Genomic DNA, 144,179 nt, shown 5'->3' with positions numbered 1-144,179 from the left:
GACCATTGGTTGAAATGCTTTCAGAATTACCTCGAAGCCTCCGCAGTGGTCACCACCGACGCCGACAGACTCCGGGTCCTCCACGCGAGGGTAAGCGACGCTGTATATTTAGCGATCCGTGGGGCCACCGACTACAAAGGGGCCCTCGAGCTCCTTAAGAAGCGCTACGTTAAACCGCCGAACGAGATGCATGCTCGATATCTCTTAGCCACTCGACGACGGCAGCCCGGCGAAACGACGGAACAGTACGCGTGCGAGCTCCTACAGTTAGCCAGGAGCTGTAACTGCAAAGCAGTGTCGGCAGACCAGAACATGAACGACCTCGCTCGAGATGCGTTTGTGGCGGGAATCGGCTCGTCTTACATCCGCCTTCGGCTGTTGGAGCAAGGTAATCTCGATCTCACTAAGTCCATAGAGCTAGCGGAGGCGCTAGAAATGGCCTCCAAAAGTCTGGCGATGTACCCCAACGACCATGTGGAGACAGCGTGGCAGGGGCAGTCACAGACCCCCACTTCATTCAGCGGGACCGAAAAACTGCCTGATTGCGTTCCCACCCTCGGGCCTGACGACGGCAGCAGCTCCAGGCGGCCCGCGGTGTTACTTCTGTGGGGGAGTGAAGCACCCTCGGCAGCGATGTCCCGCTAAAGCGGTGTTGTGCTCCGCCTGCGGCAAGAAGGGGCATTATTCTAAGGTATGCCGATCCAAACTTCCATCCAGGAACAGCAGTGCGGCGTGTGACTCCCCGGAGCCGGTTTCCTCGTCGTCGGCATCGTCAAGGGCTTCTTCCACGTGCGAGGCCAGGACGTCGCCATTCCAGACGACGGAGTCGCAAGAGACGCGCGACCACCAGGGGCCGCTGGTTTTGGCGCCATCGCCCACGTGCGACCTATGGGGGCAGCCATTTTGGTCGGCACCGACCACGAATGACCAGCAGGGGTCGTCATCATCCATCTCAGCTGCCTGCAGTGGCACCCACGAACCAATGGTGGCGTCGATCATCCTGGACCAGGCAAAGCCTCACAGACTCGACAAGTCCATGATGGACATACAGGTAAACAAACGCACGATTTATTGTCTGTTTGACAGCGGGAGCATGGAGAGCTTCATTCACCCAGACGCCGTGAAGCGGTGTGGCCTCCGGATTCAGCCTGTCAAGCAGACAATTTCGATGGCGTCAAGGTCCCGGTCTGTCACCGTGCTAGGGAGTTGCGTGGTAAATCTGACGGTGCAGGGCACGGTTTACGAGAGCTTAAAGCTCCTGGTGTTACCGCACCTTTGCGCGCCAATACTCCTAGGACTAAATTTCATGGTCCACTTGAAGAGTGTAGCCCTACAGTATGGTGGGCCACTGCCTCCGCTTTCAGTGGGAGACCCGCAGCCTCTAAATTGCCCAACACGCTCCATCTGTAGCCTCTCGACGCTTAAGATTACCACACCCTCTTTATTCCAGAATCTCGTGCCAGGCTGCAAGCCCATCGCGACTAAGAGCAGGCGTTACAGCGCTGAGGATCAGATCTTCATTCGATCTGAGGTTCAGCGGCTCCTTAAGGAAGGGATCATACAACCTAGCGCTAGTCCTTGGAGAGCGCAGGTCGTGGTGGTCAAGAGTGGGAACAAACCCCGGATGGTCATAGACTATAGTGAGACCATTAACAGATACACGCCCGCTGGATGCGTATCCCCTCCCGCGCATATCTGACATGGTCAACCAGATTGTGCAGTACCGGGTGTTCTCCACCATCGACCTAAAGTCTGCTTACCACCAGCTCCCCATTCGCCCAGAGGACTGACAATACACGGCTTTTGAGGTGGATGGTCGCTTGTACCATTTTCTAAGGGTTCCTTTTGGTGTCACGAATGGGGTCTTCCAGCGTGCTATGGACCGAATGGTGGACCATAACGGACTGCGGGCTACCTTCCCGTACCTGGATAACGTCACCATCTGCGGCCATGACCAGCAGGACCACGATGCCAACCTTCTTAGATTCCTACGCACTGCATCTCGCCTGAATCTGACCTACAACAGGGAGAAGTGTGTATTTCGCACGCGCCGCCTAGCTATCCTCGGATGGAAAACGGGGTCATTGGCCCTGATCCAGACCGTATGCGTCCCCTCCTCGAACTTCCCCTGCCCACTAGCGTAAAAGCACTGAGAAGATGCTTAGGCTTCTTCTCTTACTACGCACAGTGGGTTCCCAATTACGCGGACAAAGCCCGTCCGCTCATCAAGTCAACCTCTTTTTCCCTAGCACCAGAGGCTCATTTGGCCTTTGAAAAACTGAAAGCCGACATCGCGAAAGCCACGATGCACGTTATCGATGAGTCCATCCCCTTCCAGGTGGAGAGTGATGCATCGGATTTCGCCCTGGCCGCCACATTTAACCAGGCGGGCAGGCCCGTCGCCTTTTTCTCTCGCACCCTCCAAGGCCCCAAAATTCTACATTCGGCGGTGGAAAAGGAGGCCCAGGCCATTGTGGAGGCCGTCCAGCATTGGTGCCATTACTTGGCGGGCAAACGGTTAACCCTGCTCACGGACCAGCGGTCCGTGGCGTTCATGTTCAATAACACATTACGGGGCAAGATCAAGAACGACAAGATCTTGAGGTGGAGAATCGAACTCTCCACCTATAATTACGACATCATGTATCGTCCAGGGAAACTCAACGAGCCCTCGGATGCCCTGTCGCGTGGAACATGCGCTAGTATGCAGGAGAATCGATTGCAGGCTCTCCACAATGACCTCTGCCATCCGGGGGTCACTCGGCTCTTCCACTTCATAAAAGCCCGGAATCTACCCTATTCGGTGGAGGATGTCAGGTCTATAACCAGAAGCTGCCAGGTATGCGCGGAATGCAAACCGCACTTCTACCGACCTGACAAGGCACAACTCGTTAAGGCCACTCGTCCATTCGAAAGACTGAGTGTAGATTTTAAGGGCCCCCTTCCCTTGACAGATCGGAACGTGTACTTCCTCAATGTGGTTGATGAGTACTCACGATTCCCCTTTGTCATTCCTTGTTCCGATATGACCGCTGCCACGGTTATCAAGGCATTTTGTGATCTTTTCACCCCGTTCGGGTACCCCTGTTACATCCATAGCGATAGGAGCTCGTCGTTCATGAGCGATGACTTGAGGCAATTCCTGCTCTCATACAGAACTGCCTCTAGTAGAACCACGAGCTAGAACCCTAGGGGTAACGGACAGGTTGAACGTGAGAATGCTACAGTCTGGAAGGCTGTCTTACTGGCATTGAAGTCTAAAGGCCTTCCAGTCTCCTGTTGGCAAGAGGTGCTCCCTGATGCGCTCCACTCCATACGCTCACTCCTGTGTACGGCAACCAACGCTACTCCCCATGAGAGACTGTTTTCATTCCCTCGGAAGTCTTCCTCTGGGACCTCATTACCGTCTTGGTTGACGTACTCAGGACCTGTCCTCCTGCGGCGACATGTTAGGACCCGCAAGTCCGACCCTTTGGTTGAACAGGTCCATCTCCTCCACGCCAACCCTCAGTATGCCTATGTGGCATACCCTGACGGGCGAGAGGACACGGTCTCGATTCGAGACCTGGCGCCAGCAGGGGGCTTGGAAACCCCTGTCGCTCCCATACCTCCTGTTAGAGACCCCCCAACTATTGTTTCCCCTCCTGACACGGCGCAGGCAGCATCGGGACCATCACTTAACCCTTTTACTCCCGTGTACAGCTTGCCTGAGTCCAGGAGATGGTCGCCACTTCAAGGCGTGCCTGAGTTCAGCGGATTGTCACCACCTCGGGGTCTACCGGCCCGTGAGACATTGGAGGAGCCGTTGGACACCGCCTTGGGGAGAACGCCACCGCGAGTGCCTACACCGGTGTCATCGCCAGTGTTGAGGAGGTCACAACGACGGTGCGGTCCCCCAGACCGTCTGAACTTATAGACTGATGAACAATTGTTCTGTGTTTTGTACCCCGCCGGCCTTTGTTTTCAAAGGAGGGGTGAATGTGGTGAACCATTGTTGGTTCCCACCAGGTAGTGCTGATCCAGGGTCTGGCCAGTACTATGAGTCTGTATATATGTTACTGTTGGGGTTAGGGTTGGGCTGTTCTACATGTTACTGTTGGGGTTAGGGTTGGGCTGTTCTACCTGTAATATAGTTCTTATGGTACATCCCAGTCGGGCTCCGCCTCCTGGGAGAGGTATAAAGGTCACTGCTCTGTCTGGGACCCTTTAGTCTGGGATCGTGTATTATATATGGTAGCTCTATTGTTGTAGTCAATAAAAGCCTTTATTTCCCCGAGTACCTCTAGCCTCGTGAGTTATATCGCGCTTCACAACACAAGTGACAGTCAACGACCATCTCCAACAAAAGAGAATCTAACCATCTCCAGATTCAACAGTATTACCATTGTTGAACCACTATCCTAAACATCCTGGGCTTACCATTGACCAGAGACTTAAAGGAACCATATAAATACTGTGACTACAAATGCTGGCCTTGCCACTGACGGCTCACATCCCATGAAAGGAGATATGTAAATATATAAAAACTGACTTTCCTACCTATCTTGATTTTGTGAGCATATTTGTTGACCATACATTCCGTCCTATCTTCCAAGTCATTAATGTAGATGGTACATAATTGAGGCTCCAGCAATGATCTCTCTAGCACCACACTAGGTTACAGTTTACCAATCTGAAGATAACCCACTTATCCTGATTCCCTGTTGGTTAGCCAATCCTCTATCCATGCTAATAAATCACCCCTACACCGCAAAATCTATCTTGTAAAGTAACCTCTATATGGTATGGAATACATTTTGGGTCTCCTCACTTAAGGAAAGATGTGAATGTGTTGGAAGCAATTCAGAGAAGTTTTACGAGGTTAATACCGGGAATGGGCAGCTTGGAAAAGCTGGACAGGCTAGGCTTGTATCTGTTGGAGTTTAGAAGAGTAAGAGGTGACTTGATAAAAACATATCAGATACTAAGGGGTCTTGACGGGATGGATGTGGTGAGGATGCTTTCCACCTCTGCCAAAATTCAGCCTGGTGAGTTTGCTTTGTATCATAGTATCATAGATGTTTACCCCATGGAAACAGGCCCTTCAGCCCAACTTGTCCATGCTGCCCTTTTTTTTAAAAACCCTGAAGCTAGTCCCAATTGCCTGTATTTGGCCCATATCCGTCTATACCCATCTTACCCATGTAACTGTCTAAAAGCTTGTGTTTTAATTTTTTTGGCACAAATAAAAAGAAATTGCCATTTAGAACTCCAACACGCAATTGTCTTAAGACATATTATGCACATTCTTCTCGTCAGACATCTGTTGCATCTGTAGATGAGATCAGTTTTGAAATGTAATGAAATGAGTTAAAAAGTCAACTTCTAAGTATTAACCATTCAAATCATTAATGTTAAACTATTAATCTATACACTTCTGTCGATAAGCACATGATGACTCACTTTACAGTTGAGTAATACTTTATCTAAGATAGTCTCCGAATTAGTAAAAGGACAAAGCACAACAATCATTAACAGAATTGTTACTGAGGCTCTTGCTTTGTTGTAAGTCACAAACTTTACACAAGTTTATATCCGTCACATTGCCAAGATTGACTCACTATCTTGGAAGTTTTTGTCAGAGCAATATAGATTATTTTATGAATTCTTGACCCTGTGGCAGTGGCTGCAGGAGACAACTGTGAGAGATTGATTCCAGTCCCCTCACCCTTCGCTGGTGGCCAGGACTTGAAGTCCAGTCTGTCTCTCTCCAGCTCTGATTCTTAAATGAAAGGCAAAAAAGGTTTTATTAGTTAGCTTTGCTGCTTGGCACTTTTAAATAATTTTTAATATATACTTATGTTTTAACTGATCAAATTAATGCTTTGACTTGGTTGTTTCGCTCAGCAAGTCGGGATTGGTGTTGTGGCAAGTTGTAATGTAGAGGGCTTGAACCTAAATAGTGGAGGTCAGAGAAGATGCGATAAACTAAAGAAAGAGAAGCAGATAAGAGAGTAGGATAGCAATAAGGGAGATGGTTAACAAAATGTGGCAGAAAGGGAGAGTGGACAAACATAAGAGTGTACCAGCAGTTAAGACAAGATGTGAAAATAATAAGTCAGGATTAAAGGCACCCTGCCTGAATGGAGTACACATAATGAGGTAGGTGAATTGATGGTACAGAGAGAAGTAAACAGATATGAACTAATTGTCATTACAGTGACATGACTTTAAGGTGACTAAAATTCGGCACAGCAAGTTCAAGGATATTTGGCATTATGAAGGATAGCCTAAAAGTTAAAGGAGGTGGGGTTGTAATGTTAATAATGGTTCGTAGATTAGTGAGAGAGTATCACAGATAAAAGCCGGAATTTTTCAGTTGTTCATGCCTCGTCGCCTTTGCAAACGAGGATGGAGAATTTGGCGCTCAGCCAAATTTCACGTTCATTTCAGTGGGACTGGAGAATCCCGCTGGCATGAATGGCCAGAAAATTCCAACTGAAGATGTTGGGTAGAACTAAGGAACAGCAATGGACAACAAAATTTGTTAGGAGTTGTTTATAGGCCATTAAATGGTGGTACTGTATGGCATGGTATAAATTAGGAAATTAGACGTGCATGTAACAAGGATAATACGTGGAGTTTTCAGTCGCGATATGGACTGAGTAAACTTAATTAGCAGTAATGCTATGGAAGGTGAATTCTGGAATGCATATGAGATGGTTTTCTGGAAAAATATGTTGAGGAACCAACTAGAGAACTAGAGAACACATTGAGGAACCAACTAGAGACCTATATAACTGCCAAAACAAGTAGTAAGCCTAAGGATTTGGAATATTTTAAAATTCAGCAAAATAGAACTATGAAATTGATAAAGTAAGAGGAAGTAGTATATTAAATGGAACTAGCAAGGAACATAAAAACAGATTGTAAAAGCTTCTCTTTATATGTAAAAGGTTAGTAAAAACAAATGTGGGTCCATTACTGGCAGAGAATGGAGAATTTATAATGGGGAATAAGAAATGGCAGAGAAAGATACAAGAAACCTTCCTGAAACATTGGGGAGCAAAAGAACTGGTGAGCTTGAAGACCCGAAAGAAATGAGTATTCGTAAAGAAAAGTAAATTAATGGGGCTGATGGTAGATAATTATAGATTATCTGGAATAGATTATCTACATCCCAGAGTGCTGGATTAGGTAGTGATAAAGGGAGTAGATGCTTTTAGTAGAATCTTTTAACGTTCTATAGATTTTGGAATGGTGGCTGCAGATTGGAAGGTTACAAATGTGACCCCACTATTTAAGAAATGAGGAAGAGAAGAACAGGGAACTCCAATCCTCTTAGTCTGATATCCATAGTTGGGAAAATGCTAGAGTTTATCCTAAAGGATGCGATAACTGAACATTTCAAAATAAATGGTGAGGTTGGGTAGAGTCAACATGGATTTATGAAAGGGAAATCATATTTGTCAGAATGGTTGGAGTTTTTTGAGGATGTTACTAGTTGAATAAAGAAGGGGGGACTCTTGGATATGTTGTATTTGGATTTACAGAAGATTTTCGATAAGGTCTTGTTTGTAAACCAATTGTTACATTAAAAAAGGGCTAGTCAGACTGAAAAAAAACTATTTAAATCAAATCTGTTATTGAAGTATTTTGTGCAATGAACAATTATGTGTTAACATTGTAATAGATTATAACTGGATATAAAATTCTTTTAAAAGGTCCAGTTCCTTGTAAAAGATTGGAGATTAGTAAACAAGATTAGAGCTTATGAGGCCTGGGAAAATGTACTGGTATGGATTAAGGATTGATTGGTTAATGGACAGAAAGCAGACATTAGGGATAAACTGATCATTCTCTAGTGTTTAGAAGAATGAGAAGTGTACAAAATTCTTACAGTGCTCAGCAGGGTAGATGCAGGAAGGATGTTTCTGCTGGTATGGGGGTCTAAAATACAGTCTTAGAATAAAAGATATGCCAGTTAGAGCTGAGATGAGGAGGAATTTCTTCAGTCAGAAGGTGGTAAAGAATTGGACTGCGGAGGCTCATGGATACAGGGGTAGTGTGGGAGATGGCATCGAGGTAGAAGATTAGGCACAATCTATTTAAACGGCAGAGCAGGCTCAAGGGACCCAATAACCTATTCTGCTCCTATGGTTATGTTTTCTATGTACCTTAACTTTTTCTCTCTTAAAATTCATGTTTGATGTGGTGACAAACCAGACATTAGGCACTTGCTGCTGGGTTTCTTGCTGAAGAGAAATGAGATAAAAGTCTGAGTGCTTTTTGGAGGGCTGGCAAAAGGGGTTATTTCTGTTTCAGTAGAAACGGGATGTGATGGAAATGTTCAGCAAGTCTGGTGGCATTTGTGCAGAGAGAGTGACCCTTCATCAGAATGAGTGCAGGTCATGGACTTAAAGCATTGACTCTGTTCCTCTCTCCACAGATGCTTGCTGATGTGCTGAGTGTTTCCAGCATTTTCTATTTAGAATTCAGATTTCCAGGATCTGCAGTACTTTGCTCTCCTGTTATATGCTCCATGCCAGGCACTTGTAAGTGTGGTTAGTTTCAATTTGAAATGAGAAAATGACTCAATATAAAGTGTATTTTTTTCTGTTAGCAAAGCCCACTTGTGTTGATAGAAATAGCACATTATTAGTAGATGAATTTGTTGGTGTTAATTTACTGGAAGGTTTTGTCATTTTTAAACTTGGCAGTGAAGACATGTGCCAATAGAAAATGTCACTGTTAGTATAAAATATTCTCCCTGTACATGGCATTATTGTTTGGGTGTGCGAGAGGTTCAAGTCTCTTGTTGCTGTCCAGCTATTGCATAACATGACTGACCAGGTTGTGTGTAATGGTCTGACAAAGCCATGGTTGTAAAATGTATCATACCGAATCTTGAGCTTTCGATAGCCAAATAAATAGAGGTAAAGAGTACAAAAGCCAAGGAGTTTTAGTAAACTTACATGAAACAGTTCGACCCCACTGTGATAAAAAAAAAAGCAAAAGGCTGCAGATGCTGGAAATCTGAAATAAAAACAAAATGTGCTGGTAAAATTCAGCAGCCTCTGTGGAGGGAGAAGCAGTGTTAACATTTGCGTTCAATATTACTCTTCTTTGGGAGTCCACTGTGACTGTGTTTCCCAATTCTGGACATCCAAAGGATATAATGTGGAGAGTTAAAAGGGGTTGGAGGTGCAGAGAAGATGCTTGAAAACAGGAGTAGTACCAGGCCCCATGATTTCTCTCCCTGGCTCTGTCTCTTATGCAGTTTGCTTCCGGCAACAGCCTCCTCTAAATATTAAATTAACTGCTACCAAGCATATGTTGTGTGATGAGTCATTCTGATCAGCTCCAAAGACGTTGACAATTACAAACCTCCAACACCTTCCAACAAATTACTGTTGATTTGAAAACACAGTTTTGAGAACATAACAACATTTCTGGGTATAAAGCAGTGACAATTCCTATCAATCTAGCAATGGAGTGGTTCACGCCCTATTTGTGCAATCATTAGTTTCACTTTTAAATTAGCGAGGCCCAATTTTTAAAGGAACAACAGAAGTTGTTTGTCTGTGGCACCCTCTAGGGGTAAAACACGGTATAAAGTAAAGCGTGATTCATTAATATTGTGACCACCATGAAGTTCTCCCCAATAAAAACAGAAACTGCTGCAAGTACTCAGCGGCTGTGGAAACTTCTGTGGAGAGAGAGGCTGAGCGAACATTTCAGGTCTGTGATCTTTCATACTCTGATGTGAAAGTGCCGCTGTTGTGAATTAGAAAAATAATCAATGCAATTGTTGGAATACCAGCTCAGTTTCAAAAGCTCCAACGCTGACCCCAGTCCAGCAAACAAGACATCAGCAGAGATCATCCTGCAGCACTGACAAGGAACAACATCATGTGTGATACTTGAGGCCGACTTTGCCCTTCCCTAATCAGCTTGCTCAAAAGAGGTGCAGCAAATTATCTCATCTGACCTCACCAAAGCTCTGAGGCTGTATTCCCAAGATCTCTTGTAAATGGGAGGATGTCAATCACTGTGTTCTGTGTGCAAAGAGATACCAGTGTCTATGAGTGAGCCCTCCATAATCGCAAAAACCCCCTTGTAGAGCCACAAGAAGATTAACAAGGCCCTCCAGACCTGCACTGATCACGTTATCCTATCTAGACCAACCGCCTGTATCCCTCTGTTCATGTGTCTATCCAGGTAAGTCTTAAATGTCGCTAAAGTGTCTGCCTCAACCACCTCACTTGGCAGTGCATCCCAGGCCTCCACCACTCTCTGTATAAAAAAAATTCTCCTGCACATCTCTACTGAACTCTTGCCTTGAACTTGTGCCCCCTTGTAATTGTCATTTCTGCCCTGGGAAAAAGCTTCCAACTGTTCACCCTACCTATGCCCCTCATAATTTTATGAACTTCTATCAGGTCTTCCAGGGAGAACAATCCCAGTTTATTCAATCTCTCCTCATAGCTAATATCCTCCATACTAGGCAATATCTTGATAAACCTTTTCTATACTCTCTTCAAAGCCTTCACATCCTTCTGGTAGTATGGTGACCAGAATTGGACGCAGTATTCCATATGCAGCCTAACCAATGTTTTATATAGCTGTAACATAATTTGCCAACTTTTATACTCAATGTCCTGTCCGATGAAGGCAAGCATGCCATGTGCTTTCTAATGATCCCAATAGAACAGAGTGTTTATCTGAATAACAAGACAGGTAATTGAACATAAAAACTAGGAACAGGAGTAGGCCATTTAGTGCCTCGAGCCTGCTCCGTCATTCAATAAGATCATGGTTGACCTTTTCATGGACTCAGCTCCACTTACCTGCCCGCTCACCATAACCCTTAATTCCTTTACTGTTCAAAAATATATCTATCTTTGCCTTAAAAACATTCAATGAGGTAGCCTCAACTGCTTCACTGGGCAGGGAATTCCACAGATTCACAACCCTTTGGATGAAGATGTTCCTTCTCAACTCAGTCCTAAATCTGCTCCCCCTTATTTTCAGGCTATGCCCCTAGTGCTGGTTTCACCTGCCAATGGAAACAACCTCCCTGCTTCTTTCTTATCTATTCCTTTCATAATCTCATGTGTTTCTATAAGATCTCCTCTCATTCTTCTGAATTCCAATGAATGTAGTCCCAGTCTACTCAATCCCTCCTTATAGCCAACCCTCTCAACTATGGAATCAACCTAGTGAATCTCCTCTGCATCCCCCTCCAGTGCCAGTATATCCTTTTTAAAGTAAGCAGACAAAACTGTACACAGTACTCCAGGTGTGGCCTCACCTGCACCTCATACAGCTGCAACATAATCTCGCTGTTTTTAAACTTCATCCCTTTAGCAATGAAGGACAAAATTCCATTTGCCTTCTTAATTACCTGCTGCACCTGCAAACCAACTTTTTGTGATTCATGCACAAGGACACCCAGGTCCCTCTGCACAGCAGCATGCTGCATTTTTTTACCATTTACAAAATAGTCCATTTTGCTGTTATTCTAACCAAAATGGATGACCCCACATTTACCAACGTTGTATTCCATCTGCCAGAAGCTTACCCATTCACTTAAACTATCTATGTCCCTTTGCAGATGTTCAAGGTCCTCTGCACACTTTGCTCTACCACTCATTTTAGTATCATCTGCAAACTTTGACACACTACACTTGGTCCCCAACTCACCTATGTAAATTGTAAACAATTGCGTCCCAACACTGATCCCTGAGGCACACCACTAGCCATTGATTGCCAACCAGAAAAACACCCGTTTATCCCAACTCTTTGCTTACTGTTTTTTTTATTCATTTGTGGGACATGGGCATTGCTGGCTGGCCAGCATTTATTGCCCATCCCTAGTTGCCCCAAGGCAGTTGAGAGTCAACCACATTGCAGTGGCTCTGGAGTCACATGTAGACCAGACAAGGCAAGGATGGCAGATTTCCTTCCCTAAAGGACATTAGTGACCCAGAGGGGTTTTTCCAACAATCGGTAATGGTTTCATGGCCATCAGGAGATTCTTAATTCCAGATTTTTTTATATTGAATTCAAATTCCGCCAACTGCCGTAGTGGGATTCGAACCCAGGTCCCCAGAACATTGGCTGAGTTTCTGGAATAATAGCCTAGCAATAATACCACTAGGCCATCACCTCCCCTTAATTGGTTAGTTAACCAATCCTCTATTCATGCTAATACATTACCCGTAATGCTGTGCATCTTTATCTTATGCAGCAGCCTTTTGTGTGGCACTTTGTTGACTGCCTTCTGGTAATCCAGATACACCACATCCACCAGTCCCCTATGCTCATAATGTCCTCAAAGAATTCCACTAAATTAGTTAAACATGATCTGCCTTTCATGAACCCATGCTGTGTCTTCCCAATGGGACAATTTCTATCCAGATGTCTCACTATTTCTTCCCTGATGATAGATTCAAGCATCTTCTCCACTACAGAAGATAAGCTAACTGGCCTATAGTTACTTTTGTCTACTTCCTTTTTTAAACAGTGGCACCACATTTGCTGTTTTCCAATCTGCAGGAACCATCCCAAAGTCCAGCGAATTTTGGTAAATTACCATGAGTGCATTTGCTATTTCCCCGCCACCTCTTTTAGTACCCTGGGATGCATTCCATCAGGACCAGGGGACTTGTTTAGCTTTAGACCCATTAGCTTACCTAATACTGCTTCCTTACTAATAATGATTGTTATTAGGTCCTCACCTGCCATAGCCTTCTTATCATCAATTTTTGGCATGTTATTTGTGTCTTCCACTGTGAAGACTGACACAGCATACCTGTTCAATACCTCGGCCATTTTCTTGTTTCCCATTAAATCCCCCTTCTCATCCTCTGAAGGACCAATGATTACCTTAGGCACTCTTTTTTTTAATACATTTGTAGAAACTTTTGCTATCTGTTATTATATTCTGAGCTAGTTTACTCTCAATCTATCTTACTTTTCTTTATAGTTTTTTTTGTTGCTTTCTGTTGAACTTTAAAGACTTCCCAATCCTCTAGTTTCCCACTAATCTTTGCCACTTTGTATGCATTTTCTTTCAATTTGATACCTTCCTTTATTTCCTCAGATATCCAAGCTGATTATTTCTTTTTCTACAGTCCTTCCTTATCACTGGTATATACTTTTGCTGAGCACTGTGAAAAATCACTTTGAAAGTCCTCCACTATTCCTCAATTGTCCCACCATAAAGCTTTGCTCTCAGTCTACCTTAGCCAACTCCTCCCTCATCCCATTGTAGTCACCTTTGTTTAAGCACAAGACACTGGTATTGGATTTTACCTTCTCATGCTCCACTAAATCATACTCATTCATGATCATTTGTGTCGTCAACTCATTTACCTCATTTACAGTGTTTAGGTAAACTGATCTTATGCTAGTTTTTATACCTTCTTTTTGAATCCTAACACCTCCATTAATAATATCTCATGAGTTCTTCTCCCTTTTAACTTTTTTTGTAATTTTCCATGTAGTTGAAACCTTCGCCTCACATGCTAATCTGCTGCTTTGCTTCCTATTAACCATTATACTTACCGTAGTTTTACCCTTCCCTTCCCTTCCCCCTCACTTGCTAGTTCAAAGTCGTTATGACCACCCTATTTATCCCTTCCGCTGGAACACTGGTCCCAGATTGGTTCAGGTGAAGACTGTCCCAATAATACAGATCCCTCTATTCCAATACTGATGCCAATGCCCCATGAAATGGGACCCCTCTTTCCCGCACCATTCCTTTAGCCACGTGTTCACTTCCCTAATTTACTCATCCCTATGCAAATTTACACGTGGAATTTGTAATTGAATCACAGAAAAGAGAATTAATAGTCCCTACATAATAGTCAAGACATGCCTTTTGGTGTATTACACCTTGGTCCTTGTCCCCCTCAGGTAGGTACCAATGTATGCAAATCAAACAAGCTAATAGAATGCTGACCTTTACCTCAAGGGGTCCAAAAGATAATGGGAGGAATTTATGTTTCAATTGTACAGAGCCTTAAGACTCCATCTCAAATACTGTATTCAGTTTTTGGCATTACTCTTCAGAAAGGCTATATTGAGTTTTAGATAGTTAAATTATAGACAGGTTGCACTAATTTAGCTTAGATCAGTAATGCTTCAAATGTTAATGTTTAAAATGTATTCTTTTATGTGATGTGGGCATCACCAGCTGGGCCAGCATTTATTGCCCATCAATTGCCCTTGAGGGGGCAGTTAATAGTCAACCGCATTGCTGTGGATCTAGAGTCACATATGGACCAGAGCAGGTAAGGATGGCAGATTTCCTCTCCCAAAATACATTAGTGAACCAGATGATACAACAATCAACGATGATTTCATGGTCATCATTAGACTTTTCTAGATTTTTACTGAATTCAAATTTTATCATCTGCTGTGGTGCGTTTTGAATCCGGGTCCAGTGGATCACTAGTCCAGTGCCAACACCATTAGACCACTGCCTCCCCATTGGAGAGCAGTTGGTCCCAACTGGCCTTTGTGTTTACACATGTGTACAGACCAGGAGGGCCATTGAAGTCAAGTGTCCCAGACAAGGGAGAGGGACAGGAAGTTAAGATACTCAGAAGATACTTAGAAAAGTCCTATTATTCAGGGAGCTCGAGGGAAGCCCTGGTAATTGAAGAGGACTCAGAAGAAGCCCTGAAGATGCCAGAAAGGTTGGTGAGTCTGTGCTGTGGGTAGTGGTAGTAGGTGGGTTTGGGGGGAGAGGTATCCCTTTGGAGGAGTGGTTCTGCATAGCATAGCTGAGAAGCTAAAGTTATGCTTATGAGTTGGTGCTTGAGTGCAGACTCAGGAATCTCCTGTGAGGAGATTGAAATGTTACTATGCAGGCTGTTTCTGATGCTGCCGGAGTTGGATTGACTTTTGTGGAAAATTTCCAGCTTAGACCTTCGAAGGTGAAGATGGGAATCCCCCGTGAGAAAGATAGAGTTTTAGTGAGATTGATTGACTGATATCTGGGTCAGTTGTTGAAAAATCAATGGACTCTGTCTTCATTGCATTTGCTATTTAGTGTGCAGTGCAGTGGGTTTGATCATAGTTTGCCTATTAATTCACATGTACTTCATATTAACCCTGAATGTTGGAGTAAGAGAAAGATATTGTAAATTGTTTTATCTTTCTTACCTTGTGTAATAAAGTTTATTTTTGTTTGTTCAAAACCTCATGGAATCTTGTGCTTTGAACCTCAAGCTTTGTTTACGATAAACAAAACATTATCGGTCTCTAACTGGACTGTACCATTAACATAGGAGTCTGCTCAAGGAGCATAACATTAGATACAGAGAAACTGTTTGCCTTGTTCAGTGAATTGAGACAAAGGGGACGTCATCTTATAATTAGAGCTCAAGAAAAATCAGGAAGCACGGGTTAGACTATCAAAGGATTTTCACTCTGAGCTCACTGATTCCATAGCTACCTTGATTACATTTCTTACACCTCACTTCCTATAAGGATTCTATTTTATTTTCTCAGTATCTCCCTCTCTGTCGCATCTGCCCTGATGATGCATTGTTCCCATATTATCTTTTCTGATATGCATTCCTTTTTCCACAACCCAGGATTCATCCCCACCTTTCACATTGTTGACAGGGCTCTGAACTGTACATGTTCCATTTTTAAAAATTCTTTCACAGATAGAATTTGATAGAATTTTTTGAGGAGGTAACTAAGCGTGTTGATGAAGGTAGGGCAGTTGATGTCATATACATGGATTTTAGTAAGGCGTTTGATAAGGTCCCCCATGGTCGGCTTATGATGAAAATAAGGAGGTGTGGGATAGAGGGAAAGTTGGCCGATTGGATAGGTAACTGGCTATCTGATCGAAGACAGAGGGTGGTGGTGGATGGAAAATTTTCAGACTGGAGGCAGGTTGCTAGCGGAGTGCCACAGGGATCAGTGCTTGGTCCTCTGCTATATGTGATTTTTATTAATGACTTGGAGGAGGGGCCTGAAGGGTGGATCAGTAAATTTGCTGATGACACCAAGATTGGTGGAGTAGTGGATGAGGTGGAGGGCTGTTGTAGACTGCAAAGAGACATAGATAGGATGCAAAGCTGGGCTGAAAAATGGCAGATGGAGTTTAACCCTGATAAATGTGAGGTGATTCATTTTGGTAGGACTAATTTAAATGTGGATTACAGGGTCAAAGATAGGGTTCTGAAAACTGTGGAGGAACAGAGAGATCTTGGAGTCCATATCCACAGATCTCTGAAGGTTGCCACTCAAGTGGATAGAGCTGTGAAGAAGGCCTATAGTGTGTTAGCTTTTATTAACGGGGGGTTGGAGTTTAAGAGCCATGGGGCTATGCTGCAACTGTACAGGACCTTGGTGAGACCACATTTGGAATATTGTGTGCAGTTCTGGTCACCTCACTATAAGAAGGATGCGGAAGCGCTGGAAAGAGTGCAGAGGAGATTTACCAGGATGCTGCCTGGTTTGGAGGGGAGGTCTTATGAGGAAAGGTTGAGAGAGCTAGGGCTGTTCTCTCTGGAGCGGAGGAGGTTGAGGGGAGACTTAATAGAGGTTTATAAAATGATGAAGGGGATAGATAGAGTGAACGTTCAAAGACTATTTCCTCGGGTGGATGGAGCTAATACAAGGGGGCATAACTATAGGGTTCATGGTGGGAGATATAGGAAGGATGTCCAAGGTAGGTTCTTTACTCAGAGAGTGGTTGGGGTGTGGAATGGACTGCCTGCAGTGATAGTGGAGTCAGACACTTTAGGAACATTTAAGCGGTTATTGGATAGGCACATGGCGCACACCAGGATGATAGGGAGTGGGATAGCTTGATCTTGGTTTCAGATAAAGCTCGGCACAACATCGTGGGCCGAAGGGCCTGTTCTGTGCTGTACTGTTTTATGTTCTATGATATGGGTTTTATTGGCTAGACCAGCATTTATTCCCCATCCTTAATTGCCCTTGAGAAGATGATGATAAACTGCCTCCTTGAACTGCTGCAGGCCATCTGGTGTAGATACACCACAGAGATAGATTCACCGAATCCGTATGGTGCAGAAGGAGGCCATTCGGCCCATTGAGCCTGCACTGCCAACAATCCCACCTGGGCCCTATCTCCGTAAATCCACATAGTAACCGTATAATCCCCCTGACATTAAGGGACAATTTAGCAAAGCTAATCAACAGAACCTGTACATCTTTGGAGTGTGGGAGGAAACCGGAGCACCCAGCGGAAACCCACACAGACACGGGGAGAACATTCAAACTCCACACAGTCAGCTACCCAAGGCCAGAATTGAACCCAGGTCTCTGGTGCTGTGAGGCAGCAGTGCTAATCACTGTGCCACTGTACCGATGTTAGGTAGGGAGTATGAAAGGTCAGAGACCTAAAGTATTAAATTCTCTGCCCAGATATTGCCAGACCTGCTGCGTATTTGCAGCAGTTAGTGTTTTTATCTGGGAGAGCTTTATTGTGGTCACGGTATTAATGTATCAAGCTTTATTTTTATACCACAGATGTTGGCAGACCTTCTGAGTATTCCTAGCAGTTTCTTTTTTTATGGTAAAAATATGGATCTTTCCTCCATAAAGATTGTGTTTGCTATGTTAATTAGAACTTTCCTAATTGATTTGTGTTAGGGAAGAGGATCAAGGAATATGGCATTACTGCAGGAAAATGGAGCTGAGATACAGATCAGGGACCGAATTGATAGCAATGTGGAGGGGCTGATTGACCGCCATGGAATTATTCATGTAAATGGTGTCACCTCCTGTTAATGCAAACTTATAGCTCTGAAGAAGGGTTATCCAGACTCCAAACATTGGCTCTATTCTCCTTCCACAGATGCTGTAAGACCTGCTGAGATTTTCCAGCATTTCTGTTTTTGTTTCAGATTCCTGGCCTGTGTCACCGTCTGTACGGAGTCTGCACGTTCTCCCCATGTCTGCGTAGGTTTCTTCCGGATGCTCTGGTTTCCTCCCACAGTCCAAAAGATGTGCTGATTAGGTGCACTGGCCATGCTAAATTCTCCCTCAGTATACTCGAACAAGTGCTGGAGTGTGGTGACTGGGGGATTTTCACAGTAACTTCATTGCAGTGATAATGTAAGCCTACTTGTGACACTAATAAATAAACTTTAAACACATGCAGTGACCCAGTAGCTGGAGCCCATCCACCTCCTCCTCCCTCTGTCACTCTTCATCTTGCTCCTCTGACTCTCACAACATCACCTGGCTCTATCGCCAATCATCCTGGACCCTCCAACCATCAACCTTAACCCCGAGTCAGTGACCCTTGACCTTCCACCTCTCACTCTCAAAGCCACCTTCATCGACTTTTCTGGCTTTAGGACAGCAGTGACAAGTGTGGCCCACTGGGCGAACTGTACAGGTCTTGTGATGCCCTGCTTTTCCAGAAATTCTAGTTCTGACTCTACCTTTTCCATTAGGGAGTATGGAACTGACCTCACTCTAAAATACTTAGGTCGACATAAATTTTAGCTTTGGCTCCCTTTATTTTCCCAAGGGGCGGCACGGTAGCACAGTGGTTGGCACTGCTGCTTCACAGCTCCAGGGACCTGGGTTTGATTCCCGGCTTGGGTCACTATCTGTGTGGAGTTTGCACATTCTCCTCGTGCCTGCGTGGGTTTCCTCCGGGTGCTCCGGTTTCCTCCCACAGTCCAAAAATGTGCAGGTTAGGTTGATTGGCCATGCTAAAATTGCTCCTTAGTGTCCTGAGATGTGTAGGTTAGAGGGATTAGCGGGTAAATATGTAGGGATATGGAGGTAGGGCCTGGGTGGGATTGTGGTCAGTGCAGACTCGATGGGCCGAATGGCCTTCTTCTGCACTGTAGGGTTTCTATGATTCTATGAAGTCCTTCTTGGAAGACTTCAGGGTACTTATTGATGATTTTGTTCAGTCCCCATGTGCCCAGCCTGAAAATCTCCAGTCAGTTCAGTCTGATGCATTGGAGCTAATCTCTCCCCATAAGGCGAGGTCCTTGTTTCTGTACAATGATGAGTGGAAGTTGAGCTGACTGCTGCCTCTAAGTCTCCAGAGTTGTTGTGGTGCCCTTTATCTGTAATGATTCCCCCTTGTAGGCGGCCAGCTTGGCCTTTGTGCTCAATAGATTCAGGAGCTGAATACCAGCCCAGAGGCAATTATAAGTCCGCTCCCCAATAATGGAGACCGCAGCCCCTATATCCACCCATTTTAAATTAAATGAGGGTGTCGGGGGGGGGGGGGGGGCAGTACTGTAATAGGACAAAGGGAATTTAAATGAGGATACAGAAGGCTGAGAGAGGTGCTAAAAGTGTCCATTAAGTGATCAGAATGTGTGAATGGCAGAACAGAGGTCCAGATGGTTAAGGCAGTTGGCCTGAAGGGAGTGCGGGGGAAGGGGCAAGTAGGCGAGCGGGAATGGAGAAGTGGAAAAATGGAAGTGAGAAAGAAGGATGATAAAAATGCATGAATGAGATGAAAAGAAGAAACAGAATGAAATAAAATAAATGGAAATGTGGTGAAGGTGAGCAGAGAGAACAACCCACAGTCCTACAGCCTCTAAAGTATAGAATGTCGAGGGCTGCACCACTATCTGCATTATCCCCTCAAATCAACACACCCTCCTGAAGTTGTTGAACTCAATGTTCACAAAGGGGTAACAATATAATTGTAATGGGTATGGTTCAGAGGGTGGCCAGGAACATTGTGATTTGTTGTACCGTTACCTTGGATAAGCAGCCAGCATAATCAAGACCCCATGCATTGCAGACATACTCTCTTCAACCTTCTTCCATGGGAAAGAGATACAGAAATCTGAAAACGCGTACCAACAGATTTAAGAATAGCTTCTTCCCTGCTGCCATCAGAGTTTTGATAGTCTTATCGCATATTAAGCAGATCTTTCTCTTCACCCTGTCGGTAACTACAATACTAAATTCTGCACAGATATAGAGGCATGTACTATTTTCTAAATGGGGAGAGAATTCAGAAATTGGAAGCGCAAAGGGATGTAGGTGTTCTAGTTCAGGATTCTCTTAAGGTTAACTTGCAGGTTCAGTTGATAGTTAGGAAGGCAAATGCAATGTTAGCATTCATTTAGAGAGGACTAGAATACAAAAGCAGGGATGAACTTCTGAGTCTGTATAAGGCTCTGGTCAGATCACATTTGGAGTATTGTGAGCAATTTTAGGCTCCGTGTCTAAGGAAGGATGTGCTGGCCCTGGAGAGGATCCAGAGGAGGTTCACGAGAATGATCCCAGGAAAGAAAAACTTGACATATCAAGAGCGTTTGAGGACTCTGGGTCTGTATTTGCTGGAGTTTAGAAGGATGAGGGGGATTTCATTGAAACTTACAGAATATGGAAAGGTCTGGACAGAGTGGACATGGGAATTATCTTTCCATTAGTAGATGAGACTAGAATCCAAGGGCACAGCTCAGAGTACAGGGGCAACCCTTTAGAACTGAGATGAGGAGGAATTTCTTCAGCCACAGGATGGTGAATCTATGGAACTCATTATCACAGAAGGCTGTGGAGGCCAGGTCATTGAATATATTTAAGACAGAGATAGATAGGTTCTTGATTGGTAAGTGCATCAAAGGTTGCGGGGAAAAGATGGGAGAATGAAGTTGAGAAATTTATCAGCCATGATTGAATGGCAGAGCAGACTCAATGGACCAAGTGGTCTAATTCTGCTTCCATATCTTATGGTCTTTTCCTTTCCCCTATGTACTCTATGAATGGTATGTTTTGTATGTAACAGCTTGCAAGAAGCAATACTTTTCACTGTATCCCAATAAAAATCAATTCAATTCAATTCACTACACAACCTCAAACAGCAGATGATGAGGAGGTGCCAGGTGGGGAGAGGGAAAAGCCACTGAGGATGAGGTAGAAAGGAAAGATTCAGATGGCCACGAGGACAGGCATGTGGGCTAGGCCAGCATTTATTGCCCATCCTTAGTTCTCCTTGAGAAGGTGGAGGTGAGCGGCCTTCCTGAGCTGCTGCAGTCCCTGACATGTAGGTACACATGATGTGGAGATGCCGGCGTTGGACTGGGGTAAACACAGTAACAAGTCTCACCACACCAGGTTAAAGTCTTTCCTCAGCGACTCTGCGTTGTCGTGAAGGCCACCTTGGAGAACGCTTACTCGAAGACCAGAGGCCGAATGCCCGTGACCGCTGAAGTGTTCCCCAACAGGAAGAGAACACTCTTGCCTGGTGATTGTCGAGCGATGTCCATTCATCCATTGTCGTAGCGTCAGCATGGTCTCCCCAATGTACCATGCCTCGGGACATCCTTTCCTGCCGCGTATCAGGTAGACAACGTTGGCCGAATGTATGTACCGTGTACCTGGTGGATGGTGTTCTCACGTGAGATGATGGCATCCATGTCGATGATCCGGCACGTCTTGCAGAGGTTGCTGTGGCAGGGTTGTGTGGTGTCGTGGTCACTGTTCTCCTGAAGGCTGGGTAGTTGCTGCAGACAATGGTCTGTTTGAGGTTGTGCGGTTATTTGGTAGCAAAAGCCACTAGCTATTGGAGCACTGCCCCTTCATCAGGTGAGTGAGAGTTCATTTTGCCTCTGATCTTCAGGTAAGCGTTCTCCAAGGCGGCCTTCACAACACACGACAACGCAGAGTCGCTGAACAGAGACTGATAGCCAAGTTCTGCACACATGAGGACGGCCTCAACCGGGATCTTGGGTTCATGTCACACTATCTGTAACCCCCACGACTTGCCTGGGCTTGCAAAATCTCACTAACTGTCCTGGCTGGAGACAATACACATCTCTTTAACCTGTGCTTAACCCTTTCTCCACTCACATTGTCTGTTACTTGAAGACTTGATTACCTGTAAAGACTCGCATTCCAACCATTATTTTGTAAATTGAGTTTGTGTCTTTATATGCCCTGTTTGTGAACAGAACTCCCACTTACCTGACGAAGGAGCAGCGCTCTGAAAGCTAGTGGCTTTTGCTACCAAATAAACCTGTTGGACTTTAACCTGGTGTTGTGAGATTTCTTAATGTGTTTACCCCAGTCCAACGCCGGCATCTCCACATCGGTCAAAGTAGACAGAGGATAGCAGTGTAAGGGTGCATGTTTGAATGGAGGGCTGTGACAAGTGGCGTTCCTCAGGGATCAGTGCTGGGACCTTTGCTGTTTGTAATATATATAAATGATTTGGAGGAAAATGTAACTGGTTTGATTAGTAAGTTTGCGGACGACACAAAGGTTGGTGGATTTGCGGATAGCGATGAGGACCATCAGAGGATACAGCAGGATATAGATCGGTTGGAGACTTGGGCGGAGAGATGGCAGATGGAGTTTAATCCGGACAAATGAAAGGTAATGTATTTTGGAAGGTCTAATACAGAAAGGAAATATACAGTAAATGGCAGAACCCTTAAGAGTATTGATAGGCAAAGGGATCTGGGTGTACAGGTACACAGGTCACTGAAAGTGGCAATGCAGGTGGAGAAGGTAGTCAAGAAGGCATACGGTCGGGGCATTGAGTTTAAAAATTGGCAAGTCATGTTGCAGCTTTATAGAACCTTAGTTAGGCCGCTCTTGGAATATAGTGTTCAATTCTGGTCGCCACACTACCAGAAGGATGTGGAGGCTTTGGAGAGGGTACAGAAAAGATTTACCAGGATGTTGCCTGGTATGGAGGGCATTAGCTATGAGAAGAGGTTGGAGAAACTTGGTTTGTTCTCACTGGAACGACGGAGGTTGAGGGGCGACCTGATAGAAGTCGACAAAATTATGAGAGGCATGGACAGAGTGGATAGTCAGAAGCTTTTTCCCAGGGTGGAAGAGTCAATTACTAGGGGGCACAGGTTTAAGGTGTGAGGGGCAAGGTTTAAAGGAGATGTATGAGGCAGATTTTTTACACAGAGAGTAGTGGGTACCTGGAACTCATTGCCGGGGGAGATAGTGGAAGCGGATACGGTCGTGAGTTTTAAGGGGCGTCTTGACAAATATATGAATAGGATGGGAATAGAGGGATATGGTCCCCGGAAGAGTAGGGGGTTTTAGTTAAGTCGGGCAGCATGGTCGGTGCAGGCTTGGAGGACCGAAGGGCCTGTTCCTGCGCTGTAATTTTCTTTGTTCTTTGTTCTTTGATTAAAAGCCCTTCTAACTCCCAAGTTAGTGATCCTCCCAATCCCAACTGGATCGCCTTGCTGCCCCCCAGAAAATGCTCCCTCCCCCATTTGCCCCAATGCTTGACTACCCTGTCAACTTCACACTCCACCTATCCCCATCTCCTCCAACTTAATAGCCCCCAATTACACTCACCACCCCTCTGACTTTCACCCAGCCCCTGAACACTGTACAACCCTAGCCCGACTACCCCCTCACCACACCCATTATCTTTCCAGCCTCCTGATTAATGGCCAACCAAAGACCAGCCTCCCTATCCCCTTGTCTACCCCCATTCCTGACCATCCTCCTGACTCCCATCCCCAACTAACCCTCACTGCCCCAATTAACTGCTCGACCCCCAAACAAGCACCCCTGGAAGGAATATCCCACAACTTCTGACTGCCTCCAAACCCCAACTACCTTCCTGAACCCCCAAACTACTGACCCAACCACTATGGCTACCTCCCAACTCTGCCGACTATCCCGCACCCAACTAACCTCTGGCCCCTCGGCCAACTGTGATTGTCACTCCTTGGACGTTCAGTCCCAATCTCTGATTCTCTCTCTTCACAGATGCTATCTGACCTGAGACTCTCTGACTTTCTCTGTACACAGACGCTGTTTGACCTGAGACACTGGCCCTTAACTTCTGTCTGGAATGCCAAAATACATGGATTGTGTGCTGTATATTAGCATCAGGACAATACGGAAGTCCCGATGTACAGAAATGCGCAGTGAAAACGCATTGAGTTCAAATCCCTGATCCTTGTCTTTCTCTGCAAGCGTTGCGCTGAAGCAACTGGATGCACATATATGAGACGGCGCTAACTTAACCTGCTTGTCTGGATTTTGGATAAGTATTTACGCCTGATTAGTTACTCTTTTTTTCTCTTCCTGAATCAGCAAAAGGCAGGAGACATATCTGAGAAGAATGTTTCAGTGGGGTCATCTTTTAGAATAGTGTTTATAATGTTTAAAAAGCACAAAATGAAAGTTTAAAAAACTTTTTTATACCTTGGTTTAACATGTGCCTGCAAGGAACTACAATGGATAGACTGTGTTATGTAATAAGCTTCGGCTAAAGATTTTGCAATGTATTTTAAGCTCTGTTGTTTAAATGTAATGTTGATCCTTAAAAGCCTCAGTTATTACTTCAAATGCCTTAGTTGATGTATGCAAGCCTCCTGTAGCTGATGTGAACTATCTGACAGGTATTGCAGAGTCCTATACAGATTGAAAATCGGGAGTCATGTTCCACTATTGCGGAAACTTCACACTTTTAGCTTTGCTTCTTAACATCACTTTAGTTCTTCTGAGGCTTTGACGTCGGTGCAGAGATAATGAGAGAAGAGTTAGGCTACATTTTCACCTGGTGAGGAAATGAATCAATTAGCCACCCATGAGAGTGTTCAGGCAAAGGACATCATATGAAATAATGTGAGAGGATATGTGTGCCAGGAGACTGTGCTTTAGCAAGGAGGCAATGGGACACCTTTGTGAAATGTTGAAGACCTGAAAGCAAATTCTAACTGCTGCACTGCCTTAACAGTGGAGATAAAAGTCACAACAGTGCTGAAAGTTTGCATCTGGGTCCTCTCAACATGGCATCAGTGACATTTGCAACATTTCACAGAATGCTGTGAGGACCTGGATTCACCAGTTAATTAATTCAATTTACCGTGAGGCTTCTGGGTTTATTACTTTTGACACATCCCCTGTGATGTTGAAAGAGAGATTCATTGCATTCCACAAGATTGTTGGTTTCCCAAAAGTAATGAGGGGCTGTTGATGGAACACATATTGCAAACGTCCGGGCTCCAGGTGACACTAGGACAGTTCGAGATCGCCTGGCAGCTGCTGCTTTTGGACATTGAGCTTGTAAAATGTACAACTGATTGGTCCGAACCCTCCCCTCCCTTCCCTTCCTTATATTCATCCGCCCTCCCATACCTCCTTGTATACAAAAAGACAACTGAACTGCTGTGTTAAAGTGAAAAAATATATATTATTGCAAGAAATTTTGAATAGTTGAGGTAGTTACTAAACATCAGGTGCTAAATTTAAACATTAAGTTAAATGTTAGTATGGCATCAAAGTTTTCTATTTATAACATTATTTTGGCTATTTGGCTAATAAATGTTTTTGATTCAACTTTAGAAAATTCTACAAATGCTCCAACCAAACATCGAAACACAACATTTAAATCTGAGATAATTATAACTGAGTAGGTAAACAAGTCAGAAATATAATGATAAACACAAATTAGAATACAATCAGATGTTTCACAGAACAATTAAGAATGGAGAAAATGGAGAGGAGCTTTAACAAAGGGTCATCTGGACTCGAAACATCTGTTCTTTTCCCTCCTTACAGATGTTGGCAGACCTGCTGAGATTTTCCGGCATTTTCTCTTTTGGAATTAAAAATGGAGTATGCATAATGAGGGGCTGATTGAGGTAGGAAAGGAGAGGGACCCTAATTCCTCCTGCATCGCCCCCAGACCCTTCCCCATTCACGTGTCATATCCCCCTGCATCCCTGATGGTGCTGCATCTTGCCGAACAGCAACTGTCTCTGAACGGGGTGACTCCTGGTCAGAGGGTGCAGCAGCAGACGTCACCACTTCATTTATGATCTGCTGGAAGTACTCATTTTGCTCTCTCAGCAGCTCATTCTGCTGTAATGAACTGTCACATCACCTCATTCTGCTGTAACAAGATGTCATTTTGCTGTCTCACAGGCTCAAGCACTTGCTGCAAATACTGCATGTTATCAGCATTGCTTTCATTTTCTATTTTGAGCTGCTGGGAGACATCATTCAAGGCTACATCTTGGCTCCTTGCACTGGCGGCAAAACGTTCAGCCAACCCCGTTTCAACCACAGTTTTAATAATAATAAATTAATCACTTTGATTGCCTGTAGGTTATTGACGTTCAGGGGCTGCTTCCTCTGCCAATGATGAAGGCTCCTTACCTCCTGAAGGCTCTGGGTGTTCTTCTTCCATGGCAGCTTCAGTGCTGTACTGCTGTGATGTACTGGCTTTCATTACATCCTTTGCGGGTATGTCCAGTGCTGCACGCGACTCAGCCACATTTTGCTGTCACCATGGCATCTGTGATAGTTGAAGAAAGCGCAATTACTTTTCCATCCTATTAACTGTCCTCTTTATATAATTAATTGGCTTTTCTTCTTACCTCGACTAAACCCAACACTGCCGACTCCAGTGTTTGAGAGATCCATCAGTTCCCAAACACGTTCCTCCTGTGGAGTGAGATCCTTAATATTTCTCAGCCCCGCCCCAGTCAGCAAATTATAGGCCTCTTTTGCCTGTAGAAAGAAATTGAAATGCCTTTTAAAAATCATGCTATCATAGACCTGTAAGACAATGACAGCTAAATAACAAATAGCCCTGGGGCCACTTTTCACATCTTCGGACCAGGTGATGTTTTTTAGGTTTGAACAATTTTTCATCAAGAATGTTACGTATCTTGGCTGATAGCATCGAATCAATAATATTCTTCTGGCACTGAGCTGCAGTCCTATGCACTCCACTATTTGCAGAAAGAATGCCTGCAACTTCATTCCAATCACCAGGCAAGACTGTTCTCTTCCTGTTGGGGAGCACTTCAGCAGTCACGGGCATTCGGCCTCTGATATTCGGGTAAGCGTTCTCCAAGGCGGCCTTCACGACACACGACGGCGCAGAGTCGCTGAGCAGAAACTGATAGCCAAGTTCCACACACATGAGGACGGCCTCAACTGGGATATTGGGTTCATGTCACACTATCTGTAACCCCCACAGTTGCCTGGACCTGCCGAGTTTTACCGGCTGTCTTGTCTGGAGACAATACACATCTTTTTAGCCTGTCTTGATGCTCTCTCCACTCACATTGTTTTGTTTCTTAAAGACTTGATTAGCTGTAAGTATTCGCATTCCAACCATTATTCATGTAAATTGAGTCTCTGTTTTTATATGCCCTGTTTGTGAACAGAATTCCCACTCACCTGAAGAAGGGGCTTGGAGCTCCGAAAGCTTGTGTGGCTTTTGCTACCAAATAAACCTGTTGGACTTTAACCTGGTGTTGTTAAACTTCTTACTTCATTCCAAGCCATAGATCTTATCTTTCTTGGCTGGTTCCCTTTTCCATATGAGCCCCAAATCTGGGCTCTCCTTTGCTCCACCTTGTGTAATAAGGTATCTAAATCATGGTCAGAGAAATTCTGACTTCCCTTCTTCCAGTTAGATTTTCAGTGGACACATTCTAAGTTAAAATATATGTATGCTTTTAAGCCTTTTTAAGTGCTTTTAATTAAGTGATATCATATAATGCAGATGTAAATCCTAGTTTCACAGGTTAAAACAAATAACAAAACCTATGTTCATTTATACATACTCATCTTCAATCATTAAAAATAAAAATTATACTTTAAATGCACCAATAATAAAAGGGTTAACAGCTTAAAATAAATAGCAAAAAAATCCTTAGAAAAATTCCAACATACCTTTACACTATTAGAGAATCCTTCTGCTCTCTCTGTCTGCAACACAAACCTGCTGCTTCACAGCAAGATCTGTGACTCACCTGTTGAAGAAGCAGCGCTCCGAAAGCTCGTGCTACCAAATAAACTTGTTGGACTTTAACCTGGTGTTGTGAGACTTCTTACTATACCCACCCTAGTCCAAAACCGGCATCTCCACATCATACAGATGCATTCCAATCATTATTCTGTAAATTGAGTTTGTGTCTTTATGTGCCCTGTTTGTGTACAGATCTCCCACTCACCTGACGAAGGAGCAGCGCTCCGAAAGCTAGTGGCATTTGCTACCAAATAAACCTGTTGGACTTTAACCTGGTGTTGTGAGACTTCTTACTGTCTCTATACAGGTGCAGTGACCTGTTGAGTTCTTCACTCTGACTTTCTCTATACCAGTGGTTCCCAAACTTTTTTCACTGGGCTGCACTTTCGGAATAAAAATTTGCTCGCGCCACACCGAATTTTTTATTGATAAGAAATACATTCAAAAACAAACAAAAAACAACTCCTAGCAGTGCTTGATTCATAACACAGAACACAACTACTTTATAATATGATCATGGGACATCCAGAAAGTATAAAACAATCACTTTGGAAAAATATCTAATAAATGTTTCTTTGCTTGTCCTTGAATCTTCTCGCCACACTTGCCATTCTCTCTTGCCGCACCCTTTGGGAACCACTGCTCTACACAGATGTACTGGCCTGTTGAGTTCTTCACTCTGTCTCCTGGGGACTACATTTCCCAGACTGCAGTGCGGGCGGAGTGGCGCCTGCGCACTGGGTGACGGGAAGACATGTCGGCCTCGGGAGTTGCTCTTCGCTTCGATGGGAAGGTGGCCCTGGTTACCGGGGCCGGAGGAGGTCGGTGAATAGTGTCAGGTCTCCCCTCTGTGTGTATTGAGCAGCAGGGCAGCGCCTGAACCGAGCCGGGGGGGGAGGTTAGTGTAATCCCCGGAGGCTGGGCTTTGCGCCTGCTTTATTCCACTTTGTTTTAATTAGTGCAATTTCACTCTCAGGAAATGAATACCTAAACAAGGATTGTAACTGCTGAACTGTTTCACAATCTACCTTCGCTGTGGCTTAAATTGTGACTTTTATTTACTTGGAAACATCATGTCGATGGCTTGCTGAGTGTCAGAAATGAAATTTGGACTTCAATATTTACTTTGAATACATGCACGTTGCATCAGAATGACCCTCTAGATTGTGATTTAAATTCACACCACATTTACGAATCGTGCAGTCATTTGGATTTCAAAGTATACAGTGAGGGGAGGGGAAGATGTTAAAGACTCAGCAACTTTTTAATTATTTATCTCAGTTCTGAAACATAATCTGCTGATGGTGCCGTTTTATTTCACTGAATTTTGTATTAAGCCCCTTTAAATACGTATTCCCCCACCCCCCAAAAAAGAGAGGCAATGCACACACAACTATGAGGATGGGTACATAAGAACTTTTCCGAATTATCACTCATGGACAACTTCAATTAATTGGGCATGCACTTCCTGGTCACTGCAGGAAGGATAAACTAGAATATCTGTGAGTGATGGTGAATAGGCAAGAGGGAGGAGAAGGATGCAATATGCCAATATTTTAAGCTTGGGGTTTAGTTTTTGCAAATCAAGTAATGCCCACTAATGCCAAATGCCAAAATTGTGATTTGTACATGGGATTTGTACCTGTCTTGGTTCCCCTCCATGCCAACACTAGTTAAGCCCACCAATGCCTCTACTTTCTCAGAAGACTTAAGGAAATTTGGCATGTCCGCTACGACTCTCTCCAACTTTTATTGATGCACCATAGAAAGCATTCTTTCTGGTTCAATCACAACTTGGTATGGCTCCTGCTCTGCCCAAGATGGCAAGAAGCTACAAAGGGTCGTGAATGAAGCCCAATCCATCATGCAAACCAGCCTCCCATCCATTGACCTTCCCGTTGCCTCAGAAAAGCAGCCAGCGTAATTAAGGACCTCACGCATCCCGGACATTCTCACTCCTACCTTCTTCCGTTGGGAAAAAGATGCAAAAGTCTGAGGTCACATACCAACCGACTCAAGAACAGCTTCTTCCCTGCTGCTGTCAGACTTTTGAATGGATGTACCTCGCACTAAATTGTTCTTTGTCTACACCTTAGCTATGACTGCAGCACTACATTCTGCACTCTCTCCTTCTCTATGAATGGTATGCCTTGTCTGCACAATGTGCAAGAAACAATATTTCTCACTGCATACTATACATATGACAATAATAAATCAAATCAAAATCAAATGAGATGTCTGGTCATGATCTTCCCAACGCTACTCTGATATAGCAATCAAGTTCATGTCCAGTAAGGGTGTATACCTGATTTGTTTGAATTTGAAGCCATTTTTATAAATTTAATGAGCTTAACTTTGCATCCTCTACCGTCAATGAATCTTCCCACCCAACAGCTGTGATATCATGCCAGTGTGAATCCCAACAGCTTTTTTAAAATGGGAACCTGGTGTCATAACCTCCCAAGAGGGAGGAAGGAAGTGAGCTCCACTGAACAACAGGGAATCCATGGGGACAAAGGCCACTGGGCAGTTTGGGGAAGGCAGGAGAAAGATGTCAGCTGTTGAGGGTCAGTGGTTTTACTCGCAGGGGAGGGGAGAGTGCAATAATATTGTGGTTGGTGTTGAGGATCTTGGAATCTCCTCTCTGTACTATATGAATTTATGCTATATGAGTCTGTGCTGTAACAGTCGGCTGTCTGGCATGGTAGTATGGAGATGTGATTGCATTTTGTGTGCAAAAAGTATGACTTGACACTTTGATATTAGCGAATCGAAGGCACAACTAGATTGCAAACCGGCAGTGATGTGAATGACAAATTAAGTAGTTTCTGGTGATTGTTGCCTAAGGTTGCGATGTTGGGGAACACTGCACATTTTTAAATAATATCGAGAGGCTTTTAGCAGTTTGCTGAAATGACTGGAACAGACACTTAAGTTTTAACATTTCATCTGAAGCACTGTAATCTGTACTGCCTCATTTACACACCATTGTACTTGTGTAACTGCTTAAGTCAGCTAATTTTTAATTCTAAAAATATATAAAATTACATATTGTTAAAATACAACAATATAGCTAAAATTTGGAAAAAAACTGCCCAGAAACACACAACACGCTGTTTGTACTGCATCATGTTTATGTTAAATTATGCATAAGTAAGAAAAGAAGAGCATATATTTAAATTAGAAAACTTTTTTTGCTTCTAGATTTATCAAAGTACTTTTTTAAACAGGTTTGGGAAGAACATATGCCTTGTTGCTAGCAGAAAGAGGAGCTTCTGTGGTTGGTGAGTGCTGATTGAATATCAAACCTCTATTAAACCACTATGTATGTCATTTCAAGAGTCATTTTTGTATTTTTTTCCTAATTTCGCCCTATTCTTTTGGAAGTCAGACTTTCTATACTGTGCTCAATCGACACTAGTAGCCACTGGTATCTTACCTAAGTGACAATTCTTCATGTGACAGTTGATCAGTTGACAATGGAGGACATCAAAATTAAACCTAGTCCAGTGATTCCTGCATCCACCCACATGTAAATTTCATCAGTCATTAGATTTTGATCTGGAATAGAAAACATGGCTGATGTTCTCTCCTGTGGTTTTAAGCACTGAAGCCAACTGTCAGAGTCAAACTGCTTGCTTCACTTAGATCTTTTAACGAGGCTAATGTCAAGGATTGAATCTCTGACCTCATGATCTAATGTCATCCTCTCGAGATACAGTTCAGATTTCTGTTTAACTGTATCTGAAGAAGGGGCTTGGGGCTCCGAAAGCTTGTGTGGCTTTTGCTACCAAATAATCCTGTTGGACTTTAACCTGGTGTTGTTAAACTTCTTACTCATTTTTTCAGGCCAGTGTGAATTGGCTGATTACTTTGCATTGAGTTTAGGGAATTCTAAGGGGTCTATTTTTATTATAGACGTGTGAAATGGAAGCAACTTTATCTGCTAATATGTAAAATATTAATGTTGTAATGTAACTTCATTATTGCAAGTAATAGGGTATTATTTATGACAGCCCCCCTCCCCCATCTGAAATGCATTTGTTTCATTCTTGCAGCATTGATTGTCTTAGCAAAAGGGACTTGCACAGCAATAGCTGGTATGCTTACAGATATACCACAGCTTTCACACTACAGTTTTCAACTTTTAACCATTTGACGTGTTATTTAATACAAAGACTCTTAATTGGCCATGCTAAATCACCCCTTTGCGTCAGGGGGACGTTATGGGGATAGGGCCTGGGTGGGATTGTGGCAGGTGCAGACTCGATGGGCTGAATGGCCTCCTTCTGCACTGTAGGATTCTATGATCGTTTGCGGTCAGCGCTCCGAAAGCTAGTGGCATTTGCTACCAAACAGACCCTTCGAGTGCAGAGCCGAGATCCTGCCTCTTAAAGCTGCTGCCAATCAGAGGCTGGCAGCTCTCCAGTACCGGCACTGGCCATTGCTGGCAGTGCCACCAGGAGTGTGGGCATTGCTGGAGTTGCATCAGGTCCTAAGTGAGTGATGGATCTCCATCCCACACACTCCTGCCAATCTCATGGCCCCTTGTGTCTGAATCTGCCTCTGGGGGTGTGTTTTAATAATATCCTTTATCTCAGGACTGGATGTGAGGACCTTGTGCTTAGCTGTAAAGAGCCTGGGTCAGACTGCATTTGGTTTTGGACACATTCTCAGGAAGGGTAAATTGAGCTTGGAGGGATACAATGCGGATTCACTCGAATGATGTCAACGCATAACAGATTAAATCATAAGTGCAGGTTACATAAACATGATATGCATTCCCTTAATTTTAGAAGATTAAATGATGATTTAATAAAGCAGTCTAAAATGATAAAGGAATTTGTCAGGGTAGGTCCAAAGGGGTGGAATTTAACATGGGTGGGGGGGTGGAATCTCTGCAACAAAATCTAATGGCATTCCTGCCGACCTGACCTCCTGGGGCCCTGATGGATAAAGTGCCAAATTGTCACTGGGAACTCTGCCACCACGGCACACTGTTCCATTGGGCACATTAACACAGACCCTTCGAGTGCAGAGCCGAGATCCTGCCTCTTAAAGCTGCTGCCAATCAGAAGCTGGCAGCTCTCCAGTACCGGCACTGGCCATTGCTGGCAGTGCCACCAGGAGTGTGGGCATTGCTGGAGTTGCATCAGGTCCTAAGTGAGTGATGGATCTCCATCCCACACACTCCTGCCAATCTCATGGCCCCTTGTGTCTGAATCTGCCTCTGGGGGTGTGTATTAAATTCTGCCCATAGAAACTATTGCTTCTAAACTGGAAATCCAGTGTGAAAGGAGAATGAAACACAAACAGTTAACATAACAGTCTCCAGACAGGAGACAACAAAGATTACAAAAAGAACAAAGAATATATTATCTGGAGACAATACACATCTCTTTAACCTGTGCTCTCTCCACTCACATTGTTTGTATCTTAAAGACTTGATTAGCTGTAAGTATTCGCATTCCAACCATTATTCTGTAAATTGAGTCTGTGTTTTTATATGCCCTGTTTGTGAACAGAATTCCCACTCACCTGAAGAAGGGGCTTAAGGCTCCGAAAGCTTGTGTGGCTTTTGCTACCAAATAAACCTGTTGGACTTTAACCTGGTGTTGTTAAACTTCTTGCTGTGTTTATCCCAGTCCAACGCCGGCACCTCCACATCTGTGTTCTAACCCAGAATTTCACATGATCTGGAAATATTGCTCAACGTTACATCTCTAATTTCTCGTCACAGTGAATGACCTTGGAGGTAGCATCAAAGGAGAAGGCAAAAGCTCATCTGCTGCAGATCGAGTGGTGGAAGAGATAAGGGCAAAAGGAGGCAAAGCTGTTCCTAACTATGGTATTGTACTTAACTTTATATTCAACTCTGTTTCCTCTACTCATTTCAATTTATTCTCCCTTTCTGGTTTCCTTTTAAAACACTCATGATCTTCTAGTTTCTAAAATATCTCAATAGTAACTTTCTAGTTTAATTGAGTTTTTTTTGGCTCAGCAAAGTCTTTTTTTTATCACCGAACAACAAATTATAGAACTCGTAAATGCTCTGCAAGAGTCACAGCGTTAACGAAACTAGACTTGGAACCTTGACTGAAAGATAATCTTCTGCTCTTTGTAACAATAGATTATTGAGGGCTGCACTGTCACCATTGCTATTTTATAGTAATTAATCTTTGTTCTATAACTTTTTGCATTTTAAAAAAATGTTTCTTTGTTGCAACTTGCTACGAGTGAAGAATAAATCATAATTTTAGCAGTTAATCAGTAAATTTGAGTAATCTTGAGTGCTAAAACAGTGAAGCAGTCAGATGTAGTTCAGTTGGATCTATTTGCATCAGAGGATGATGGATAGTTTTTACCTTTTTAATAAAAATTCAACTTTTGAAAAAAAAACTCTTAAGCAATTTTCCATCCACAATCCCTCTGTCAAGTGTTGTAAAACTGGATCTTATGACATTGCTTTTGGATAGGAGGAATGGTGGCAGCTAAATGCAGGTTATAAGCTTCCCATATACTTGTAAAGAAAATATTCATGTAGATCGTAGAATCCAGTAAGAAGTTTAACAACACCAGGTTAAAGTCCATCAGGTTTATTTGGTAGCAAATGCCACTAGCTTTCGGAGCGCTGACCGCAAACGATCATAGAATCCTACAGTGCAGAAGGAGGCCATTCGGCCCATCGAGTCTGCACCTGCCACAATCCCACCCAGGCCCTATCCCCATAACGCCCCCCTGACACAAAGGGGTGATTTAGCATGGCCAGTCCACCTAACCTGCACATCTTTGGACTGTGGGAGAAAACCGGAGCACCCTGTGGAAACCCACGCAGACACGGGGAGAACGTGCAAACTCCACACAGACAGTCACCCAAGCCGGGAATCGAACGCAGCTCCCAGGCATTGTGAGGCAGCAGTGCTAACCACTGTGCCGCCCTGTGGAACTTGAGGTTTGTCCAATACTTTGTGTTACAGTGTGCACTCTTTCAGGGCTTTACTCGTCACCTTTGCTGTTCCTTATTTTCAATCTTAAAGTCCTTAATCATCAATTAGGGGCTGTCAGTAATGAGATTGGTTTCTAAAGCAGTGCTTGATATTAAGCTTCCTCATTGTAAGGGTGCACTTTCCTGGACATATGCTGTCCATGACCAATTAATGTTAATGCATTGGAAATGCTAGTTGCTGGGATGACACCTGATGCTCCTGTCAGGGCTAATTACCATTGGCAAAATGACAATGCATACTAAAGGAGAAGGGAAACGGCAGTATGGTATTACTTGGGCTTTAAAAGCTGCAGCAACATTGATGGGCAGGTAAAATGGATGACCCATGAAAGAGTCAGGGTTTTATTGTTAGGTTCTATTGAATAGTGGCAAGTTTTTATATTAAACTTGCCAGATACTACCTTGTATGTTTGCAATTTTATTTGAAGATCTCGACCCCTGTTTTTGTCCTCCTGTATCATGGTTTAGATGGCAGGTGCAGCTATGCAATCTGCCAAGGAGGGAATAGGTGTCACTTGGTCCCAGTGGCACAATGAAGCAGGAGGAAGAACAGCTAGAACAGTGTGATGTGAAGAATGATGTGGTATAAAAGAGGGATGCTGATCTGACTTGGATACTTTTTCAATTCCGGATAGGATGGGGGTAATTATACAGTCAGGGAAGGAGAGTTTCCTCTTCTCTGCCTCCAAATAAGCTGTATCATCAAAGGAAAATGATGTGGCTCTAACCAGGGTTCAAAATATACAGGGGCAGCGGATGAATTTGTCCTTGCAAACCCCCCCAAAGCCTGGGAAAATTCAATCACAAAGGCAAGTAATGAGAGAATAGTCACCCCCATACATGGAACTGACTGAATCCGTGAGGAGCTGCTGCTCCAATCACAGATTGGCTCTTTCCCATGCTTGCTGCTGATGAGCTAATCAGTAGCAAGTGCTGGATAGACATGGCTTGTGATTGGAGATGCAGCGAGCTGTGAGAAGGTAAATGGCAGCACAGCAGCCCGAGCAGTGTAGAGGTAGCTATGAGAGAGATTGTGGGGTATGGGGGACAGAAGCTGCAAAGGTGCGGGAGATCTGCGAGGTGAAGAGAATTTGAGGTTCCAAAGGTGTGGCAGGGGAGGGGGCTGTGGACAGGGAGAGGGCTAACTAAAAAGTTGGAGGGGAGAGAACAGGAGCCTGTGATGGAGGGGAGAGGACATGGCTAGGGGTGAAATGGGGGGGCAGGGAGAGATGTTGGGGACAGGGGCTCTGTGAAGTTGTGGGGAAGATAGTGGGCACAGAGGCCCTGCAAAAAGTGGGGGGACAGTGAGCGGGGGCACAGGCCTGCGAGCAGGGGATGATGGTGGGGATGGGGTTCTGCAAAGGTAGAGAGAAGGTGGGGACAAGCTTTGTGAAGTGGGGTGTGGGGACATGGGTGCCTTGTTTGGTGGGGTGGGGGGAGGGTGGTATGGGGACAGGCCCTGTGTAGGTGGTTGGGATGAAGGGGGTCAGGGTGGGATACAGAGGCCTGTAGGAAGGGGGTGGGGACAGGGGCCCGGTGAAAGTGGGGGAGAGGAGATGGGCCCTGTGAAAAGGGGGGGGGGGGGACAGGATTCCTGTGGAGTTGGGTGGAGGGTTGGAACACGGGACCCACAAAGGATGAGTTTGAGGGGGGAGGGGGGGGGGGACAGGGGCCCTGGGAAGGAGTGGGTATGGTGGGGGACAGGGGCATTGCATAGATGGGTGGGGAAATGGGGACCCTTTGAAGGGAGCTCAGGTTGGGGACAGGGGCGTGGGAAAGGGTTAGTGGGGGACACGCTCTGTGAGGGTGAAGGAACAATTTAAAAATGAATATCCAGTTAACGGAGCCAGGATATTTTGAAGTAACTGAGGTAGTGAATTCCATGCAAATGATTGTATGGATTCCAGCTTTAAGACTGCATAAGTTCAGGAGCTACCGCATGGAGAAAAAATGTAGCAGATGCTATTGTAATGAACATTGTTAATTGGATAATTTAATATTGAACAGTAGAAAGATTTGCATTTACGTGTAATCACACCTCAAAACATTTCATATTGTGAATTACATAAGGCGCAGTGACAGCATGCAGCCATCCATTTTGCATAAGAACAAGGAGCAGGCCATTTGGCCCCTCGAGCCTGCTCAGCCATTCAAAGGTCATGGCTGATCTTTTTGTGGACTCAGCTCCACTTACCCACCCACTCACCCTAACCCTTAATTCCTTTACTGTTCAAAATGTTATCTATCTTTGCCATGAAAACATTTAACGAGATAGCTTCAACTTTTTCATATATTAGGTTCTCAAACCGTAATGACTGATTTGTATTTTTATGTTGCTTTTATGACCTAAGGACATGTCAGAGCTTCAGTGAGTTGAAAACTTTGGAAGTGTAGTCTGTCTGTAATGAAGGAAATGTTTTAAGGTAAATTATCAATTTCGGGAAGTCCAGGACTAGGGCGCATGATCTAAAAATTGGAACCAGATCTTTCATGAGTGAGATGAGCAAATACTTCTGTACACAAAAAGTAGTAGAAGTTTGGAACACTCTCTGCAGAGAGAAAATGATGCAAGGTCACTATCATTGCTAGATCAATTGTGCAATCTAAATTTGAGATTTGAAGTGCAGTAAAAATGTAGTAACTGCCAAGTTAAAGTCTCCCAGCTTTGTGCATAGGTGATGAAAACACATGAGCTGTGACCTTACCAGCCTACGGAATGTGTGTTCAGGGTTGTGACTGTTTGTGTGTAAAAGTGTGTGTCAGTTATTTTGGAGGGTAAAAAAAGAAGCCTTTTGTTGCTAGGGTATGCCTGATGTTTTCCTGTGCCACTTTAAATTCTGTTGTCTCAAAAATTTATGCATTCCTTGTGTGTTGTGGCTTTAAGCTTAATAGAGGAATGATTGATTGTTACTCTTATTGCTGGGCAAATCATTACTCTGTATGAAATCCATCCCTTCAGAGATAAATTAGAAAAACATCCCATTGCAACAACTCAAGATTACTGAATCACTCTGTAACTTAACTTCTTAAAGGGAGCATATTCATAAATCCCATGAAACCCCCATTTTTCTTTCGTCAAACCATCCAGAACACACATTGTATCATCAGTGACTGAATTATTCCAGTGTCCCTTGGAATATTAATTTGTTTACTTGTTTCATTAGAAAATACTTCAGGATTACAGTGAGAGAATAATTCTCCTTTATGCGCATAATCTCTATATTCTTCAAGGAACCTGACTCATTTTGACAGTATTCTAGGAAGAATCCCCTTGACTATACTTTGCATCACTATCTATGCCCAAGGTAAAAATATTAGCAATGGGTCTCCTACAATCTTCAGTTTCTAAAACAGCTTTCCCTGTGAAAGTTCTTATCACTTGCATCAGTGCCAATATTTTAACACCCAATATCCTTTTCTGGTACAATCTTTTCTAAGACTCTTTAAGCACCCCTATTACTGTCATTGGTTTACCATTCAACTTCCAACAGTTTACCAGAAGACTGGGTATGTAAAAGCAATGAAAGCATATGGGTTTCTTTATCTCGCGTTGATTCTCTTTCCTATTATTTTTATTGACTAGAACAGGTCCTGCCTTCTCCCGAAAGCCAGACTCTTCTCTACTCTTCCAACTTCCCTGTGAGTTTTCAAATGGAGATCCTGTAGCTGCCTCTGTGCCATATCGTATCCATCTGCCACAACTGCTGCTTTCCATATCTTAGAAACCTTATGTTCTTCCAGGAGACCTAATACCCATTGGGATGTAATGCTGAAATTTTTCCAGTATCATTAGCTATCTCTCATTCTCAAAATTCAATTCCATTTTCAATGCCCGCAATGAACAATCCCACAACATTTCTTTCTCCCTCACAAATTCTACAAATAATTAATTCCATCTTTGAAGTCTGAAATTTCAAACTGATATGCTTCTGGGATAAGCTTGTACGCGTTAAGCACCGCAGTTTTAACTATTTATAACCTGATGATTGTTTAGCAGAAAGGTTGGACTACACAGCCTTCCTGACCAATGCACTCTGCAAAATGAGTCCACGTGTCCTTTGGCCACTTTAGCTTTGTAGCCACCTATTTGAACGAGAAAATAATATCTCTTATCTCTGTCCTCAATGAATTTAGACACTGGGCAAAGATCCTCTATTATATCAAAGATCGGAGTGGGACTTGACAAATTATCCAAACTACTTGACTCGTTTTTTCACTTGACCTCAGCTTTTCTGTACTAGTTTGTGCCGTCTGATTTCTCTCTCTCTCATTCGAGTTTAAGCTCAAGCTTTCACATTTCCATTTCTTTTGCTCTTTCTCCAATTTGAGCTTTTTCATTTATTTTTCAAGTTCAAGCCTTTTCATTTCTTTATTTTAAGCTCCTTCTGCATTGGAATTCTAGCTAACTGAAGCTGTGTTATACCTGCATCAGGCTTTTCTTCCTCTAGATCCAAATACTGTGCTATTATCTTAATTATGTCTGCTTTCTTAGCCCCTGCTTTTAACTCTAACTTCATCTTTTCTGCTAATGCGATTAACCTAACCTTCATTAATTGTCGCAAATCACTCTAGGATAAATCACTCCTCTCCAGAAAAGTTGTAGCAACTGGCAAAGCTATTCTGCTTTTAGTTTAGTAAAATTCACCATGGAATTCTTATGAGCCTTCATCTCAGCATTTAGAGGAGGCGATGGCCTAATGGTATTATCGCTAGACTATTAATCCAGAAACTCAGCTAATATTCCGGGGACCTGCGTTCGAGTCCCACCATGGCAGATGGTGGAATTTCAGTTCAATTTTTAAAAATCTGGAATTAAGAATCTACTGATGACCATGAAACCATTGTCGATTGTCGGAAAACCCACCTGGTTCTCTAATGTTCTTTAGGGGAGGAAATCTGGCATCCTTACCTGGTCTGACCTACACGTGACTTCAGAGCCACAGCAATGTGGTTGACTCTCAACTGCTCTCGGCAACTAGGGATGGACAATAAACGCTGGCCAGCCAGTGACGCCTGTGTCCCACGAATGAATTTTAAAAAAAACTTGTATCTGTGGATTCAAAATCCCCCAAGAGTCCCCAATTTACGTTATGTTCCTTGGCCTGACACCCAGGATTTTGGTATGATCTGCTTGGGTACCAGTTTTTGTTTAAAGTAGTTATGTTTGTGATCCCAGGTACTCACTAAGAGAATAAAGCCACAAGGATTCCACTAATGTTGAACAAACAAAATAAACTTGAGTATCAGTTCAGAAAAATAAAACAATTCACAAATATCTATCTTGTATTCTAACATTCAGGATTCACATGAGGTACATGTGAATTAACTGGCAAACTGTGGTCTGACATCCACACTACACATTGAATAGCAAATGCCAGCAAAAAAAAACCTCTGATTTCTCCGCAATCCACCCAGATGTCAGTGTTCATTGTGAGTTACAGAATCTCCTTAACACTCTGCTCCCTTTGTGAGGGACTGTAATTCTTCACTCTTCTCTTTCGAAGCTCTAACCTCTGAATTCTCTTTGAAAGTTGCTGCACTTTGGATTCCCTTGATGACTGTTCACTTCCCAGGGTTTCAATCTCGTCTTCCGAGATTACGTGGTCCTGCATTCTCGAGTCTGCACTCCAGCACCAAAACTCAAGCACAACTTCAGCTCTTCAGCCGTGCGGAGCAGAACACCCAGCAGCCTGCAGCATCCCTATTTGGCTCTCCAATGCTTCTCATGAGCTCTCATTACTTGGAGCTTGTCAATTGCAGCATTCGTACTGCTTGGAACCTCTTTCTTTGCTTCCCTTTCCAGTGGTTTCTCTCCTCAGTGATTCTCTTTCTGATGGCTCCTCTCTCTGTGACCTCTCCATGTCCTTTCACTCTGTTCCCTGTCCCGGGATTTCTCTCATTATAGTGCCTAAAATTTTGGGGCTCACAATCAGGCTTTTGTGCCATTATTTTTCTCCAAGCAGACACACTCGGCACTGATCTCTGACCTGAAGAGATCTCAGTGCTGAACTGCGTATGCACATTCTGCTCCTGACTCACGTGTGTGTGGAACCTCCCAGGGCATATTCGGAGGTGTAGTTCCTGACCTCTGCTCAGAAATCAGTCAAGTTGAGATTCTTAACAAGAAAAAAAATGGTTAAGAAGCTCTCCCTTCTGGATAAAATTGTTTTGCAATTTTCACTGTGCTTCACTCACCACCAGATGTCAGTGCAGGACTGCAACTGCTGCTCCCTTCTGAGCTCCCGAGTATTAATAATTCAACATAAATATTGTGTCGAAAGATTTCAGTTCCTAATGTTTCTTGTTTGCAATGATTCAGAAAATGCACTGAATGGGACCAATGCAAAGTCTCTGGAACTGGTTAAAATGACTTTCTGCAGTTTACTGTAGAGGAGTTCATCATTAAGCAGGCACATTTCTACTGGCTTGATCAAATATGTCACTTAGTTAGAAAAGTTCAAATTCTACATGATGCCAGAACTTGATTTATTAACTCCAACAAAATATTGAAAAGGGGAATTTAGAAATGAGAACTTACTTTATTTAGTTTAAGCAGCTGACTGGTGAAGAAGTTAATACAGTAAGAAGTTTAACAACACCAGGTTAAAGTCCAACAGGTTTATTTGGTAGCATTGGCTTTTGCTACCAAATAAACCTGTTGGACTTTAACCTGGTGTTGTTAAACTTCTTACTGTGTTTACCCCAGTCCAACGCCGGCATCTCCACATCATGAAGAAGTTAATCTCAGTGAACTGAGATTTATTCAGTGTTGCTTTAGAATGACTTTGATTATGCTTTTAATCAAGAATTGGTGAATAATGAAATAATTTGAGAGGTCTAGTTTGCTCAAGAGCTAAGGGTGCACTAGGAATTCTGAGTTTTATGAAAGTTGTACATTGAGCAGCCGTCTATTTAAAACTGTGTGGTTTTGTTGTGATTTGCAGATTCTGTTGAAGAAGGTGAAAAGATTGTTCAGACTGCTTTGGATGCCTATGGAAGGATAGGTAAGTGGTGATCCATTTGACGGATATTTAATACAATAAAGGACCTGTCCAAGATGGTTGGGCCATGTCCCGATAAGTCTGGCACCAATTTCCTTGTACAGAGGTTAACTCGTGTTGTGGGGAGGGTTTAAATTAATTTGGCCGGGGAAGCTGCACCAGGATGAAGCATTATGCAGGAGATAAAAATAAATGGGGGAAACAAATCGCATTCACAGAAAGTAGTTCAGAAATAGGAAGGATCAGAGGGAAATATCAGGCAGACTAAGAGAGAACATTAGAGTACAAGTGCCTAAATGCCAAAGTGTATTATATGTGGTTAGTAAGTTGCTACAGGTAGCCATGTGGGATTAACAAGAGATTTGCTTGAAATAAGAGCAGGATTAATGTTCCTGAATACAATGTATTCAGGAAAGATGCAGGAACTTTTGAGTACAGGTAATTGGGACTTAAGTTATCCTAACTCAGACCAGCAAAGTAGCTGTCAAAATATGCAAAGAAGGGGAGTAGTTTCTGAAATGTGTAGAAGAACGTTTTTACTCAGTATATTTCCTGTCCAATGTGTAAGGAAGCAAAGCTGGATCTAGTTCTGGGGGATGAAGTGGGGCAAATGGAGTATGTTTCAATAGGAGAACATGTAGGAAATAGTGATCGTAATATCATAAGGCTTAAAAGTTGCTCTGAAAAAGGACCAGGAAAAAACAAATGTATAAATATTCAATTGGAAGAGGCATAATTTTAGCAAGTTGAAAAGGCATCTGGCTGAGGAGTATTGTAATCAAAGTTTGGCAGATTAAAATAGTAAATGAACAATTGGAGAAGTTTGGGTACAGACTGAGCACATTCCCAGAGAGGGACATGAAGGGCAAGTAAAGCTAGAGCTCATTGGATGGTTGAAGATTAAGAAATTAAAATGAAACTTTGCTAAATGTCAGGTTCATAATTCTGTGGAGAGCTGAGCTGATTATGAAAAAAAAAATTGAGATAACGATATCGTATGATATTAGGTAAGTGGGCCTCAGAAGCGGGAATCTTAGTCTTTTATAAATATATAAAAATTGAAAGGGATAGTCAGAGGAGGGTGGGGCCAATTAGGAATCAAAAAGATGATCTTCTGGGAACTTACGGAAGAAGTAGGAAGAAATCTAATAGCCCCTCAAATCTGCTTCGTTGTTCAATAAAATCATTCCAGCAATCAGTCTAATGGATATTCATTGCAGATCCCCTAGGGCAAGTATATCCTTCCTTGGGCAAGGAGGCTGAAACTGTACACAGTTCTTGAAGTATGGTCTCACTAAGGCCCTGTGTGATTGTAGTGAGACTTCTTTACTATTCTATGCCAATCTCTTTGTAATAAAGGCTAGCATGGTATTTGCTTTCCTAGTTGCTCATCGTACCTGCCTGTGTGCATTCTGTGTTTTGTGTACAGGGATATCCAGTTCCTTGAGAGACCAGCATTTTCCAGTGTCTTACTTTTTTTTAAATAGACAAGGATTTAGGGCTAGGTCCCCACTATTAAAACGAGTACTTTAGATCATATATATTTAATAGAAATAATTCCAAAGTATTGATATAAAATTCAGTGATTATTAGTTATTTTTACAAATTGGCTCTTATATCATTGTGGTTAGCCATTTCAAACCAGACTCTGTTTTCTTCCTTTCAGATATTGTTATTAACAATGCTGGGTAAGTACAATACTTGTTTAATCTATTTTTAAAGATATTTAATATACTTTCTTTCTTCCAGAGAGCTTATTTTGTTGAAAGGGAAAAAATAGGCATTAGGCTTATCAGATATGCCTGTTTGAAAGTCCTGGTTTTAGTGCATGATTTTGGCCCTAATTGCTGCTGACCATAATTTTTAAGTAATCTGGAGGTGCTTTAGCAGACAGGTATAGGTTTGGCTTTCAACTGCTATTGGACAGAATTATCATGGAGCAGTACATGGGCTTCACACATCCACTTCCACTGAAAGCGAGGAATGGACTGTCTGACTCACAGCGGTACGTTTCACCATGGCTCAAAGAGCAAGCAAGAGTGCGCACAAATTCTCAGACGTGGTACAGGAAGCTTGAGTGGAGGAAGAGTATCCTGCGCGTGTCTTCCTGTCCTCTCTTGCGTGCAATCAATCTGCCTCAACTTGTATCCTCCTTGGGGATCCCCAGGGAATTGTCGAAGGCCACGCACTCTATTTCTGCTGGTGACTCTCATAGAGTAGTTTACTCTGTTTCAGTGAAGTCCTCACAGAATTTCTGAATAAATCTTGCTAGGATGTTGGTGAAGTACTGCCAATTATCCCAGACATTTCACAATGGCCGGAACTGTACCACCTGGCCCGCCGTGGAATTGGCGCGGTCGAGGGTCCGACAATGGAAATCTCCTTTGACCTCGGGCAGGAATTTCCAGTTTTGCCTTAGCAAGGCCGTAAAATCCCATCCAATATGTTTCAAAAGCCCTCTTCCTTTCTCCAACATTGAGTGAACAACAGAAGGTGATATATCTTTGAAGTAGAGCTTGTCATTCTCTATGATGATTAGTTTGCTTTGCTTGTTAAGAGAGGGAATATTAGGTCAAGAACTAACCACCAAAATGCTGTGCAGTTGCCTTAATAAATGCTAACGGACAGTTTATGTGGCAATCTGTTACTTAATGATCTTCATGTGATTGTTATGAGTACAAACTTCAATTCTTCTACCAAGATTACCTCTTGTGTTAAATGCAAGTGTATCTTGGCCATCATTGGAGGTGCTTTAATGTTTAGAATATTGGGGGGGTCAGTGTGTTGTGTGATTGGGAGGGCGTAGGACCTGGGTGTAAACGGCTCCCTTATAGGGTTGGTTTCCTTCATCTATAGTAGTTTAGTAAACTTTATCAAGTTAAATCATTTTTATAGTTGGTGGCTGCATCACAGTATTATACGGCCTCCATTCCTGTTTGAATACCTATCATTTTAGTGTAATTACCTTAATCTTTTCAGGATTTTAAGAGATCGCTCCTTTGCAAGAACAAGTGACTTGGATTGGGGTGAGCATCTGCACAGCTGAGAGCTGCATTTTGAGTTAAATATGTAATTATGTATGCTCTGCATCAGCATAGTGACTATTCAATTAGTCCAGCTGAGAACTGAGTTTGTTATATAGTCATACAATTGATATATGCATCGTTTGGGGTTATAGTGGGATCTTAAAATAAGCAATTCACTTCTCGTTAGATATTAAGTAGGTTATACTTTCTAAGACAGTATGCACATGTGACAAATTTATTGTCATAATAATGTAAGGCTGAGTTAGCTGTTTGGAAGTAATGACCCTTGTGTATTTGGCTCAAACTTTGGACAAAATTAAAAACTGACCCTAAAGTATAGACATAAAGACTGAAATAGAGGTCATTCAACACATGTTAATCTATCCAGAAAGGTCCTGCAGCCTCCTCCCCTACCCTTTGATTACTTCAACTTATTATTTCTTACATAGTTTGAATTTTCCCATCTACTATTCTTAATTTAAAGTCCATTCTGAGGGTAATCACTCTGCATGAAGAACTTTGTATTATTTTAATCACAAAATTAACTCTTACTAATTTGAACTATGTTCCCTTCAACATGACCCACAAGTCAATGTAAAGGAATTTTCTGGATTTATTTAACTGTACTAAATACTGCTTATACTCTCATCCCTTGACTGGCTCCTTACTGGGCTGCAAAGGCCAACAATTTCAGTCTTAAACTCCTGATGTAGAGAATCAAATTTCTAGCTCTTCTTTGATCAGAATCTTATGCAATTTGATTATGATGTCCAATAACATAGTTCTGTGTGTATCATTCATAAGTATATATTTTTCTTCAGATTTAATTCAGAGAGTTCATTTGAGGGGCTCATTCAAAGTCACAAGGGCTGCTTGGAACCACATGAGGAATCAAAAGTATGGCAGGTAAAAAAAATATTGGTACTTCTACTTGGCTGCTTTTATATTTTGACGAACTATAGAAATGGTTTCTTCGCTACAAAACCTCACAATTTGAAGTGATTAAAAAAATATTTTTTTCAGAATTATTATGACTGCATCGTCTTCTGGAATATATGGTAATTTTGGACAAGCAAACTATGGTGCCGCAAAGCTTGGACTCGTGGGGCTTTCGAATACATTAGCGATTGAGGGTCAAAAATATAACATCCAGTGTAACACTATAGCACCAACAGCTGGTTCCAGATTGACCCAGACTGTGCTGCCTCAAGGTAGGTAACATGAGGATACAGTGATGTCCCTTCAAATCAGTCTTTGTAAGGGCTATGTTTAATTAATATTATCCATAGAATATTATTCTAGTGACTTGTAAAATTTTATTCTTTCACTAATCACTTTTACAGGATTGTTTCCTTTTATTTGGAAACATTGTGACATAGAACAGTACAGCACAGAACAGGCCCTTCGGCCCACGATGTTGTGCCGAGCTTTATCTGAAACCAAGATCAAGCTATCCCACTCCCTATCATCCTGGTGTGCTCCATGTGCCTATCCAATAACCGCTTAAATGTTCCTAAAGTGTCTGACTCCACTATCACTGTAGGCAGTCCATTCCACACCCCAACCACTCTCTGCGTAAAGAACCTACCTCTGATATCCTTCCTATATCTCCCACCATGAACCCTATAGTTATGCCCCTAACGTTGCATTTTCTTAATAAGCCAATATTTTGAATTTAATGAGCATTTTTGACCATTTATTAATGCGATGATGTCTGACAGTTCTAATTCTGTTCGTGATTTTGGATTCAACATTAAAGATCTAATTTCCAAGAAAATGTGTATGTTTCTGCTCCCAGTACTTTACATTTCTATCAAGTATTTCCATTCCATTAGTATTCTCAGGAAGGTACAGCGAAGGTTAGATGCAGAATAACTCCCTTTATGCAACATTGTTCCTCAATTCCAGCTTCAGAAGGGTAGCAACACTTGATATTTTAATTTCCTATATCAGCTACACTTGCACATTCTCCAAGTGAAATAGCCAAATTCTGCAAACCTTTGCACTGTACTTACTAAGGACTAAGTAGAGAATTCAGAAACTCAGTTTAGATGCACACTTTTGGCCAGAGAGAGAGAGCAGGAAAGAACAGACTGGAAATGTATCAATCTTTTGGACTGGATCTTAGTCCTAGCCTCAAAGGCATATTCCAATTACCATATACTTTTTTAAAAAAGTGTTGACCTTGCATTTTAACCTAATTGGCTTTCATAGAATGGTACAGCACAAGGCCTTTTGGCCTGTTGTGTCTGTACTTTCTTTCTGAAAGAGTGATTCACCTTGTGCTTCCCCCCTACTTCTCTCTGTAGCCCTGGACTTTCTTCCTTTTCAGATAATCCAATTTCATTTTGAAAGCCTTGATTGAAAACTCCCACTACACTCAGGCAGTGCATTCCAGATCCTAACCACTCACTGCATAAAGAATTTTTCCTCATGTTGCCATTGCTTCTTTTACCTTAGATCAGTGCTCTCTGGTTCTTGATCCGTCCACCAATTGGAACAGTTTCTATCACCCTATCCAGACCCTCATGATTTTGAGTATGGGTCGGTATTTATTGTCCATCCATAGTTACCCTTGCACTGCGGGGCTTGCTGGGCTATTTCAGATGGCATTTAAAAGTCAACCATGTTGCTGTAGGTCTGGAGCCACATGTAGGCTAGGTCAGACTAGACCAAGTAAAGTTGGCAGATTTCCTTCCCTAAAAGATGTTAGTGAACCAGATGGGTTTTGTACATCAATCAACAGTGATTTCATTGAATTAGCTTTAATTACAGTTTTTTAAAAATTCATATTTCTCCATTTGCCATGGTGGGATTTGAACCCAGCTCCCCAGAGATTCGCCCTGGGTCTCTGGATTACTAGTCCAGTGAAAATACCACTTTGTCATCACCTCCCCACACAATGTTAAGTTCTTTATATTGGAGACAGTTCTATTGATCTGATATCCTGATGTTTAACAAAACAGCTTTTGCAGTTGCATGTGTAAGTCAATTTGAAATGTAGTCTCTTTTCTGCAATAGAATTATTGGATGCTTTGAAACCTGAGTTTGTGGCTCCCTTGGTGGTTTGGTTATGTCATGAAAGTTGCCAAGAGAATGGCAGTTTATTTGAGGTAAGTTTTAACTTGTCTTGATGACGAGAAACTTTATTGCATATTAATTTTACCAGTGCGAGATTCCACAAGAGTCCTTTGTGTAAATGTTTTGTATGAAGATTTTTAATGAAAAATAGCCTTGGCAATCTAATATGGAAAATATGGATGTACAATAGATGTCTCCATTTACATATTTTGATTTATCTTTGTTTTTTTTTTGCATTGGCATGTAAAGGAGGTTTGCTGAATTTTGTATTTCTGCTTCTTCCTTTCATTCAGGTGGGAGCTGGCTGGATTGGCAAATGTAAGTGTTGAATTGTATTAAAAGGTTATTCTTCTGATCAATTAGGTTATGTGCAGTTCATTTACTTATGCAATGCGCAAAACTAGTTTCTAATCGAAATTGAGAGCGAAAAAAGGCTTATAAACTAAAGACCAATGAAGGTCTGGGGCATTATATTTTCAAGTTGTATTTCATGCTTTCAGTTTAAACTGTGCATTTTTTATGATAGCAGACGTTTATACTTTTTTAATATAGCGTTACCTTTCTGATGTGCTTTTAGTTTAGACAGATGGCTTTTATTATGTTGTACCATTCTCTTTTTAAACTATTTATGCACATATTAGGTCTTTGCTTTATATTAAAGATTTATTATTCATTTATTACCACTGATAAGTGTTCAGTTGACTTGATGACTAGAAACTTTATTGCGTGTTAATTTTTCCAGTGCAGGATGCCACAGGAGTCCTTTGTGTAAATGTTTTGTGTGAAGAATTTTAATGAAGAATGGCCTTAAAAATCTAATGTGGAAATTAGGGATATACAATAGATTTATTAACAACAGCCAAAGGGTTTTTAAAGTTTAAAACTTTTGTCTAATTCCTTAAAGTTCCAATTCTAACCTTGCTTTGTTAACCTGAATCTTCTGAGCCACAGTAATGACGAGTGCATTGCTGCTTTGTGCATAGGTTCTCCCATAAGACTGTAACAAATAGGAACAGGAGTAGACCGTTTGGCCTCTCGAGCCTGTTCCATATATCCACATTCTTACCCTTTCCCAGTACACCTTGATTCCCTTACTGACCAAAAATCTATCGATCTCAGCTTTAAATATACACAAGCATTCTGCCCCCACGGCTCTCTATGGCAAGGAGTTCCAAAGACACTTAACTCTCTTAAGAGAATACATTCCTCCTCATTTTAGCCTTAAATAGGCGTCACTTTACTCTGAACCGCTGCCCTCTGGTCCTAGACTTCCCATAAAGGAAACATCCTCTCAGCATTTATCCTGTCGAGCCCTTTAGGAATCCTATACATTTCAATGAGATCACGTCTCATTTTTCTAAATTCCAATGAGTAGAGTTCCAATCTGTTTAATCTTTCCTCATAAGACAGTCCCTCCATACAGACAAATGTTCAATGTGTCAGTGGGGGAGCATTTTAGTGATAGTCATAGATCATCATAGAAACCCTACAGTGCAGAAGGAGGCCATTCGGCCCATTGAGTCTGCACCGACCACAATCCCACCCACGCCCTACCCCCACATATTTACCCGCTAATCCCTCTAACCTACGCAGCTCAGGATTCTAAGGGGCAATTTTTAACCTGGCCAATCAACCTAACCCGCACATCTTTGGACTGACCACAATGTAGTATGGTTCAAGTTTGTTATGGACAAGGAGAAAGATGACATTTGGAATATTGTGTGCAGTTCTGGTCACCTCACTATAAGAAGGATGTGGAAGCGCTGGAAAGAGTGCAGAGGAGATTTACCAGGATGCTGCCTGGTTTGGAGGGTAGGTCATATGAGGAAAGGTTGAGGGAGCTAAGGCTGTTCTCTCTGGAGCGGAGGAGGCTGAGGGGAGACTTAATAGAGGTGTATAAAATGATGAAGGGGATAGATAGAGTGAACGTTCAAAGACTATTTCCTCGGGTGGATGGAGCTATTACAAGGGGGCATAACTATAGGATTCGTGGTGGGAGATACAGGACGGATATCAGAGGTAGGTTCTTTACGCAGAGAGTGGTTGGGGTGTGGAATGGACTGCCTGCAGTGATAGTGGAGTCAGACACTTTAGAAACATTTAAGCGGTTATTGGATAGGCACATGGAGCACACCAGGATGATAGGGAGTGGGATAGCTTGATCTTGGTTTCAGATAAAGCTCGGCACAACATCGTGGGCCGAAGGGCCTGTTCTGTGCTGTACTGTTCTATGGCCTGCAAAAGAGGGTTTTGGATTGGGCGAAAGGCAGATTTTATTAAAATAAGGCAGGATCTGGCCAAAGTTGTCTTGAGAACAGCTCCTTGTGAAAAATTGTACAACAGAAGGGGGCATTCAAAAAGAAAACAGGCAGAGTACAGGTCCACCACGTTCTCTATTGGGGAAAATGTAAGAGCAATAAGTTCAGGGAATCCTGGATGCTTAGGACAATTCGATGTTGGATAAGGAAGTAGAGGAAAGCTTTTAGCAAGTCCAAAGGGAGCAATTCAGTTGCAGCCTAGAGGAATATACAAAGTTCAAGAGGGCATTTGCACAATATATAAATGTTATAGATGATAATGTAGGGGGAATGGTAAGCAAGTTTGCAGATGACACCAAGATTGATAGGGTGATTAATAGTGAAAAAGGTGATTGTAGGTGACAGGAAGATATAAATGTGTTGGTCAGATGGGCAGAGCAGTAGCAGATAGTATTTAACCCTGATGAGTGTGAGGTGATGCACTTTGGAAGAAGTAACAAGAGAAGGGAGTATTTAATAAATGGCAGGACAATAGGAAACTCGGAGGAACAGATGGATCTTGGGATACTTATTCAAAGGTCCCTGTAGGTGGCAGAGCAGGTGAATCGGGTAGTTAAGTCATATGGGACACTTGCTTTTAGCAGTCGTGGCATAGAGTATAAGAGCAAGGAGGTTATGTTATGTACAAAATGTTGGTTAGGCCTCAGCTGGAGTACTGTATGTAGTTGTGGTCACCTCATTATAGGAAGTGATTGCACTAAAAGTGGTACAGAGGAGATTCACCAGGATGTTACCTGCGATGAAGCATTTGAGCTTTAATGAGAGACTGGATAGACTTGGATTGTTTTCCTTAGAGCACAGAAGGCTGAGGGGGACATGATTGAGGTGCACAAGATTATGAGGGGTTTTGTCAGCGTGAATATGAAGGAGCTGTTTCTCTTGGTTGAGGAGTCAGTCAGGAGGGGACATAGTTTTAGGGTGAGGGACAGAAGATTCAGAGGGGATTTGAGAAAAACAAAAATTCACTGAGGGTGGCGAGAATCTGGAATGCACTGCCTGAGAAGGTAGTGGAGGACAGAAACCTTACAGCCTGTAAAATGTAGTTGGATGAGCACTTGAAATATCAGAACATTCAGGGATATGGGACAAGTGCTGTAAAATGGGATTAGTGCGATTTTAGTAGTAGTTATTCTTGGTGCAGACTCAGTGGCCCATAGGACCTTTTCTGGGCTGTACGACTCTATGACTCTAAACCAGGAATTGTCCTAGTGAACCTTGTCTGAACAGCCTCCAATGAAATATCTTTCCTTAAATAAGGAGACCAAAACTGCTCACAGTACTCCAGATGTGGTCTAACCATTACCTTAGGGGCGGCATGGTGGCACAGTGGTTTGCACTACTGCTTCACAGCGCCAGGGACCTGGGTTTGATTCCCGGCTTGGGTCACTGTCTGTGTGGAGTTTGCACATTCTCCCCGTGTCTGCGTGGGTTTCTTCCGGGTGCTCCGGTTTCCTCCCACATGCTGAAAGATGTACTGGTTAGGTGCATTGACCCGAACAGGTGCCGAAGTGTGGCGACTGGGGGATTTTCACAGTACCTTCATTGCAGTGTTAATGTAAGCCGACTTGTGACTAATAAATGCAGCAAGACTTCCCTACCCTTATACTCCAACCTCCTTGAAATAAGGACCAACATTCCATTTCTCTCCCTGATCACCTGCTGCACATGTGTACTAGCTTTCTGTGTTTTGTGCACAAGTACACCCCAGTCCCTTTGTGTTGCAGCTTTCTGCAATTACTTTCTCCATTCAAGTAATATTCTTTTATCCCTCTCTTAGAATCCTTTCCTCCTTACTGCGATACATTTTTGCTGAGAGTCCTGAATTATCTCCTTAGATGTCTGCCACTGTTTGCTTGCTGTCTTTCCTGCTAATCTACCTGGCCCGTCCACTTCAGCTAACTCCACCCTCATTTCACTGTAATTCTCTTTATTTAAGTAACACACAGTTCTTTCTGACCTAAGATTCTCACTCTCAAACTAAATATTACACTTTATCATGTTATGATCGCCAATTTCTAGGAGATCTTTTACTCTGAAGTCATTTATTAAACTGCATCATTACCCATTACCAGAACTAAGATAATCTGTTCCCTGATTGGCTTCATGACACTGCTCTAGGAAACCATCCCTAACGCACTGTGAATTTGTTATCCACCCGAGACTACCTCCCGTTTCTTCTGAGATTTTCCGATCCTGGCTATCAAAGAAATATGCAACACAATGTCTCCCAAGTAACTCCATCAGAATGGGGAAGAGAGGACATGCTACCTTTTTATGCACTAGCTGATGTCTTCTGTATGTTTCAAGGTTCAGCCTGAGTGAGGGTGGGATGGTCAGGTTGGGTCAGTGGGGAATGGTCGGGTTGGCAGCATGCTTATTCTCCACATGATCCTCCCCCTCACTCTACAACATCTAACCCTATTATGCACATATTAATTTCTTGTGGCATTGCTTGCAGACAAAAGTGTTGGAATTTGTGTCGCTTTTCATGGTTCTATATTTGTTTGCCTCTGACTCTTGGTCTTCCACCTATTCTGTATTCCACTTTGCCTCTGTTTCTGAGATCCTTTCTTATGTTGTTAATTCTGCCTGATTCTTTCAGAAGAAATCTGAAAGATTTCCTTCTTTCAGAGGAAAGAGGCTTTCCTCTGCCTCTCTCTCCTTTCACACTCTGCCTCTCTCACTCTCACTGTCATCGTCCTGACCTCCACCCAGCCCAGGGCAATGACAACAACCCAAAGCTCTGGCCAACTCCCAGTCTGAGGCTGCACCTGAGGCCTGAGCTTGGACTTCTTCCTGACAATCTGCAGGGAGCTGAGCCCCCGTCCTTGGCTGAGGACGGAGCCAGGGCCCTACTTCCACGCACACTCCTCCCCGCCTCCAATCCTGGGTTATCCACGTTTCACCACCCAATCAGCAGCCAGCAGTTTTCCATCCTTGTCCTACACTTTTGCTCCCGGATCTTGGCGATTGCTCAACAGGTCCGTGAGTGTTTGGAGTTCTCTTCCTGAAAAGGCAGTTCAAGCAGAGTCTTTTGAATATTTTTTAAGGCAGCGGTGGATCGATTCTTGGTAAGCATAGGGGATAGATTATCAGGGTAATTGAGACACAGATTTGAGATTACTATCATATTAGCCATGGTCTTATTGAATGGTGGAACAGGCTCAAAGGGACAAATGGCCTACTCCTCCTCCTTGTTCTGATGCTTCCTCAGCCTCTGGTGACAGCGGTGGCAACTCTGGCATCAGGAACAGGGTGCTGCATCATGTGGTCGTGAAACATACTTGAGCTTTTTATTTTCTCTTTTAGTTTTCGAGAGCTTGTTAGTATGGAAGGTTGTGGTGCATGACCTAGTTGCAGGGGCAAATTAAAAATATTTGTGAAAATCAAATTAAATTTTCATGATGATGAAGTGTTTAAATTCAAACGGATACTGGTTTAAGCAATTTGAAGTTAGGATTTAGAATGACTGTTACACCCAAAGGATCTTGGGGTTGTAGAATAAATTGCTAATGAAAACAGCATATCTGCATGTCAGAAGGCAGTACAGGTAGAAATTAGTTTTATGATGGAAATGGAAATGTGATGGGAATGACAAAACTTTGCGAGGAGGCCTTTGAGACACTTGAAAGATTTTCTGGGGCAGACCAGGTTGTTGGAGATGGAAGCTCGGTGGGACTGATCAGGGCTTATTTGACCCAAATGGTATTTTCCTTTTTTCTATGCTTATATTTAAGCCTAAATTTTGTAATATATTAAACAGTTTTGCTGTTTGATTCTGTTATTTAAGCTGTAGACTTTCGTTTTGGGAGTCTTTATTGACTAGGATAGGCGGCACTGCTGCCTCACAGCACCAGGGACCCAGGTTCTTCTCTGCAGCTGTCAGACTTTTGAACGGACTTACCTTGCATTAAGTTGATCTTCCTCTACACCCTAGCTATGACTAACACTATATTCTGCACTCTCTCATTTCCTTCTCTATGAATGGTATGTTTTGTCTGTATCGCGTGCAAGAAACAATACTTTTCACTATGTTAATACATGTGACAATAAATCAAATCGAAAATCAAATCAAGGTTCGGTTCCAGGCCTGGGTCACTCAGTGCGGAGTTCTTCCCGTGGCTGCATGCGTTTCCTCAGGGTGCTCTGGTTTCCTCCTACAGTCCGAAAGACGTGCTGGTTAGGTGCTTTGGCCATGCTAAATTCTCCCTCCGTGTACCCGAGCAGGCGCCAGAGTGTGGCGACTAGGGAATTTTCACAGTAACTTCATTGCAGTGTTAATGTAAGCCTGCTTGTGACACTAATAACTAAACTGGTTGTGTAAAGGCAGAGAGGGGCAAGAATTCCTAGAATGTGTTCAGAAATTTCTACAGCAGTATGTTTCCATTCCAACAAGAAATATGGCACTGCTAGATCTGCTTGGGAATAAGGTGGGCCAAGTGGATCAAGTTCTTTTTATATTTATTTGTTCACGGGGTGTAGGCATCGCTGGCTAGACCTGCATTTATTGCCTATCCTTAATTGGCCTTGAGAAAATGGTGAGCTGCTGCCTTGAATCGTTGTAGTCCATGTGTTGTAGTGCATCATAAGGTTGAAGTTGGCTGTGCAAGAGGTTCAGAGGGGCTATGAAAAAGCAATTGAGAGAAGCTGAAGAGGGTATGAGAAGAAATTGACTGCCAGCATAAAAGGGAATTGGCAAAAGTCTTCTATAGGCACATAAACAGTATGGGAGTGGAGTAAAGAAGGAGTGAGATCAATTACGGACAAGAAAAGGAATTTACACATGGTACGGGGTACATGGCTGAGGTATTAAATGAATCCTTTACATTTGTCTTTACCAAGGAAGAAGATACTGTGCAACTCATGGTGAAAGAGGAGATAGTTCAGATGTTTAATATTGATGAGGAGATACTGGATAGGCTGGGGCAGCACGTGACACAGTGGTTGGCGCTGCTGCCTCACTGTGCCAGGGACCCGGGTTCAATTCCCGGCTTGGCTCTCTATCTGAGCATAGTCTGCACATTCTTCCTGCGTCTGCGTGGGTTTCCTCCGGGTGCTCCGGTTTCCTCCGACAGTCCAAAGATGTGTGGGTTAGGTGGATTGGCCATGCTAAATTCTCCCTCAGTATACCTGAATACGCGCCGGAGAGTGGCGACCAGGGGATTTTCACAGTAACTTTTGTAGATGATGCAAAAATAGGCGGGACAGTAAGTTGCAATGAGGAAATAACCCTACAAATGGGTATAGATAGGTTAGGAGAGTGGGCCAAAAGATGGCAGATGGAGTTTAATGTGGCTAAGCGTGAGGTCATGCATTTTGGTCGGAAAGATGGGAAGGCAACTTATTATCTAAATGGGGAGAGACTTCAGGGCGCTCCGGTGCAGAGGGATCTGGGTGTCCTCGTTCATGAGTCACAGAAAACTAACATGCAGGTACAGCAGATAATAAAGAAAGCGAATAGAATGTTGGCATTTAAAGCTAAAAGAATAGAATATAAAGGTAAGGAACTACTATTGCAGCTATACAAGGCATTGGTGAGACCGCACCTGGAGTATTGTGTACAGTTTTGGTCCCCTTATATGAGGAAAGATGTAATGACATTGGAGGCAGTTCAGAGGAGGTTCACTAGATTGATTCCAGAGATGGACTCGATGGGCCGAATGGCCTTACTTCCGCTCCTATGTCTTATGGTCTTATGAGGGGTTTGTCTGTATGAAGAGAGATTGAACTGTTTCGGCCTATACTGTCTGGAATTTAGAAGAATGAGGGGAGGTCAAATTGAGGTATATAAGATGATAAAAGATATGGATAAAATAGATGTGGAGCGGATGCTTCCTCTTGTGGGGCATTCGAGGACGAGAGGTCATAGTCTTAGGATAAAGGATAGCAAATTTAAAAGAGTTGAGGAGAAATTACTTCTACCAAATGGTTGTGCATCTGTGGAATTCGCTACCCCAAAGTGTGGTGGATGCTGGAACAGTGAGTAAATTTAAGGAGGAGTTAGACAGATTTTTAATTGGTAATGGGTTGAAAGGTTATAGGGAGAAGGCAGGAAAATGGGGATGAGGAGCATATCTGCCATGATCGAATGGCAGAGCAGACTCGATGGGCTGAATGGCCTAATTCTGCTCCTATATCTTATGAACTTCATTGCAGTGTTAATGTAAGCCTACTTGTGACACTAATAAATAAACTTTAAAAAAACTTTGTACTTAAATGTTGATAATTCATCAGGACCGGTTGAGATTTATCTCGGGTTACGTGAGTGAAGTGTGTGTGGAAATTGCAGAACCATTGGCCATAATTTACCAATCTTCCTTAGATTTGGGGGTGGTGCCAGAGGACTGGAGGATTGCAAATGTTGCACCCTTGTTCGAGAAGGATATCTCCAACCCAGTCAGTTTAAATTTGGTGGCTGGGAAGCTTGTAGAAACAATATCTCGGGACAAAATTAGGAGTTACTCGGCTGATGCGGTTTAATTGAAGAAAGTCAACATGGAGTTAAGAGTAAATTGTGTTTAATTAACTTGTGTTTTTTCTGAAGTAACAACAAGAGTTGATGGGGTAATTCTGTTCGTGGTGTACATGGACTTTCAAAAAAAACATTTGATAAAGTCCTGCACAATAGACACAAACAGAGAAGTTAGAGCTTATGGAATAAAAGGAGCAAGAACAACTTGGATGCAAAATTGACTGAGTGACTGAGTAGTGATTAATGGTGTTTTTCGGACTGGAAGAAGGTTTATGGTAGTGTTTCCAAGCGATTTGTGTTAGGACCTTTGCACTTCTGATATCTATTAATGACCTAGACTGAGGTGTACAGGACATAATTTCAAACGTTTCAGATGATACAAAACTTGGTAACATTATGAACCATGAGGAAGATAGAGTCGAACTTCTAAAGGTCATAGGCAGGTTGTTGGAATGGGTGGACAAGTGACTGATGAAATTTAATGCAGAGAAGTGTGAAGTGATACATTTTGGTAGGAAGAATGTGAAGAGACAACACAAAATAAGGGGTACAATTCTAAAAGAGGTGCAGGAGCAGAAGGACGCTGGGTGCAAATGTGCATAAACCACAAAAGGTGGCAAGAACAGTTGAGAGAGGGGTTATTTAAACATCCAGCATCCTAGGCTTTATCAATAGGGGTAAACAGTACAAAAGCAAGAAACATGTATAAAACATTAGTTTGGACTCAACTGGAGCATTGGGGGGGTATTTTCCAGTCTTTCCCACCAACAGGATCTTCCAGTCAAACTGATTGTGAACTTTCACAGCGTGTTCCCAGGTGGTAGGATGGGTAACTGACACAATAGACACTTTGGAACCAGAAGATCAATGGCGATCCCCTTCCACTGTCGGAAAACATGCGAGGTGGAGCTGGAAAACCATTGTATCCAGTTCTGGGCACCAAACTTTAGAAAGAATGTAGACATTAGAGAGGGTGCAGAAAAGATTCACAAGAATGGTTCCAGGGATGTGAAATGTCAGTTACATAGGTTTGAAACGTTGGGACTGTTGTCCTTGAATAAAAGAAAGGTAAGAGGAGATTTAATAGAGGTATTCACTGTAGAGTAGATGGGAAGATACTGTCCCCATTGGTGGAAGGATTGAGAACCAGAGGGCATAGATTTAAGTTCATTTGCAAAAGAAGCAATTATGACATGAGAAAAAGCTTTTTTAACATAGTGTGTGATTAGGATCTGCAGTGCACTGCCTGAAAGTTTGGTGGAGGCAGATTCAGTGAATGCAGTCAAGGCGGAATTTGATTATTTGAAAAGGAAGCATGCGCGTGTCTACAGGGAAAATTAGGGGGAGTAGCACTAGGTAAATTGCTTCTTCAGATAGCGCAGAGACAAGAGGCCAGATGATTCTATGACACATCTGAACAGTTTTCTATCGAGTAAATAACTGAACAGCTGTTGCCATAGTAAAATATTACAAAGGAAATAAAGCTTCAAAGTGCACCTTTTTTAATTATGCTGGAAAATCCGGGCATTTCAGCATGGGGAGATTACCAAATGCAACATTTGTATTGTGTTCGCTGAAGTTTGAAGAAGTTAACATGATTCTTTTCACCATATTCTTGAAGCTGTGAAGCTTCCTCTTTGTTTCTCCATTTATTACATCTGTACTATAATGTTGTCCTTTCCCTCTTTCTCAAAAAGACTTTGGCATTTTCTCCAATGTAATTATGTTTGCTACTAAGATTGACAACCCTGCTCAGGTTGGACTGACTTCCCATGGTGTTTTCCTTAGTTTAAATTCATTGCAGTCACCATCTGTTCATCAGTTTTTATTTGTTTGCACATCCGAACCATCACACATGTAAATACTGTCACTGGGAAATGAGAATACATAAAAGTAAAACCTTGAACATGTCTCTCTTAGCACTGATCTCCGAATAATTGCAACCTTTTAGTGTTTCCTGAAACTATTAAACATTGCCACATTGGCATACATGTTCCAAGGTCTGTAAAGATTTTTTTCTTTAAGGCACTGACAGGAATCTAATCAGGGCATGCTAGTTTTCAACTAAAGATATATGCTTTTTATCTGGGTTTTTTCTTTGTAAGTGCTCCCCTGGACAATGTGTCTGTACAGCTGCTAGGGTAGATGGACATCTGGCTACCAGTAATGATGTACTTCATTGGCCTTGAGAAGGTGTGTAGCATTTGTCCAATGAAACAACAACATTATAAATATGTAATACATGTTTACTCTATATATAATATATATATATTATATATATATATATATATATATATATATATATATATTATTATATATATATAGATATATGTATCCATATTATAATAAATATATATTTAAAAACCTGTGTTTATATATGTGCTGCACATATATTTACACATTCTATATATAGTCATATGCACAGTTTATTTGTGTATGTGTATCTCAAATTCACTATTGTCTTGAAGCTACCTCTTGGTGGTCCTGTAGGTCAAGGTTTTTGCAATATGGGCACTTTGAAGCATCCATTTTATATGCTGGCTGACTTTCGTCATTTGAATTATCTACAATAATAGTTGAGGACTGAGAGTAAATGGAACTGTATTTTCAGACTATTGTGTCAAATCAGCATTAAAAGCAGACGTGTTCTAACATGTAATATATTTTCTGATGAAGTGCCTTGGCAGGTGAATGTTTTAAAAGGATGAGTAAGAAGAGCTAACTTGTTCTTGATAGTAAATTACTATTCTCATAGTATTTGTCATGTTATTAATCAATTGCTGAAAGGTGTGAATGCTAAACAGAAATTTACAAAAGGCCCGAATAGCATCAGCTTCATGCATGCATTTAGTTGGTCAGCACATTTTGGAATTTGAAACCAAAGATAGAAAACGTATGTGTAATTTTTTTTTAATGTTGAATGTTAAATATTCAATCACTTTTAAATAAAAGAAACAACATAATCTAACCCAGCTATTTTTTTTGAAAACCAGTATCTATTTAAGGAATAGGGTTGATGCAGTCAGGCAATTCAAATCTACAGGAAGAGATCATTTTAAATTACACAACAAATCAAGTGTCAAGGTAATTAAAGATCGTCACTGAAACTTTAGTCATTTGAGGTCCAGATCCTGTTGGAACAATGTGTTCATTTTTAACTTGCATTCATTGCTTTTAAAAAAAGACTGGTTCAAGTGCCTCATATTGTCCTGATATCAGGATTTCTACCTTAAAATAAGAATTTTAAAATTAACTATTTCAATCCGCCTTTTTATGAAACTACAGAAGCCTAAATTCTTTTTCAAAGAAAAATGCTATTTTGGGAAGAAATCGCCAAAAAGTAAAGTTGAGAATTTCTTGAACAGAGGAAGCTGTGTTACACAAATCTGTAGCTTTCAAGAGCTCACATTCAGAATAGAAAGGGTTAATGGTGTGTGTCCAACACCCCCCCCCCCCCCCCCTTGGATTACAGAGCTACTGTTCACAACACACTTTCCAATGGCAGTAACGCACTAGAATTTTTGGCAATCCATTTTTCAGTTTTATTGAATGTAAATGATTGTGGAATAGAAAATTATATATTTTAGTGGCTCAAAATTGCTTGATCACAAGATTTGGGTAATTAAGCATTGGATAAGAAATGACACTGAATTCAAGCTAACATATTCAATCTACTTTCTGTATAGTTTACTGCAATATTTATCTTTTCTATTCAAATAGTGATTCGACCAGGTACTAATTTATTAGACAATCCATAAATCATGGAAAGAAATGTATTATGTGGGCATATTTAATAACTCCGGATACATGACTATTCATTAGGACAATCCTAATTTAGATTTTCCTCTGAAGTGGTATTGAATTTCTTTTGAGATTTATGTGGAATGCTACTTTAATGTTCATTTGGTGTGCCCTTCTTTAAAATACTGTATGAGACAAGCCTTGTGTGGTCATTTCAGCCTCAAATTTCCATAGAGCCAACTTATTTGTACTGTTTAGAAGGAGCTGCGGTCCAGCTGATATGTAATCATTGTCAGAACTACAAAACTTGTTACCACTGCCTAACGTAGGCAGTCTGCCAACCATGTCACCATATCACAAGCAGCTTGTAAACCAGCAGGCATTTTGCCAGCTATTTGCAAACCTCTCCCCCCATAAGCAACCAGGCATTATGCCAGCCATAAGCAAGTTGTCTTTCAGTAAAATGCAGGCATTTTGATGACTCATTTTCTTGGATAGTATGCTAAATGTTAATTTTATTCTTAAAAGATGCACCAAAAATGTTCACTCTCAAATAATGGTCAATGATGTGGCGTTTTCTTGGTGAACCAGTTTGTGATGCAGGCTCAGAAAGGGGTGAAAAGATACTAGAATATCAGTGAACTGATGCTTATCCATGCAAGATGCATTAATGGATTTGCCTCCAGATTACCATATGCCTAATATTTAGCACAGGCTTATGGGGGTACTCCTGTTTCTGTGTTCCTAGGTACATGTGAAATCCTTGGAGACCTGAGGTTTTATTTGTTCTGGATTTTGTTGTTCAGTATTGAGCTTCTTTGTCCTAATTCTGTCTTTTTTCAACTGTGATTTCATACTGCTATAATATCTGCTGTTGAAAACCCTACCTTGATTATTTATAGTGGAATTTAAATATATTTAGATTCAAGTCCCAATGGTAATTACATTTCACTTTAATGTTTTTTGGTCTATGTTTTTTTCAGATGTACAAATGTTATCTTCATCTAACTCTTAAAGGGACATTAAATGTGATTTTTAAAAAATAATCGTTAACGCTTGGCTGATGGTTATGTATTTGAAAAGATAACCATAAATAATTTTCTGTCTTAGAGCACAAGTGTGTCTCAAATACAGAGAGAGTCTTCACTGATGTTGCCTGGATTGGGGGGCATGCCTTATGAGGATAGGTTGAGGGAGCTTGGTCTCTTCTCCCTGGAGAGACGAAGGATGAGAGGTGACCTGATAGAGGTTTACAAGATGTTGAGGGGTCTGGATAGGGTGGACTCTCAGAGGCTATTTCCAAGGGCTGAAATGGTTGCTACGAGAGGACACAGGTTTAAGGTGCTGGGGGGTAGGTACAGGGGGGATGTCAGGGGTAAGTTTTTCACTCAGAGGGTGGTGGGTGAGTGGAATCGGCTGACGTCGGTGGTGGTGGAGGCAAACTCGTTGGGGTCTTTTAAGAGACTTCTGGATGAGTACATGGGATTTAATGGGATTGAGGGCTATAGATAGGCCTAGAGGTGGGGATGTGATCGGCGCAACTTGTGGGCCGAAGGGCCTGTTTGTGCTGTGACTTTCTATGTTCTATGTTCTATGATTATAGCAAATGGAGTTGGGAGGAGCGAGGAAGCTTCAGTCTGGGTGCTTCATGTACCAGCTTCACTAGTTTGGAAGACTGCAATGTTTTGCTGCGATGAACCATGGGCAAAGCGTACTTTTTTTTAGTTGAATAAGAAAGAAAGCACGAACTTGCTTTTATAGCCGTTTTCTAGAACATTCCAAAGCATTTTGAGACCATTGAATTACCTCTGAAGTCTAGTCACTGTTTTGTAAGCAAATGTGATATCCAATTTTTATTCAGCATGAACTCGCAATGGCAAATGAGATGACTAATCACTTTGAAGCTGTTGGAGTAAAATGTTAGCAAGCCCACCCAGATATTCTGCTACTTTTTGAGTACTGTTATGAATTCCTTTGCATCTACTTCAACAGACAGATAGGACCTTGGTTTAACATCAATTCTAACAATGCAACATCCCTTCAATGCTAAATTGTAATATAAACCCAGATTAAGTGCTGAAACCTTGGAGTGGGGTTTGACAATACAGTCTGTTGATTCTGAAACAGCAGTGTTACAACCTGAGCCAAGTTGACCAGACAATTAAAGGAGGTGGAAGTAATTGTTCTCTTTGTGAGAAACTATGTTGGAAATAATTTATGCAGATTTACCATGACCCAGACCCCTTTAGTTGTCGTCATTGATGTTTTCAGTGGAATTTATTTATTTATTCAAGATGTAATCAATATGAAAGTAGTTGCGTAGTGCAAATGATTTTTCAGAACTGTTAGAGAAATGTCTAGAAATGGAAACCTTTTTGAGTAAATAATCTGAATGTTCAAAAACTGAATAATAGTTTAAATAATTTTTGCCTTAGTGTAAATGTGAATCATGGAAACAGTTATAATCAACTGTTGTGTGTCAGCAACTCGACAACTATATATTTTTTCTGTCATTAGTGCGCTGGGAACGAACTTTGGGTGCTACAGTAAGGCAGAAGGATCAGCAAATGACACCTGAGGCAGTGCGTGACAATTGGGAACGAATTTGTGACTTTGAGAATGCTACTAAACCCAAAAGCAACAAAGGTAATTTTTGCTGGTGTTAGGAAAACAAAGGTAGTTTAATGGATTTATATTTGTATTGGTAAACATTAGAAATAAGGTATAGTTTTAAGTGGGTTTAATTTAATGTTTCAGTGCCTGGAAGGGACCTATAGTTAGATTCATACTGGACAAAGATGTTTATGTATGTGGGGGTTGGTTGGTTTCAATTCGAACTGTGATTCTGTTGTGCTTAGAGAGGGTTATAGCATGAAAAACAAATATGGTTGCGGGGCATTGCTTAGCAACAGGAGGCCCACTTCCCAGAGAGAGAGAGGGCTTTGTTCTTAGTTTAACTGGAAGCTAGAGTAGTTGGGGAAATGCAGAGAGCGAGAAGGCAGCTCTCACAGCTTTGCTAAGAGCAGTTAGTTTAGAAGGCTAGCGGCGGAACAACTCTCAGCTTTGCTATAAGAAAAACCATTCAATTGTTAGACTACCAGTTCAGAAAGCCCAAAATATATGAAGAAGTCAGACTGGACCCTAACAATTTGCTATTTTGGCATTAGTGTGAGGATAGGCTATTTCACTCCCAAGTATGATTCTACTGACACACTGGGATTTCTTAGACAAATCGGCACCTTGCAAAACAGATCTGAATTTTAAACACATCCCTTACAAGACACGTGATATTGAATACATTTTTAAAAGGCTCAGTATCATCACACAAAGAATCATAGGATCATAGAAACCCTACAGTGCAGAAAGAGGCCATGTGGCCCATCGGGTCTGCACCGTTTCACTGTAAGAAGTAATGATTACCTAAAGAGTAGCTAATTAAGGAAAATAGAGAAATGAAGAAGTGTTTTCAAGAAGAATTCGTTGTTAACTGAATAGAGGTCACTTGGAACCAGAACGACTTACTGTTCAGTAAAGACACAAAGTTGAAAAGGTAGCGGATCTTGAGAGACCAGAAAGATAACCTGCAGTGGTGCTAAGATTTGTGAGAAATCACTACAGTTTGGGAGACCTTATTTAAAATAACAGTGGAAGTCAGTCAAAACAAAAGAATCTTAAAGGGGTTGGTGTGAAATCCTGGACTGAATTAGCTGGTAAAAGTGGAGCAGAAGCTCTGTTCAAAAGAGTCATTTGGAAAATGTGGACTGGATTTCAGAATGAATACCATTAAGGATAAGCATTATTATGAGCGAAGGTTCCAAAGTGTGTTTTTGGGAGTGGAGTTTGGAAACTCTTCTGTGATAATCATTTGGGGAGGCAGATTCTGAGGAGAAAACCACAAAAACAAACTTGGGTTCAGAGAGGAGTGTGTACTTGACCGCAGTCATGGAGGTTGCATGTTAATGAGACCTATGTAGCTTAAAAGGGGGATGCAAATGAATATTGTATTATAATCCAATTTTTCTACATTTAATAAATGTTGTTTCTGTTGTTAAAAATAATTAGTGGTCCTGTGACTCTGTTCCTCCACATTTGATTTTTTAAAAAGTAAAAGTTACGGTCATTTGAGCCATAGCCCTTTTCTGAGACCTTCCCGTCCAGTTATAGAACCAATACTTCAGATTTCTGCAAAACATCTTTGACATCCTTGTATGCTTTCTCACATTCTGTTGTCCAGTCCCACATAGAGTTAGCGATTGCTTTAATAATTGTATCACATTTGTTAGACATGGTGCTTCTTAAATAGTGTCCATCCAAAAATGGGATTTGCACTGGTGAGATCCCAGTTTGAGCCTTTCCTTCCCCTCCCTCAGTGACATTTCTGATTTCTGTAAATTTCAATAAATTATAATCTACTTACCGGGCTTGATGCTGTGACATCATGCCAGTGCGAATCACTACTAGTTTTCAAAGATGAAAACCAATTGTGATGACGATGCCAGGACACGGAAGTGCCTGTACACCTAGGAGTTGAGGGTCATGCCTGGGCACTGCTTCCCCCCCCCCCCCCCCCCCCCCAGCACTGCCTCACCCCCCTCCTGGCACTGCCTGCATGCCCAGTACAGTGCCAGGGGGCTGCGCTGGAGGCCCCTCTGGAAACTCCATTGGTGGGGGGTGGTGCAATTTCCCCTTTGTGTTTGTGGTGGAGAGTTTATGCTCGAGGTGGTGTTGCCCTCGTATATGAGGGAGGTTTGTGTGTGTGTGTTGGGGGGAGGGGGGCCCCTTTATCCATAGGTGCGGGAAATGTGGTGGAGGGGCGGGGGATTTGGGAGAATGTATGTTTTTATCGCAGAACGAGGCAACTTTTAAAAAGGGACTCCTGATGATTGTTACAGCAATCCCTATACATATCCCTAATTACGGAATCTCCCATGGTAATTTTGTTTTTATGCTTTGCTGTTCTCCCTCCAGTACAGTTCCTTATCCATGGTCTGGACTGAGCTCCTTCATGGTGTCAGAATTCCCAGATGTCACCTATGCTGTGAAACGGTTCAGGAATGGCACACAACCCAAAGCCCCCTTTGCTTCATGCTTCTTCCTGTCACAGAAGGCTGCTCTAGTGACTGGAAGCCCATTGTTGAGTGACATACCACTGGGATCTATGCTGGGTCCTCTATTATTCGTCATCTATATAAACCACATAGATGACACTGTGGGGGGGATAAGATGATTAAGTTTGTGGATGACACAAAGATTAGCCAGGTGGTTAACAGTGAAGTTTGAGCTGCAAGAAGATATAGATGGGATGGTCAAATGGACAGATAAGTGGCAGATGGAATTTAACCCTGAAACGTATGAGGTGATACACTTTAGAAGGAGTAATTTGACAGGGAAGTATTCAATCAACGGCATGACACTAGAAAGTTCTGTGGAACAAAGGGACCTTGGCGTGTTTGCCCATAGTTCTTTGAAGATGGAAGGGCATGTCAGTAGGGTGGTGAAAAAGGCATATGGGACTCTTGTCTTTATTAATCAAGACATAGATTACAAAAGCAGGGAAGTCATGTTGGAGTTGTGTTGAACTTTGGTAAGGCCACAACTAGAGTACTGTGTGCAGTTCTAGTCGCCACGTTATCGGAAGGATGTGATTGCACTGGAGGGGTGCACAGGAGATTCTATGGGATTCTGCGTAGCATGGAACATTTAAGTTTCGAAGAGAGGTTGGATAGGCTTGGGTTGTTTTCGTTGGAGCAGAGAAGAGTGAGAGGTGACCTGATTGAGGGGCATGGACAGAGTGGATGAGTAGAAGCTGTTCCCCCTTAGTTGAAGGGTCGGTCACGAGAGGCTACAAGTTCAAGATGAGGGGCAGGATGTTCTGTGCGAATGTGAAGAAACATCTTTACACCCAGAGAGTGGTGACGATCTGGAATGCACTTCCTGGGAGGGTGGCGGGGCGAGTTACCTCATATCCTTTAAAAAGTACCTGGATGAATACTTGGCATGTCATAACATTCAAGGCAATGGGACAAATGTTCGTAAATGGGATTAGGTGGGAGTTCAGGTGTTTCTCATGCGTCAGTGCAGACTTGAGCCCAAGGGCCTCTTCTGCACTGTATGGTCCTATGATGCTATGATTCAATGTGGAGATGCCGGCGTTGGACTGGGGTAAACACAGTAAGAGTTTTAACAACACCAGGTTAAAGTCCAACAGGTTTATTTGGTAGCAAATGCCATTAGCTTTCAGAGCGCTGCTCCTTTGTCAGATGGGTATCCACTCCATCTGATGAAGGAGCAGCGCTCCGAAAGCTAATGGCATTTGCTACCAAATAAACCTGTTGGACTTTAGCCTGGTGTTGTTAAAACTCTTGCTATGATTCAATCCAGGAGACATTTAATCTCCCTGATGCCCCGTCGTGATTCCAGCTGATCCTCAAAACATAAATTCAAGCAGCTGGAGATGCTTCCTACACAGGTGACCTCACAAGACTCTTGAGGTATCCTGAAGTTCTCATGTGGCACAGGAATTGCAAGCAACAGGTCCCAGCTGCCTATCTATGATCTTAAACAATTATTCTATCTTTTAGAATTATTTGGTCGCTTATTTAACTTATTAATTTGAATCGATGCCTTGAGGCTCCCAGCTGTCAGGATTCGCTGTCTCTTGCTCTCTGCCTTGCACCACTCCTTTCCTAAAAAAATGTCAGAACAACATTTATTCCCTCACTGCTCAGAATTCCCTCACGCCAAAATCTTGGGTTTATTACTCTATAGAAGAAATGCTCCTTAGAACTGGACTCATATGAAATGTTGCAGCCTGGATCAGATCCTGCAGCAAGTCTCTCTCACTCAACTGCTAACCTTGTCCCTCCTCCTTAAAAGCCGTTCACCCCAGCTTTCCATTACTTTGGCTTAAGCCTCTTGTGCATTCCCTGACACTCCACCTATCCAGCCCCGGTTGTGGAGTTCTGAAATGGTACCAGCCTCAGGCATTGCAGTGCCATCATATTGTGGCATAAAAATTAGCTGCATTAACCATATTAACTGCGGTAGCTGCAAAGTATGGGGAGTGATTGGGAAGTGTTGTTGATTCCTAAAGGGCCCTGGGTGTCCTTGTTCATAAAGTTTATTTATTAGTCATAAGTAGACTTACATTAACACTGCAATGAAAGTATTGTAAAAATCCCCGAGTCGCCATACTCCAGCAGCTGTTCGGTTGCACTGAGGGAGAATTTAGCATGGCCAAAGCACCTAACCAGCATGTCGTTTCAGACAGTGGGAGGAAACTGGAGCACTTGGAGGAAACCCATGCTGACACGAAGAGATCGTGTGGACTCCGCACAGACAGTGACCCAGGCCGGGAATCGAACCCGGGTCTCTGGCGCTATGAGGTAGCAGTGCTAATCACTGTGCCACCCCATAAGTCACTGAAAGCTAACATGCAGGTGCAGCAAGCAATTAGGAAGGCAAATTATATATTGATTTTTACCATAAAAGGATTTAATTACAGGAGTAAAGACGTGTTGCTTCAATTGTGTAGTACTTTGGTTGGCCTGTCTGGATTATTGTGTAGAGTTTTGGACCTGGGGCTAAGGAAGGATATGCTTGCCATAGAATGAGTGCAACGGAGGTTCACCAGCCAACTTCCTGGGATGGTGAGACTTTTTTCTTCATTCATTGGATGTAGATGTTGTTGGCTAGGCCAGCATTATTTGCTCTTGAGAAAGTGGTGGTGAGCAGCCTTGAATCGCTGCAGTCCATGTGGTGTAGGTACCCATGGTGCAGTCCAGTAAAGAGTGGTTGAGGAAACTGGGCCTAAATTCTCTAAAGTTTAGAAGAATGAGGGATGGTCTATTTGAAACTTATAAAATTCTTGAGGCTAGACAGGGTAAATGCAAAAAAGGATGTTTCTCCTGCTAGAGGATCGAGAGGAGGGGACACAGTTTTTGAGTAAGAAGAAGGTCATTTAGGACTACGGTAAGGAGGAATTTATTCATTGTGGTTAGTGAATTTTTGGAATTCTCAACCCAGAGGACTGTGGAAGCTCAGTCATTGAGTATGTTCAAGATAGATGGATAGATTTCTAGATACGAATGACATCAAGGGATACGGAGGTAGTGCAGGAAATGACTTTGAGGAAGATGATCAACTGTGATCTAGTTGAATGGCAGAGTATGTTCAAGGGGCTGAATGCCTACTCCTACATTCCTAGTATATTTCTCCTCCGATACTTCCCACGGTGAGTGCATTGACACACTGGCAATTGATTTTTTTAAATCATATTTCGATAGACTGCCCTGATTTAGCAAAATAATAATGAGTCCTTTAGCAATCCTGACCGATAAAATTGCATGGGACTGATTTGTTCTCTTGTTCATCAACAAATTCCAAAATCAATTCTCCTTTGAGTGGAGGTATGCTCGACATTAATGGGCTTAGATGGTGGTTAAACTTTTTAATCCTTTCCAGTCAGTACACATAGTAGTTTTATTACTGCTCACACAAGTATGAAATATGTTGGGTGGAATTGGTTTATCGGTTGTTGAGAGTTATCAACTTGAAGATAAAAGACAATGAAGAGAAAGCAATGGAGTGAGATTAATTCTAGATTCATAACACAATGGATTGTGTCGCCTGTTTAGGATGCAGGTCTTTACGATTCCCAATGGTTTTCTACAATAACAATGGTGCAATTTAAAAAGTACTTAATTGGTTTTAATGCACTGTGCAACATCCAGTATTATGAATGACTCTTATAACTGAAAGTGGTTATCACTATGTTGTTAATTTGGAATTCTTCCTTTTGTAAGAGTTGCTGGGAATCATCTTGGAACTTTGGTGAGGTCATATGAAATCATTTGCATTTGTTTTGCGGGCTGAACAAGCCAAATCTGGAAAGATACAGTCTGCAAGTGCCACACATGAAGTTATTCCTTGCTGGTGGTGTGGGATGGTCTCTGCTGATGCCTTCTTTTTAGGCTGCCATCCTTGGAGCTTCAGAAAGGACATGTTATGATGGTGGCAAACCCCTTCCTACAGCTGGCGTCGCCATTTGCACTGATCATCAGCGAGAGATTCCCACTTGTCGTGATTGATGTTGAAGGGCTTTCATGTTCCTCTTGACATCCTTGAGTAGAAGCTTTGGTCAGCCAGTTGGTCTCTTGGTATGGGCTACTTCCCAGTACAGAATAACCTTGGGGATGTGGTCATCTTCCATCCTGTGCATGTGCCTAAGCCAGTATTGTTGTCTTTACTTGATTAGCATTAGCATGCCTGACATGTTTACCCTAGAAAGGATTGCTTCATTGGTGATTTTATCTTTCCATGTGATGCCAAGAATGTATCATAGATGCTGGAGGTTATTGAGCCTTTGTTCTTGGTAGATAATGTTGTCCAGTCTTCACTGCCATGCAGCAGTGTGCTGAGGATACGAGCCCTAATGATGAGCATCTGTGCTTGGGAGTCAGTTTTCTGTTTTTTCATACCCGCTTTGTTAATTGGCTGGCGTTGGTGGCAGCCCTTCCAATGGGTGTGCTGATCTCATCAGAGGACTGGTTGTCTGTCATTATAGTTCCAAAATAATGGAATTTGCTGACTTTTTCCAGTTATGTGCTGTTGAGTCTACTTTGAATGATGGCGGAGCCCAGTGCATCAGTGCAAAAGACAAGGCTGAAGCATTTGCAGCCATATTCAGCCAGAAGCGCTGAGTGGATGATTCATCTCAGCTCCCTCTTGACATCCCCAATGTGAGAGATGTTAGCCTTCAGCCAATTTGATTCACTCCATGTGATATCAAGAGGCAGCTGAATTCCTACTGTGGGGGAGCGATATGGTGGGGAAGCACACTAATTATATTTGAATGTATGGAAATGACCTTTCTTCCTTCCTGGGCTGGAACTTTGTAATGTCACTATGGCGAGGGGCAAGCAAAATCAGAAAATGAGATCCCAACAGCGAGATTTTTGTTCTTTGACTCTAGCAGGATTTTGTGCCTGTAGCGAATGGCAGTGCAAACTTCTGGCCACTATCTGTTGAGAGAGAAAAGGGTACCTTGTCTGTCCTTGTCCAGTTCATTTTACTCTAATTCAAATCTTTCCTTTGCTCAAATTTTTGTATGATGCACAGAAACAGATTGCAATAATCATTTTGCTCAAAAAACCTCTTTGAAATTTTGTTTATGTTTCTTCTCTGGATGTGGGCAATTCGTTAGTTGAATTTTTGCTCATCTCTCGCTAACTTTGCAAAACAAATGCACATCAGAACATTGTATTTTATTTAATTCATATTTTTAAGACACAAGAAAATGTATCCAATCTACTTTTGCCAATAATAATTCTGTCACACCACAACCAAGTGACCTGGAACTCCTATTTGACTGCAAGCTTTGATTTGGATCCTGTTTTTTATCCGTTCAATGGAACTGTTTAAAAATAAAAGTACGTGATAGACTAGTTGTCTGATGACTCCCCATAACTTAGGGATTTTGCTCGTCTCCTGACTAACAAGTGAAAATAAACTGTTTCAATATGCGTTGTTCCGCTAAATAATGTACATTTGCAATAAAGAGCAGAAATGTGTTATTTTGCTCTGGTGACATGATGTATTCAATGATAATTGAACTGAGAAGCTACCCTACAGAAATAATTCAAGCTTAAGGTATACAAACATACTTAATAGGAGCAGAAGGAGGCCATTCAGCCCTCGAGCTTGCTCCGCTATTCAGTAACATAGCTGTTCTGTTAGTGTTTTGAATTCCACATTTCCATATACTCCCAAAAATCTTTGTTTCCATTATCTAACAAGAATCTACCTCCACCTTAAAAATATTCAGTGACCCCACCTTTACTGTTTTCTGAGGTAGAGAGTTCCAAAGCTGCACAATTTTTTTGAGAGAAAAAAAATTCTCCTCATCTCTAAAAGGGCAACCCCTAATTTTAAAACTAGTTCTGGACTTGCCCATGAGTGGAAACATCCTTTCCATGCTCACTTTGTCGAGACAATTCCAAATCTTATGTACTTCAATTAAGCCACCTCTCACTTCTAAACTCCAATGGAATCAAGCCCAGTGTGTCCAACACCTCTACTTTCTCAGAAGACTTAAGGAAATTTGATATGCCCACTACCACTCTCACCAACTTTTACAGATGCACCATAGAAAGCATTCTTTCTGGTTTTATCACAGCTTGGTATAGCTCCCGCTCTGCCCAAGACTGCAAGAAAGTACAAAGGGTCATGAACGAAGCCCAGTCCATCACTCAAACCAGCCTCCCAACCATTGACATTGTCTACACTTCCCGCTACCTCGGAAAAGCAGCCAGCATTATTAAGGATCCCATTCATCCCGGACATGCTCTCTTCCACCTTCTTCCCTCGGGAAAAGGATACAAAAGTCTGAGGAAATGTACCAATCGACTCGAGAACAGCTTCTCCCCAGCTGCCATCAGACTTTTGAATGGACCTTCCTCGCATTAAGTTGATCCTAGCTATGACTCTAACACTGCATTCTGTACTCTCTCCTGTCCTTCTGTATGAATGGTATGCTTTGTCTGTATAGTGCTCAAGAAAAATACTTTTCACTGTATTCCAGAACATGTGACAATAATAAATCAAATCAAAATGTTCCCTCATAAGACAAACCGCTCATTACAGGTATCAATCAATCTAGTAAGCCTGTGAACGCCTCCAATATATTTACATCTTTCCTTAAATAAGGAGGTGACGATCATATGGGGTCACGGGCTCAAGGTGAGAGGGGCGAGGTATAACTCAGATATCAGAGGGACGTTTTTTACACAGAGAGTGGTGGGGGCCTGGAATGCGCTGCCAAGTAGGGTGGTGGAGGCAGACACGCTGACATCGTTAAAGACTTACCTGGATAGTCACATGAGCAGTCTGGGAATGGAGGGATACAAATGAATGGTCTAGATGGACCAAGGAGCGGCACAGGCTTGGAGGGCTGAAGGTCCTGTTTCCTGTGCTGTACTGTTCTTTGTTCTTTGAGACTAAAACTGCGCACTGTCTTCCAGATGTGGTCTCACTAATGCCCTATATAATTGAAGCAGAGCATTCTCGCTTTTATGTTCAATTCCTCTCATAATAAAGGATAGCATTCCATTAGCTGCCTTAGTTGCTTGCTGTATCTGCATACTAACTTGTGACATGAGCACTCAAAAACCGAGATCTTTCTACACCTCGGAAATTCTGCACTCATTCTCCATTTAAATAATAGTCTGCTTTTTATTCTTCCTGCCAAAGTGAACAACTTCACATTTTCCCACAATTTTAAAGTTTATTTATTAGTCACAAGTAAGCTTACATTAACACTGCAATAAAGTTACTGTGAAAATTCCTTAGTCACCACACTCCGGCGCCTGTTCGGGTACACTGAAGGAGAATGTAGAATGGCCAGTGCACCTAACCAGCACGCCATGGGAGGAAACCGGAGCACCCGGAGGAAATCCACGCAGACACAGGAGAATGTGCAGACTCCACACAGTCACCCAAGCTGGGAATTGAACCCGGATCCCTGGTGCTGTGAGGCAGCAGTGCTTGCCACTATGCTGCCCCAACTCCATCTGCCACATTTTTGCCTACTCACGCAAACTACTTGTATCTGTCAGCAGCCTCCTTATGTACCCTTCACAACATACTTTCCAACCTATCTTTGTGTACAAATTTAGCCAACGTGCCTTTTCTCCCGTCATCTAAGTCATTGATGTGAATTATGAAAAGTTCAGACTCCAGCACAGACTCTTGCGGGATTCCACTTGTCACGTTCTGCAATCAGAAAATGTTGCATTTGTGCATACTTTCTGTTTCTTGCTCACCAACCAATCTTCTATCCTTAATATTTTACCCCCTACAGCATGAGCTTTTATTTTTCACAAGTTATCTCTGATGTGACACCTTAACAAATGCTTTCTTGAAATCTAATCTTTTACAGGCTCCCCTTTATCCACACTGCATGTTGCTTCTTCAAAATACTCCCAATAAATTGGTTAAACATGATTTCCCTTTCACAAAACTATGCTGACTCTTCCTGGTTACCTTGAGATTTTCTAAGTGCCCAGCTGTAATCTCTGTAATGATCGATTCTAACATCTTCCTATGACAGATGTCACCCTAACTGTCCTGGTATCAGTGATGGCTTAAACCTGTATTGTCTTATCAAAATGTTACATAGAATTTACAGCACAGAATCTGGCATTTCCACCAAACTGTTCTAAGCTGGCATTTATGGTTCTTTCTAGCTTCCTCCCACCCCGTTCGAATAAGCCTATCTTATATTACTTCCCTGTTATGCCTTTGAGTAAAGAAGTTTCACATGAATTCCATTTTGGATTTGTTGGTGACTATATGGATCCTAGTTTTGGTCTCTCGCTAATGTAAATACATATAGTTCCATGAGGTTTTAGAGCTTATCAGCGTGGTTATATGTTGTAAATGTTGAATTTGAATTGGCTAATCATTCAGAGTTCGAGACTGACTGCACTGTTGTATTTTCATTCCAGAATCGATTAGCACTCTTTATGAAGTACTGAACAAATTTGACGATAAAGCAGGAATGTCGATGAACCCCACTAGTGGTTCAATGCAAATGAGCACTTCAGGCATCAATCCCGTAAGTGTCATGTGGTGATACAATGCGCGAGTGTAATTTGTCCCATGTGAATTAGCTTTTCAGTTATTTATTTTGGTATTCTAAGGGTATTTTTCAACTTGAACATTTATTCTCAAATATGATCTTATCGTTATTTTTGCAAGTTTAATCCTCAGGGCTTTGCTACAGTTTGATAGATATTCTAGATGATTTATCCAGTTGGGTCTTTACACCGTCCACTTCTAGGGGAGCACTTTTTTCATGAATATTAATTCCAGCATCAATATCTAATTTAGTTTTTGTTTCAGACTCATTATGGAATCATACAGTGCAGAAGGAGGCTATTCGACCCATCGAGTCTGCATCGACCACAATCCCATCCAGGTCCTATCCCCATAACCCCATGCATTTACTCTAGCTAGTCCCTCTGACACGAAGGGGCAATTTAGCATGGCCAATTCACCTAACCCGCACTTTTTTGGACTGTGGGAGGAAACTGGAGCACCCGGAGGAAACCCACGCAGACACGAGGAGAATGTGCAAACTCCACACAGACAGTGACCCAAGCCAGGAATCGAACCCAGGTCCATGGAGCTGTGAAGCAGCAGTGCTAACCACTGTGCTACCGTGCCGCCCGTATCATTGGGCAACATGGCAGCACAGTGGTTAACACTGCTGCTTCACAGTGCCAGGGACCAGGATTCAATGCTGACCTCAAGTGATCGTCTGTGTGGAGTTTGCATGTTCTTCCCGTGTCTGCATGGGTTTCCTACAGGTGCTCCGTTTTTTTCCCACGTTCCAAAGATGTGCGGATAGGGATTGGCGATGCTAAATTGACCATTAGTGTCAGGAGATTAGCAGGTTAAATATGTGGGGTTACGGGATAGGGCCTGGATGGGATTGTTGTCAGTGCAGGCTCAATGAGCCAAATTTTGCACTGTAGGAATACTATGATTTCTTGTTAAATACCCACCACCAATAAGTATCCTGGCGTTTCATAATTCATCAGAAACCTAACTGACCAACCATATAAATATTACAAGAGCAGGTGAGAGACTGGGTATTCTGCAATGAGTGACTCACCCGAATCCCCAAAAACCTTTCACCATATGGAATGGACAGATCAGTTGTATGATGGAATGCTCTCTGTGCCTAGAAGATTGCATTTCAGACACCATTCAAGACCAAGAAGGCTGCTTGGTTTACAACCCCATTCACATCATAAACATTCACTCCCACCACCAAAGACACAGCATGGTGACAGTGTGCAGCCCATAATGCACTGTAGCAATCTGCCCAAAGCAGCCCCATCCAAACATCCTTCCAGGTAGTAAGGCGCATCTGACATCTCTAAGTTCCCCTACCAGTCACACACTATCCTAGCTTGGAAATATATTGCTGTTCCCTCATTGGTGTTTGGTCAAAACCCTGGAGCTCCCTATCGAACAGCAGTGTGGGAGTATTTGCACTACATGAACTGCAGTGGTTCAGGAAAATGGCTCACCACAATTCTTGAGGGTAATTAGGGATGGATAATAAATACTCGCCAATGATGCGCATATCCTGTGGGTGAATACATTTTTAAAAAATTAAATAATTCCTCTCTGAGCGCCCCACCCTGGTCGTCTTTCAAGGAGTCATGTGACCAAGCATTTGGCCCCAAGTATCTCTACCTTTTGTTTGACGCCCATTTTATTCCCTTGCATCTCTGAAGTGTCTTGGAACATTTTCTGTGTTAAAGGCATTGCATAAATAGATTTGTTGTATAACATCAGTGAACAATGTTCAGATCTATTAATGGACTCTATGTCCAGAATTTTTCATGGAAGCAGTGGTCCTGCCACAGGCTGAAAAGTCAGGGCGAACACACCACCGCCCGTCTGGGAAACCATGGTTGAATTTTACGGTAATTTAGCAGTTAATTGTCTGAGGTCATGGCTTCTAGCCCCATGTAGGAGGATGTACCACTTCCAGGTGCTGATGACCATATCAAATAATTGGCAGCTCTTGAGTCCCAGAGTCCCTTGGTGTAGACAAGTGCATTTGCATTGAGATGGAGCCGAGTGCCATGTGGCCATTAATTGGCCACTTAAGGTCCTCAATGTGGTCATTGGCAGGCTGCCTGACACATACTTGTCCGCTAGTAAAATTCCACTGGAAACAGACATGGTTTGCCCGCCATGCCGCTCCACTTTGCACCCCTCTCCCCTAAACCTCCCAGGGTTGGGGGAGTGCAGTCAGGGTGTATGTAAAATTTGACCAGTGAACTGCGCAGCATAACTAGGGAGATTTTTTTCTCCAGGCTTTCTAAGGGGCCACTTTGAGATTATAACCTTCCCCACTTCAGAATTATATAAAATTAATTTTTTTGACCTGTGATATTCAAGTTTTTTTTTGTTTCATCTACCTTTTGATTACAGGCTGAAGCTGTGGGTAAAAAGCTTCCTTTGACTGAATACACCTACACCAATCTGCAGCCGATTCTCTATGCTCTGGGAGTTGGCATGACAACAAAGGATCCTGATCACCTGAAATTCCTTTTTGAAGGAAATGAAGAGTTCTCCTGTTTGCCTACTTTTGGGGTAATTCCTGCCCAAGATGCGATGAATGGTGGTTTTGCATCAATTCCTGGACTGAACATTGACTTCACAAAGGCAAGTTCTCAAAAGAACGAGATTTGTATGAATTGGTACAAATTCCAAGACAAACATCCTCAATGTCTGATTTTTCTCGCGAACCTCAATTTAGAAACCTTAATTATGAACTAACTTTTTTTACACCGTTTTTTTTTAGTCCATGGCCACTAATCCTGAAACCACAGAATTCCTACTGATGTACAATTCCATGAATATGCTGGTAATTTAATGGGGCTGTAGTATATAAAGATTCCCTGCTAACCCAGCACCTAGTCGAAAAAGAGAGTGTATGTTTTGAGCAGGGGTATAGTTTAAATTAATAGTTCTTCCACCAGGAAATACTGCATCTAGTATTATCAAGACAAATTCAACCGCATGTAGTATTTTTTGGCTTGGATCACAGATGAAAAGTTATTTTTAGTTGGTGGTACTACTTTATATGAATTCGATGCTTAGTCCCTAACATCGTGAAGCCATTTTACTTTATCACCATTTCTTGGGTTTTGGGAGGACTGATAATTTTACTGTGACTTGTAGTGACAATATGGGCTGAATGTCACGGGACGCAGCAGTCCATGTGCTCCCGCCACCCCCCCCCCGGCCCTCTCCTCCAGCTGAAAAGGTCAGGGGGAGCTTGCCACCATCCTGATAATTGCCCCGTTAATTGTTCTAAGGTGACCCTTCCACCCTTATCTTGGGGGAAAGTCCCACCTCAGAGAGCTGCCGGCCAGGCACATGGCTGGTGGCTCTGTAATCCCAATAACACCAGGCAGGGGGTGATGGGAGCACAACCAGTCCCAATGAAGAGGAACCGAACTTGGAGGTAAGTCTTGGATATCTCCAAGACCAGGCTGACATACCAGGTGTGGGGGGCCAGGTTGAAGGTGCTGGGATGAGAGCTAAAAGGGGACACAAGACCTTGGGAAGGTGGAGCGGTGGTGAACCAGGATGCCTCTGATGGGCCCAGGACCGCCAAGAAGGTCTCCTCCTTTGCTCAATTCTGGCCTGCGCATTTAAAGCTGCAGGGCTTTCCTGTATGGTGTGGGTCTCTACCTGTTACCAGTAAAATACCAATGGGCATGGGATGAGATCCTTAATTGGCTACTCGAGCCTCAATAGGTCCAAGGGTGGGTGGGCCACCTGACACCTTCCCCATATCTCATAAAAGTTCAGATGGACTGGTGGGTGGGTGGGGGAGGGGGGGCGGCGGTGGTGGCATCTGATGGATTTTATGAGCCCATGAGCCTTTAAACCTGCTGGTGAGGGAGGGTAGAATCCAGTCCGATATTCTCCAGATGAAAAGGTGCAGGACTAAGATTTACAATCCCAGACTAAGCATAACCAATGGTATCCAGTGTTGGGTTATACTTGAAAGATCTGATATTAAAATAGCGAGGAACAAAGTTTTCAAATGACTTTAGGAACTGCACTACATCCACTTTAATTGTCAATGAAAATTCAATCAATGATGCAAAACTTATTACTTTCATTATTGGGTGGCACAACTGAACCCGCTACTGACATAAGCGTTATAAATTGATTCTGCAACTCATATTCCTTAAAGGTTCAGAATCACTTGGTCTCTATGAGCAGATCTTATATCCCTTATAATTGAGTTTACTGTCCAATATTTAGTCATTACATAGTGTAACTAAACGTTCATAACAAAATAACCTGTTACATGAACTCAGTGCTGTAATCTTGCAAGTACCTTGATGTGTGTTTCTCCAGTGTTTTGAAAGGAAGGCTAATGAACATTTCAATGAGCCACGGTCGAAACAGTTCATTGAACTGATTTATTTTAGAAATAATAAGTGAATCATGGTGATGATTATTGCAAATTCTAGCTTGGAAACATATCTTAAAAAAAACAGCTGATGCAACAAACTCATCCCATCTTGACATGGTGCAACTTAAATTCTAAGGACTACAGCCTTAGTTTATATAATCTCTCCTTGTGATTCAACTCTTCCAATCCAAGGATAATTCTTGTAAATTTAAACTGCACTCCCTCCAAGGCCAATATATTTTTCCTAAGTGGTATTTGTGCCACCTTGTATTCTAAGTCTCTAAAATATGAAGGCAGCACTCAGTTAGTCTCTTTGATTGATTTATGTAGATGGATCTGAAGCAATGTTCTTTTTACAACGTTGTGCGCAGTTCCTTTAAATTTATAGAACAATTCCTACACCGCATCTTTGAGGCTGCTGCACAGCTTAATGGAAGCACTGCCCCTCAGTCTCTCTGGACCCCCACTGCTTTTAGTTGTTCACTGTTTAGAAATTACTTTGGTCCAGTGTGGATTGTGGCTTGTCTACTTTGAAGTCCATTTGCCACGGTTTTCTCCATTTACTTAATTTCTTTTATTCATTCATGTGATTTGAGTGTCAATGGCAAGGCCAGCTTTTGTTGCCATCCCTAATATTAATTGTAATATCATGCATCCACTGTTTCCAGTGTTGCCTATCTTTGTGCCATCAGCAGTTTTGGGTATATGGCACTCTATCCTGTCATCTAATCCGTCAGTAAAAATGATAACTAATTCAGATCCTAACACAGATCTCTGGAATAAGAATAATCACATCCTGCCAATTACTGTATCTTCCCATTATCCCTACATTCTGTCTCCTGCGGTTTGGCTAACTTCCTAACCAGTTCAATAATTAGCCCTCTGTCCTGTGAGCTTCAACTTCAGCTAATAGTCTCTCAAGAGGGATTTTATTGAATGCCTTCTGGAAGCCCAAATAAATAACATCCATAAGCTTACATGTCTATTAGTTTAGTCACCCTTTTCAATAAAATTCAATCAGGTTTTTTCGGTACAATCTACCCTTCACTAGTCCATGCTGGCTCTCTGCTCAGCTGAAAGTTTTCAGTCATTTAATTATAACAGATGCTAGGTGAGCAGGTTTATAATTCTCTTGTTTCCCTCTTTCACCTTTCTTAAATAACTATTTAGATGGAGCCATGCACAATTTTCCAAAAAAACCCATCTGGTCCACGAATGTATTTTCGGGAAGGAAATCTATCATCTCTACCTGGTCTGGCCTGCATGTGATTCTAGACCCACAGCAATATGGTTGACTCTTAAAAGAAAAATACCCTCAGAAATCATAGAATTCCTACAGTGCAGAAGGAGGCCATTTGGCCCATTGAGTTTGCACCAACTCTGTGACCATCCCACCTGTCCCCGTAACCCCATCTGTTTTCCCCGCTAATCCTCCTAACCTACACATCCTAACATAACAGGCTACAACATGAAGGCATGTAAAATCATCGGCACCAGTGCACCCATTCCCAATGAGCCCAACGCATTATGTGCCCATTTTGAGCAAGAGGTCAACGAGAGCCCTCTACCCCAGAAGCTTCGGACAAACCTCGCACCATCGCAGACATCAGAGCAGCCTTCTCAAAAGTCAACCCACAAAAAGCGAGTGGCCCGGATGGGGTATCTGGATGAGCACTCAGATCCTGCACGGGCCAGCTGGCAGGGGTATTCGCAGACATCTTTAACCTCCCTTTACACCAATCTGAGGTTCTAACTGCTTCAAGAAGATGACCATTAACTTGGTTCCAAAGAAAAGCCAGGCAGCGTGGCCTTAATGACTATCGTCCAGTGGCTCTGACATCCATCAGTATGAAGTGCTTCGAAAGATTGGTCATGGCACGAATCAATTTTGACCTTCCAGATTGCCTAAATCCACTACAGTTTGCCTACTGCCGCAACAGGTCCACAGCAGACGCCATCTCCCTGGCTCTACGCTCAACCCTTGAACACCTAGACAACAAAGGCACCTATGTCAGACTCCTATTTATTGACTACAGCTCAGCCTTCAACACCATTATTCCTACAAAATTCCCCTCCAAACTCCGTGGTCTGGGGCTTGGCTCCTCCCTCTGCAACTGGATCCTGGACTTCCTAAACCACAGACCGCAATCAGTAAAAATAGGCAACAGCACCTCCTCCACCATCATCCTCAACATCGGTGCTCTGCAAGGCTGTGTTCTCAGCCCCCTACTAGACTCCTTATACACCTATTACTGTGTGGCCAAATTCCCCTCCAACTTCATTTTCAAGTTTGCTGACGACACCACCGTAGTGGGTTGGATCTCAAACAATGATGATATAGAGAACAGGAAAGAGATAGAGAATCTGATGAACTGGTGCGACGACAATAATCTCTCTCTTAATGTTAACAAAACGAAGGAGATAGTCATCAACTTCAGGGAGGGTAGTGGAGGACATGCCCCTGTCTACATCAACGGGGGCGAAGTGGAAATGGTCGAGAGCTCCAAGTTTCTGGATGTCCAGATTACCAACAACCTGTCCTGGTCCCTCCATGCTGATGCTATAGTTAAGAAAGCCCACCAACGCCTATACTTTCTCGGGAGGCTAAAGAAATTTGGCAAGTTTGCTACGACCCTCACCAACTTTTACAGATGCACCATAGAAAGCATTCTTTCTGGTTGTATCACAGCTTGGTATGGCTCCAGCTCTGCCCAAGACTGCAAAAAAACTACAAAGGGTCGAGAACGAAGCCCAGTCCATCACGCAAACCAGCCTCTCATGCATTGACTCTGTCTACACTTCCTGCTGTCTCGGAAAAGCAGCCAGTATAATTAAGGACCCCACGCACCCCGGACATTCTCTCTGCCACCTTCTAACATTGGGAAAAAGATACAAAAGTCTGAAGTCACGTACCAACTAACTCAAGAACAGCTTCTTCCCTGCTTCCATCAGTCTTTTGAAAGGACTTACCTCATATTAAGTTGATCATTCTCTACACCCTAGTTATGACTGTAACACTACATTCTGCACTGTCTTTTCCTTCTCTATGTACTGTATACTTTTCCTGTCTCGCGTGCAAGAAACAATACTTTTCATTGTATACCAATACATATGACAATAATAAATCAAATCAAAATCCTGGGGCAACACTAGGGGCAATTCAGCATGGCCAATCCACCTAACCTGCACATCTTTGTGAAATGGCGTAGCAACCCATTCAGTTCAGGGGCAATTCCGGATGAGCAACAGATGCTGGCCCACCCAGCGGCGCTCAGATCCCATGAATAAAAAAATGTGATTTTAATGAGAAGCCAGGACAACAATCTTTGCTTCCCCCTCCTCCACATTCAGGTAAACATTAGTTGAGGCCTGCAGGGGATCCTTTAAGGACTGATTGTGCTGTTGCACATGGACCTGAATTTCAGAATATCACTGGCACTGGCTCCCCTGGTAAATCATCCTGGTGTTAGACGACTTATTTATGAAAGGGACCTGATGCTTGGTTCAGAAGTGAACCTTGAATTTTTATTTTTTGATCAAAGTAATATGGTGGATGGCGTACTTCACATCTGTAATTAACACTTGCTTCCTGCCTGCCATGTAGGCATGGTCTGTTTCGCACTCACTAAAGAGTTATTGGAGTGTTGAATTTCTTGGTGGACTATAGTTTTTGCTACTTTACTTGAAGTGAACAAGTGGAACAGTCAGTCCAGGGCAGATGTAAAGACAAAATCAAGAGAAAATTGGCTAATTTTGTGGTAAAGGAAGTCATTCGATATTTGTTGAAAGTATATTTTTAAACTTTGGGAGCTGAAAAATTAAACCCTTCTAGTCCCGTCTGTAGCTGAGTTCCTATGTTCCTTTTAAAATTGACTTTTTAAGCAGCATTTGTGATGAAGTTATGTTTCTTACCCTAAATAGTTTAGTGAGTTTTTTGGGTATGAAGTAAATCTGGTTTATGTCATTTTTAATATTTGGCTAGGTTTTAAAATATTGTTTAAATATATATGTGAGAAAATGGAGATTGTTCTTTTCTGGTAAAGGTTTCACATTTATGTGATGAGTTTTCTGTACATCTTGCAGGTGCTGCATGGTGAACAATATTTGGAGATGTACAAACCACTGCCAACTTCAGGTAACAGTTTCAGAAATTCGCCTCCTCTTCTGACTTGCTGCAGTTCAGTGTTCTTCTGCTTTTATCATGAATCACAGAGTCGTACAGCACAGAAACAGGCCCTTCGGTCCCTCATGTCAATGTCGACCATTACCAACCTAATACTAATCCCATTTACCAGCACCTGGTTCATTCGTCAGAATCGTTCTTTTCAGTGAAGGCAGAGAAGCAGCACAGGGGTTTGATGAGAGCAGATGGAGAACTACTGTTTCCATTGGCAGAAGGGTCAGTAACCAGAATGTTAGGGTGCCCGATCAGAATTGCCAAGGTGTTTAATGAGGCCAGATTAGACTCCAGCAATTTTTCTATTTTGGCATAAATGTGAGGAAACTGTGCTTTCCTTCAGAGTAATTCCACAGACAAATTCGGGTTCTTTGCTATCAAAACAAGTTTTATTTATTACACAGTTTAAGTGTAACTAACAAAATGACAACAGTTTAACTCTTAACCACTGAACAATTTTTAAACATGAAAAGAAACAACTCTTAATTTGTGCTGTACGAGTGGAATCAGCTGCCGTCGGTGGTGGAGGCAAACTCAATAGGGTCTTTTAAGAGACTCCTGGATGAGTACATGGGACGTAATAGGATGGAGGGTTATAGGTAGGCCTAAAAGGTAGGGATATGTTCGGCACAACTTGTGGGGCCGAAGGGCCTGTTTTGTGCTGTAGTTTTTCTATTTTTTCTATGTTTCTTAATTTCTAACTTGTTACTATTCAGTTCCAATTAAGCAATATTTTTCTTATAGACTTCAACCCCACTTTAAAATATAGTTAGGAAATCCAAATACACTTGCTCTGACTTGGGTTAACAGCTTTGGAGCTTCCAGAGAGATTTTGTAGAGAGGTTGCTATCTTTAAACAGACCTCTCCAACAACTGAACTCAGAAAGCTGCTTTTCTGAGCTACAAAACTAGCTTCACCCATTTCTAATATCACATGACTATATGACCCTGTATACCTAACTCACCTTCCATTACATTAATCAAAAGAACACCTAAGGTGTTCTTTGATAAACAAAAGCTCATTAAGCCTTCTGCTAATAAACACTGCTAAAATGAGTAGTTATCCTGCTTTCCAGCATCTGTTTTATTCTTCCGGACAAACCGACTGTTTCTAACAAAACACTGAATCTTAAAGCAGTCCCCACTTAAACATAACATACATTAATAGCACAGTATCCTCACAAAAAGAAACAGATATAAGATAATTAGCTAAAGAACCAGAGGAGCAATTATTTTTTCTTTTTAGACAAGTTGTCAAAGTTCTACAATGGTGATTGTAACCGATTCAGTGTCAACTTTCTAAAGGCAACTGGATATACCTGAAAATGAGAAGATTTTCGGGGCTAATGGAAAAGAGCAGATGAGTGGATAATTGGATGGCTCTTTCAAAGAGCTGGAACAGCGAAAATGGGCTGAAAGGCTCCTTTGTGCTGTATCATTCTATGAAATCAGTTTTTCCTACAATGATTCCTGTGAGTGCACAGTGTGAAAACCTGAAACCAGAATTTCTGCAGATTACACTGAAAAGACCTAACAGAGGTTAGTTTTGCTTTGAGGAAACTATTGAAGTTAAATGTTACTAGTAAGAATTTGATTACAACAAATGGTATTATAGCCCAGCAGTTAATGTACAGGACTTGCAACCTAGTGGTTGTGAACCTGAGACCATAGCAAACTGTGAAATGGATTCAATAAATCATTTATTTTGTTGTCCAGTAGCAGGAAAAAAAAAGTAGCCATTAAAGCTTCTGGATTATTGTAAAAATTCAGCTGTGCTTCAGGACAGAGAGGCCATCACTTGGTCTGAGCTAATAATGGCAAACTTACAACAATAGCAACGATGACAACCTATATTTATATAATGTCTTTAATGTAATGCAATGCTCCAAGGTGCTTCAGAGGAGCACTATAAGACAGCATGGTACTGAGCTACAAGAGATATTGGTCAGATAACCAAAAGATTGATCAACGAGGTAGGTTTTAAGAAGTGTCTTTATGGAGGAAAATTAGGTAGGGAGGCGGAGAGGTGTACGGTCGGAATTCCAGAGCCTGGGGCCTAGTCAACTGAAAACATGGCTACCAATGGGATAAATAGTTATGTTTGGGAATGCACAAGAGGCCAGAATTAGCGAAGCACAGATATTTTGGAAGGCTGTGAGATTGGAGGAGATTACAGAGAAAGGGAGAAGCAAAGCCATGGAGGGATTTGAAAACAAAGATGAGAATTTTAAAAGCAAGGCATTGCTTGACAGGGAGTCAATTCAGATCAGCAAACACAGGAATCTGGGGAACAGGGCGTGAAGTTGGAAATGCAACTCAGGATCCAAGTGTGATATGGAACAGACTGGCTTCATCTCAGGCTGTTGTCAGGAAGAGGGATGGAGTGATATTTAGGGACCAAAATTTGGAACAGGGTCCAAAAACAAGTGTTTCATTCTTCCAGTCCACTGTGTGGTCGATTCTTAATGCTCCCCAGTAACTAAGGATTGACAGTAAATATTAGGAGTATAGCTGGAATATGTTGCACTTACTTTCTAGCTCTACATTAAAACGAACCACTTGCCAACTCCTGATTTGCTCCTCTACCTCACAAACTTAAGTTATACTCTTGGTTTTGGTGTCTTCGCCAGCCAATCTTTCTCACCCCATAGTGACCAGCAAACTCCCTTGGTATTGTGACTGGCATCTACAGCTTGTCAGCACGACACAAAAGAGATTGGCGGACCACTTTGCCGTATCATTTACTATGTGTAGCACCCACTGTATTAGCTTGCATGACAACTTGTGCACTCTTTAATTTCCTGGACAGTGTCTTTCCAAGTAAATTAGAAGATATTTTTAAGTGAAATGTCAACTGTCATTGAAGTGACAGATTACTTTAAAGTTTTGAAGCAAGTAATATCAGTGTAATTCTTCGGACGATTATAGTGAAAGCAAAAACATTCACTTTTGGTTATTTGTAACTTGTCCTTTATCTTCAGTTCTTGATTGCTTTGATGTCAAGAAGGTGGATGTCTCCCATGGGCTTGGAGTACTATCTGCTTTCTATAATGGCCCTCAGGAAGTGTTGGCTATAACTAATGTGGAATTTTCCTGATTTTAAAAAAAAATTTTGTTCTCTATTTGCAGGCTTCAGTTTCTAACCACTTTCCACTTTAGCAACTAAGCAAGTTTGATATTGAACCTACATTCATGCCCGTTCTATGACATTGACATCATTGCAGTAGATAGAGGCAAGAGTTTATTGAAAATGTACATCCTGCATTGGATTCAAGTGACATGGTAGTAATGTCATTGGTCTGGTAATCCAGAATGGCTCCAAGTGGAGAGGATCTCCAAGAAGATCGCGCATATCGACACTGGTAATCCAGAAGCCCAGGCTAATGCTCACAGTACTATCACAGTAGCTGATGGAACTTAAATTCAATTAATTAACAAAGTTCTATAATTAAAACTATGATTCTTGTAAAAACCCAAAATTCTGCATTAGTTGTACTCAACACTTCCTGGGGGCCATTATAGAAAGCAGATAGCACTCCAAGACCATGGGAGGCATCCACCTTCTTGGCTTCAAAGCAATCAAGAACTGAAGATAAAGGACAAGTTACAAATAACCATTCACTAATGTCCTTTAGGGAAGGAAAACTACTATCTTTACCTGGTCTGGCCTACATGAGATTCCAGACCCATGGCAATGTGGTTGACTCTTAATTGCTCTTGGGGCAATTAGGGACGAGCAACAAATGTCAGCGGCATCCACATCCCATGAATGAGTAAAAAAGAAAAAATCTATCAACAAGACCAGTCATTCACATTTATAACATTGTTTGCCTCCATTTATCTCCACAGATGAAAAGCTAATCCATACTGTTACTATCTAATCGCTGCACTCTCCCAAGTTGATCAACCTTCTTTCTTCCACTATCCATCAACTGGTTTCCATTCCATGTCTTCACTGACACCCAAATTCTGCACACTTATCACCATTGCCCTTAGTAAACTTTCCTGGGGGTTGCTGTGTCCCCTAAAACTAAGGCCGTGATTCTCCCACATTGGACCCAAGTGCACACGCGGAAAACCTGGAGGATTCTTCCATCTGATGGATGCCATTTATGCATCGTTGACAACCTGCTGGTTGTCAATCTCTGCACTCGGACATCCACCCCCCTCCCCCCCCCCCCCCCTCAAATGTAGTGGTGCCCCACCCCCCTGCCCACACACTGACCAGGGAAGCACCACCAATCCCCAATCCCTCACCAAGAGGGGCATCTTACCCCCTCCCCCAATGCAGGCATGAGGTTGATCTGACCAACTTCCCCCCCCCTCATACCCTCAAAGCAACCTCCTACACCTGCCATTCAGACCCTCCACTCAGCTCAACTTCTTTTCCAGGCCCACCACAGCCCCCCTTCCCCCTCAGACCTTCCACTCAGCTTCCCTTCATACCTCACATCTTGGCAGTGCCAACAGTGCAGTCACTGTTCCCTGACCTGGCACTTTGGGCCTCGAGGGAGCTCGAGAATATAAGAACTAGGAACAGGAGTAGGCCATCTGGCCCCTTGAGCCTGCTCTGCCTTTCACTAAGATCATGGCTGATCTTTGCGTGGACCAGCTCCACTTACATGCCTGCTCACCATAACCCTTAATTCCTTTACTGTTCAAAAATGTATCTATCCGTGCCTTAAAAACATTCAATGAAGTAGCCTCAACTGCTTCACTGGGCAGGGAATTCCACAGATTCACAACCCTCTGTGTGAAGAAGTTCCTCCTCAACTCAGTCCTAAATCTGCTTCCCCTTATTTTGAGGCCTTGCCCCCTAGTTCTAGTTTCACCCGCCAGTGGAAACAACTTCCCTGCTTCTATCTTATCAGTTCCCTTTATAATCTTATATGTTTCTATAAGATCTCCCCTCATTCTTTTGAATTCCAATGAGTATAGCCCCAGTCTACTCAGCCTCTCCTCATAAGCCAACCCTCTCAACTCCAGAATCAACCTAGCGAACCTCCTCTGCACCTCGTCCAGTGCCCGTATGTCCTTTCTCGAGTAAGGAGACTAAAACTGTACACAGTACTCCCAAGTGTGGCCTCAACAGCACCTTATACAGCTGCAATATAAGCTCGCTGTTTTTAAACTCCATCCCTCTAGCAATGAAGGACAAAATTCCATTTGCCTTCTTAATTACCTGCTGCACCTGCAAACCAACTCCTTGTGATTCTTGCACAAGGACACCCAGGTCCCTCTGCACAGCAGCATGCTGCAATTTTTTACCATTTAAATAATAGTCCATTTTGCTGTTATTCCTACCAAAATGGATGATCTCACATTTACCAACATTGTACTCCATCTGCCAGACCCTTGCCCACTCACTTAGACTATCTATATCCCTTTGCAGACTTTCAGCATCCTCTGCACACTTTGCTCTGCCACTTATCTTAGTAAGAACTCTCACAGCACCAGGTTAAAGTCCAACAGGTTTATTTGGCAGCACAAGCTTTCGGAAAGCTTGTGCTGCCAAATAAACCTGTTGGACTTTAACCTGGTGTTGTGAGATTTCTTACTGTGCTTACCCCAGTCCAACGCCGGCATCTCCACATCATGGCTACTCATCTTAGTGTCATCTGCGAATTTTGACACACTGCACTTGGTCCCCAACTCCAAATCATCTATGTAAATCGTAAACAATTGCGGTCTGAACACTGATCCCTGAGGCACACCACTCGCCACTGATTGCCAACCAGAAAAACACCCGTTTACCCCCACTCTTTGCTTTCTGTTAGTTAACCAATCCTCTATCCATGCTAATACATTACCCGTAACACTGTGCACCTTTATCTTATGCAGCAGTCTTTGGTGCGGCACCTTGTCAAATGCCTTCTGGAAATCCAGATATACCACATCCATAGGTTCCCCATTGTCCACTGCACATGTAATGTTCTCAAAGAATTCCACCAAATTAGTCAAACATGACCTACCCTTCATGAACCCATGCTGCGTCTTAACAGTGGGACAATTTATATCCAGATGTCTCGCTATTTCTTCCTCGATGATAGATTCAAACATTTTCCCTGCTACAAAAGTTAAGCTAACCAGCCTATAGTTACCCGCCTTTTGTCTACCTCCTTTTCTAAACAGTGGCGTCACATTTGCTGTTTTCCAATCTGCGGGAAGCACCCCAGAGTCCAGAGAATTTTGGTAAATTACCACTAGTGCATTTGCTATTTCTCCCACCATCTCTTTTAGTACCCTGGGATGCATTCCATCATGGCCAGGAGACTTGTCTACCTTTAGCCCCATTAGCTTGCCCAATACTGCCTCTTTCGTGAGAAGGTTGGTCCAGTGGCCATTTGCCCCTCTGCTGCTGCCAGGCTACAGAGGAAGGGTCCTGAGGTTGGGTGGATTCACGCTGGGGGCAAGGGGGCTGACCCCATCACTCTCTGCCAGGATGGGAGTGTCGTGGCCCCTTCTAGTCCCGACAGACTTGAAGATCATCCCTGGCATGGTGATTTTGGGCAGACTTTGTGATCAGTATCCTGCCTGTCAGTTGTGCAAATTTCAAAGTGACCAGAACACTTTAATGTCCGGGGCGGCATGGTGGTTAGCACTGCTACTTCACAGCAACAGTGACCCATATTCAATTCTGGCCTTGTGTGACTGTCTCCGTGGAGTTTGTACATTCCTCCCTCTGTCTGAGTGGGTTTCCCCCGGGTGCTCTGGTTTCCTCCTACTGGCCAAAGATATGCAAGTTAGGAGATTGACAGTGCTAAATTGCCCCAAGATGTGTAGGTTCGGGGTATTAGTAGGGTAAACGCATGGGGTTACAGGGATAGGGCAGGGAGTTGGCCTGGGTAAGATGCTCTGTCAGAGAGTCAGTGTAGACTCCTTCTGCATGGGAGGGATTCTATGATTCTGTCTGCCAGAAGTTTTAAATCATTGCAGCAGTCCATTCTACAACAGAGATTTTCCTTTCTCCCTGTCAGAAGCTGCAGTAACAGCAAACCCCATTCAAGTCTTCTGAGGAAGAGGACATGTCAGTTTCGCCTGGGGGGCAAGGAGGGGGATTCCAATCTGCACAGCATTATACTCAGCTCCAATGTATGCACACAGCTTTGATTTGAAGTTGCTTTGGCTTCCCCAGCAAGTTGAAATAATTGTAGCCCCCTCCATTGCATTTGAAGCCTTTGATCTGCAACAAGTTCAGTGTGCAGTGCCTTGCAAAAGATTCAACTGGCGGCTCAATGGGTTTCTATCATCTTCCAGCCACCTGTGTTTATTTTTATTTCACTTCATGGTTGAATGCACCTCATTGATCCTGACCATAATGTTGATAGAGTCTAAACTTGATAGATTGTGGGTAGCACTTTTATTCTTTCATTCCGTAGACTCCCCAGACAATTTGACTCCAAAAACCTAATTTAATTGCCACATGCACAGCTTTCCTTACCCACACAGAATATATGCATAAACACAAAGAATCTATACATATTATTACATTAAGATAGAAACATAATTGTGGAAATATATTAAATGTTGGTGAGAAGTGCTTACTTGGCAAAGTTATGTAATTTCTGATGTAAAATGAGACTTTTTCCAAAAATACAGATTAGTTAGGGAGAAACAAAAAAAACTAATCACTTACGAGTAATCATGTTTGTCTATTTGTTAGGAACCCTGAAGTCTGAGGGTACTATTGCTGATATTTTTGATAAAGGATCTGGTGCTGTTATACTTCTTGATGGTAAGTTTTAATGTAAAAATAAACTCAACTTTAGGTTTCACAATGAATGTTTGATGGGATTATCTATTTGGAGTAGCCTTGTGCTCCTCTTCAATCTTTGGCTCTTATTTTCTTTTTGCCTTCCGTTACTCTATTGAATTTGAGCAAAGAATTTGCTTTATTGAGAATGGATCAATTTAAGCAATTGACAACTCATTTGTTTGGTTTCTATATTTCAAAATGCCCAACCATAAAGTCCACTTGTATTAAGGAGGATTTTGGATGAAAATGATATGCTTGAAATGCTTCCAATTTAAACTCCATCATTTTGCTTAAAAAGCATAGATGTGAAATACATATTCAGTCCTACAACTTGAAAGCATAATCAAGTCATTGCAAGATGCTACAGCTTTTTACCTTGTACTCTTGAGACTTGGAGGCATATTGGATGGATGGTGAGGGTCAAGGAATATCCAATCATCAAATCAAACGCTCATTTTCTGAGTGCCTCAGTCATATGGCCATCCATTCAAGTTGAGTTCTGAAAAGACATGTACAGATAAACTTTGCCTGTACTGACTAAATCTATAACTAACTCTAGGTCTACTTCCCTTTCAGTTCATACCTACAATGAGAAAGACTTGCTCTGCTATAACCAATTTTCTATATTTGTTGTGGGAGCTGGAGGCTTTGGAGGAAAAAGGACATCTGATAAAGTTAAGGTAAATGTCACTATACACATGCCTGAGGCTATTTTTCAGATTACTTGTGTCATGTTCATGCCAGTAGGACACAATTATTTCCTCTGAGCAAGATGAAGGTGTTTAATTTAGAATTGGCTATTCTCTCAGGACATTAGATATTTATACCACAATTAATAAACTCAAAAGTTTTAAAACTTGTAATAGTTATTAAATTGCAATGTGTTACATTTTGCTCATTTAATTTCTGGTGACATTCTACAGTATTGAGCTGTAATAAGTATTAAAGCATAATAATATGCTTTAATACTAGCATATTAGTGTAAAATAGTATTTCTGTCCCATTTTATATGCTTGTTTTTTTTTGCAGTTAGAATCTAATATTAAGCTTATGTTCACTGAATATCCAGCTCTACTCAATGCCTCTTTACCTCTCCATTGACAGGTTGCTTGTCTCGTATCTGGCCCTGGATGAGTGCCATTTCCTCCAATGAAATGTATTAGGACAAACAAAGCCATTGCTTTTGGCTCCTGTCACAACTCCATAATTATCAATTTCTTAGCCTGTCTCAGGTCGAAGAGATGGCCTGTCTCAGACTGAACAGCAGTGTGTTTGCAACTTCAGTATCTTGTTTGTCCCTGAGCAGAGCTTCAACAGGATATTTCTGACAAATATCCTGTTGAAATATCTCTATCTGTGTCTCATCTGCTGAAAACCTTATCTGTGACTGGAATTTCCTCCAGGCAGGAACACCCGCGACGGAGGTGATGAGCTATTGGGCGCTGGTGCGATCTTCTGGTCCTACTAAAGTCAACGGCAATTTTCATGGCTCGCTTGACGGACTGGAAGATCTTCCCAGCGGGAAGGGCTGGAAAATTCCGGTCTATGTTTTTGTTACCTCCAGACTTAACTGTTCTGATGGCTGACCTCCCTCCTATTTTTCAATCTTCAAGATCAATCAAAACTCTGCCGCCGATACACTAGCTCACGCTTAATCCTATTCATCCATCACCTTGGTGCTCTTAGTTCATAATTCTTCAAATCCCTCTGTGGCCTTGCTCGTATCTATTTCTGTAAGTTTCTTCACCCCTGCAATAACAAAAATACAAACGCAAATAACATCCCAGAAATAATTGTGAATTGGGAGGTAAAAGGGAGAGATTTAAACAATTGCAATCACTAGGAAAAGGGTACTAAGAAAATGATTAGAACCAAAAGCTAACAAGTCCCCTGGTCCTGATGGACTACTTTAAGGTCTATAGGATGAAGTGGCTGCTGAGATGGTAGATGCATTGGTTTTAATTTTCCAAAATTCCCTTGATCTGGAAAAATCCCATCAGATTGGAAAATAACAAATGTTACTCCTCTGTTCAAGAAAGGCAGGGGATGGAAAGCAGGAAACTACTTACCAGTTGGCTTAACAATGAGGGAAATTAGGAATGTATAAGTAAGGAGGTTTAGGGAGCTTTTAGAAAATCTCAATGAAATCAGGCTGAGTCGACATGGTTTTGTGCCAGGGAAATCGTGCTCAACCATGAACTCTCTTCCTGAAAAGGTGGAACATTTTGAAGGCAGAGGTGGATAGATTCTTGATAAGCAAGGGGGTGATAGATTATTTGGGGTAGGCGAGATGCAGATTTGATGTTACCATCAGATCACCCATGATCTTATTAAATAACAGAGCAGGCTTGAGGGGCAAAATGATCTATTCCTGCTCCTTGTTCATATGCATGATTTATTAGAGTTCTTTGAGGAAGTAACAAGCAACATGGATAAAGGGGAATCTGTGGATGTGCTGTACCTAGATTTCCAGAATATGTAACACGATACCACACCAATGATTATTGCGCAAAATAAAGGCTCATGGTGTAGGGGATAATAACATATTAGTATGAATAGAAGATTGTGTAGCTAACAAGCAGAGTGCAGAGGTAAATGGGTTATTTTCAGGTTGGCAAGGTGTGATGATTGCACACAGGGATCAATGATGGGCCTTAGCTATTTACAACTTATATCAGTGATTTAGGCAAAGGGACTGAATGTATGCTTGCTAAATTTGCTAATGACGTAAAGATAGCTCGGAAAGTAAATTGTTAAGTGGACATAAGGAAGCTGCAAATTGACTTGGGTTAAGTGAGGTTAAAAATAGGTTTAAAATTTTGCAAATGGATTATAAATAATATGGGAAAATATGAACTTGTCCACTTTGGCAGAAATAATGGAAAAGCAGCATATTACTAAAATGAAGAGAGATTGCAGAACTCTGAGGTACAAAGGCATCTAGGTGTCCTGGTACATGAATCACAGAAGGTTAGTATGCAGCTACAGCAAGTGATGAGGAAGGCTAATGGAATGTTTTTTTTATTGCAAAGCAAATGGAATATAAAAGTTGTGACGTTTTGCTGCAGTTTTACTGAGCATTAATGAGACCTGCATTTAGAGTACTGTGTACAGTTTTGGTCTCCTTATTTAAGAAATGATATAAATGTGTTAGAAGCAGTTCAGAGAAGTTTTATTCAACTGATCTCTGGGATGAGGGGGTTATCTTATGATGCAAGATGGGTTGGCTGGGCCTGTGTCCACTGAAAGTTAGAAAAATGACAAGTGATCATATTGAAACATAGAGTCATAGAGATTTACAGCATGGAAACAGGCCCTTCGCCTTTTTTTTTAACCCCTAAGCGAGTCCCAGTTGCCCGCGTTTGGTCCATATCTCTCTATATCCATCTTACCCATGTAACTGTCTAAATGCTTTTTAAAAGACAAAATTGTACTCACCCCGACTACTACCTCTGGCAGCTTGTTCCAGATACTCACCACCCTGTGTGTGAAAAAATTGCCCCTCTGGACCCTTTTGTATCTCTCCCCTCTCACCTTTAACCTATGCCCTCTAATTTTAGACTCCCCTACCTTTGGGAAAAGATATTGACTAGCTGATCTCTGCCCCTCATTATTTTATAGACCTCAATAAAATCACCCCTCAGCCTCTTACGCTTCAGAAAGAAGTCCCAGTCTATCTAGCCTCTCCTTATACCTCAAACCATCAAGCCCTGGTAGCATCCTAATAAATCTTTTCTGCACTCTTTCTAGTTTAATAATATCCTTTCTATAATAGGGTGACCAGAACTGTACACAGTATTCCAAGTGTGGCCTTATCAATGTCTTGTACAACTTCAACAAGATGTCCCAACTCCTGTATTCAATGTTCTGACGAATGAAACCAAGCATGCTGAATGCCTTCTTCACCACCTTGTCCACCTGTGACTCAATTTTCAAGGAGCTATGAACCTGTACTCCTCAATCTTTGTTCTATAACTCTCCCCAACGCCCTACCATTAACTGAATAAGTCCTGCCCTGGTTCGATCGACCAAAATGCATCACCTCGCATTTACCTAAATTAAACTCCGTCTGCCATTCGCTACCCATTGGCCCAATTGATCAAGATCCCGTTGCAATTCTAGATAACCATCTTCATTGTCCACTATGCCACCAATCTTGGTGTCACCTGCAAACTTAGTAACCATGCCTACTAAATTCTCATCCAAATCATTCATATAAATGAGAAATAACAGTGAACCCAGCACCGATCCCTGAGGAACACCGCTGGTCACAAACCTCCAGTTTGAAAAACAGCCCTCTAAAAGCACCCTCTGTTTTCTGTCATCAAGCCAATTTTGTATCCATTTGGTTACCTCACCATGGATCTTGTGAGATTTAACCTTATGCAACAACCTACCATGCGGTACCTTGTCAAAGGCCTTGCTAAAGTCCATGTAGACAACATCAACTGCACTGCCCTCATCTACCTTCTTGGTTACCCCTTCAAAAAACTCAATCAAATTTGTGAGACATGATTTTCCACTCACAAAGCCATGCTGACTGAAACATATAAGATCCTGAGGGGACTTAACATGGTGGATGGTGGAAACATGTTTCCTCTTGTTGAAAAGGTTAGAATCAGGGGACACAGGTTAAAAATAAAGATTCTCCCATTTAAGATAGTGATGATGAAAATTTTATTTCTGAGTATCATGAGTCTTTGGCACTAAATTGATGGCAGGGTCATTGAATATTGTTAAGGCAAAATTAGATGGATTCTTGACTAACAAGGGAATCAAAGGTTGTTGGGGGTGCATGTAATGTGGAGATGAGGCAACTATCAGATCAACTATGATCTTAATGGGCCAAATGGCTTGCTCCTATACCTATCCTATATGTAGGTACAACATTCTGTATTTATGTATTTTTCCAATACCTTTTGTGCATCTCCCACTAATGTTCCTTTCCCACTGAGGCCATGTCTTCAGCTGTTTAGGCTTCAAGCTCTAGAATTTCCTAAACCTCTCAATCTTTTGTGCTCCTCATAAAATTTTCTTTGAGCAAGTGGTGGTCTTTTTGGACCTTATGACAATTTTGTCTGAATACATTCTTAAGTAACGTCTTAGAATGTTTCACTATGTTTAAGGTAACATATGCATGCATCATGTTGCCATAAATAGAATTTTCAGTGAAAGCCAGTGAATGTGGAATTTAAACTGTGAGTAAGATCTATATAACTTTTTGTTTGTGAATTACTCATTCTTCCTTAGTGTGATAAACATGTATTTATTGGTTTGCTGCTGAGCATTCTATGTGAATGTACTCGCTTAATTTTGAGAATGTTAAGATAATTTTTGTTTTCTCCAGGTTACAAAGGATCCTCCCAACAGACCACCAGATGCCATCATGAGCGATGTAACAAGTGTGGATCAGGTATAAAGGGACTTGTAATGTGCCTGATTATTAAGTCTTTAACAATGTGTGAGTCTGCATGAGTTTACTTTGACAAGAAAATTAACTTCTAAACTTAAGTAGAATGAATTAAAAATGCTCAAATTGTTTTTATGATGAACACCAGTATGCATTTCTATTCAAAAATAAATAATGGGTGAGATTCTCCGGTCGTGCATGCTGCAACACCAGAAAGTGGTCTTCCTTATACAAAGTCTTAGGAGGGCAAAAGGGGGCCATGAAATGTCCTTGGCAGGCAGGCTTAAGGAGAATCCCAAGGCATTTTATGCATATATAAGGAGGAAGAAGGTAGCTAAGGAAAGGGTAGGTCCACTCAAGCACAGTGGAGGAAATTTATGTGTGGAGCCAGATGAAGTGGGTGAGGTCCTTAACGAGTTCTTTGCATCCCCCAAAGGAGAAGGATGTGGTGGATGGTAAGTGTAGAAAGGAGGATGTTGACATTCTAGGACATGTTGAGATAAAACGAGAGGAGGTATTGGAGGTTTTGAAAAACATTAAGGTGGACAAGTCCCCAGGGCCATATAGGGTCTATCCCAGAATACTGAGAGGCAGGGAAGAAATTGTTGAGGCCTTGGCCAAAATCTTTGTATCCTCTTTAGCCATGATTGATGTATCAGAGATCGGAGAGTAGCTAACATTGTCCTCTGTTTACGAAGGGCAGAAGAGACAATCCAGGAAATTACAGGCCTGTGAGCCTTACATTAGTGGTGGGGAAATTATTGGAGAAGATTCTTAGGGACAAGATGTGCTCACATCTGGAAAAGAATAGGCTTATTACCAATGGGCAACATGATTTTGTGACGGGGAGGTCATGTCTCACAAACTTGATTGCGTTCTTTGAAGAAGTGACAAGAAAAATTGACCAGGGTAGGGCAGTGGATGTTATATACATGGACTTAAGTAAAGTTTTTGATAAGGTTCCTCATGGCAGGCTGATACAGATCCGAGGTGAGCTGGTAAGATGAATACCAAATTGGCTTGGGTATAGAAAGCAGAGAGTAGCAGTGGAAGGGTATTTTTCTAACTGAAGGCCTGTGACAAGCGGTGTTCCACAAGGTACAGTGCTGGGCCTCTGTTGTTTGTAATATATATATAAATGATTTGGAAGAAAATGTAGATTGTCTGATGAGTAAATTTGCAGATGATATAAGAATTGGCGGAGTAGCGGATAGTGAGGAGGATTATCAGAGGATACAGCAGGATTTAAATAGGCTGGAGACCTGGGCTAAAAAATGGCAGATGGAATTTAACCCAGACAAATGTGAGGTGATTGAATTTGGAAGGTCTACTGCAGAAGGAAAGTATACAGTAAATGGTAGAGTCCTTAGAAATATTAGCATACAGCGGGATCTAGGCGTGCAGATCCACAGTTCTCTGAAGATGGCAACTCCAGTTGGTCAAGAAGGTGTATGGCATGCTGGCCTTCATCGGTTGGGGCATTGAGTATAGGAATTGGAAAGTCATGTTACAGCTGCATAAGACTTTGGTTAGGCTGCATTTGAAGTATTGTGTACAATTCTGGTCACCGCACCACCGGAAGGATATTGATGCATTGGAAAGGGTGCAGAAGAGGCTTACCAAGATGTTGCCTGGTTTAAAGGATATGGACTATGAAGAAAGGTTGAAAAAACTTGGATTATTTTTATTGGAACGTCAGAGGATGAGGGAGGACCTGATAGATGTTTACAAGATTATGACAAGCTTGGATAGAGTGGCTAGTCAGAGTCTTTTTCCCAGGGTCAAAGGGTCAATTACTGAGGGCTGTAGGTTGAAAGTGAGAGAGGGGAAAGTTTAAAAGAGATGTAAAGGACATGTTTTTCTCACAGAGGGTGGTGAATGCCTGAAACGCGCTGCCGGAAGAGGTGGTGGAAGCAGATTCTATGGCAATGTTCAAGAAGTATCTGGATAGATACATGAATAGGCAGGGAATAGAGGGATATGGACCACATGGAGGCAAGAAAAGATTAGATTAGAGAGGCATCTGTGTCAGCACAGACCTGGTGGGCCAAAGGGCCTGTTCCTGTGATATACTGTTCTTTATTCTTTCAGTGTATGACCGTGTTTTAATCCAGCACATCTTGACCTGCAATTCATTAATGACCCAAAAATGTAAAGGAAGTAGAAAGTGGACTATTCCTGGGGGGGACAGTATACATAAAATGGTGCAGTGTAATGTGATCTGGAAGTTCGAAAAACTCAAGACTGTGTGGAATTCTCTCATAACCCCCACCAGCATGTTTGATGGCAGGCACGGCAGGAGAATATGACAGGAGGCCCAGAAATAGGTTCCATGCCAGTGTGAATTTACCACAGGATCTTCAGTTGATGCATGCCATGGTTGGTCGGAAACCTGCCAAAGGCCTATCGGTATTACCACAGATGCAGGATGCAAATTGAAACCCGATCCTCACGCCTGATTCTCCATGGTTTTGACAGGAAAGCACACCGATGTGAAACATGTTTGAAACAAGGTGGCGTGCAGATGTCAGGGCTCATTCGGAACAATGCCTGGAGCTGCCTCGAGTTCAGCCTGAAGGCCGCTCGCAATCCTGGGCCCTGGAACGCCACAGTTGTGGGTCGGGGGAGCATCTCCTGTTGCACCTGCCAGATTAGTTGTCTTGAGGGTATCCATTTTCCAGCCTTAAAAAATTCCAGGAGATCTGTGTTCGTTTGCAGGAGGTCCATCTTCTGATCCCAGTGTGCTCCCGGAAATCTATCTTCATCTTCAGGAGGTTCACCACCTTTCTCCAATGGTGGGTCAGGGATGTTGGATGCCTTCCCAACCTGGACAATATGGTGGTCTTCATACCATCCAGGCCTGCCCTGCCACTGAATACAGCATAAAACACCCAGGCATATAATTGATGAGGTCGTGACTAGAAGATTTGCGTGTTTTCCGCTGGCTGCCGAAATGGGAAACACGCCATACTCCCACATTCACTACAGCACTTAGTCTCAAAATGAGAGAATTCCTCCATATGAATCAGATACACCATTTTAAAAGGACTAAATTAATGAAATAGGTGAACAACTAAAGCAGGTAAATTGCTGGGGGCGGTGTGGGAGGGGTAGATTTCAACATTTCAGTGGAAGGTGTGAGAAACATTTAAAGATTTGTATTTCCTCAAAGGTTTTCCTGATTGGCTCCATGGCTATGGTAACAGATTAGTGAAAACCCTAGATAGTGGTAGTAAACTATGATTTTTGTTCATTTTCTACCGACCTGCGGCATTATGGGCCACCAGTTAACTGCAAGTGCTGGGCTTTACACAGCTTTCTGGCATATAAGTGATCCAAACATTTTAATTGCCCACTCATGTGATCGTCCCTTGTTCCAGGGATTTTGTTGATGCTGTGGCAGCCTAGTAGAGAATCCCAGAGGAATGTTCTGGCTGACGTTGGGCATATGGAATAAATGCATTCTCAAAACCAGCAAGCTCTGGCTAAATAGATTAACACACAAATGGAAAGTGAGATTAACACAAAAGGGCAGCCTGAGAACAGGGAAATCTGTAAGAAAAAAAGCACAAAGAGGCTTGAAACTGAGGATGAACATAAAATATGAAGCATTCTGCATATGTACTTGCTTCAAGTATTCGCAAGGGAAGACTTGAGTAATTTGCACTTTCCATGCAAAGATATTCTAAATTAAAGTAACAGATTTAATCAATATTTTGGACTTTGTTGTGTTTCTCATTTTGGACAGCTATTTACATATTTATTTTGGAAGCAGCTATCACTGTTCTCGGGAGACACAATCATACATTGGAAAAATTGTCATTCCATTTTTGAACAAACGGGTGAAAAGGCAGTTTTAACCATTAAAGGTTTCCCAGCAACCATATATATAAAAACTGTCATTGGTTCTTTTCAAGAGGACCTACCTGAAAGCAAATAACTTCTAAATGACTTCAATAAGGCACAGCCCTTGCACTTTGCGGTTCCAAAGATATGTGCCAATTTGCATTGTTTCACTAAGGTGCAGACTTGTGAATTGTATGCTCCAATAACTCTTCCCCATAGCATGTGTCCTTTGTTTTACTGTCGACAGCACTACAATAAACCTGTTGCTAGAATCACAGAATCCCTGCAGTACAGAAGGAAGCTATTCAGCCCATCGAGCCTGCACTGACAACATTCACCCTATTCCCGTAACCCCACACATTTACCCTGCTAATCCCCCGACTCTGGGGTCAACACTAGGGTTAATTTAGCATGGTCACTCAATCTAATGTTTTTGGATTGTGGGAGGAAACCGAAGTACCCGGAGGAACCCACGCAGACACGGGGAGAAAGTGCAAACTCCATACAGACAGTGGCCGAGGCCGGAATTGAACCTGGGTCCCTGGCGCTGTGAGGCAGCAGTGCTACCACTGTGCCAATGTGCCGCCACTAATAAGCCCCTGATCAGTAATGTTTTATTTGTACAGCATCAAATTCTGTAGGCTGTTCATTCTAACTGTTAGGGAGCAGTATTCGTTTGTTTATAGTGGATGATGGAGGCGATCTTGAGTATATGCTTGCTGTCCGAGTGAATGCCAGCGGGGCTCAAGATCCAGAAGTTGCAGATCTCTGCTGGCAAGATCGCAACATCAAATCTTCCCCACCCCTCGCCGGCTGCATCATCAGGCTCACACCCATTACAGGTGTGAACCTGATTCATATGCATTTAAACAAATTTCAATATGATTAACATGCCTCCCCCACCAGATATTGAGCCCTCCCCCATCAGTGGTGTTTACAACAGGCTCACCCAAAGGTGAACATATCGTGGGGATCCCCCCAAGGGCATAAAAGTGAGTGCAGCCCCCAGGGGAGAGGGTCATAGCTAGGCAGTGTCCTGGAAATGCCTCCGGCACTGCTCCTTGACACAGGTTGGCACTACCAGATTACCACCATGCCCATGCTGACTTGGCAGTGCCAACCTGTGCCAAGGGGCAGAACCCAGTAGGAGCCTCATTGTGGGAATTCATTTACATATATATACAGTGGTGGCTGAGTGTGAACAGAGGAGCAGGCGATGCCTGTGATGGCTGTTGGTGGGGGGGGGGGGAGTCAGTTGGGGGGGGCGGAAGGAGAGAAGTGCCGGCTCTGGTCAGGGGTGTGGAGAGGAGCCCCCGAGATCTTTCGGGTGGGCTGGTGAGGAAGTTAATTGCCCTTCAAAAATGCTGCCCCGATCTCCGTGCAGCCTGGCTTTGCCAGCATGTTGAAGCACTGCCCCTGTGTGACAATGTGAAACATGGCTCCTTGATTTTCTAAATTTTCAATGTCTAGTGGCCCTGTTAGCTGCAAATTCCATAATGGCAGCTAAATATCTAGAGCTGCCAAAAATGGGACTTGTGCCAGCGGGGAAATCTCAGTTTGAGACCTTCCCCGCAGTGACCTGATTGCAGCACATTAACATATTTGAACATATTATTAAAGAGTTTCATGCTGTAGCATCTGACGACAGCGCATCCCACCCTCCCCCCAAGTGGGGTGACCTTATGCCAGCGTGAATCTCTAGTCGTAATGATGACACCGGGGCTGCGGAGATGCCTGCAGACCCATGGGTTTGAGAGACAAGGCTGGGCATTGCTCTTGGTGCCCACATAGTGCCAAGGGTCACATTGGGGGACTCTGACACAGAGGGGGAGGTTACCCTCCTCTATTTGGGGGTGGGGGCAGGTTCCCATTCTGCGTATGAGGGTTGGGAGTCAGCTGTGTTCCCATTTTCCATTTCGTGGGGGTTCCCAAACTCGGTGGGGAAACAGGGTGTCCTGATGTCCGTATTGGGGTTGGGGGTGGGTATGCCGATGTCCCTGGGGGTTGAACCTTAATCTCAGAATCTGTGTTGCCAGTGTGTTTAGGTCCCTTCCCTCCAGCTGGCTGTGAGATTCTTGCTAGCATATTGAAATTTGCAGAGTGCTGTTAAATCTGTCGAGAAAAGGTGTCTGTAAAGCCAGTGCGTTTCACACAGCCTTTTTCACCTCATCTAGCACTCTGTGCAATTTTGTGAAAAGTGCACCCAACCTGTATATCATTTATCGCATGGTATGTACAAAACATCCCTCGATTCACCTCTAGTCCTAATAACTTTTCATATATATCAAACTTTGCATTTCACATGCATCAAACTTTAAGTCACCTAATACAACAGCAAAATACTGCAGATGTTGGAAATTTGAAAATAGAAACTGGTGAAAATACTCAGCAGATCTGGAACCACCTGCAGAGAGAGAAACGGTTGACATTTCAGATTGATGCCCTTTCATTAGAAAAGGTTGAATAAGGTTTTTATTTTGATTCAGCAATGCTGCTAAAGTTCTCAGAAGGTTGCTACACAAGAGGGCTGATTCTGTATGCCCAGTGGGTAACAGCACTCAGAAAATAATTTGCAGGAAATTGTGGGTGCACATCTGGAGATTTTCTTCCCATTAGAATTAATAGCAAGTAAATCATGGATTGTGAGCCAATGAGTTTTCAGGGCCTACAGTCACTTTTCCATTGGGTATGTGGAATCAGCCCATAACCTTCAAATTCTCTCCTTCAAAAACTTTGTGTTAATGTGCAATGCGTGAATGATCTTGATGCTAAATTTTCAGTTTTGGAAACTGGTAGAATTTTTTTTTAATTGTAGCGCTTTGTAACATTTAGTTGCTAACTTTGATTGTTAAAATACATTTATTTCATAAACAGTTATGTGAACTTCATTGTGTGTTGATCAATGATTTAATTGTATTGATAAATTATTGCTCAAAAAATGCATTTTGTCAAAGCTTTTTGCCTTGCACTCATCAGGACAATCGCAAGAATACCAATGCCATATCAATGTGATTGTTCTGTTGAATACAAGGCAAAAATGTCTTTTTTCAGCATTGCTCAAGTTCTGTACTAATAAATGGCTATTTATAACTTAGGAAAATGTCCAAAGTTCTGAAAAAGAATCAGTGAGAAACGAGGAGAAAAAGGGTCCGTTTTAACATGGTTTCATAGTAAGGTTTGAGAACTTAACTGACGTGGTAGACAATTTTAGCCACTTCCATGCAAATTGAAATAAAATACTCAGCTTAAAGATAAAGTGCTGACCATTGGCAGAATTCTATTTTCTGGGTTGCATGTGTGTAATTTAAAGTATAAATATTACCAGGTTTAATTGATTTTAGAAAGTGAGTTGAATTTTTTTTTCTGCGTAGCTGTATGTGTGATCAACATTTATAAAAATGTCTACAATTATCTGTTAACTTAAAGTAAGGATATGTTTCCGCATGTTACAGGCTGCTTTGTATCGACTGAGTGGAGACAGGAACCCCTTGCATATTGAACCAAATTTTGCTGCTTTCGGAGGTAATTGATTGGTAAATTAAAATGGGTAATATTTTTATCAAAATAAATGTTTTGTTTACTAATTTTATTACTTGTGTATTTGAGAGGTAGAGAATTATGATAAAATTACAATAATTTATTAATAGGATTCCCATATTCCTGTTGTTATTTGATCATATTCTTTACCTACCCAGTCATAGCCATAGAACCTGAAATGGCTTTTCTTCCTGTTCTTGCCATCCTCCAAGGAACAATCCTTAGCCCCCTCTGCTTTCTTATCTGTTTGCTGCACCTGGGCCAGCATCATCCAAAAAGACAACGATGGTTTCTGTTGTACACAGATGTGACCCAGCTCTAGCTCAACACCACCTCTCCTGACTGTTGCATTGTTTCTAAATCATTCAACTTCTTACCTGACACCCAGTAATGGATGAGCAGAAATCTCTAATTAATTATCAGGAAGACCAAAGCCATTCCCTTCAGTCTCTGCTACAGAACCGCTACTTCCTCGCCACCCCACTCCTCTGTTCCTGGCAACCGCCTGAGACTGAATCAGGCTGTTCGCAACCTTCAAGTCATATTTGATCCTGAGATGAGTTTCCAACCACACATCACAGTATTACTAAGACCACTTATTTATTTCCACCTCTATAAGTCTCTTTGTTTCTGGTATCCCCACAATGTTAGGTAGGGAATTCTAGGATTCTAACCCAGGATTGATGAAGGAATGGTGATGCATGCCCAGATTTGGATGGTGCATGATATTTTGCTACTACGATACTCCCTGCTCCAGGTTAACACAGACCGCTTCATTAGTGGAGGAGTTTGTTAATGGGGCTGAACACCAGAATTATCAATAAACAGCCATTTTTCTGACCTTATGATGAAGCAGAAGTTATTGAACCAGCTGAAATGGTTTAACTGAAGATATTACCATGTGGAATCCCTGCAGCAATTTTCTGTGTCTCTGATGATTGCTTTTGAACAACCACAATTACCTTACTATGTATCGAATATGTTTCCAACCACTGGTTGAGCTTTTGAATGATTTTAGTTTTGTGAGGGCTCCTAGCCACCGTGCTGAAATGAGTGCTGCCATGGTATTGAGGGCAACTATTCTCACCTTTTCTCTTGCATTCAGCTCCCACCTCATCCACGACTCTGCAAAACCAAAATCCAGATGAAATTGGAAGAATATAAATGAACATTATATATTCTGGTAAAAATTAGGATGCAAGCTCAGTCTCCTCAATCTTTCTTGTTAAATAGACAATGGAACTTGAACAATTTGAGTCCCGAGGATTGTAGAGCTGGAGGAGGTTACAGAGAGGCCAAGTCCTGAAGTGATTTGAGCATGAGGATGAGAGTTTTGAGTTTGAGGCATTAAATGCTGGGTGCAGATATAAGTCTGCAAGCACAAGATGAATGTGTAAACCAGGAGAAGCAGAACTTTGGAAGAGTTGAAGTTCATGGAAGATGGGAGGTCGGCCAAGAGAGCATAGAAGCTGTGTATAAAGAGGATAAAGACATGGCTGAGAGTTTATATGAACTGAGGGGAGATGGGCAATGTTACTTTGGAAGTTAAACATCTCTGTGATGCTGAATATATGGAAACACTAAACTAATTTTGTAAATAATATACAGGATGATTTTGGTCAAATTTAGTTGATTTAATTTTCCTATATTGATAAGATGTTTCCTTTGTGATGGGATTTAGGAGGCATGTAAATTCAGGATGTTTATTGTATGATCAGTTAGAAACAGACACTAAAATAACACATTTAATCTTGTTTGTTCTTCACTGTTCAGCAATAAAATAAGCTGTAGAAATGTTGAATGGCCTTCATCTCGTGCAAAATTATATTTTGAATAGTATGTTGAAGGGTCAGGATCTTTTTATGGTGGATCATTTTCCATCAAGAGATGAAGGTAGGGTTGAAATGCCATTTTTTGTGAAAGAATAAAATCTATATATGTTAGAGACTGATAAAGCTCTTGGTTTTGCATAGGATAAAACAGTAATTTTATTGGAAATGAGTTGACATTTAACCATGTAGAATTTATTTGCACTGCATTTAGAATCACCTGGTGAGCGTGACATTTTGGTCAGACATGAGCAGTGAAAAAGAACAAATATATTATGATCCTGGTTGATCTTACCATTAGATGGGAAGATGCCACAATGAAACCCTGGCTCAAAAGATCGCAACTTACAGGAACCACTAATTAGTTTTAACAGCAAGAAAAAAATATTAAACATGAAAAATTTGATTATGGTACAACACTCCTTTATTGCCCCCTTAGTTTCACAAATGAGTACAGTTCAAAATAACATCCCACTTTGAACCTTATGGCAGATGTCACTTAACTGATCTTCAATGGATTTCTTTGAAAATCCCCCAGTTCCTCTCTGTTGTTTTAATTTCAGACTTCTTGAAAACTTCATTTCTCTAGTTTCCTGAACTAGCTATTTAAGTTTCCTGCAGTTTTCTTAACCATTACCCCACTGTAAGGCTTTTCTTCCAGCGTAGCTGAGGGAGATATTCCCTCTCTACCCCTCAAAAACCAACTGTTATGAATTTAATAGGTAGTTTTAAGGGATCTATATTTATTATTAAATAGTAGAAATAAGATGTGGATTTAAGTAGGTTTAATTTAGTAGGTAAGAGGAGTAAATCTCAAAGTCAAAAAGCTTTCCTATCCTAAAGGTGCTCCTGACTACTAAGCAATGACTTTTTACTTCGCCAAGTGTTTTTACTTTTCATGTCGTTATTCCTCTAATCAGAATAGAAGTACAGTTTAAACTGACCAAACCCCACACATTTGTCTCGCATGAACCTAACTAGAGACTTACTCCTCTTGCCTACTAAATTAAACCCACTTAAATCCATATCTTATTTCTAATATTTATTAATACAAATATAGATCCCTTAAAACTGCCTGTTTTCCTGATAATGTTAGAACAAAGCAGGAGTAGGCCATTCCACTATTCAATATGATCGTAGCTGATCATTCACTTCCATACCGTTTTCCCACACTATCCACATAACCCTTTAAGTCATTTGAGATTTAGAAACTTGTATCTGTCTGCCTTAAGCATGCTCAGTGAGTAAGCTTCAACAGCCCTCTGAGATAGAGAATTCCAAAAGTTCACAACTTTGAGTAAAAAAATTCTCCTCATCTCATCGTTGCTCCCCCTTATTTTGAAATTGTGTCCCCTGGTTCTAGATTCTCCTGATGTGGAGATGCCGGCATTGGACTGGGGTAAACACAGTAAGAAGTTTAACAACACCAGGTTAAAGTCCAACAGGTTTATTTGGTAGCAAAAGCCACACAAGCTTTCGGAGCTCCACGCCCCTTCTTCAGGTGAGTGGGAATTCTGTTCACAAACAGGGCATATAAAGACACAGACTCAATTTACATGAATAATGGTTGGAATGCGAATACTTGCAGCTAATCAAGTCTTTAAGATACAAACAACGTGAGTGGAGAGAGCATCAAGACAGGCTAAAAAGATGTGTATTGTCTCCAGACAGGACAGCCAGTGAAACTCTGCAGGTCCAGGCAGGCTGTGGGGATTACAAATAGTGTGACATGAACCCAATATCCCAGTTGAGGCCGTCCTCATGTGTGCGGAACTTGGCTATCAGTTTCTGCTCAGAGACTCTTGCACCGCCGTGTGTCGTGAAGGCCGCCTTGGAGAACGCTTACCCGAATATCAGAGGCCGAATGCCCGTGACCGCTGAAGTGCTCCCCAACAGGAAGAGAACAGTCTTGCCTGGTGATTGTCGAGCGGTGTTCATTCATCCATTGTCGCAGCGTCTGCATAGTTTCCCCAATGTACCATGCCTCGGGACATCCTTTCCTGCAGCGTATCAGGTAGACAGCGTTGGCCGAGTTGCAAGAGTATGTACCGTGTACCTGGTGGATGGTGTTCTCACGTGAGATGATGGCATCCATGTCGATGATCCGGCACGTCTTGCAGAGGTTGCTGTGGCAGGGTTGTGTGGTGTCGTGGTCACTGTTCTCCTGAAGGCTGGGTAGTTTGCTGCGGACAATGGTCTGTTTGAGGTTGTGCGGTTATTTGAAGGCAAGAAGTGGGGGTGTGGGGATGGCCTTGGCGAGATGTTCGTCTTCATCAATGACATGTTGAAGGCTCCGGAGGAGATGCCGTAGCTTCTCCGCTCCGGGGAAGTACTGGACGACGAAGGGTACTCTGTCCACCGTGTCCCGTGTTTGTCTTCTGAGGAGGCCGGTGCGGTTTTTCGCTGTGGCGCGTCGGAACTGTTGATCGATGAGTCGAACGCCATATCCTGTTCTTATGAGGGCATCTTTCAGCGTCTGGAGGTGTCTGTTGCGATCTTCCTCATCCGAGAAGATCCTTTGTATACGGAGGGCTTGTCCGTAGGGGATGGGTTCTTTCACGTGTTTAGGGTGGAAGCTGGAGAAGTGGAGCATCATGAGGTTATCCGTGGGCTTGCGGTACAGTGAGGTGCTGAGGATTGCAACAGACACCTCCAGACGCTGAAAGATGCCCTCATAAGAACAGGATATGGCGCTCGACTCATCGATCAACAGTTCCGACGCGCCACAGCGAAAAACTGCACCGACCTCCTCAGAAGACAAACACGGGACACGGTGGACAGAGTATCCTTCGTCGTCCAGTACTTCCCCGGAGCGAAGAAGCTACGGCATCTCCTCCGGAGCCTTCAACATGTCGTTGATGAAGACGAACATCTCGCCAAGGCCATCCCCACACCCCCACTTCTTGCCTTCAAACAACCTCAAACAGACTATTGTCCGCAGCAAACTACCCAGCCTTCAGGAGAACAGTGACCACGACACCACACAACCCTGCCACAGCAACCTCTGCAAGACGTGCCGGATCATTGACACGGATGCCATCATCTCACGTGAGAACACCATCCACCAGGTACACGGTACATACTCTTGCAACTCGGCCAACGCTGTCTACCTGATACGCTGCAGGAAAGGATGTCCCGAGGCATGGTACATTGGGGAAACTATGCAGATGCTGCGACAACGGATGAATGAACACCACTCGACAATCACCAGGCAAGACTGTTCTCTTCAGCGGTCACGGGCATTCGGCCTCTGATATTCAGGTAAGCGTTCTCCAAGGCAGCCTTCACGACACACGACGGCGCAGAGTCGCTGAGCAGAAACTGATAGCCATGTTCCGCACACATGAGGATGGCCTCAACCGGGATATTGGGTTCATGCCACACTATTTGTAATCCCCACAGCCTGCCTGGACCTGCAGAGTTTCATTGGCTGTCCTGTCTGGAGACAATACACATCTTTTTAGCCTGTCTTGATGCTCTCTCCACTCACGTTGTTTGTATCTTAAAGACTTGATTAGCTGTAAGTATTCGCATTCCAACCATTATTCATGTAAATTGAGTCTGTGTCTTTATATGCCCTGTTTGTGAACAGAATTCCCACTCACCTGAAGAAGGGGCGTGGAGCTCCGAAAGCTTGTGTGGCTTTTGCTACCAAATAAACCTGTTGGACTTTAACCTGGTGTTGTTAAACTTCTTACTGTATCTAGATTCTCCACCAAAGGGGAAACATCTTACCTGCATTCATACTATCTACCCTTTAAGTAGGTTTCAATGAGAGCTCCTGTAATTCATCGAAACTTCGGAGAATGAAGGCCAGTTTCCCTAATCTCTGTTCAAAGGTCAATCCCACCATCAAAGTCTGATGATCCTTTTTTGCACTCCCTCTATGGCAATGAAGTATCATGGTAAAAGAACCAAAATTGCAAACAATACTCCAGATGCAGCCTAACCAAGATTTTATAAAATTGAAACAAGACGTCACCACTCCTGCACTCAAATCATCTTGTGGTAAAGGCTAAAATCTTATTAGCCTTTTTCTTTGCTTGCTGCACCTGTATGTTAGCTTTCAGTGACTCATTGAAGAGGACATTTTTGTTAGCCATGGCTGACTGTATTTCTTGTGTACCTTGAGGGAATGTATAGTTGCTGTAAATTATGTAATAATCCTTTAAAGACTATCCATTAGCTATGTACCATCATACCTTTACTGTATTTTCCCAATCCACCTCAGCCAGTTTACCCCTCATACTTTCGTAATTGGCTTTGTTTAAATTTAATACATTGGCTTCAGATTGAACAACTTTATTTTCAAGCATAATGTGAACTTCTACCACATTATGGCCACTCATCCCTAAAGATTCTTTTACAATGGGATTATTAATTTGCCTTTTTAATTACATAATTAGATCAAAAATAGCCTGTCCTCAAAATACTGCTCTAGAAAACCATCCCTAATACATTCCAAAGCTCGTCCTCCACAGTATTAGTGCTCATTAAGTTTAACCAGTCTATATGCAGATTGAAGTCACTCATGATTGCTATATTACGCATGCTACATACTTCTCTAGATTGATACCATGTGCCATATTACCATGACTGTTTGGTGACCTATAAGCAACTCCTACTAATGCTTGCTGCCCCCTGCCGTTTACTAATTACACCCAAACTGATTCCCCATTGTTTTTCCAATTTGAGATCCTCCCTTCCTAAATGTACTGATCCCAACCCTTATTATCAGCGCAACACCATCTCTTTTTTCTTTTTGTCTATCCTTCCTAAATGTTGAATATCTTTGAGTATTCTGTCCTCAGTCTTGGTCACCCTGTAGCCACAATTCACTGATGGAAATTAGACCACACCCATTTACCCCTGTGTGTCATCTACCAGAATGTTGTGTGTATTCAGTTAGAGTGCCCTTAATTTTAACATTATTCCACATTCTAAGCTTAGTTGATGCTCGCCTATGTTTTGCCTGCCTTCTAATTACACTTGCTACTTTTCTACCTCCTGTTACAAGCTTTATTTTCTTCCAATCTGAGCTACACCTCGGGTTCCCATCCCCTGGCAAGCTAGTTTAAACTCTCCTCAAGAACACTAGCAAATGTACACCAACTGTACATTTAGCTGTAATAAGAAAGCAATTGAAAATGTTTGATCTGTTAATATTGCTATCATTTTCTTAAGTCAGGTCAGGTGACATCTATGAAGCAAGCAGAGAAGTTAATGTTTCAATCATGTCGCCCTTCATTAAAATATTTTAAAATGTGTTTTGCCCAAAATTGATATTCCCTGAGTCACATTGTATTTCTTAATTTCTAAGCACTTTCTGCAGTTGATAATCTACAATGTTAAAATTATGTAAATATTAATTTAATTTATGACAAAAGACATGGAATCTGACAAAATGATTTAGCTTAATGATATACTGTCATAACACCAATCATTCAAATGTACTGTTTCAACAAATTTTATTTCATTAATTGCTTTCAGTGTTCCTGTTGGTATTGTGCTAAGGATGAAATGCTGTCATGTTTTGTAGAATTATTAACCTTAAGAAATAATTTTTAAAATATTGCCATTCAATAAAATATTGGAATGTTTGAAAATAAATCTTAAACTAATACATAAGATTCCATATAATAGTGGAAATCACATACATGCATAACTTCTGAAAGGTCAATAATAATTTAACAAAGCAATCTGGTGAAAGGCCCCCCTGAAGCTAACATTTTCCAACTGAAAAACAGTTACTGGTTAAAAGTTGGAGCAGAGAAACTGAAGTTGGTTCTGTACTCGGGGCACTGGCTAATAATCAGATTATAAATAATTCCCTCTTTGGATAGCTTTGTGATGCATAAAAATGTTTGCAGAATTAAAGTAACTTATTTTTCTTTGTTAAAGGGTTCAAAAAGCCTATTCTGCATGGATTGTGTTCCATGGGGTTTGCTGCACGGCATGTCTTAAAACAGTATGCAAATAATGATGTGACAAAATTCAAAGCCATCAAGGTACAAAGTAGTATATATTATTTATAAACTATTGTCCACTGAGCACTAAATTGGTTGTGCATGTAGCTCTTTGGTGCATTTGAGATTTGTTATACCTGCTAATTCTCAGCAGGAACTGTGTGATTAGAGCACTTTTCATTTTGGGGTTAAAATTTAGGCAAGTGTGATAAAACCTAAAGACACCTTGGTGCTGCGGTTTTGCCACCTGCCATCATCTGCTGCCTTGACCTGTAAATATATAATTGGTTGATAATGCAGAATAATTGCATTTACGTTTCACATTTACAACATTGCTTGTGTTTAATTTCTAGAGATTTTGAGTGTGCTGGAAAAGTTGTGCATCATCATTGTATGTAAGGATCATAGAAAAAGCAGCTGGTCCCCGCACATAAACTTAACAGCATATCAACAATTTTTATGCGTCACCAATAGTTTAGTACTAAACCTTTGTATATTCTTTAATTCTCTTTTACACTTTTTAGCCTGAATTATACATGGAATCCATGGAAATTAATGGGTTATTAGAGAATTTGTTGCTCTTTTATAGTGTCTGGGACATGAAATTATGGCAATGATGAAACAGTTGGAGTTATGAAGTAATATTCTTTCAATGCAGGCTCGTTTTGCAAAGCCAGTTATTCCTGGACAAACTCTAGAAACTAAAATGTGGAAAGATGGAAACCTCATTCATCTTCAGACAAAGGTCAGGACCTTTTTCCTCATTAATGAAATTAATATTATTACAATACATTAGTATTATAAAGAATAGTTAAGTTTCCTACCTTGAAATTTCTTGGAGTTGGTTATGGTAGCTGGCAGGTTGTGGACTAAAAGACTAATTCAAAATGTGAGCTGAGCTTGCTCTTTTTGTCAAGCACTCTGCTCACAGTTGTAGTCATGGAAAATGCCTGAGCATAACAGCTGCATAAAACACAATTACAGGTAACTGCATTTTGTTTCCTGTATGATAATGTGAAAGTAAATATGACCTCCTGAGCTCTAACTCAGCTACCTTTAGTAGGGGAAAAATGCAACTCACTATATTCAAAGGATTGCTATGCAAGTGGTTCTCAAACATTTTTGGTTGAAGGATCTCTTTTCAAGTAGATTAATAATCATGGAACCCTCATCTAAATTGTAATGCATGGAGTGTTATTTGTGAAATCAATGAAAATATTTGATAGACAAGGTAACTGGTAAATTGAATAACCTACTTATACTGTGCTCACTGGCACTTTAACCACTTCAGTGAATTTTGTCCCTGTAGTCAGTACAAAGTCAGGAGACAACCAGGTTGTTATTTAAATTGTAAATTTCTCTTAGCATTCCTCCATGCATGTTCACGTCCTCACAAATGATGGCCACACTCTGTTAATGCCTTGCCCGAGCGTGTCTCCAGCCACTGCTCATTTGCTTTTCTGAACATTTCTTATGGTCTTTCATTAAAGGTGTAAGATAAAAGCGTCAGTATGGACAGTTCGAGAGAGTGTGCTGTTGAGATAAGTGAATTTATTCACTGCTGACAAATTCTGATCATGACTGAAACATTAGGTTACCTGGAGCGAGGTTTCTTTGTACTGATTCTAAGGCTGACATTGGTGCGTGCATTGGAAAACAAGTCCGTGCTCCAGGGCATATCCAGCTCTGAACCAGCAGCTAGTGCACAGTTATTAGCAAACAGGAAATCACGAAGCACGTCCTTGGAGATCATGGTCTTTGCCTGGAGTTGTCTCAGATTGAGAAGCTTCCTGTTCATGTGATACCTTATTTCAATGCCCGAATCACCATCATGGAAAGCATTGAAGAGTATAATGGAGAAAAACATGTTGAAGATGTTTGGCACTAGCAGACAGCCCTGTTTAATGCCATTAGTGAATGTAAGAAGGTCAGAAGACTAACCAACACCTAGATCACACACAAGCATGCCTTCATGAACTATTAAACTGTTGTGATGAAATACTCTATTACCTTCCAAAGGCCCTCACAGCTGACTTGTCCAAGGGCTTGGTCAGGTCAGCAAATGTGGTGTAGGAGTCCATGGTTCTGTTCCTGGCATTTCTCCCAAAGCTTCTAACTGAAAACTCTTCACCGGTGGCTTCTCAACCTTTCCTGAAACTGCACTGACACTGATAGTAAATTATGATTGAGATGTAGCATTAAGTAGTTCAGAAGGATACTGGTGAAGATTTTGTTGGAAATGGAGAGGAATGAGATACTTCTGTGATGGTTGGTTGCTAAGTTCCTTTCCACTCGTATGGGTGGATAGTGGAGGCATCTTTGTGTTCTTGCAGCATAATTCCTTGCTCCCATATAAGCTGAAAGAGTTCAGTGAGCTGCTTGGATCAAGTATTGACCTCCCTTTGCAAACATCAGCTGGGTTAGCTACAATTTCTAGACCTTTGCCTTTGAACAGTAGTTTGATTGCATTTGTCATTTCTAACTCTGTGGGAGGTCATCAAGAGAGCAATGAATGGCAACCTATGGCCCCAGTAGATTGTTTTTCATTGCTGGATGAAGGCTGATTGGGGCTGTGATTAAAATGCTCTGTCCATCTTTCTAGAGCATTGAAACAGTAGACTGGGAACCACAGACAGATTTCAGAGCATCGTAGAACCTCAAAAACAGGGAAACTGATTTCCTTGATGCATATCAGTTTTAAAAAGTTTTCACCTTTCCAAGTCTCCGAAGTTTGACTCTTCAAATTATTCTGCGGACTCCCTGGGAGGTGTCTATGAACCCCCAGGAGTGCACTGATCCCTGTATGCGAACCACTTCTTTGAGCAACTGCAGCATGTTACATGACCAGATTAACTTAATTATATAAAAGCAAAATACTCTGGATGCTGGAATCTGAAACAAAAACAGAAAATGCTGGAAAATCTCAGCAGGTCTGACAGCATCTGTTGGGAGAGAATTGAATCTAGACGACCCTTCATCAGAACTTAATTATATAACTTGGGTATGTGGCAGGAACAATTTATTTTTATTGGTGAAGGCACTGTTCACCCAGATTTTTGTTTAAAAAAAACAAGCAGTACCTTTGAAGATCTATTGTGTGTGTAGATCTATTATGCTTGTATGCAAGTCTTATGTGTAGCATGTGCCCTAATTCCAAAGAATCCCTCAAACAACACTTCTTTCCAAGTTGCTGAAGGTTTGCACATCTCCCTTTTTCAGCAGCAGCAGTTTTAGGAAAGGAATTCTGCCATTCTTATCCGGTCTGGCCTACATGTGACTCCAGACTCTCAGCAATGTGGTTGACTCTTAACTGCCCTCTGAAATAGCCTAGCAAGTCATTGCCCTCTGAAATAGCCTAGCAAGTCATTCAGCTCAAAGGACATTAGAGATGTGCAACAAATGCTGTACACGCACATCCAATGAAAAAATAAATAAAAATAATCACCATAGATAGTGTCATGGGCGATCCGTAGTTACTTATCTGAATAGTATGTTAAAACAATTAATGTTTGCAGCTCACTCCAAGCATAGAGTCATAGAAATTTACAACACAGAAGGAGGCGATTTGGCCTATTATATCTGCACCAGCCAACAAGTAACCATTCAGGCTACTTTCACTTTCTAGCTCTTGGTCCATAGCCCTGTGGGGTACGGAATATCTAAGTACTTTGTAAATGTTATAAGGGTTTCTGTCTCTACCACTCTTAAGGCTGTGAGTTGCAAATCGCCACCATCCTCTGGGTGAAACTGTTTCCCTTGGAATTCCCCTTAATGTCCTACCTCTTAAATCTATGGCCTCTGGTTATGTGCCCTTAACCAAAGATCGTAGAGCCTGCTTATGCACTCTATCCAGACCATTTATAATTTGATAGGCTTCAGTTAGGTCTTCCCTCGGCCTTCTCTGTTTCCCCAAAGAAAACAACCCTTGCTTAGTCAATTTTTACACATAATTAAATTTCTCCCCTCCAGACAGCATCTTCAGAAAACTACTGTGTATCTCCTATTGTGCATTTACACCTTTCCTACAGAGTGCTGGCTAGAACTGCAAGTAGCACTCCAGCTGTGACCTAACCAAATGTTATACTGTTCCAGCATAATCTCCCAGCGAAGGCAAGTATCCTGTATGCCTCCTTTGACCACTGTATCTACCTCTCCAGATCCCATTGTTCCTCTTCACTGTTCCAACTGGTCTCCAGGTGAGGCCCTCCAATTTGTTATGATTCAGGATGAGATATCCCCATTTGTTACGCTCCCTGGTAAGGAGGGCTGACCTAGCTTACCTCCTTTATTTGAACCCCTTGGTTGGTTGCAGCAACGTTAATTTAAAACGGATTCCTTCCCTCCCGGATACCTTTTCCCAGCCCAAATGTATTTGTTTTAAAAGGAGGCAATTTAACCAGGCTTTCTTGAGTTAAAGAAAGAATGAGTTTCCTCATTACTAAAAGGTGAGAAAAATAATAAAACGTTATAAACATGCACACAAGTTAGAAATGAGAAGTGAATGCAAAAATAAAAGTTAAAAAGATATAGGAATCAGTCTGACTTGTCCGTAAGGAGTTGATGGTGACATGTTGTGGCCATTAAGTTGGGTGATTTTGGTATCACTGACTTTGGCAGTTGCAGTAAGAAGTCTCACAACACTAGGTTAAAGTCCATCAGGTTTATTTGGAATCACGAGCTTTCGGAGTGCTGCTCCTTCACCTGATGAAGGAGCAGTGCTCTGAAAGCTTGTGATACCAAATAAACCTGTTGGACTTGAACCTGGTGTTGTGAGACTCTTACTGCGCCCACCCTAGTCCAATGCTGGCATCTCCACATTTTGGCAGTTGAGCAGTTAGTTTGGAGTTTCTTGGTGCTGCAGGTTTGCTGAAAGGAGTTGTTCTGCTTTCTTTTCAACTGTGGCTTTGCTGACTTGTGACTTGTTTCCAGCAATATGAGAAAGAAAGAGAGAAACTTTTTTACCTGCAAGCTCAGGGATACCTAGTGGATGTTCTTAAGCTGTGTCTTTCACAGCACATACTAGCACAGTGGAGTCAGAATACCAGAATAGCACACAGACCAGGGTTGTAGTTTGTTTTAATCCATTTTCATGTGCACTCTTGAAAGGAAAAAAACAAATATGTTTTCCATCCAGGAGCTGCTTTCTTTCAAATCACATCATCTCCACAGTATGGGGTATAACTCTCAGGAGGTGGTTTCTGTTGAGATGGTGATCAGCCTCCATTATCTCTGCAACCTCAGGAAAATGCAGTTCAATTTTTGCATTGCATATCTTTGAAGTGCCTCTGTCTAAAGTTCCTTGACAACGCTCCAGGTGCAATATTACATGGCCTCTCTTGGGAGTAAGTATAATCCAGACATGAACTTGCCAGTCAGACACTGAATTACATTCACAGAATTTAAATTCTCAACCAATTTTGCCTTGTATGTCCTTTTATAAAAACACAGGTCTAAATTAAAAGTTTAATATTTTCATAAGTGATTTGGGCTATGATCCATTGTCATGGCAACATTTCTCAGTATCCTACCTTGCATTGATAGCCTTCTCCAAGTGCAATATCTCTCACTTCTCTGTATTGAATTTAATTTACATTGCCCAACTGATAGTCCAATTTAGAAAGTAAAATGGCACCATCTTCACAACTTCCCACAATGGCAAATTGTGAAATTAGATACTATAAATCTGCTAATTTGGTGGCTGGCAGCTGTAAATGGCTATAAAAGCTGCTGATTTATGGCAAAAATCTTAACTGAGAGTTTGCCTTCTCTCCTGTGTCTGGCACAAATGTGATTCCAGTGTCTCTCAAAATGGTTAACTTTTAATGCCCTTGAAAACTAGGGGTGGTCAATAAGTAGAATTATGGAATTGTTACAGCGCAGAAGGAGGCCATACTGTATTGCTGCAAGCACAATTTAATTCATTTCACAGCCACTCTTTTTCCCTGTAGCCCTGTATTTATTTTTTCTTCAGGTGCTTATTAAATGTCCTTTCGAAAGCCCTAATTGCATCTGTTTCCACCACCTGCTCAGGTAATGCATTTCCGATCCTAACCATTCACTGTATTTTTTGTAAAGAGCTTTTTACTCATATCACCTTTGCCTGTCACCTTAAATCCGTCCCCTTGGTTCTCAATCCTTTTGCCAATGGAAACAATTCTACCTACTCTGTCTATACCCCTTATGATTTTGAATGCCTCTATAAATCTCTTCTTTATCTTCTTCATGGAGAACAGCCACAGTTCCTTCAATCTGTTGTTGTATTCCTCATCCCTGGAACCCTCCTCATACATCTTTCCTGCACCCTATCTAAAGTTGTCACATCCTTCCCAAAATTGGGTGCCTAGAATTGGACATAACACTCCAATTGAGGTAGAACCAATGTTTATGAAGTTTCATCATAACTTCTTTACAATTAGAGATGACGATCTCATAGACATTTTAACCACTTTCTCAATTTGCCCTTCTGCTTTCAATGATTTATACACATATATTCCTAGGTCTTTCTGTTCCTGTATTCTCTTTAGAATTATACCCTTCATTTTACATTGGTCTCCAATCAATCCATGCTGGTGTTTATGCTTCACTTGAGCTTTCTCCCATCTTTTCTCATCTAAATCTACCTTTATCATCATCTATTCCCTTCTCCCCCAAATGCTTGCCTAATTTCCCTTTAAATACGTCTATTTTATTCATCAACCACTCTTCTATTTTATCAACTTCTACACTCTGACTACTCTGGATAAAGAGATTTTTTCTGAATTGCCTCTCGTCACATTTCCTATCAAAATGTACCTCTTCACACTTCCCTGCATTAAATTTCATCTATCAATTGTTCATCTAGTCCACGTGCCTGTCTGTCCTTTTCAACTCTTTCACTATCCTCCTCAAAGTTCACAGTTCATCTGCAAATTTTGAAATTGTACCCTTTACACCCAAGTCTAAGTAATTAATGTAGATCAAGAAAAGCAGCAATCCTACTACTGACCACTGGAAAACCCCATTGTACACCTTCCTCAAGTCTGAAAAACAATTGACCACTATTCTGTCAGGAGACTCCCAGGAGGATAACAGAAATGCTTGGAGATGTCCTCAAAGCATCCCTGAAGAGGCCAAACGTCCCCGCCAATTGATGAGAGTTCCTAGCCTGTGACTAACCAAAATAGCAAAGGTTCATTTCGGGAATGCTTGGAACACATCGCAAGACTGCATTGGGAACACACGTGGTGAAGGCGAGGTATTGGAGAGAATACACTTATCCTCAAATAATTCATCTACCGGATCCTTCAACCACCACCTGGCCCTGCATGTGGCAGAGTCTGCAAATCAGATAATAGACTTGTCAAGCATCTCAGAACTTATCAAACCAAATTGGAAGCAAGTGATTCTCGAACCCAAGGGAATGCCTAAGAAGAACAACATTGCCCTGCTTGTACAATATTATAACCAGGGAGTAAACAGTAGTACACCTTTGTGATCTGACCTGGACAATTGTGTCTTTCACTCATGTACTGTTTCAGTCTCTAAAGCCCATTTCCCTTTATGGGGCATTACTCAGCCAGATAATGTAGATTGGAGTCACACGTATGCATGGCAGGTTCCCTTCTCTGCTGCATTTTCACCTGTGATCAGTGGTTTTCCCTTGATGTTAGCTCAAATTTATTGTATTTACTGAATTCAGTGGCTTTTCAGTTATTGTGAAGTTTAAATTTAACTTCTGGGCTCTTCATCCACTGCACTGTTGTACTAATGAAACTGACCATGTTTTATAATTTTATAGTTTCTTTTATCTGTTCTAATTTACATCTAAAATTTAACTGTTGGTCCATTATCTATACTTTATGAATCACTTTCTGGAAATAAATGAAGGAATTCTAAAAACTTCGACTTAATTTAGCTATACAATGGGCACATATGTGATCTATGTGGAGTTGAGTGAATTTCAGCAAGAGTTCTTTCATTTATCCACTGTAACATTGCCTATGTCTTTTTGAGATTGAGACAGCTCTTGCTGTAGTCGTAGTGAGAGACCAGAATAACTTCCATCCCTCAGTCTTCTGTTATGTTTAAGATTCAGATAAATTGATCATATACTGTGAAATAATTAAACTAATTATCAGATCACTGTTATTGAGCAGTCTTTAATTTATGTGGGGTTGTAAATTGTTTTCTTAGACTATTCTATATGAATATATTTATTCTATATAATGTTTATGTGCTCAATTTTGTGAATTCAATTTTTAAACCAAGTGGTGCCCTTTTGAAATTGTTTGCCTTTAATACTGTCCTTCCCCCTTCTCCCTATCTCTTAGGTAAAAGAAAGTAATGAAGTTGTCCTTGCAGGGGCATATGTCATTCTGGAGGACACTGTACATAAACCCAAAGCTAATGACACTGGCATGGTAAGCTGAACTACTTGGGCAAAAAATCACTCCCTTTAAAATGGTTCAGAAAATTATTATTTTAAAATTATTATTTTAGGATACTATTGACTTGTGAATTATATCATAGACTGGAATCATTGAATCCATGCAGTGCAGAAGGAGGTCATTCAGCCCATCATGCTTGCACCGACAACAATCCCATCCAGGCCCTATTCCCATAACACCACATATTTACCCCACTGGTCCCCCGACGCTCAGGGGAAATGTAATGGCCATTTAACCTAACCTGCACATCTTTGGACTCTGGGAGGAAACCGGAGCACCCGGAGGAAACCCACGCAGACACAGGGAGAACATGCTAATTCCATACAGATAGTCACCCGAGGCCAGAGTTGATCCCGAGTTCAAACTTTTCTGGCGCTGTGTTGGCAGCAGTGTTAACCACTGTGCCACCGTGCCACCCATATCACATAATGTTACAAGAGATAAATGAATGTCCAAAGTTAAAGCTCATGTACAGCATACTAGTTACATATCTTGAAAGTTTAAGTTTGAAAAACTGCTTTCCCTGAGTTATCGTCAATTATTAACAGTGTGGGAGTTATTTCAGGTCAGTAGAAGCAAAAGTTGAAACAATTGACTATTCTTTTTTCTTTAATATGTTTTTGAAAAGATAACCCTCATATATTAAGTAAAATATATATGTCCTCCTAGATTTACTAGTGCCAGTTCTTGCTCCTGCCCACAAAACATTGGCAGTGCATGTCAGAATATGGCTATTCCCAACAATACCTAAATGGACCCTCGGCTGCTCTTAGATAAAACATTCTGAACCGGGGTTTCTGGAATTGTACTTAAAGATTATTTTGGGCATTTCACTGTGACAAGAGGAAAAGGAAGTAGCAGCTGCAGAAGGTGTGCAAACTAATGGAAATATACTTGCAGTACTCTGCCTTCTAAATATCGTACTTAGGCCCAAGACATCATAACTGCATAATGAGACTGAACTTCCCCGAGGAGTCTGTAGCAGTTTTGTCATTGCCTTCTTTTAAAGTTAAAGTTTATTTATTAGACACAAGTAAGACTTACATTAACACTGCAATGATGTTACTGTGAAATTCCCCTAGTCGTCACAGCCCGGCGCATGTTCGGATCAATGCACCTAACCAGCAACAAGCTGTGAGACCAAATACCACAGCATTGCCTCTTGCAGTCAAGGTCACTGCAGGCCTGAACCTCTGCCTATTGATTTTTCCAGGCTGTAGTAACTGAGGATGTCAGTTGCTTGAATCTGTGGTCCATATTTGCATTATGATTGTTGTGCTTGCTTGAGCCCAAGTTCCATCTGATGCAATTTTCAGGTTGGCTTATAAAGAAAACCCATCATATGTGCTTGAAGGTTGAAGGCTGTTTATTTATGCAAATTGGGTTCCTAAAGCAGTTGTAGAATCCTATTTACAATTCCTCAGTGCAAGTGTTGGAGTGTACACTGCATGCAGCCATCCTTTTGTATCAGTTGGAGAAGTCCAGGAAAAGAAGGGTAGAATCAGAAATTGGCTAAATATTTCATGTAGTGGGTGAGGGTAAGTTTGGAACATAATATCCTATGTACCCTTCAGAAAAACAAGGATATTTAAGAACTATGTGAATTCTTTTTTGGCAACACCTTTTATCCAGAAGATGTTAAAAGAGAAGTTGACCACTGGTTGTGGTAATGCTAAGCTCTGCCTATAGTCGGCTGCTATTTTGTGTTTGATGTGCACAAAGTAGCCCTATACAGATCAGTACCTCACCCTAAAATAGGTCTGATGTCATTTCTAGTGCGCCTTTCTATATTTTGCATTGAACTGGAGTTGATTCCCCCAGCTTGATGATGGAGGAGGATTGAGGGATGTGCTGGACCATAAGATTACAGACTGTGCTGGCATACAATTCTGCCTATGCAGATTTCCCTAGTGCCTTATTTTAGGGTACTAGGTTTTTTCAGTTTGCCTACTTATCAAGATGATAACACCATAATGGATGTACTTGCTGTGAAGATGAAATTTTATTCTCACAAAGACTGTTGCCCATTGCTCTCATGACAAATGTGTCTCCAATTGGTAGGTTGACTAGGTTGAATTGGTTGCCCTATCATCTTAGTTTTACTATCAGATGGGTTCCATTTAGGCAGCTGTATCCAAAACTGTCAATAGCTGTGCTGTGGATCAACTTTTAGACATGGAGGTTCCTACCACCTAATATACACTTTTTTCTCCAAGTGAAGTTCAATAGGGAAGACGACTGACATTTCAGTTGATGGCGTGGTTGAAGGGTGGTGATATGCACAAGCTTTCCTTGACTTAATTTGTTTGAAGCCACATTAATACCAATGATTGGAGAGAAGTCATGTAGCAATTTGTAGTGATATATAATTCCCAGGATCTTTCTTCCTCATCACAAGTTACTGGTCAATTTAAATATTAATTAAAGCATGTATGCCATTGTTCTGTGCAGTACTGATTATTAAATTTGGGGAATAAATTAAAACACAACATAATGAGAAATGTGAAAATATTCAACTACCTTATTTTGCGTTTTTGTGTAACAAAATACTTGACATTCACATTGAGGAACTGATCTAATATTGTAAAATAGTAAGACTGCTTTTACTCCTAGTTTCAACTATTGTTTATACTTCGTGAAAAGTGTCCAAAAAAACATGAATTTTCTAAATAGTAGAATATTCAAATGACAATCATAAAAAACATAGTTGCCAAACCGGAGACTGGTAATGTAGTTCTGGCGACATTATTTATAGGGGAAACCTTAGCCATTTTCACACTGAATTAACCTGGAAAAGAAGCTTAAAATAAGTTATGATTTATTTTCCCTCTAAATAAATTTGGTAGGCTGTTCTGTACTTTTATTAGTTCAAAATTTTTAATACAAGAGAACATATTCGTTCAGGGTTCAACAGCCTTCGTCTGTGGACTATGATCTTGTTTCTCTGTTCCCTAAATTTACAATATTCAGCATTAGTTAAAAGGTTTTTCTTTTTGCAAATGATATATAATGAGAAGTTTAAATATTGTGAAATGTAAATAATATTGCATAGTACGTTAAAATTTCCTTTACAGATTTATTTTCTTGACCAATATAGTGAAGTTGTTCTTAGAGTGAAAAGTTATGCCTTTTGAGAAATCACTCATTTTGAATGCAGAATTACTGTAATTAATGTGATTTTCTTCAGACAGGACAGCTCCAAAGTGACCTTGTGTTTGCAGAAATTAGTCGCCGCATTAAAAATGTTGGCATGGAGCTGGTGAAAAAGGTGAATGCAATCTTCCAGTGGGATATCACTAAAGATGGGAGCACTGCAGCTCAGTGGAGTAAGTCAATTTCCAAAATGATTGTTTTTCCCTGTGACAAAAGTCTCCCAATCCAACATTCCTTGGCAGGGGGATTGCATGTCATATAGCCAAGAATCCAACAGTGTGTGCCGACAAAGATAAGGCAGTAGATATACTAGGATTTCCAAAAGACCCACAGTATAATTTGGTAGAGCATGTGGATTCAGGAGACAAGTAACAGAATAGCTAGGTTGCTGGCTGCAAGACAGAAAGCACACAGCAGGGGTAAAAGGTAGTTTTCAGATTGGCAGAGGTGGGGAGTGAGGTCCAACAAGGATTAGTGCTGGGGCCACTATTGTTAACAGTTTATATTAATTTTTCAGCTTGAGCATATTGCCTAATGGTGGGTGATGCAAGATGGGGTGTGTGGAATAAAGAATACTAAGGAGTACTCCGACAGCTTACATGCAAACCTTAACCAACTTGAAGAATAGGCATATAATTGGAAAGTCAACTTCAACACAGATAAGTGTTAGATATTTTGGAGAGGATTACTGTTACCTCACAGATGAGATGGGGAATCACTCTTGGAACTTCAGATAAGTTTTTGCCCACTGCAATTGTCCAGAAACACTAACTTACCCAGGGTACATGATTTAATTTGCTAGCTTCGGATGGGTCCTCCGGGGTTTGAAGAAATAAATCCTCTCTTAACTTCTGCATTTTAAAGACGAAGGTGGATACCCACACGGTAACCACCACCACCCCCCTTCCCCACACCGGTCCCTAATCTAACTGTGGTAGGGAAGCAAAAGGTCTGGTGGAGTACAAATGCAGTAAGATGTCTCACAACACCAGGTTGAATGGACAAATCAGTAACAATCAGTGACATGCTTTAATAAAGACATCAAAAAAACAAACCAAGTACTATGATTTCTAGAGGAATGGAATTGAATAGTTGAGAAGTTATGCTAAATGTCTGTTGAACTTTGGTTTAACCATATTTGGAGTACTGTGTGAAGTTCTGGCTTCCATATTATAAAAAGGACATGGAGACATTGGAACGGGTGCAGAAGAGGTTCACAGGAATGATACAAGAATTATGAGGTTATACCTGTCTGGGAAGGATGAACAGACCAGGTCTCTCTTTTCTCCCCATTGAAAAGAGTAAGCTGAGGATTTCTTAAAATTTTGAAAGGTTTTGATAAAGACAGCAGAATGTTTCCACTTGTGGGGAAGAAGAAAAACTAGAGGCTATCAATATAAGTTGGTCACCAAATAATTAAATTGGTAATTCAGAAGAAACTGCTTCACCCATAGAGTGGTGAAAAGGTGCATCTCACTACAGCTGGGAATAGTTAGGTGAATAACATGGATGCATTTAGGGTCAGGGTTAGATATGGGAGAAAGGGATAGAGGGTAATGCTGTTGATTAGATGAAGGAGGATGGGAGAAATCTTGATTGAAGCACAAATGCCAGCATAGATGGCTAGAGTAGCCTCTTTGCTGTATGTTCTGTTTATTTGTCTGCTATACAGTGCAGTTAAGTCATGACTTATAAACTGGAGCTTGATTGACAAACAAAAAGTAATCCCTTGTCAGAGAGTTTGTATTTTGCAGAAACCTTATTATTTTAGTGGTATGCCTTAGTACAGTAATAATAGAATTTACAGTGCTTGAAATCTACTTTTAGATTCAGTTTGAAATGACTATGATCCCAAACTAGATGATGTCTGGAGAGCTTTTTCTATTTCTGGTGGCCAAATAAAGGCGTTAATTCTCATTCACTATTTTAAATAGATCAATGTCTAAGGAGCACAAATTGTACTGAATCACCTTGGGGATAAAAATCTCCTGCTGTATGGCTGCAAAACAAACTGAAAGTTAGCAAATTGGCTGCCCGTCGTACAACCTGAATAGTTTTCCTTTCCATTAACTTGAATGAGTGAGTTTCCAAACTTCAGCTGTTTATTCAGCACCTCACCAGAGCTGAATTTCCCCTACTATGACACAGGAGGTTGTTGATAGTGGGGTCAAGTGCCTGTTTCTCTAGTGAAATTAATGTCTGTGCTCTGATTACAAATAGTGAATGAGAAAGCTTTTTTATGGTTTCTTCTGTTTTCCCCATCTATGACCTATATTGATAATCCAATATTAACATTTAACATATAGATATTTGGGAATAGCTTGATACTACACCTGATTTGTTAACCAAAGATTTGTGGAAAAGTCAAGATTTTTAAAAAAGTGGCTGATCACAGAAGAATTGATCTGTGATCGACTAAGTAGAATTTATAAAGTGTTACAGTAGTTTTGGTTTTGCTTTAACATGGATGCTGACTGTGTTTCATAATTGAAACATGGAATAGATTTCTAAATGTTTACCTTAATGCTCATTATGACAGCACAAGAGTTTTTTTTTGTGTTGGAGAAGGGTTTGCAGTCTGTCATTCTGTAGTGAAAGATTACAAAGTTGCTTTTCTAATGACCCTCAGCTATGTTGTAAAATTTTTGGTGTATGCACAGTTAAATCACTCGTGTTATTGGACATTTAAACCACAGAGGTAATGATTTGAATATTATTTTCCTAATTGAAGAATTCCCAGCTTGTTGCCTTTAACAGACTTATAGCAATACCAAAGGTTTAATTAAGCTCAGCAATATTAAATTGGCATATATTGAACACATGCAAATTAAAGAAAATCTCATGGGATGGACTTCAGGCATATGGAAATAGCTATCTTTGTAAAATTTGAACCAAATTAAGCCTTATCCTCTGACTCAAAAATCCATTTTTATTTTAATAGCTGATTTAGATATTATCATTATGCCACAATTTTATTAATTCCCAGGGCTGGCAAAGTATTGGTTATTCTCATTACTTCCAGGCAGTGCTCTGTCTGATACTGAATGTGCTGTTCAGTTGCAGTCATACTTGCAAATGCAAGATTTGTTGCCTTTTTCCTTCACTGTGGCACCAGTGAGCTGTAAAAATTGACAGCTATAGAGATAATTTGAGTCCTTTTAGCTTATTACTGTCCTATGTGACAAGTGTAGCCTAAGCATCTTTACTTAATGTCCTTCAGCCTAGGGAAAGTAAAATGGCAGGTTCAGGATTTTAAATTTTCAATCCGTTAAGGCAGAAAGAATGCACCATAAATTCTAGCTTACCTAATCTATTCTAGCCATGGTTAGAGAGTTTGGAACACAAAAATATCCTTTTAGGTTCAAAAATTATGCTTTTACACTTGGCAGAGAAAATATTTTCTTCCAACGTTGACTGGTTCGGAATATTTTGGAATTGTCGAATTTTTCTAAATGTAAAATAGTCTAAACCAAAAAGAACTTCTGATTGAGTTCCTTTTATTTTGTATCATTTTCCCTCTCCCCAACAAGCAAACACATTGGTTTTAATTTTATCATATAGTTGATCATATTAGACATACTTTCCCTAAAATAATGTTTTGTTGGTATCTTAGGTACCTTAATGAAGCAGAATGATAGAGGCCTATTTGCAGCAGTCATCAAATGTGGCTTATGTTCTTATAGTTGGAATGGGCCCTTTATCTGTTCTTTTCTGTACAAATAGAAGTGATGGAAGAGCATCTATAAGCACAAAATATATTAGAAAATATTAAGCATGGATTCCAGAAGCTAAATCATGCTTCACTAACTCTCAGAGAAATTGAACAGGTAAATAGAGTCGACAGGGGTCACGCAGTAGGCGCCATATGCTTGGACTTTAATAAAACTTTAGTAAGTCTACCACACGGTAGGCTCCTGACAAAGGTTATCATGTGTGTAGTCAGGGTAAATAGTTGAATGAATAACACATTGGTTAAAAAATAGGCTAAATGGAAGGCTAAATTGTAGTTACTCAGTTTGGAGGAAGATGGAAAGTAACATTTCACAAGGATCAGGATTGGGACAAGTTATTTATAAATTACATCAATGATTTGGACTTGAGGGAAGTAACTCAAAATCAACATTTGGAGCTGATAAATTAAGGAAACATTCAATGTCATACAATAAAATACTAGAAACTTGCAGAGTATGGTGATAAGTGATCAATTAATCTTTATCTGCATTTCTAATTAAAGTTATAAAATTTGGTCCTTAGATATGCATAGAATTGCTTATTTGTTCTGCAGTTCCATCACATCCAGTTTGGATGGTGGTGGACAATTGAACAACTAACAGAAGGAGGAGACACCATGAGGAGGAGGCTCCTCACATATCCCCATTCTCACTGATGGGAGGAGTACCCACATATCAGTGCAAAAGACAAGACTGAAGAATTTGCAGCCAACATCAGCCAGAAGTGTTGAATGGATAATCTATGTCGGCCTTCGAGGATTGGCTTGAGAAGTGTGGCTTGGAAGGGAGCTCCTGATTTGGAATTATATTACTGTTCCTTCACTGCCGCTGAATCAAAATCCTGGAACTCCTTTTCTAACATCACTGAATGTACCTACATCAGATGCACTGCAGCGATTCAAGGAAGCCAGCTCACCACCAACTTCTTGAGGGCATTTAGGATGGGCAATAAATGCTGGCCTAGCCAGCAAGACAGCCACATTGCAATTTTTCTTTATTCTTTCATGCAATAATTAAGTAAAACCTTCCATGAGGTGGTGGTCATATTTTCCTTATTGTAAATGGGGTTTGAAACATTTTCCCCTCAGAAAATAGATTTCATGTCTGCAATAGAAACAAAAATAACTGAATGAAAACAGACATCAAGGGGTGATTTAAATACTTTGATGAAATCTCTCACTGTGGCAAAAACAGTTTTGCATAATTTTAGCAAATTACTTTTATGTAATTGTGTAGATTTAATTTGCATATGCTTTTCCCTTACAAAATCAGCAGTGGGAAACATGAATGCAGATTTGTCAATATTAAGCAGCGTTTATTCTAATAGTTTTTGCATGTCCTTTAGCTATTGACCTGAAGAATGGTTCTGGAGAACTGTACAAGGGAGCAGCACGACATCGGGCTGATACTACCTTTACAATGTCTGATGAAGATTTCATACAAATTGTATCAGGGAAACTTAATCCGCAAAAGGTAAATAAATCTTGCAAATATGAATTCTAATAAATAGTAGGACACTTTTTAATGTTCAAGATATCTTGAACCTACATCAGTGCAAAATGACACTGATTTTCTTTTTCCCTTTTCCCCTGTATACCTGACAACACAATTTTATAACTCCAGCATGGTCATATTATGGTGCTCACTACAAATTGGAGGAGATGAATTGCACTGACACAAATTTTGAAGGCATGTTGATATTTAAGTTCCCAGCATTTTTTAAACCTACTGGCTGCTGTTAGAAATGGCACCAAATAGACTGTAGCCCTCCTGTACCAAAGAATAAAAATCTTTTCTTACCTGAGCTGAATGAAAGTCTCTGGTAAAGCCTTTAAAGTTGTTCAGTCTGAAGGGACAGCTCCTACAATATGTAATCTTCAGCCTGCTTCAGTGGAGGAATTCTTGGAAAGTGTCATTTGGAAGCTGTTTGACATGATTTTTTTTCCGTCATTTATATTCTATCTGAATATTGCTGCTGCTGAGATTCTATCAAACTTCAGGCTGACTGTATGGCCTTTGTAGTGCAAGAAAATCTAAAATATTACAATATCTTTTTACATTTTAAATTAAATTAAAGAATATGTGGATTTTTACCATATAGTGCCCATTTTGGATTTTATTCAAAAATTGCAGGTCTCTAGTGCAGTCACTGTAATAAGACATTTTTGAAGGGTGTCAAAATATTTCTGAATCTGAGATGTTTGTTTTGATGTTTGCCATTTTCTAGTCTGCACTCAAACATCCATGACTAACTTGCTTGAAAAGCCAGTTTCTGTATTCATAAAATGGAAGCAAAATGCTACAAGTTGTCCGAGTATCATTAAGATAATAAAGACAAACTAAATTGCAGACACTTATTCATCAGTGCGATAATGTTATTGCGAAAATATTTGCAATATATTGCATCAATGTCAATAAGAAAGAAAAGTTCAGTAAGGATCTTGAGTCCCATCCTGTCAGTAAATTATGGCCAGAATTCTCCGGCCGTTCACATCGGTGGGATTCTCCAGTCCTGCCGGCAGTGCACCTCCACCCCCGGGTTTCCCGCTGGCATGGGGTGGCGTCAACTGGAATTCCCATTGACAGCGGCGGGACCAGAGAACCCCGTCACTAGCAAACAATGCACTACCTCCCGCTGGCGGGAAATACATGGCAAGGAGGTCGGAGAATCTCACCCTATATATTTCCACTGGTTTTTAGATTTCATAAGCTGTTCCAAGGTATTAGTCAGACTTTATTCATGCAGCAGCTCTCTTTGGCACCATTGGGTTGAGTTGTTTCACAAAATGACAGTGAAACTATTAAAGCACTCTCTACAACAAAAGCAGAAAATGCTGGAAAATCTCAGCAGGTCTAACAGCACCTGTGGGGAGAGAATAGAGCCAGTGTTTCCAGTGTGGATGAGTCTTCGTCAGAGCTCTGACAAAGGGTCATCTAGACTCAAAACGTTGGCTCAATTCTCTCCCCACAGATGCTGTCAAACCTGCTGAGATTTTCCAGCATTTTCTGCTTTTGTTTCTGATTCCAGCATCTGCAGTATTTTGTTTTTATCAAAGCACTCACTACATTGCATAGCTGCATTTTCAAAACTTAACAGAAGGCTCAGCCTGGAACAATGGATTGCTAAATTGACTCATGATCAAATTCTGCATATTCCAGTCACCTTCATATGTGAAATAAATTTAGTATTTAAATTTTTATACCTTTAATTCGAAGTCCTATTTCAAAACTTGTTGGACATGAATTAATGGATAATGGTCTTAAAATAATTAAAGACCCATTAAATACCTCAGAATAACCAAATCAAAACTGACATTAGAAGGCTAAGGATGATGACAATGTGTTGGTAATTTATTTGCTATTTTTTCTTCCTTTTCTTTAGTATTCTTAAAATAATTTAAACCCTGTTGGGGCACATTTCAATGGGTGCTGATTGTTTTCTGATATCTGACCCTAATGATGATATGCTCGGCTAATTAGTGAGTGTTGACATCTTAAGGTGGAGAGAGAGAGACTTTGAATCCAAACCTGTCTTTGCCCAAAAGCATTTTCCAGCAAGTATCAGTAAATAGGAATTAGGAGCCAGGACCTTTGGCTGAGTTTATTTTCTTCTATGCCAGGAACATGCCATCCAACTGTCGGCCCCCTATTGTCATCTCAATTAAGAAAAGTGTATGTTTTTCCAGTTATGTCCAGATTTGGTCTTGCTTGTGGGACTTCTTTAGAAATAGATTGTTCATTTTATTTAATTCGAAGCCCACGAGTAAGTGTCTCATATTATGTATAACTTGGATCGTAAGAAAGCTTGTAATGCAGTGAAACATGAGAGATTAATTTTCCTGCAACTAATTGAAATTGATAGGAAATTAGTTACTTTGGGGTTATTAGAATATTTACTTAGAACAACAAGCAACAGTTGAAGTTAAAATGGACAAAGATCAGTGGAGAAATAAGGCAGGGATGTGTATTGTCAATCTTGCCGACCTATAATCTGAATTCATTATGGGGCATCTTAGAATTTGGGTTCAAGAATAATGCAAAGCTGATAATGACTCAAAGTATGGTGATTTTGTACCAGTTGCTGATATACAAGAAATTTCAAGGCGCTTAAGAAGGTAATAGATAAAAGCAAACACTGCTGATGCTGAAAAACTAATAAAATCAGAAAATGCTGAAAAACTTGAAAAAGTAAATCAGGTAGGTTTAGACTATAGAATTAAATAGATTCTACAGAGATAGTTAATTGATCTCAAGAGTGAACAAGATAAGAAATAGAGTATGCATGTAATTTTTTTTCTTGGGTAACCTAGAAAACTCAGCAAAGAGAGGTGATTTGAAAAGTGCATACTCTTCAAATAACGTTGGCTTTTTAACTTCTACCCGAACCATGATTTTATGTGGATTGGCCCTTGGTTTTCCATTTCATCTGAAGGAGGGAAACCCTACAATGTGGGACTCACTCAGTGTTGCACTGGAGTGTTGGCCTAGATGCTATGGCCAAGTCTTTTGCCCTGCTGAACCGCAGCTTTCATCCAAACAAAGGCATCGATGCATGGTTGGAGTATCAGTAATGGTTGCTGGCTTCATGGTATTCTTACTGCTGTCTGAAAGCAACAGACAGAAAGTCTTGAGCTGGATCTAGGTTTGTTTGGAGGCTTGAAATTTCCATCTCGGATCTGCTAGAGGTGATGCAACTTAAGTAGGTGAGACTAGCAGACGCCTCGGGAAATGAGATAGAAGACATTTTATATCAATTCTATCATACTTTTGCCTGTTTCAGACAACAGTGTTCCTTTCCCCATCAACAGGGGAACATGAGAAGTGTTGGTGAAGCACAGAACGAGTAGAGACCTCGCATTGTGGATCCCATTCCTTTTTGCATGTGAGAAAAAGGCAAAATTGGAGTGCAAAACAAGAGAATCAGCTCATGTGTTCCTCTCTGTTGTCTTGCATGATTTGAATCTTACTTGATTTATCTTTCTTTTTTACAGGCTTTCTTTGCAGGCAAGCTAAAGGTTATTGGGAACATCATGCTCAGCCAGAAACTTGAAATGATCCTCAAAGATTATGCAAAATTATGAGGGAATAAGATGATCATCACTTGAGTACATGAATCCTACTCTTGAATCGCCTGAAAAGCTTCAAAAAAACATCATAAAATTTACTACTGTTTAGAAAATAGCAATATTATATGATTTCTTAAATTTTGTTCAATGTACATTTAACTGTAAAATAATCTTAATGGCAAACTACCTTTTCATTTTTAATGTGCAAGTTAATCACTATGAATCTCCATCTTCATCTCAGTACCTTTTGCTTTGCCTTGGGAAATTTCAGATTATAACCTTTGGACCACAAGGAGATGGGCTGTCTACTCTTTCGTCAATGTGTATGACTGTAATTGGCCTGCTTTTTTTAATAATGATTGTGTTGTCCACAATATCCAGAACAAAGACTGGTCAGTTCTCTGTATTGGAATCATTTAGATCTACGTACTCTGAAGAACACTGCAACTTTTAAGGAATGGAAAAAAATGCAGCTTTCATGTCTGTGTCCCATCCTTCCAGTTAGCAGTTTTAATTCTGATCACCTTTCTCTTTGAAATTCATGGAAAATCATGAATGTTATATAAAATGCATTTTAAAATGCCCAGTCTTTGCCCTACTGGTCTTAACATGTTAGAAACAGCAGATTTATGGTAAGATCTGTGGATGGTTGGGTGTTTTGTTGACATGAATGTACTAATTGAAAGCTGCCTATAATAAATTCATTTGGAAGAGATAAAATGTTCCAGGCTAAATAAATAACTCGCGTCAAGAATTGATTGTAGTTGTTTAATGGAGAGACCAACTTCATGACTGAATGATGAACCAGTGAATACATGATGCATGTGAACATATCCAGTTAATTGTCAGCATGGTTTCTATTTACACCTTATGGATAAATATAAAAGGAGTATTTATTTTCATCATTAGAATGGGCCACAACATAGGAAAAAAGTGGAAGAAATGACGACAGACCAAAACCACATGCCATTATAACACTGAATCTTTCCTTTAGAGAACTAAAAAAAATAATTATCTAAGGTGGGTTCTATGAGCAGGGAAGCAAGCAGAGAGAGTAACCCAGCTTTAACTCAACAGTTTGTATCTTCCTTCCCAGCAATTTCCCAGGCTAGCTACCATGAATTCTATAACAGGACAGTAGTTTGGTGCACTGTGGAGCCACTGTCCCACGATGGTGCCACAACAATAACGTAGGTTTTTTAAAGCCATGAAACATTAGCCGTGTGTATCACAGAAGAGGGGTGCATCAAATCACTATCTCTGTGCTGGTTGTTCCTGAAGCCAATTCTGCTGCACTATTCTAGTCCTGCATTTCTGCATCAAATATTTATCTTTTTCTTTAAAAAAACACAATGGTTTCAGTCTTAACCATGCAATGTGGCAATGTATTTCATGCTCCCAACTGCCTTTGCCCAAAGAAATTTCATTTAACCTCTTTCCTATTCAGTTGTCTCCTCATCGCTAACCTTTTGAAAATGAGTTTTGTCTCAGTCTGCAGTGTGTGTCCCACCTAATGCAATTGAATTTCTGGATCATAACGTTTTAAATTTGTGACTAATTGGATGATTACTCATCCATGGGATTGGTGGCGGGAGCTCAAGATCTGGCCAAACCTGGAGATCATGAATCTTGGTTAAAAAAAAATGGTATGCAGTTTTCAACAGTATAACAATCTTAGTAGTACCCAGAGCTGCAAGAAGAAATAATGGAAGCCTTCAAGGCTGGAAACACAGGAAACTACAAACAAAATGTCTCACATTACCAACTTTAGAAAAGCAAAGTTGGATGTTGAACATCTGAAAGAAAAATAGAAATTGCTGGAAACACTCTGCAGATCTGGGCAGCATCTGTGGAGAGAGGAACAGAGTTAATCGGCCAAATGTTCATTCAACATGGAGGTGGAATTACAGGCAGATAGGACATCAATTTCCCACCATTGGCTGTTGTGCTGGTTCCCCCCCCCCTCCATGCCATTTTGGAACAGGCTGCTTTGGGGTGTGACAGCTATCTACCCATATACGGGTGCATATGCATATATGGTGCCATTTAAGCTAATTATAGGTCAATTGAGATCACTTTCCCAACACCAACTGAAATTTTGCAGTTGAGATGCAGGGCCCCTGTTGATGCTGTAACCTTGCTGATGAATGGATGTGGCCTTCCTGCACTAGACTGAGGGGCAAAAACTATATCATAAGTTAAGGCACACACAATCATCATAATTGTAGGGCTGTGGGCTGCCCTGTGGATGGGGTTTTAACACTGAAGATTCTTCAGAGGGTGACTGCTTCTCTTTCCCTGCCTATGTTGGCACTCCAACTGCTGGCAGTGGGGCTGCTGATCATATAGTCTGAGAAAGGCTCCTTTCAGCCTTTGGAGCCCACCCTCTGTCCTTAGTTGAACTGAGCTCCTGAAGGCAACCACTGGCATTTGTGAGTTCCTGTCCTGCACTTCCTCTCAATAATAAAATTCAGTTCAAAGTTTCAGGATGATGACCTTCAATTAGAATGTTATGGGTACCACTTTGAAATGTTAACTTTGTTTGTCTCTTCACAGTACTGCTAAGTATTTCCAACTTTACTTCACTGCAACCAAAGAGTACAGTGCCTTGGAAATAGCTGCCTCCTGGATGGGCCCTGGAATCAGTTTGCCAGTGCCTAGGGGAACGAGAGTTGAGTTGATGTTACAGACATGGGGGTCAATTTTATAGTCAGAAATTTGGCAACCCCAGCCCATTTGGGCTCATCTGAGCTGTCCAGTCAAGAGTGTGCAGCATGTAAATGGCTCCACAGCACCTGCTCACAGTCCAGTCAAGAGGATGGCAGCAAGAAAGCTCAAAGGTTCACGGTGGGGGCCCTAACACAAATGCTAGATGCTATGGAGAAGAAAGGGGAAACCATTTACCCGCAGGCAGGCAGGAGACACTGGAAGTGTCCAGTCCATCTGACTCACCCCCTCCAGAGACCAAGTCGTCTCTGGCCCAGCAGATGGAACAGGATGGCACCACAACACTTAAACCACCTGCAAGTAAGCCAAGGCCCTCCAAGTCCCAGCCCTCCAGAGAACACCTGCTAAGGTCATCTCAGGCAGCAGGACATAGCAGCCAGCAGACCACCTCAACCTCCGATTCGGATCCTGGGAGCGCACCTAGACGCAGCAGTGGGGTTAAGAAATTGTAGTTGCGCAGCATAGGCGTGGGTGATGTTCGGCACTTAAGGCTGCAGAGCACTGACGTTTGTATATATTTAATCTCATTATGTGTTTAAATCCACCTTTGCTAGGCTGCCTGATCTCCACTGATTAGTGATGTCAATGTTCAGGATGCATTCAAACTTACAGCAACACCTCCATCCCCTCTATGCAAAGATGTGATCTCAGTGAAAGTGTTTCCCTCGCACTGATGGGACTTTTTTGGAAGGTCATGTGACTTGTTTGGCCAATGCATGAATTTGATCTTACCAAATGGGCATATTTGGTCCCTCCCTCAGTCTTGGGTTGATGGGCAGCCTCGGTAACTTAAGTGGCAGCTGTCAGGGAGCTCATTGCTGTCACCCCTCCTTAATAAAAAGCACTGGATAGTAAATCCTCAGCTGCAGCTGAAGATACAACACGGGCAGGTGATGTGTTGTGATGCCTACCAATGAAATGGTCTTCCAAGATTCTACAGAATCTGGAACAGACCTTACAGATTAATGTAACCCCACTATTTAAAAAGGGAGGTAGAGAGAAAACAGAGAATAATAGATCAGTAAGCCTGATGTCGTTAGTGAGGAAAATTCTAGAATCCAATATCAAAGATTTTATCGCAAAATACTTGGAAAACAGTGGCAGGATTGGACAGACTTATTTAATTAACCCTGGTAGACAATTAAGGTAGACAAGTCCCCAGGGCCTGATGGGATATACCCCAGAATACTGAGAGAGGCAAGGGAGGAAATTCTGGGGCCTTGAGAGAAATCTTTATATTCTCACTGTCTGCAGGGGAGGTCCCTGAGGATTGGAGAATAGCCAATGTTGTTCCTTTGTTTAAGAAGGGTAGCAAGGATAATCCAGGTTATTACAGGCCAGTGAGCCTTAAGTTAGTGGTAGGGAAATTATTAGAAAGGATTCTTCGCAACAGGGTTTACTCCCACTTGGAAATAAATGGATATATTAGCATGCGGCAACATGGTTTTGTGAAGGGGAGGTCGTGTCTCACTAACTTGATCAAGTTTTTTGAGGAAGTGACAAAGATGATTGATGAGGATAGGACAATGGATGTTGTCTACATGGACTTCAGCAAAGCCTTTGACAAGGTCCCTCATGCCAGATTAGTACAGAAGATGAAGTCACACGGGATCAGAGGTGAGCTGGCAAGATGAATACAGAACTGACCTGGTCATAGAAGACAAAGGGTAGCAGTGGAAGGGTACATTTCTGGATGGAGGACTGTGACAAGTGACGTTTCTCAGGGCTCAGTGCTGGGACCTTTGCTGTTTGTAATATATATTTATAAATGATTTGGAGGAAAATGTAACTGGTTTGATTAATAAGTTGGCAGACGACACAAAGGTTGGTGGAATTGCGGATAGTGATGGGGACCATCAGAGGATACAGCAGGATATAGGTTGGAGACTTGGGTGCAGAGACGGCGGATGGAGTTTAATCTGTACAAATGTGAGGTAATGCATTTTGGAAGGGCTAATACAGATGGGAAATATACAGTAAATGGCTGAACCCTTGGGAGTATTGATAGGCAGAGGGATCTGAGTGTACAGGTACACAGGTCACTGAAAGTGGCAATGCAGGTGGAGAAGGTAGTCAAGAAGGCATACAGCCTTCATCAGCTGGGGCATTGAGGTTAAAAATCGGCAAGTCATGTTGCAGATTTATAGAACCTTAGTTAGGCCGCACTTGGAATAATTAGTGTTCAATTCTGGTCGCCACACTACCAGAAGGATGTGGAGGCTTTGGAGAGGGTACAGAAAAGATTTACCAGGATGTTGCCTTGTATGGAAGGCATTAGCTATGAGGAGAGGTTGGAAAAACTTGGTTTGTTCTCACTGGAACAAGGTTGAGGGACGACCTGATAGAAGTCTACAAGATTATGAGGGGCATGGACAAAGTGGATAGGCAGAAGCTTTTTCCCAGGGTAGAAGAATCAATTACTAGGCGGCAAAGGTTTAAGGTGCGAGGGGCAAGGTTTAAAGGAGATGTATGAGGCAAGTTTTTTTACACAGAGGGTGGTGGGTGCCTGGAACTCGCTGCTGGGGGAGGTAGTGGAAGCAGATACAATAGTGATTTTTAAGGGGCATCTTGACAAATGCACAAATAGGAAGAGAATAGAGGAATACGGTCCCCGGAAAGGTAAGGGATTTTAGTTCAGTCGGGCAGCATGTTCAGTGCAGGCTTGGAAGGCCGAAGGGTCTGTTCCTGTGCTGTAATTTTCTTTGTTCTTACCTGGAATAATATTAATGTCTCCTACCGTGAAGACCAAAGCCAAGTATTTCTTTAACTCCTCTGCCATTTCCTGGTTCCCAATTATTATTTCCCCAGTCTCATTCCTGAAGGCTATATGATGTAACACTATTTACAACTTCTAAATCATTTGTTGATGGCCTTTTAGAAATAGGTACGAATCATCCGCTCAGATACTCGCATTTATCTTTTGACTCAATGGTAAAAGGATGAATTGAAATATATCTTTAATTCTTCTTTATGTGACTCTAGATATATTAATGATTGTAGCTTAGCTAAATGTGTAGGCTCAGTATTAAGAAGTTATCAGGCGTATTAAGATAAAGCTTATACACTGAACTGAACCAGTAAAACGTCAGTATTCAAAACACAGGCCTCCTGCATTTTTAATTATGACACCAATTGTCAAAGTGATATAATTCTGCACCACAATTGTTTTGCAAGTTAAAAGAAAATAGGTGGACTGCTTTCTTATTCCTTTTCATTCAGTCTATCCTGAAGATTAAAGTTTTAAATTTCAATCACTTAAAGTTAGGTTTGCACTTTTGAAAATTATAGACAAAATTATAGTGAATGGAGCACTTGGGTTGTAATTATATTAACTGACAATGAATCCCTTAAGCATTGTAAAAATATATTAATATATCTTTTTCAACATTTGTCCTGCAGTAACAGAACAATGTTAGATATAATAAGAATACCTATATACTCAACATTTATATTGAACATTCAAATAATTTAAAGGTTCAGTTAATTCATGATTAAAGCAGATTAATTTGAAATGGATTTTTTTGCACTAACATAGGTAATTATCTTCACAGAATAGTCTTGCTTAAATATCAAACTGCAAAAATCAAATTTATAACTATGGGAATTCAGGTGCTACTGCTATTATTAACATTATAGAAAATAATGACCTCTGCTTTTACAAAAACTGCATAGTAATATGAGTTTTTAATTACCAGCTACCAATAACTTAACTTAATTTCATACCTGGCTATCCCAATGAATGTTAAGTCTGATTCCAAGGTTTAAAATGATCATGATAAATTGGTGCATTGTTGTATACATGTAAAGAATCCCAAAGACCTGAAGAATTGAAATAGATTGATGGAAAAATTAAGTTCCTTTCTGGTAACATACATTTTTTTGATTCTTTCATAGGACATGAGTGTTGCTACCAAGGCTAGTATATGTTGCTCATCCATAATTGTCCTTGAAAGGTGCTGGTGAGCTGTTTCCTTGAATCGCTGCTGCCACTGTACACCAGTGATGGAAGGAGCAAAAATTAAAAGCGGTGGATTGGGTGTCGAAAGAATGGGAATCTTTGTCCTGGATCGTGTCAGGCTTCTTCAGTGTTGTCCTGCTGCTTTGTCCAGGCAAGTGGAGTGTTCCATCACACTCCTGACTTGTGCTTTCTGGATGGTAGACAGGGGAGTCAGGAGGTGAGTCACTCGCCATAGAATTCCCAGCCTCTGGTCTACTCTTGCAGCCAATGTATTTATATGGCTGGTCCAGTAGGTTTCTAGTCAATTATAGCCCTCAGGATATTGATGATAGGATATTCAGTGATTATAATGCCATTGAATGTCAAGGTGAGCTGCTTAGATCCTCTCTTGTTGAAGATGGTCATTGCCTGACACTTCTATGGTTTAAATGTTACTTGTCACTTATCATCCAAGCCTGAATGTTGTCCAGGTCTTGCTGAATATAGACACAGACTGCTTCATTATTTGAGGAGTTGTGAATGGTGTTGAACACTACAAAAATCAGTAAACATCCCCATTTCTGACCTTGTGATGGAAGGAAGGTCATTAATGAGGCAGATTAAGATGAACAATCCTGAGGAACTCCTGCAGATTTGCCCTGGGACTGAGGTGATTGAGCTCCAAGAACCACAACCATCTTCCTTTGTGTCATGTATGACTCCAACCAACTAAGACTTTCCACCCTTATTCCCATTGACTTTAATTTTGCCAGGGATCTTTGATGCCACAGGCAGTCGGATGCTACCTTGATGCCAAGGGTAGTCATTCTCAACTCACCTCTTGAGTTCATCTCTTTAGTCTACATGTGGACCAAGACGATAACATGATCAGGAGCTGGGTGGCCTGGGCTAAACCCAAACTGAACATTGATGAGCAGGTTACTGTTGTCTATTGTTGTTTGATAGGACTGACAATGAAACCTCCTATCACTTCGCTGATGACCCAAGCCGTGTATACCACAAGATCCGTCTTCATTGTCTTCTCTCAGAGCAGAGAGTAGTAGAAGAAGCTGACAGTACAGTGGGTTTCTTTTTGACACATGGAGCCATCAACCCCATGCACATAACTTCGAGGGCAATGCAGCTCACTGACTTGCAACCCCAAAGTATTCCACTGGCTGAAAGTGGAGTTGGTGTGTGGCCAGGTCCTATCATCATTTTGTAATCATTCCATTTCATTTCCACTGCATATTGTTATTAAAATAGTAAATTTTACAAAGTCTGAAAGAAATGATGCAGCTCAAGTAGTAAAGGCAGTGCATTTCTGGAATATATTTGGAACAGTTTTCAGTAACTCAGGAGGAATTTGTTTGCATAAAACAAAAGTTTCTATTTTTGGCATTTTCTATCCACTTAGTGTCTACTTGTTGTGGCAGTGCATAGATTTAACTGGAATTCACTGGGTCAGGCAAGTGTCACCTGTGTGGCTGGCATATCATTTCTAATGACTTCAATGAAGAGTGTCATGAAGGCAATTGGTCAAGGCGAATCAATGTGAGTCTATGTAACACCACTAGAAGTGGCACTACGCAAATGAATTTCTCTCCCCATTTATTTAATACCCAAGAAGGGTTAAGACCATTTGATATTTAGCTGTAAACAACAAATCAGAATTGGTTAAAAGTATGACTGCAAGTAGAGACAATAATATGGTTAGAATTGATTTTAGGCTTGCCAGGGAGAGCCAAGAGCCATCAAGAAAGGCTTTAAAGTTAAGAAAGACAAACTTCGAAGGGATCAGAAATAAGTTAACCGTGGTTAATTTGGCGGCGCTTAGAGGTAAACCCATGAACAAATTGTGGAAATGATTCAAATAAATATTTGCTACAATACAAAATCAAAGCAGTCCCATAAAAGGCAGAAGTTGCACTTAGCAATTAAGTAACCATGGAGTAAACAAGGAAAGAGACTGTGCCAAATGAACTGAAAATGCTGAAACAAACGCAAATAATGCAAATAGAAATCCAACAGGCTTAGATAACAAATGAAAGAGATGGAAATAAAGTAATGGGGTACGATAACACAGCATGCAAAAACAACAGGAAATATGAAAACTAAGAATAACAGTTTTATAAACATACTGAGGGAAAGATAATCCTATGTGGGTATGTCGGTCCATTCAAAACAGATGCAGGTGGGATTAAAGCATAATAGCAGGCATGTTAAATGACAAATTTCACAGTGAAGGAAGAAGACAACATTTCAGCAATATAAATATACCTAAAAGTACAGCAAGGGAAGGAGTTTAATGTATTTTAACATAAATTTTAAAAAGGTACTGGTGGACACGGTAGGCGGCACGGTGGCACAGCGATTAACACTACTGTCTCGCAGCGTCAGGGACCTGGGTTCAATTCCCGGCTTCGGTCACTGTGTGGAGTTTTCATGTTCCCCCTGGGTCTATGTGGGTTTTCTCCGGGTGTTCCAATTTCCTCCCACAGTCCAAAGACGTGCGGGTTAGATGGATTGGCCATGCTAAATTGCCCCTCAGTGTCAGGGGGGCTAACTAGGGTAAGTGCATGGGGTTCTGGGGATAGGACCTGGGTGGGATTGCGATTGGTGCAGACTCGATGGGCCGAATGGCTTCCTTCTGCACGGGAGTATTCTATGATTCTCTGATTCTACATAATGGGACTTAAAAAATACTCACATTTACATAGCACTTTCATGACCACCGAACATCTTAAACCACTTTGCAACCATAGAAATACTTTGAAAGGTAAACACTTAATATTGTAAGATAGAAATTGTTGCAGTTAATGTGATCATGACCATATAATCTGTTTTGTCATATTTACTGGAGTAAACAATTCTCCAGGACCTGGTAGATTGAACCTCAGGGTACTCAAAAAATAGATTTGGAAATTGTTGATTAATTTGTAATAATTTCCAAACCTCTCCAAATTTAGGAAGTGTGGTTTGGTTTGGAAAATATAGGTAATGGTGTCATTTGGTTAACTGTTTCAGGAGGATAATAACAGACTCTAGTATGAGATAGCTAGGCTGGTGAAATGGACAGAAAGAAGTCTCACAACACCAGGTTAAAGTCCAACAGGTTTATTTGGTAGCAAATACCAGAAGCTTTCGGAGTACATTCGGAGTACTTTCGGCATCTCCACATCACGAAATGGACAGAGACATAGCAGATGAAATTTAATGCAGATAAGTATAAAATGGTACATTGTGATTGGATGAATGAGAAGAGGAAATATAAACCAAAGGTGCAATTTTAAAGGAACTGCAGCAACAGGGAGACCTGAAAGAATCCTTCCGCAAATCTTAAAAGTTGAGAAGGCCGGTAAAAGATCACATGGCAACTTAGTTTTATGAACAGAAGCATCCAAGCATCGAGGAGAAAAACAAGCAAGTTATGCTAACCTTTTTGCGAGACCCTGGCTGCACAGAAGAATGCTGAGAATGTTACTAGAATGATGCCGAGGGTGCAGGACTTCAGTTGACTGCAGAGGTTAAAGAAGTTGGAATCATTCTCCTCAGAGCAGAGAAAATTAAAGGGAAATTTGATAGAATTGGTCAAAATTATGAAGGGTTTTGAAAGGGTAAATGGTTCACTATTGTCCTTTAGAGAAGGAAATCTGCTGTCCTTACCTGCTCTGGCCTACATCTGACTCCAGAGCCACAGCAATGGGGTTGACTCTCAAATGCTCTCAGGCAACTAGGGATGGGGCAATAGATGTTGGCCAGCCAATGACGCCCAGGTCCCACAAATGAATAAAAAATAAATCAATAAAAAATACTTGTTTTTGGTGACAGAAGGATCAATAATCAGAGAATGCAGATTTCAAGTAATTGCCAAAAGAAGAAAAATATATTCACACACTGAGCAATATTGTGATCGCTAAGGCACAGCCTGAACGGGTTTTGTAAGCAAGTTCAGGCATAATGTTGAATAGGGAATTGGATCTATATTTCAAGGAGAGTATTTTGTCAGAAAGAGCTGGGGAATAGTGTCAGTTGGATATTTTTTTTAAAAAGGCACAGTAAGTTACACGTGTTTTATTAATCCGTGATTTCCATGAGTAAATCTGTATTTGTACAATGTTTGCTCACATTTAACTGGAAATTTCTGCCGGAAACTTAAATAAGCATGATGGAAATGAAAATGGGGCACTATACTGGCAGAATAGTCTGCACTGCCATAATAATTAGAATTGTGAAATTTGTATTCTTGCAGAATTCTTTCTTAAGTACCTTCCCAGTAAGGGAAACATTATCTTGACAAAACATACACTTAAAAAATACTAGTGAGAATTTTAACTAGTTTTCACTCAGTAATTTCAAACCATTTAGTTTTTTTTATTGTTCAATTGCAGTGCCTTGTACGATGGCACTAAAATTACTTCAGTTATGCTGCGGTCCCATTAGAGTGTTCAAAGCAATCAGTAAAATGGACATGTACTCTAAAAGCTTTATGTATTTTGTTGAGCACATAATATAAAGATCAAGCAAATTTATCTGTCATCTTTAATGTTATTTGAGCTAACGTTTTGTGACTTTGCGACTTCCAGGAAACTAATTTGGATTTGAAATAGTTTCTGAAGCGCAAGGGTGAAAGGCAATGTCAGGCACATTATTGATCCCTGCAACTTGTTTGACAAGAAATTATAATGAACAACTTAATATTCATAATACAGTTCCAAGTATATTAACATTTTGACATCTTAAAATCTACATCTAATTTCAATGACACTTATTTCCTATTAGTCTTCAAGAATTACTCGTAAGTTATTTTGCAATTGTTATGATCCAGGCCAGATACTCCAAGGTGTTTTACGAAAATAGCCTAGACCCTAAGTTTTTAACTTTGAATTTTTTTCATGGGTGAGCAGAAGGTGTTTCACTCCAGGTATGATTCAAGCAACCCACTAGAAGGCTTTTATCAAACAAAGTTTATTTAAGAACACAGTGAAACTAGAATAAGAAAAATCAGCATAACTTTTACCAGTTACAAGAGAACAACCATAATATTGTATAAACCTTAATAGTCTGCATGGATTTCCTCCGGGTGCTCCGGTTTCCTCCCACATTCTGAAAGTGCTGGTTAGGTGCATTGACCCAAACAGGAGCCGGAGTGCGGTGACCTGGGGAATTTCACAACTAACTTCATTGCAGTGTTAATGTAAGCCTTACTTGTGACTAATAAATAAGCTTTAACTTTAACTAACTATACTGTTCCAAATCAAACAGCTCCCACATACATACACCCTGTTCTAGGCTTAGCACAGAAAGCAACTATGCTCACATGATGCTGGATTTTGCAACTTTTTAGCACCTGCTGTGAATTAGTCATTTAGATGTTGAATTAAAACGCTGGACTTTCCAGTCCTGGAACTTGCGGCACACTTCAAGAGAAAGGGACAGAGACATTGCTTGCATCTAGCTTCTAGCTAGCAACCCACAGACAGCAGGATTTCCAACACCAGGGAGAGAAACAAGAAACAAAGAATTCTGTTTCCAGTCCAAACAGCTTCTGACAAAAATGAAACTAAAACCCTGAACTTTACTGTGAAAAAACTGTCCATGCAGGCATCACCTGACCTGTCAATCATTTGCCATCAGCAATTCAACAAGGTCATAACCCCTAGGACGCTGCATTAGTTCAGATTAAAAATGAACATTGCTTCAATTTCAGATGCTTCAGCAACACTAAAAGATGTTGGTACAGATAACACAGTGCCAAAATAAACTACCAGGGCCTGTTTAAACAAAAAAGCAGAGAAACATGATTAAAATCCATTTCTTAAAGGCACAGTATCATCACACTATGCACAGTGCTTGTGAGGTAAAACAAATCTCAAAATAATAATTAATCTGATAAAGTTTTCCATATTTATCAGTAAGTTTTGACTGCAGATTGCTTGATGTAATTTTAATCCTACGAGGAAAGTTGTATGTAAGTTTATAGGTAAATTATTGTTAAAAAGTCCAATCATTATTTGACATGAAGTACAATGCAACAATTTTACGAGGTTAGTAACTGCAAACAAAAGGAATTCTAATTGAATACTTGAAAGGGCTGAAAAGAATTATTTTTAAAAATGACTTGGAAGTTCTCAGGAGATCAACATGTTAGGAATTACTGGTTCATTTAACTATTTGCAACACATCTGCAACATATGTAGTTGGTTCATGAAATGAACTACTGGGTCATAAAG

General features: G+C 41.5%; 1 protein-coding gene across 2 annotated transcripts; it reads left to right on the top strand.

Annotated features, from left to right (window-relative positions):
- The first annotated feature begins 28,413 nt into the window (after nucleotides 1-28,413).
- Nucleotides 28,414-132,114, top strand: hsd17b4 (hydroxysteroid (17-beta) dehydrogenase 4). 2 transcript variants are annotated; one of them, XM_078214607.1, is made up of 24 exons: nucleotides 28,414-28,542; nucleotides 30,952-31,005; nucleotides 33,462-33,569; nucleotides 41,672-41,731; nucleotides 43,395-43,416; nucleotides 44,708-44,754; nucleotides 45,576-45,660; nucleotides 45,778-45,965; nucleotides 47,776-47,867; nucleotides 48,129-48,153; nucleotides 62,884-63,012; nucleotides 73,872-73,981; nucleotides 76,381-76,614; nucleotides 82,469-82,520; nucleotides 90,226-90,297; nucleotides 90,895-90,998; nucleotides 95,666-95,731; nucleotides 103,027-103,096; nucleotides 110,842-110,948; nucleotides 111,565-111,651; nucleotides 119,216-119,305; nucleotides 122,520-122,658; nucleotides 127,562-127,689; nucleotides 131,208-132,038. In XM_078214607.1, the coding sequence occupies exons 1-24, from the start codon at nucleotides 28,476-28,478 to the stop codon at nucleotides 131,295-131,297; spliced, it is 2,226 nt and encodes a 741-aa protein (XP_078070733.1). In that variant the 5' UTR covers nucleotides 28,414-28,475; the 3' UTR covers nucleotides 131,298-132,038. The 2 variants fall into 2 exon arrangements, with proteins under 2 accessions (XP_078070733.1, XP_078070734.1); XM_078214608.1 differs by lacking the exon at nucleotides 43,395-43,416 and having other exon boundaries at nucleotides 28,433-28,542; nucleotides 41,672-41,735; nucleotides 44,685-44,754; nucleotides 131,208-132,114.
- Nucleotides 132,115-144,179: the final 12,065 nt, after the last annotated feature.

Source organism: Mustelus asterias, chromosome 6 (assembly GCF_964213995.1).
Source record: "Mustelus asterias chromosome 6, sMusAst1.hap1.1, whole genome shotgun sequence".
NCBI classification, from domain to species: domain Eukaryota; kingdom Metazoa; phylum Chordata; class Chondrichthyes; order Carcharhiniformes; family Triakidae; genus Mustelus; species Mustelus asterias.
This window is presented reverse-complemented; position numbering and strand designations above follow the sequence as displayed.

What these genes read in the sequence shown, in the direction of transcription:
- hsd17b4 (XM_078214607.1), top strand. Translation starts at nt 28,476, where the DNA reads ATGTCGGCCTCGGGAGTTGCTCTTCGCTTCGATGGGAAGGTGGCCCTG. An exon ending in CAAAGCTGTTCCTAACTATG is followed by an intron (nt 33,570 to 41,671) that starts GTATTGTACTTA and finishes TGTGATTTGCAG; the next exon opens with ATTCTGTTGAAGAAGGTGAA. An exon ending in GAGCACTGCAGCTCAGTGGA is followed by an intron (nt 122,659 to 127,561) that starts GTAAGTCAATTT and finishes CATGTCCTTTAG; the next exon opens with CTATTGACCTGAAGAATGGT.